The sequence below is a fragment of the Cheilinus undulatus genome, linkage group 19 (genome assembly GCF_018320785.1).
Source record: "Cheilinus undulatus linkage group 19, ASM1832078v1, whole genome shotgun sequence".
In the NCBI taxonomy this organism is placed as follows: Eukaryota; Metazoa; Chordata; class Actinopteri; order Labriformes; family Labridae; genus Cheilinus; species Cheilinus undulatus.
Genome location: NC_054883.1, coordinates 40,941,138 through 41,085,316, shown reverse-complemented (window position 1 = coordinate 41,085,316; position 144,179 = coordinate 40,941,138). Strand labels below are relative to the sequence as shown.

General features: G+C 39.3%; 1 long non-coding RNA gene across 1 annotated transcript; it reads right to left on the bottom strand.

Annotated features, from left to right (window-relative positions):
* Positions 1–68,224: 68,224 nt before the first annotated feature.
* LOC121526982 lies at positions 68,225–131,500 on the bottom strand. Its single transcript, XR_005993364.1, has 3 exons — positions 131,422–131,500; positions 128,728–128,990; positions 68,225–68,319 (listed from the first exon to the last, which is right to left on the bottom strand). It is a non-coding gene; the product is annotated as an uncharacterized LOC121526982 (long non-coding RNA).
* Between the last annotated feature and the right edge of the window lie 12,679 nt (positions 131,501–144,179).

The following is a 144,179-nucleotide window of genomic DNA, read 5'->3' as shown; positions in this document are numbered from 1 at the left end:
TCCTCTCTTCGGCTCAGTCATACCTGCAGGTGTTTGAAAGAGGCTGAATCTCGACAGAAAGGAAGAAGGAGAGAAGGAGGCAGACGTGTCATTGGCGCTGGAACATCACGGCCAGTCTGTTAGGGCTGTCACAGTCCCTGCCACTTCTCTGTTATCTTTGCCGAACACATGTCCAGCCGTGCTATTACACACTGACTGCTAATGGAGCGTAAGACTGAGGTGGACCTCCCATTCACTGTTGGCTCCACCGCTGCTGCTCTGACTCAGCTGTGAGTCTCGGCTGCACCGATGCAAACAACTCCTTGGAAATCACACATTTTCTATGAATTATAAATGCACTTTTCTTTGTCAAATCGATGACAGAATGCCTCGTTTTTACCGGTGGAGGAAAGAATCCAGAGAGACAGACGACGGATTGCTTTGCTAGAGGCAGAATAGCTGTAATAGAAATGCTAATGTCCTCAGACTATCTGATCACGTTTGAGATGCATTCTCTAGGTGGCAATATGACTTACAGGACCTTCCTATTCCCCTCCCTTTCTGTCTTCATGGCTGGATCTAATAACACAGGAGGGAAGGCAGCTTAGGAAAGAAACAGTGCATTCAATGACACTCAGACACATAAAGCTTGCACATGCACAGGAGAGCACATTTACGGTGCTTATCAATTAAAGGTATTCTCCCTCTTGGATGTGTTTATTGATCTTACAAATCAATCATCCTCAATATAATTTGGCTTTTTAACAAAAAAAAAAAAAAAAAAAATCCTCCTTAATGTCAAAATGAAAACAACACAAGTCATGTCAGTTAATAAAAATGTAAGTCCAATGATTGCATAAATATTCACCTCCTTTAATTCAACAAAGGTCCAGCTAATTGGTGCTGGTAGTCTCACAGTTAGTCAACTGGAGATCACATGAGGGCAGTGAATGTGTCTCAAGTGATTGTAGTATAAAGACACCTGTGTCTGGAAGGTCCAGTCACTGGTTGATCAGTATTCCTGGCTGCCATTACACCATGACAACAAAAGAACACTCCAAGCAGCACAGAGAAAAGGTTATTGGAAAGTCTAAGTCAGGGGATGGATATAAAAAGAAAATATTTCTTTGAACATTCCCCGAGAGTTCAGTTAAATCCACCATGAAGAAATGAAGGAATATGTCACATGTGTAAATCTGCCTTGATCAGACCGTCCTCACAGACTGAGTGAGCATGCAAGAAGGAGACTAGTGAGAGAGGTCACCAAGACACCTATGACTACTCTGAAGGAGTTTCAGCAGCTGAGATGGGAGAGACTCTGCAGACAAGACAGCTACTCTGGTTCTTCACCAGTCAGAGCTTTATGGGAGAGTGGCAAAGAGAAAGACACTGTTGAGGAAAACTCAACTGGAGTTCATCAAAAGGCATGTGGGAGACTCCATGGTCAAGAGGAAGAAAGGTCTTTGGTCTGATGAGACCAGAATGGAGCTTTTAGACCATCAGACCAAAGACCCCAAACACTGACATCACCACATAGGAAAATCTGGGGAGTAATGTTTCCAGAGTAAAAAGCATTTTACTCAAAAATAGTAAAATTTACTCTTTATTGAGTATATTTATTACCAGCCACCATGAGAGTTGGAGTTAAAACACAGAGTAAATTCTGCTGGAGTGAAACTTTTAACCACACCCACTTCAGTTCCAGCTCAGCTGGTGTCATTCATGGACCATCCCAGCTGCAGATAGTCCTTGGCAATCAAGATCTCCTCACCAGGTGATGAACCTTCAGGCACCTTTGTACTACAGCTTCTAGTCAGGTAACTCCTCTTCAACCTTTGGTAATCTAGTGGTTTTTCAGTGAGTGTTTTTTGCCTTGTCTAACTCCATTTGTCTTCTTTTTTTTATCGCAGTGTCTTCGTCTCTCTCTGCCAGTGCTATTTCCAACCACCAGCCAGTTCACTCACCATCATTTGCACTGTTGTAGTCAAATAAACTTCTTTAACTTTGCCATCTTGTCTCGTGCTCTGCTCCAGAGTTCTTGATATGATCATCACAATTGTTTCTGTAATATTAGAACACTGTTTAATATGCATAGGCAAAAACACCTCTTTTGTTGTTACATCTTTTATTAGTGGAAAGGCAGAATTATCTATTAAGAGGAAAATTTATTTCTATATAAAGACGAAGATAAGTATATTTAGAGTAAGATACAGCTCTACATTACCATTACTCAATTCTATATGGAGCAGAAAATGTTCTGTAATGAGTAGAAACATTTCTATGAGGAATGAAAAAAAGTTCTAAAGGGATAAGATACAACACTGTATTGAGAATTAAAGCTCTATAATGAATAAACTATGGTCTGAATTACTCTGTAGTGAGTACAGTTGCTGTAGTTGTTTTTATTTTGTTAATTATGGAGCACATAATCAACATTTAGAGTTCAATAAAAACACTTTTTAGAGTAAAAACAACTCTAAAAACATTACTCTGCAAGCAGAGTAAAATTTACTCCAAATAGACTGGGACCAATGTTAGATTTTTCAGAGTAAAATTTTATTCAGTTTAGAGTAAAATATACTCAGGTAAATTTACTGTGCACAAACACACCATCCCCACCGTGGAGCACAGTGGTACCAGCATCATGCTGTGGGGATGCTTCTCAGCAGCCGGCCCTCCACTCAAAAAACTAACATTTTGACCTAATCAAATATTTTATGGAAACTTTTTCCATGTAAAATATTTAACTTTGTTAAAAGCAAACATTTCATTTAATGTCACAATAACAGAGTATACTGTAATTCCCAAATGCATCAATAATACACTCTAAAGTCTCTTTACCTGTAAAATAAAAACAGAGTCAGAGTTGCAATAAATCCAAGATATTTATTAAATCTTAATAACTTGTAAAAGGTAGAGGGTAAAATGAATGCTGAAAAATATAGGAAAACCCTGGAGGGCAATCTTTTTTTATTCTGCAAGAGAACCACCGCTTTGGAGAAGATTTATGTGACCCGGAAATACAGAGAAAGCTACGCAGAAATGGTTTAAATACAAGAAGGGGAATGTTCTGGAGTGGCTGAGTCAAAGCCCAGACTTCAGTCCAATAGTGGATTTGTGGCTGGACTTGAAAAGGGCTGTTCACACCTGATTCTTGTGCAACCTGGCAGAGCTTGAGCAGTTTCACAGAGGAAAGGAGTAAAATAGTTGAGTCCAGATGTTTGAGTCTGACTTAAACACAGACTCAGAGCTGTGAGCGCAGCCAAAGGTTACTCTACTAAATACTGATTAGAGGGAGGGAATATTTGCTGTCATTTAACTTCCTTTACTTATTTTATTTAACTGACATTACTTTGTAGAAATCTGTTTTTATTTTGATATTGAAGAAGTTTTTTTGTCATAAAAGCCAAATGATATTGAGGATGGTTGATTTATGAAATAAATTAAAGGCTAAAACATTCACGGGGTGAATAGCACTGTATTTCCTCTAATCCTTCCAGTGGTGCTCTGGGGTTGGATTCATTCCCAGTCTGCACTGGGCAGATGTCAGGGGAAATACCCCAGACGAGTTGTGAGCTCATACGAGGTCTGGCAGAGATAAACAGACACATTCTTATGGTGGAGACTTTCTGCTCTGCTCATCCTTTGCCCTTCTTCATGAGTCCCGCCATGGTGAAAACCTTTACAGTAACCTCAGCAGTCCTGTCTCCTAAGCTTTATTGTTTTATTTTCCAGCCAAATATGTAGCTTGGTTCTGTCCTTTACAATTAAAACTGATAAGGTGCAATAAAGTGGTGGAGGTGGATGCTGGGCAAATAAAGCACACAAAGTTCAAATGGATCCCATTTAGGCTGAGGCCTTGTCCAAATGTAGGCGGGTATTTTTGAAAATGGAAATTTTTCTGTGCATTTTGACCTTCCATAAACATGCAAACAGCACTTTACGCCCCTGAAAAAGCACCTGTTTTAAAACTCTTTGCAGGGTTGAGATTATTAGAAACCCTACTCAGAGTGATTATGTGTAGAAGAGGAAAACTGAGGTTTGGGCTTGTTGGTTTCTCCCCTGTTTGATTACCACTTTCTTTTCTGTGGCCATGGGCGTCGTCACAATATTATCGGGGGGTCACATCCCCCTCACTTCAGAAAAAAAAAAAAAAAAAAAAAAAAAAAAAAGGCGTTTGGACCCCCCACAACATTTGCCATCAGAAGTATTAGTGCATGACCGGTCTACTCCTGCGTTCTTTCCATTGCTCCACATCAATAAAAATCCACTCCACGTTTTCCTGGTTTCCGGCACACACAGCTGCATCACGCAGGCATATTGAAGACTGAGAGTCGGATCAATGACAGCGACGGCAAATGTCAAAATGTCCAGGTTTTGCTGAAATACTTTCTTTGACTGTTCTACAGACGAGAGATGGACATGAGGAGTTTGTTTTCGAAGAAAAGGAAAGTAAGTTAGAGTTGCCCAAGTTTTCTTTGAGTGACCAAACAGCTAAATGGCGTTCTTCCATGGCCAAACACAGCCAGCTTTTCTGATAAGAATGTTAGCAGGCTAGCACCCCGAGCAGGCTGGAGCGTCGGTCTCATCAGGCACCCTGCGTGGGAGCAGGGTTGCCAACCAGGCGACTTTGTTGCTGTATTTAGCGAGTATTTAGACCCCTCTCGTGACTCTTTTTTAAAAAAGGGACAATAGACAAATCTAGCGACTTTTTCTGGTGTTATTGGAGACTTAAGGAGGCTCTGATGTGAAAGCACGTATTGCTGCTGCTCCTCTCAGTGAGCTGCCGTGGGCCCCTCCCTGTCTCAAAGCTCTCACAGGCAGCCTAGTCCTCCACAGCAGTCTGTCTCAGCTGCAGTCAGAGGTGGAGATGTTCAACCCTCCACGTCCAGACTGCATGGTAACTGCGCTGTGAAGGTGCTTTGACAGTTTTTCTATTGTCTCTTTTTGGTTCATTTAGAACCAAAGAAAGAAAGAAAAAACACATTATGAATCAAATGGTTCAAAATGTTCATGTCTCTCTGTGATTTGTTGCAGGCTCTTAAATGGACCATAAGTTTCAAAACTAAACCAAAGTTAAGAAAACTAAACTTATGAAAAATAGAATGAAGGAAACAATTAAAACTACAATTTGAAGTAACTGCCAGAGTATCTCTCTTGAGTCATTTTTGCCCAGGTAAAGGATGAGGGTTGGAACTGTGACGTTATAAAAACAAGAAACAACAGAAGGTTTATTTGTTGTTCTAAACATATTTAAGGTCTTTTTTACTCACTTTTTTCTCTCTCATGATGTTATTCCTCTCTCTGACAGCGTCCATTAAAAAAAGACCCCAGCTCTGAACACACATTTGACAATTTCTGAACTGTCAAACTGCTCAGTCATGTTTTAGGGAGGTGGCCCATTTCTAATGTAACCCTCATAATTATTAGGCTGCTATACTACCTGTGTATTTGATATGCTGATAACACGACAGAGCTACATCACAGAAACCTTCATATGAACAATCTACATGAAGCTTATTCAGTTATCAGTATGAAAGAATGATCAGTGCATCTCCATGTCTCCTGATAGAGGTGGTTGAGATTGAGAGTGAGTCAGAGGCAGGGGCAGCATGCAGGAGCAGTGGAGACAGCTCTGTTGCTGAGGTGAGTGCTGAAAGGTGACAGGCAGTTAAGGAAAATGTCACATGGCTTATTGGGAAGTTTAGTATTTTCAAAATCGTCTAATGCCCAGTGCCTCAGCAAATATATAACAACTACTGCTAAAGCATAATCTAGGCATAATTTTCAATCTAGAATCATGATAAAAATGCACCAGAATGAAGGGAAATTGCATCTACTTCCTTCAGGATTTTCTGGGGGAGGACCCCCAGACCCCCCACCAAAATATGTCCCCCCCACACTCACAATGCTGCTGACGCCCTTGTCCATGGCAATTATGGACACTAAACCTGTGCTGGCGTTAATATTGCTAAGTGGACTTTTGATATTCCTACACTTACCCATAGAGTCTCATCGTTTAACTCCAGTACTTTTCTACAACTGCATAAATATTTCTAAGAGGTACTCATAATCAGATATCAAACTGCTTTATATTACTGCGCCTGTAACCAGTGTTGGCTGTAACGCAGTGCAAACATGCTCACGCAACGCTCCCTGAATCAGGTGAATGGCACATTAGCTCGAGTCCATGGAGGAGGGAGAAGAAATGGCGAAGCAGTTTAAATCAAGACATCTTTAGATGTGTGGAGATAGGTGAACTGCAAACACTCTCCAGGTCGGAAATAACTCTCCACTGCCGTGAACTCTGCATCAAATCTTTGCAAACACCTGCAAAGGCAGCACGCTAACACAAAGCTAGAAGCAGCACGCTAACACAAAGCTAGAAGCAGCACGCTAACACAAAGCTAGAAGCAGCACGCTAACATAAAGCTAGAAGCAGCACGCTAACACAAAGCTAGAGGCAGCACGCTAACACAAAGCTAGAAGTAGCACGCTAACACAAAGCTAGAAGCAGCATGCTAACACAAAGCTAGAAGCAGCACGCTAACACAAAGCTAGAAGCAGCATGCTAACACAAAGCTAGAAGCAGCACGCTAACACAAAGCTAGAAGCAGCACGCTAACTCAAAGCTAGAAGCAGCATGCTAACACAAAGCTAGAAGTAGCACGCTAACACAAAGCTAGAAGCAGCACGCTAACACAAAGCTAGAAGCAGCACGCTAACACAACGCTAGAAGCAGCATGCTAACTCAAAGCTAGAAGCTAAAGACCCTTGTAGCACAAGTAAAGCTAAAAATAGCTGCATGACGCTAACACCTACTAAGCGGCCAAAGTTCAATTTTCAACAACAGCAGCCGTGGAGATGAGCAGGCTTGTGGCAGCAGATATGCTGGATGAAATGTTCTTGACAATTATTAGTATTATTCTCAAACTTTGCACCTTTTTTATGTTTGTTCTCTTCATTAGAATAAGGATTGTTGCTAACTGTAGGGTTAAGAAATGCTTTTCAAGATTCAAGAACTTTACTTGTACCCAGAGGGGCAATTCATTGTGCATATATGGGGAGCATAAGAAACACAGAAGACACATCAGAAACACTGCTGAATACATAAAAACATGTAAGAGCACAAACATACACATTGAAGCACGAGTACAATCCAGCAAGGAACTGATGACTGGATCCCACTGGGCTATCACGATGTGCAAACATGCAAAAAGGAGCGTTTGTATCTGGTGGTTTTGATTGGTTGAAGTCTGAGAGGGGAGCGTGATGGAAGAAACTCAGGACTTCTGTAAACTTTGACTCGCCTTAAATATGAAAGGTTCTGTAGAAACAAACTTTCATCACCTCAACTCTACTAAAACACTTTGGTGGTTTGGGGAACGCAGTTTGGATAAATACTTAACTAGTAAACAAAAACAATGTCGACCTTTTTAATAATTTAACTAGGAAGCATCATCTTTCCCAAACATTAGCCTGAGTGCCATGGCCGCCTTAACGAAACCTTATCAACTTTAAACACGGTTCGACCAACAGAAGCTAACGCTGTATGCACACAAACACACAAGCAAGATACAAACAAGATACAAGCAAGATACAAACAATATACAAACAAGATATAAGCAAGATACAAGCAAGATAAAAACAAGATACAAACAAGATAGAAACAATATACAAACAAGATACAAACAAGATACAAACAATATACAAACAAAATACAAACAATATACAAGCAAGATAAAAACAAGATACAAGCAAGATAAAAACAAGATACAAACAAGATAGAAAAAATATACAATCAAGATACAAACAAGATACAAAAAATATACAAGCAAGATACAAACAAGATACAAGCAAGATACAAACAAGATACAAACAATATACAAACAAGATACAAACAAGATACAAGCAAGATACAAACAATATACAAACAAGATATAAGCAAGATACAAGCAAGATAAAAACAAGATACAAACAAGATAGAAACAATATACAATCAAGATACAAAAAATATACAAACAAGATACAAACAAGATACAAGCAGGATACAAACAAGATACAAACAATATACAAGCAAGATACAAACAAGATACAAGCAAGATAAAAACAAGATACAAACAAGATAGAAAAAATATACAATCAAGATACAAACAAGATACAAAAAATATACAAGCAAGATACAAACAAGATACAAACAAGATACAAACAAGATACAAACAAGATACAAGCAAGATACAAACAAGATACAAAGAAGATACAAACAATATACAAGCAAGATACAAACAAGATACAAACAAGATACAAACAATATACAAGCAAGATACAAACAAGATACAAACAATATACAAGCAAGATACAAACAAGATACAAGCAAGATACAAACAAGATACAAACAATATACAAGCAAGATGCAAAAAAGAAACAAGCAAGATACAAACAAGATACAAACAAGATACAAACAAAATACAAACAAGATACAAACAATATACAAACAAGATACAAACAAGATAAAAACAAGATACAAACAAGCTACAAACAATATACAAACAAGATACAAGCAAGATACAAGCAAGATACAAACAAGATACAAACAATATACAATCAAGATACAAACAAGATACAAAAAATATACAAGCAAGATACAAACAAGATACAAGCAAGATACAAACAAGATACAAACAATATACAAGCAAGATACAAACAAGATACAAACAAGATACAAGCAAGATACAAACAAGATACAAACAATATACAAGCAAGATACAAACAAGATACAAACAAGATACAAACAATATACAAGCAAGATACAAACAAGATACAAACAATATACAAGCAAGATACAAACAAGATACAAGCAAGATACAAACAAGATACAAACAATATACAAGCAAGATGCAAAAAAGAAACAAGCAAGATACAACCAAGATACAACCAAGATACAAGCAAGATACAAACAAGATACAAACAAGATACAAGCAAGATACAAACAAGATACAAACAATATACAAGCAAACTACAAACAAGATACAAACAATATACAAACAAAATACAAACAAGATACAAACAATATACAAACATGATACAAACAAGATACAAACAAGATACAAGCAAGATAAAAACAAGATACAAACAAGCTACAAACAAGATACAAACAATATACAAACAAGATACAAGCAAGATACAAACAAGATACAAACAAGATACAAACAATATACAAGCAAACTACAAACAAGATACAAACAATATACAAACAAAATACAAACAAGATACAAACAATATACAAACATGATACAAACAAGATACAAACAAGATACAAGCAAGATAAAAACAAGATATAAACAAGATTCGAACAAGATACAAGCAAGATACAAGCGAGATACAACCAAGATAAAAACAAGATACAAACAAGATACAAGCAAGATAAAAACAAGATACAAACAAGATAGAAACAAGATACAAATGAGATACAAGCAAGATACAAACAAGATACAAGCAAGATACAAGCAAGATACAAACAAGATACAAGCAAAATACAAGCAAGATACAAACAAGATACAAACAAGATACAAGCAAGATACAAAAAAGATACAAACAAGATACAAACAAATACAAAGAAAGATACAAACAAGATACAAGCAAGCAAAACGCATGAAAGACTGGCAAAATGGGAAATAGGTGGCATTTAATTGCAAAGGGCAGCTTAAATGGGTGAGAATTGGCAAAAATAGGCAAAAAGGGGTAAACATGAAGCGAAAAGTGGCAAAAAAAGGGTGAGAAGTGGCACAAAATGAGTTACAGGTGGCAAAAAAAATAACGTTGCAAAAGAATTGTGAAAAGTGACTAAAATGGGTAAAAGTCAGCATAAAGGTGGAAAAATGGGGAATTAAGTGGAATTTTACTGCAAAAGGCAGCTTAAATGGGTGAGAAGTGGCAAAAAAAACAGGCAAAAGGGGGCAAAAAAATGCTAAAAGCAGGACAAAAGTGTCAAAAATGGGTGAAAAGTGACAAAAAGAAGTGCCAAAAATGGGTTAAAATTGGCAAAGACTGGGAGAAAACTGGCAAAGAAGGGGAGAAAAAGTGGTAAAAAGGGCAGAAAGTGGTAAAAAAAAAAAAAATGAGTTACAGGTGGCAAAAATGGTCCAAAAGTGGCAAAACTGTGGCAAGAAATTAGTGAGAAGTGACTAAAATTGGAAAAAACTAACAAAGAGGAGGGAAAATGGGCAAAACGTATCAAAGAGTGACAAAATAGGAAATAGGCTTGCAGTTTTGCATTCCAATTGTAAACCAATTACAAAACCATTTCACCAAAGATTACTCAATAAGGAAAACCGGCTCGAGTTATATCCTCTTAACCTACTGTAATGCCATAGTACATTCATTTTTTAGATACACTCCCCATGGAGCTTGTGGAAGCTCCTGCATGCTAATTGTTTTGAGCACGTTTGTGCTTTTGTGATCGAGTGAGCCATGTCTTATGTACATTTACATAAGCCAGCCTGTTTCTTCTTTTCTTTTCTAGCGTGCCTGTTTACACACTCGTGTGTTTATGCAAATATGTACTTGCATAAGCGGGTGCATACGTTAGTGTTGTGTGTATATTTATTCAGATACTCAAGGTCTTTCCACTATCCCAAGTAGATGTTTGGTTTCATAAAAAGATTCTTCCTCCTCAGACCTCATGATTTCCACATTTAATTAAAAGTGACTTCAGCCTTTGAATGGATGTATTAAAGCCATTTAAGGATTTTGTATTCTTTGTAGAGAAGGTGGCCTTTTTAATGTCATGTCTCCTGTCATGTGTCAGAAAGGAGATGCTATCGGCCTTGAAATTAAAGACCCTGTAAAGTGAAAATAAATCTGTGTATGATAGGCCAATGTGTTATGAACCCCTAAATCAAATTTCAGTCAAATAAAACATCTCTGAGTTTATGAAATGCAGCTTCAAAATCATGAAAAATGAGGCAGTAAAATCTGCTCCAGGATGGTGTGGGCGCGGACTGAGACTCCCTGTTTTCAAGCTGGTAGCTGGTCTCACTTTCCAGACGTTTACAGACTGTTGTTGGAAGAAGAGGGCATGCTATACACTGGTAAACATGTCCCTGTCCATACTTTTTTGAGATGTGCTGCAGCCATCAAACTCAGAGTGAGCTAATACTTCTTATGACATGATGAAATGTCTCAGTTTAATAATGTTGTAACGCAAATACAGGATGGGTTTATGAGATGATTAACATGCACTGTAAATGTTTGCAAGGATTCTTCTTGTTTGTGTGAAAAAGTTGCATTTTTTTATTTGCGTTTTTAAACCAAACGTCTTCTAATCCTGGACAATAAACAATAATCTGAGGAAAACATCGAGACGATCTTGCAGCATCACATTCATCACCCTGTTTCAGCATTATTTTCCATGCTGGAGAAACCACAGCGGCCAAGCGCTCTAAACACGGCCAGGAAAAAGAAGTCTTAGTAGATGACAGTGACCAATGAGCAGCGCTGCACCCTCACACTGAACCCTGGGCCCATTTAATCAGGTTTTTCCTTCTTTCTTATCACCTCTCAGCATGCACTCAGATGAAGCAAACTCGATCAGAAACTCTGTAGTTTACAAAAACCCTAACCTTCCTATAGCTGTCAGGCTTTATCAGAAAAGGTGGCATTGAAACGATTGTTGAGAAAGACAAAGATTACAAACAGCTCTGCGTTTCTTCTGTCTTTTCAGTGTTTCTAAAAAGCAGCAAGAATTTCAACCATTACTGCAGGAGAAGAAGAGGGTGGACATGGAAAACCTCCTATGACCTTAAAAACACAAAGGAAGGTTTTAAGAAGTCTGTAAATGCATCCAGCTGCAGAGTTCTTTGATTAACCTCCTCAGATCCGAGCCTTTGGAGATCATTTTTATTTTCTCCCACCTATCTGGGATAAAAACAGTCTGATAAGTTAAAATATCAGTCTTGTTGTTGAAGAGGAATTTATTGGAAATTTTCTTTTCCAAAACCCCCCAAAATTTAAAAAAAGTCTTTGAAAATCCATCTTTCCATCCTTCCATCCATCTATCTGACCGTCCATCCATCTATTCTTCCATCCTTCCATCCATCCATTCATCCATCCATCCATCTGTCTATCCTTCCATCCATCCATCATCTTCATCTTCTTATTCGAGGTCGGGTCGCGGGGGCAGCAGCCTAAGCAGGGAAGCCCAGACTTCCCTCTCCCGGCCACTTCGTCCAGCTCTTCCCGGGTGATTCCAAGGCGTTCCCAGGCCAGCCGAGTGACATAGTCTCTTCAGCGTGTCCTGGGTCTTTCCCGGGGTCTCTTCCCGGTGGGACCTGCCCGGAACACCTCACCAGGGAGGCGTCCGGACCAGATGCCCGAGCCACCTCATCTGGCTCCTCTCAATGCCGAGGAGCAGCGGCTCTACTCTGAGTCTCTCCCGGATGGCCGAGCTTCTCACCTTATCTCTAAGGGAGAGCCCAGACACCCTGCGGAGGAAACTCATTTCAGCTGCCTGTATCCGTGATTTCGTTCTTTCGGTCACTACCCACAGCTCATGACCATAGGTGAGGGTGGGAACGTAGATCGACCGGTAAATCCAGAGTTTCACCTTTTGACTCAGTTCTTTCTTCATGACAGACTGATGCAGGGACCACATCACTGCTTTGCATTTGGAGCAGGATCTCATTCCCAACCTGGAGAGGGCATTCCACCCTTTTCCAACTGAGGACCGTGGCCTCAGATTTGGAGGTGCTGATTCTCATCCCAGTCGCTTCACACTCGGTTGTGAACGGGTGAGAGCTGCAGGTCGCAGCCTGATGAAGCCAACAGAACCACATCATCCACAAAAAGCAGAGACCTGATCCTGAGGCCACCAAACCGGACCCTCTCAACACCCTGGCTGCACCTAGAAATTCTGTCCATGAAAGTTATGAACAGAACCGGTGATAAAGGGCAGCTCTGACGGAGTCCAACCCGCACCCAAAACGAGTCTGACTTTCTTCCGGCAATGCGGACCAAGCTCTTGCACCGGTGGTACAGGGACCGAACAGCCCTTATCAGAGGGTCTAGTACCCCATACTCCCAGAGCACCATCTGCAGGATTTCTTGCAGGACACAGTCGAATGCCTTCTCCAGATCTACAAAACACATGTAGACTGGTTGAGGAAACTCCCATGCACCCTCCAGGACCCTACCAAGAGTGTAGAGCTGGTCCACTGTTCCACAACCTGGATGAAAACCACGTTGCTCCTCCTGGAACTGAGGATTGACTATCTGACAGACCCTCCTCTCCAGGACCCCCAAGTAAACCTTGCTGGGGAGGCTGAGAAGTGTGATCCCTTGACAGGAAGATCCTCAGACTGAAAATTCCAATAAAAATTTCCCAAAAAATCCATGCAAATTCCTAAAAATTGCAAGCACTTCACACATTAAAGCCTGAAAACATAAATTATAGCCATTCTCAATTTTTAGAGATGAAATGTTTTTTTTCACTTTCAACTGAAATCCTTTTTTTTTTTTGTTTTTTTGTTTTTTTGTTTTTTTGTTTTTGTTTCTCATTTAACTCATTAGGTGTTTTTGGAAACTGATAATTCACTTGAGGGCATTTTTATCATTTATCTGATAGAGGTATCATAAAAGTATGTATTAAATATGATACAACAGGCTTTAAGGCAGGGGTCATCAAGTACATCTGCACAAGGGCCAGATTTAGTCTCAACAGAAACTCTGGGGGCCGGACTTTCAAATACACAAAAATCAAATAAACATTTTGGTCAGATTGAAATATTATTGCAGTAGTATTTGTATTTTCCTTGAAACTACAGGACATTTTTAGTCTTTACCAGTGAGATCTATCCCTGTTATCTGTAACGCAGCAGGAGACAGGCCTGGCAACAGGATTGGCCCGACCCCTAAAAATCACAGGGAATGGGCCCTCCCTAACTGTCATTTAGCACCAATATTAACTCATTTTGACACTTTTAACCCCTTTTTTAACCCAATTTCTGCATGATTTTAACCCCTTTTAAACCATCTTTGCTGTATGTTTTATCCCCTTTGTGTCACTCTTTTATCAATTTTTGCCCTTTTTCTCCTATTTTTGCCACTTCTGAACCCCTTTTGATACTTTTTTACAACAATTTTTGCAACTTTAAAAACATTTTTCCCACTTTTAACCAATTTTTGATACGTTTTGCCTCTTTAACCCAATTTTTGCACGATTTTAACCTCTTTTAAACCACATTTCCTGCATGTTTTATGCCCTTTCTGCCACTTTTTTTAATCAATTCTTGTCACTTTTCTTCAATTTTTGCCACTTTTTAACTCCTTTTCTTTACTTTCTTGCACTATTTTTTGTCATTTGTAACCAATTTTTGATACCTTTTACCCCTTTTTCCTCCTTTACCATTTTTTTAACCTTTTTTCACAACTTTTTTTCTGCCAATTTTTGCATCACTTCTGCAAACCTTTACCATTTTTTAAATATCGACTTATTTTGACAGTAAATTTCTGTAAAAACAGATCAGATGGTTAGACATTCCAAAAGTATTTCAATGTTGATTGTTTGTGGGATGGATTTAACAGCAGCAGACATTAAAAGCAAAAGGATACTCTTAAAATCTTTTTTCCTCCTTTTCTGAATTTAATGATCTTTCGGGGGCCTGACAGGAAGCTTTGGGGGGCCTGATCTGGCCCCTGTGCCACCACTTGATGATCAGTGTTTTAAGGGGTTACATTTCTTGTTAAGTTCTAGAAATTTTCAAAAACATTCTCCAAAATGCCATGAAAATGATGCAAACAACCCAAACCCCCAAAGTTTCTAAGAAAAATGCTGAAAATTTCAGGACAATCGTGAACCCCAAATTCCAAATCCAATACCCCCAAAATTTGGTAATAATTTCTCCATATTCACATGAAAATTCACTTTTTTTTAAAATAAATTCAAACCCTTCAAAATATACAAACATGTCCTCTTAATTTCCATAAAAATTCTTTGATAACTTCCAAGCAAATTCTCTAAAATATCCAAATTATCCCAGAAAATTTAAGCAAATACCTTCAACTTGAACAGACATTTTTGATGATTATTATATCAATTCTAATACCAAAAATGATTGCTATAATGTAGGAAAGCCAAAATGTAATGTCCTCATACGTGGACGCAGGGTCTTAGGAGGTTAATGACTAGAAAAGATGCATCCGTCATCTGAGGAAGGCCTCGCCTCAGAACAATAAGCGTGCTGACAGATCCCAGTGTTCTGGCCTTTGTCTGAAATCACCAGTGGCTACCTACAGATTATCTACAGGCTGTACACCAGAGCTCATTCACTATTTACACTGATGTAAACTACAACGTTTGGGGGGAGAGGTTTGAGCTGCAGGCTGCGTCTTTCTGTCCTGGTGTTAACTCAGGCAGGCTGCAGCAGAACAAAGCACCATTGTTGGTTTTTCAAAGATAAGCCTGCAGACTTTGAGGTGTTTTTATGGAGGAAATCCAATCTCATTCATCAGAGTCAGCTCCTGCATGAATCACTGATAAGTTTCAAAGATTAAAGCCTAAATTTGTACTTTTTAATAAGTCCTACTGCACTAGTTCCCATACTGGGGGGGTATGTATGTTTGCTAAACATGTTTGATGGGCTCTTTGGCTGCTGTTCCTCAAATGGGAGTTTAAACTAGGCCAGCCATAGAGTGTCATACCATACTCGAGCAGGGTGCATCACCTACATCCAGATTTTAGAAGGAGGATTTCTACATTCCTGCCTGCTGCCATTTACATGTTTGTTTTTGAAACTCTTTTTGCCTGAATATTTCACTTCCTCCAGAAAACCTTAAAAAGGAAAATTTTACCTCAGAAATGATCCATTGTAGTTCACATTAATCAGTTTGTGTCCCACACTTACACAGTAGGCTTTAACAGTCAAACGTAATTGTCAGCCTCTGTTTTTTTCTGCATATTTCCATTGCCCTTACTTGCAATTTGTTGCTACTTTGATTCCATTTTTACTGCTTTTAGCCCATTTTGACACTTTTTTCCTGCTTTTTGCAACTTTTTGCTCCTTTCTTTTTGCTTTTTCTGGGCCACTTTTTGCCCATTTTAGCTGCCTTTGGCAATTAAATGCCATTAATTTCCCATTTTGCCACTCTTTCATGCTTTTTGCCCATATTCCACATTCTTGCCACTTTCTGCACTTTTTGCCACCTGTAACTCATTTGTTGCCACTTTTCACCCATTTTTGTCACTTTCTGCACTTTTTGCCACATTTTTCCCAGTGTTTGCCACTTTAAGCCCATTTTTGCCACTTCTCTTTGTCACTTTTCTCCCTTTTTTGACACTTTTACCCTGAGTATTACAATTTTTTGCCCCTTTTTGCCTCTTCTCACCCATTTAAGCTGCCTTTTGCAATTAAATGCCACTTTTTCCTATTTAAGTCACTTTTCACTCATTTTTTCAACGTTTTGCCACTTTCAACTCATTATTTGGTCACTGCCCACCCACTTTATCCACTTTTCTCCCAGTGTTTGCTGCTTTTGCCCATTTTCCCCACCTTTCTGATTTTTGCCCATTTTTTGCCACTTTTAATTCATTATTGGTCACTTCCCACCCATTTTTGTCACTTTTCTCCCAATGTTTCCTGCTTTTTGACCACTTCTGCCACCTTTAAGTTATTTTAATTGTGGCTTTTCACCACTTAGATTGTGGCTCTTGCAAATGTAGTTTTCAACAACTTGGCTCTTTGCAGGGTTGAGTAGTGCTGCTTTAGAAGTAGCGTAAGAGTGAAGAATGTTACATTTTTGCACTTTGAACGCTCGGCATAGTTGTCACCAGCTCAAAATAAGGCCTTTTTGGTAGTGTTTCTCTATGCAGAAGTCATAGAGACAATTAGAGTCGTCAAGGTTAAAAGATTACATTTTTTGGCAGTACTATTTTTTCCCTTAAAAAATAAATTCATCATTTAAAAATTGCATTTTGGGGGGCGCAAGTGGTCAAGTGGTTAAGGCGCCTCCCCATGCACACGGACGGCCAGGGTTTGAATCCTGGGGCCCTTTACCGCATGTCTCTTCCCCGCTCTCATCCTTGTCTCCGACTCTATCCACTATCCTCCTCTATCAAATAAAGGCACAAAAATGCCCAAAATAAACCTTTTTAAAAAACTGCATTTTGGATTTTTATTATCTTTTTCTAATATTCAAAATTTGTTTCATCTGAAACATTTAAGTGTGACAAATATGCAAAGTAGGGCGGTATGGCGGCGCAGTGGTTAGCACTGTTGCCACACAGCAAGAAGGTTGCTGGTTCGCTTCCTGAACAGGGCCTTTCTGTGCGGAGTCTGCATGTTCTCCCTGTGCACGCGTGGGTTCTCTCCGGGTACTCCGGCTTCCTCCCACCACCAAAAACATGCTCATTAGGTTAACTGGGTTTTATCAGTGAAACAGTTCAAATCTATGTTGATTTTTAACAGCTTATGTCACTTTTTCTACTCTCTTGGGTCCTGGGGGGTCCGCTTTTCTTAGGGTCATGTAGGGGGAGCGCCAAGGAAAAATGGTTGGGAAACTGGTATATGGTACACGGTATGTCAGTTTCTATTTCAGCATTTGTCTCACCATAATCATGGTTATCTGGTTTCCTGTCCCATAAGAACTGAAAACTGTTCACTCAGTTCTTCTTTTTGGCCCATTTGCTGTCACTATTAGTACAACTTTACTGGAACAATTTTACACTGAGTGTACTGGTGACTCAGATACTCTCCAGAGATATTAGAGGAAGAATTACCATTTCTATTCCTGGGTGAACGCTTAGGTGGTCATTCAGGAATCCTCAAGAGGCCCACCAGAGCGGAGCCAACATGCTTTGGCTTTAAATGTGTTCTCGGAAATTCATTTGCATGATCCACTTATGATGTTCGCTGCAGCAACTCTTTGCATCTTTCTTTATGTGAATATGAAGAGAAAACAATGAAAACTCTGTCATTTTTATATCTAATAGAGTGTAGACTGTAATACTAACAGACACTCTGTGGCTTGTTTCTAAAGAGTAAAGATAACCCTGTTCATTTACAAAAGAGACAGATATTTGCAGCTATTTTTTCTTCCTGTGTCAAAGTTGTCTTTTCAGACGCTTGTTTCCGTGAATAGAACGTTTTCATCACACTCATTAAGCGGATAGACATCAGTTCTGAGGCTTTCCGTCTGACGATTGTCCCAGACAGTCGTCTAGTTTGAATAAATTAATCACATCAAAGTTTTTGTCCCTGGCGATGGGAGCAGCACATGCATCAGCCGCAGATTCACTCTCTCCTTGGGGACTGGAAGTGGCCATTAGTCAAGAAAATGATTTGATCATTTCTGTCAATGGCAGCGCTGTGAACAAACTCATTGCATCACTGAGCGCCATGAGGGGGCATCAGCCTGGAGCACAGTCCCTTTCTGGGGGGCTTTCAAGTTCACTTTGTAGACCAAGAATAGCAGCTCTTGAAGCGATGCATGTTTGCTGATGTTTGCTCAGTAAAATGCTCTCTCACTTGAATGTGGCGATTAGAAATCAACCAAACAGGTCGCATATACAAGTGTGTGCCATTTAAACCGTGCTTTAAAAGTGAAACTGACAAACAGCTGCCTCATTCAGTCCACAGGAATGGTTGGATGATAACCCTCTAACCTAGCTGTTCCCCCTCGGGTTTGTTGTGCAGACCCTCGTATTTGTTCTGCAGGTCAGAGGCTTTATTCTGGTTTCTATAGCCTGTTTTGAAATGAAAACTCCGACTGCAGCACAGAGCGAGACGGTGTTAAAAAATTCAGAGCACCACCGCAACCGACTGGCTGCATTCAGAGCTGAATGGTTTCTCTGAGTGAAGAGTCAGTGTCGTTTTAAAAATGCATCCATGTTTGGTCAGAGAACTTGTGGCTAAATGGAGCTGTTGCTGTTTGGTTTGCAGGGTGTGAATGTTTGACTCCTGACCTCTCCAGCATGAGCTGTGCTAGCAGCGCTCAGTTTTATCTGCAGTATACGGCCAGCTTTTCTGAGTCTTTTGGTGCTCGGAGCTTATAAAAAAGTTAGAGTGTTTCTGTCTCTAGTAGTGCTGGCTATCAAACCCATTAATGAAGGAACACTCTCTGTCTTGGAGTGGTGATTAGCCTCGCATTTGCCTCCAGTTTTTAACAATGTGCATCATTATTAAACAATGATGTGTGATCTGGTGATCAATTACACAAAAATATGTAATGTAAAAGAAGTGACTGCATAAATATTCACCCCCTTCAATCAGTATTTAGTAGATGCATGTTTGGCTCCAATCACAGCTCTAAGTCTGTGTGGAAAAGTCTCATTCAGGCTTGCACATCTGCATTTTTCTCCATTCTAATTTGCAAAATGGCTCAAGCTCTGTCAGGTTGCACTGGGATCTGGTATGAACAGCACTTTTCAAGTTCAGTCACAAATTCTCTATTGCACTGATCATCAACTGGAGGCCTGGGGGCCACATCAGGCCCCCCAAAGCTTCCTGTCCGGCCCCAAGAAGATCGTTAGATTCAGAAAAGGAGGAAAAGAAGATGTGGTTTTAAGAGTATCCCTAGGCATTAAATGTCTGCAGCTATTAAATCAATCCTACAAACAACTAATATTGAAATAACTTTAGAATGACTTCACATTTGATCTGTTTTTACTGAAATTTACTGTCATAATTAGTAGATATTTAAAAAAGGGTTAAGGTTGGCAGAAATGTTGCAAAAATGACCAGAGAAAGTGGTGAAAAGAGGTTAGAAAGTAGCAAAATAGGTGATAAGTGGCGAAATGGGTTTAGGAGTGGCAAAAAGGGACAAAAGTTGGCAGAAAAAGTTGTGAAAAGAGGTTAAAATGTGGCAAAATATGGTAAAAGAGAAAAGAGGGGCTCAGAGTATCAAAAATTGGTTACAAATGACAAAAAATGTGCAAAAAAAGTAATTAAAAGGGGTTTAAAAAGTGGGAAAAAACAGAGGAAAAGTGGCAAAATGGACACAAAGGGGACATAACATGCAGGAAAAGTGGTTTAAATGGGTAAAAGAATGGCAAAAATGTGTTCTAGAGGCAAAAAGTAGCAACAATGTGTTGAAAGTGGCAAAAATTAGTTTTAAAAATGCAAAAAATGTTGGAAAAAAATGTTACAAACAGGGGTTCAAAGGGGCAAAAATAGATTAAATTGGCATAAAGGGGATAAAAGAGGCAAGAAAATCGGTTTCAAAAAGGGTTTAAATCTGGCAAAAAATTTGGTTAAAGAGGCAAAAAAAGGGTTAAAAGTGTCAAAAATGAGTCAATACTAGTACTGAATCACAACTGTGGAGGGCCCATTCCCTGGGATTTTTAGGGGTCTGGCCAATTCTGTTGTCTCCTTGTGTCCTGCTGCATTATAGATAACAGGGATAGATCTCACCGGTAAAAAGAAATTACTACTACAATAAGTTTTCAGTTAAACCGAAAATATAAAAATTTAATTTTTGTGTATTTGAAAGTCTGGCCCCCAGAGTTTCTGTCGGGACTAAATGTGACCCTGTGAATGTTCTTGATGACCTCTGCTCTGTTGCTTTGACTCAGCCACGCCAGAGAATTACCGTCTTTAACCCATTTCTGTGCAGCTTTCGCTGTTTGCTTCAGGTCAAAATAAATCTCTGAAGCTCTAGTTCTCTGCAGACTGAATAAGATTTCCCTCCAGGGTTTCCATGTATTTTGCCGCATTTGTTTACCCACAGCATGATGCTGCCACCACCCTACTTCACAGTGGGGATGGTGTGCTTGATGTGCAGAGTTTGGCGTCTTTTCTGATGGCCAAAAAAGCTCCATTTTGATCACATCAGACCAAAGACCATGGAGTTTTGGTGAACTCTAGTCCAGATTGACTCTGAGTTTTCTTCAACAGTGTCTTTCTCTTTGCCACTCTCCCATAAAGCTCTGACTGGTGAAGAACCCGGCCAACAGTTGTTGTCTGCAGAGTCTCTCCATCTCAGCTGCTGAAGCTTGGAGCTCCTTCAGAGTAGTCATAGGTGTCTTGGTGTCCTCTCTCACTAGTCTCCTTCTTGCACGCCCACTCAGTCTGTGAGGACGGTCTGATCTAGGCAGATTTACACATGTGACATATTCCTTCATTTCTTCATGATGGATTTAACTGAACTCTGGGGGATGTTCAGTGCTTTGGATTTTTTTAATCCAGCCCCTGATTTTTATTTTTCAGTAACTTTTGCTGTCAGTGTTCTTCAGATGGAAGACAGACCAGCAGCCATGATGATCAAGCCTCCAAACTCCAGCTGGTGAAGGACCCAGAGACAGCTCAACAAAATATCAAGTACCAACATCACGGGTGAGGCTGACACTCCAGCAGAAGAAGGAACACAGATGGATCTAGAAATGCCCAAGTCAGTCAAGTATCCAGCTAAGACCGTCATAAGAAGATCTGAGAGAGACGAGGCTAGATCTGAGTTAGCAAGGATTTAGCTACGACTGTGAGGGTACATCAGAGGTGGACGAGGCTTCATCTGAGGCAGTTTTACATACAACTGAGATTTATTTACTATTAAATCAATTATGGAGATAAAGGCTCAACCCTGAAACCCACTGAAATAATACATACAGATTTAGACAATAAATAATATGTGGTTGGTTTATCTTTAAACCAGTGATGCTCAACGTGTGGCTCTGAAACCACATGTGGGTTTTTTTTGTGATTATTTGTGGCTCTTTAAAATCTTACTTTTAAATATCATTCCCCCAGAAAACCTTAAAAAAGGGAAACTTTTTGCCTTTGTCACCATTTTTGCCACTTTTCACAAGTTGTTTTTTGCCATTAAATGTCCCCATTTTTCAGATTTTTTACCCATTTTGTAACTTCCTTTTGCCACTTTTATCCCATTTTTGCCCCTTTTCACCACTTTTTGCCCATTCAAGCTACCTTTTGCCATTAAATATCCCCTTTTTTCCTATTTTTTTTTGCCCATTTTGCAAGTTCTTTTTGATACTTTTACCCCATTTTGCCCTTTTTCACCATTTTTTACTACCTTTTGTCAATAAATACCACTTGTTTTCTTTTTAGCCAAATTTTTGCCTATTCTTTTTGCCACTTTTTTGCCCATTTTTGCCTTTCGTCACCATTTTTTTTTTCCACATCTTGCCAATTTAAGCTACCTTTTGCCATTAGATACCACTTGTTTTGTACTTTTTGCCCATTTTTGCCAATCTTGACTGCTTTTTGCCCAGTTTAGTCACTTTTCATTCATTTTTTTGCCATGTTTTTGCCATTTTTGGACCGTTTTTTGCTGCCTGTAACTCCATTTTTGGTCACTTCTCACCCTTTTTTGCTACTTTATGACCATTTTCCATTTTTTCGCCCCTTTTCACCCATTTTGGCTGCATGTTGACCATTTCTGCCCCCTTTAACTTATTTTTATTGCTAGTATAAGCTATTATTGCCACTCTTCATCACTTAGATTGTGGATCTTGCAAAAGTATTTTTCAACAATTTGGCTCTTTGGTCGAGCAGGGTTGAGTGACACTGATTTAGAGTTACAACATCTGACACTGTTGAACATCTGCTTTCAAAGACGTTCACATGTAGATTTCAGGATAATGTTTACAAGTGAATAAGAAAAACTAAATGTAATACAATTTGGTGTTCCTCAGGGATCTGTTTCAAGGTCTTTATTATTCTTCGAAACATGAAAGACTTCCGTATCAAATGCTGTATATCAGCGATGATCAACGCGTGGCTCTGGAGCCTCATGTGGCTCATTTATGTCTAAATTTGAAACATTATTCCACCAGAAAACCTTAAAAGTGGAAACTTTGACCTCAGAAATGATCCATTGATCGGTTTGTTTCCCAGACTGATACAGTTGGCTTTGTCATCCTTATTTTCTGCCTGTATACTTCATTTGCCCTTATTCGTAATTTTTGCCCACTTTTACCGCTTCTTTTTGCAACTTTTATCCAGTTTTTGCGTTTTTTCACAAGGTTTTACCTCTTTTATACTTCTTTTTTCCCACTTTCTTGCCATTTTTTGCCCATTTAAGATGCATTTTGCCATTAAATGCCACTTTTACCTCTTATTTTGCCACCCTTCACTGCTTTTTGCCAATTGATTCCCACCTTTTCCTGCTTTTTATCCGTTTTAGTCACTTTTCACTCATTTTTTTCACCATGTTTTAGACACTTTTATGCCTCTTTAAGACTCTTTTTGCCACCCTTTAATTATTCTTCACCCATTTTTGCTTCTTCTCTTCCAGTTTTTGACAATTTTTGCCACGTTAATGAATTCTTATGGCCACTTTAACCCGTTTTTGCCACTTTTCCCACTTAGACTGTGGCTCTTGCAAAGGTATTTTTGAACAGGTTGGGTTGTTGTTTGAGCAGGGTTGAGTAACACTCGGTCCCGTCCCTACCAGACTCAGTTCAGCACAGTTAAGCTGTCTCCTGGCTGAATCTTCTGATGTATCAAACTGATCGTCTTTCAGAGCAGTATTGATTTTCTCTTCTCATTTCATCAAAAAAAGCCAGTAGTTGTGAACGGAATAATGTCGAAACCCCCTTTAAGCTACGTTTCAGTGGCATCCTTTTAAAGGTTGAATTGAATTAGCTCAATTGTGAATTCCCTGCATGTGTACACATCATTCACGTGTCACAGCCCTGCTCAGGATGCTGAGGTTGACCTTCTCATCAAAGCAGAGCTTCATGCTAAAGGACAGGAGACCGGTGCCCCATTAACACAGCCCAGGCTTTAAACATGCTTTTATGATAGAGCAAACATGATGTACTGTTCCCATAAATGGACTTTAATGTACTGCAGTCTCAAAGAAATGTATATTCCACATCAAAAGTTAACCCTGCGTGAGCTTGAGCAGTGATGGACTCAGCCAGAGTAAGTAGGAGATGAGAGGCATAGATCAGCACTTTGTCTGCATATAGATGAAACTTTATCATGTTTGGCTGTTTAAAATGTGCAAACACTGCTTTACACCCACACGTTCTTAACTTTAATCTGAATTCTCTTCTATAGATTACATAAATTAAATGTTAAAATCACATTTTTCACCATGCTGTGCTAAAGCAGAACTTGCTCAGCCAATGAAAGCTGGGATAGGCTCCAAGACATTCAATATCAGAGTTACTGTTATGGATTTAACCTTTAACCCTTTAACACCTACCATTGTGCAAGTCTGCCAGGAAATATTCTTACATTTTGACACACTGTAGAGCCATTTTTGGGACTATTTTTATTTGCTTTACATCAATATAACCGTTACATCCCAAGTTTTAATAATATGTATTGACTTATGTCTTCACTACTATAATAAATCGCTTAAAAGTGCAATAAACCTTAAAAAAATGATTTTTTTTTTCCACATATATTTCAAAATACAGAAATTGCACAGCTGTATCCCTCAGATTTGTAAATGTAAAAAAGTTGCACATCCTTTGGAACCACAGGAAATTTATTTGGAGTCTGTACATAACTTGCTTTTTGAGATTTTGTAAATTTTGTAACCTGTATAAAAACCGAGCCGGATGAGTAGTTGGACTCTTCATCTGATGCTGTAATTAGTTCGAAAGCTTCGCGCCAGCTCTAAAACTGTTTGGTGTGGCCAGATTTTTGCCAATCCATAACTACATACGTGTGGAAGTGTGTGTGGGTTGTGTGTCTGAGTGTTTTTGTAAAAAAGTAGGGGTGAAATGAGAGTGAGGGTGAGTGTGTGTGCAGGCTAAATTCTTCTGTGTATTTCACGGAAAAAACTACAATTCCCGGGAAAATACGCCACTTCCTGTTGTGGTGTGGGGGGGCTATCAGGTAGGGACACATAAGAATCACGTGACAGGTCATGCTCACAACATGATGTTTATTTCAACATCGAAAGTGCTGCAAATACCAGTTGGCTTATTTATGAAGATTTTTGTTATGTACGCTTTATAGTGTATTTTTACAAACCCATCACTGCAACAAAAAAGCGCTCTGAAACATGGTGAATGTGTGAAATCTTAGTGTAACTCCCCAGATTTTATATGCAAAAAGAATGATCGATCTATCTCATCAGCTTTCAAATCTACCACCAATCAAAAATTAATATGCTAATCGTAACGCCGGCGCTATGCTGGGCTCTAGAGGGTTAAAGATGCAGAAAATCACCCAAGTTCCAGGTACACTAGAAAAGCCGCCATAACGGCTACAAAAGAACAAAAACACTAAGGCCAAGCAAACTAGCAGAGGCCCCTTTTTGTAGTTTTGGAGGAAACTGTTCTGACAAAGGGCCATAAACACGAAGGGACTCCTTATCAACCCCCTGCCCTGTTAGGACGAGACCTGCAGGGCGTCCATTTCAAGAGAAGACCACCACTCAAGCAGCAGACCAGCTGCCTTCCACTGTTGCTCTGCTTTCCAAGCTTCAGTGTTAGTTTTTGCACAGTCAGCAATTGTCTAATTGCAGACTAATTACCTCCACCAAGGAGGTCATGTGATCGGGTGGGTTTGTTCGTTTGTAAGCAACGTAACTCAAAAGGTTGTGAACGGATTTTGATGACATTTTCAAAAAATGTCAGAAATGGCATAAGGAAGAACTAATTAGATTTTGGGACTGATCCGGATCACCGTCTGGATCCAGGAATTTTTTTAAAGGATTCTGTCCTATTGGGAGATAGGGCTAATGGTGGAGGTCTGCGCTGTTACCACTTCACACCAGTAGATGGCAGACATGAGTAACTTCAATCCCAGCAGCATTTGTGGGTGTGTTTCTATTCAAAGTTTTGGAGTTTATAGAGTTTGAAAGACGCACGCCTGGTTGAGGAGACGAGTCGGAGCGTAACGGAGAGAAAGACAGCGAATTGTAGCGAGAATACTCACAATGCTGGGAGGAATAGAGGAATATTCACCCTCTGCCATGACTTCCAGTCGTCCAGTGAGACCATGGGTGAGACTGTCAGTGTATCTGTTGGCACCAGCAGGCAATGCTTCCACCATGACAGTCCACACGTAGTGAAGCCACTGTTTTGCCTCACCGTGTTTCCACCCCACCAGGGAGGGAGTAGCTGGTGAATGCCGTGGTGGGGGGTACATGGGGACGGATCCAGGAATGTTTTTAAAGGATTCTTCACTATTGAGAGAAAGGGCTAATGGCGGAGGTCTGCGCTCTCTGAGTGCTTTTCTAGTTTTTTCTATTTTTGTGCTGCACTTTGGGAGGCTGGTTAAAAGTAAATTCTCACTGAAATCTTCTGACTACGCCTGTGTTTCTGCCAACCTTTTGAGTGTTTTTGAAAGAATCCTGCCACAGGATTGCAGTTTTGATGAACAGAGTCTTAAATTGAAAACAAGAAAAAGCAGTTGAGGTGGGCGGAGCTGAGCAGGACAGGTCTCCACTCCTTTTGTTATCGCTTTGACTCAGAGCCCCCTGGTGGCAGACTTTACATTCTGTCTATCTTAACTCCTTTGTTTGTGATGTGCTACAACTAATGAAGTATCCCCACCAACAGGTTCTTTCTCCCTTTTCTCAGTCACAGCTACAAAAATTGAAAGCTGAGAGACATTTAGCAGAGTGACTGTAATAACTAATGACGCATGCCATTAAATATAGGAACACAGCTGCACTATTAGCAGCTTCCACCACTAAACTTTAGTGTCTCATCCTCAGACTCCCTCAGGCTTTGTGGCCCTGAAAGTTTATGAAGTGCGCTGCGATGCAGTTTGACCCCGGCTGAACCCGTGGCGGTCGGCCATCAAAGCGGCTCGCTCCACTCTCCTCCTCTTTCATCTCTCAGCTATCTCTCCTGCAGCCCGGGCAGAGATTATCTGCACGTCAAAGGGGCACCGGAACATAAACCAGCACAGCAGGAAAATGAATTTTGGCAGGAGTGGATGCTGATAATATAGCGCTACCTGCTACATTTATATAACTGTTTCAAACTCATTACCAGGATATGATATTAACAGTCAGTACAGCATCTCTGCCTCCTCCTCCTCCTCCTCGTCCTCCTGTCTGCAGCGCGGCATGGAAGTAGCCTCCCCTGCAGGAGAGAGTGGCGATGGAGAGCTGGCGTTTTCTCCCTCAATGAGAACATGACTAAGAATAATAGTGCTTGGTGATGCGTCGCGGCTGTCTGCACTGTTGTGCACAACAACATTGATTAGATTACTTCCCTGACTAATGGCCACTTCCCCTCCCTTAGAGGAGAAAGTGAATCTCTATCTGATATTCACTCTTCCATTCAGCCCCGGATCTTCCCCCCACTTCTTTATCTACAGTGCATCCATCTTAGCCGACTCAGAAATGCAGAATCATTAAATCATTTATTTGATATCCTCATTTTTTTGTCACAAATTCAACAAAATATGGGCGTAGAGTCTCTTTGCACTAGCCCTCCAGGAAGAGCCCCAGTGTTAGCAGAGGAATATGGTTTAGAATACAGAGCTGTGTTTTGCTCTGTCTGTAATGGTTTTCAATGCTCATCAGATCAGTATTCCCAGCAGGGACTCATTCTCCTTGCACTCTAACCTGTTTTCTTCATTCCTTAGTGTCTCTTTGCCCTAACCCTGACCATATTCCCGTGGGCTGAGTCCAGTACTTCAATTTAAATTCTTCATCCAGCTCAAATACTGACAGTTGATTATGATCATCCTGCACGGACAAACCTTCATGGTGCATATTTAAAAAAAGGATGAAATGCTTAAGATTGCAATCCAACACTTTCCAGACACTACGCCCGTACCTAATTGAAATAAAACACCAGTTCCTTAGAATAGTTGGGGCGCTGTGTAAAATGTAAATAACAACAGGATGCAATGATTTCCAAATCTCATAAACTCATTTTTAATCCACAATAGAAAATAAATAACAGCTCAGATTTAAAAACATTCCTGTATCCAGACAGTGATCCGGATCACTCCCAAAATCTAATTGGCTGATTACTCCCTCCCCGGTGGGGTGGAAACACGGTGAGGTAAAGCATTGCCTTTGCTATGGGTGGACTGTCATGGTGGAAGCATTGCCTGCTGGTGCCAACAGATGCACTGACAGTCTCACCCATGATCTCACCGGATGACTGGAAGTCATGGCAGAGGGTGAACATTCCTCTATTCCTCCCAGCATTGTGAGCATTCTCACTACAATTCACTGTCTTTCTCTCTGTTATGCTCCGACTCGTCTCCTTGACCGGGCATGCGTCTTTCAAACTCTATAAACTCCAAAACTTTGAATAGAAACACCCAAAAACACGCTGCTAAGATTGAAGTTACTCATGTCCGCCATCTCCTGGTGTGAAGTGGTAACTTCACACCAGAATTAAAAAATTCCTGGATCCGGATCAGTACAAAATCTAATAAGTTCTTCTTTATGCCATTTCTGCCATTTCCTACAAATTTCATGAAAATCCGTCCATGACTTTTTGAGTTATGTTGCTAACAAACAAATGAACAAACTCACAAAAAAAGTCACCCGATCATATAACCTCCTTGGCGGAGGTAATTAAAAGTCAAAAAAAGGTTTTAAAATTCAAATGTATGAGATAGAGAGTTACAATCGTGAGTTTAAAGGTCAAGATATGAGATGAAATACAAAATCAAGAGTTTAAAAGGACAAAATAGAGGATACAATTCAAAATAATGACTCTAAAGGTCAAAATTGGCGATAAAATTCTAGATCAGGAGTTTAAAAAGTTCAAATATGGGATTAAAAGTCAAAGTTAGGAGTTTAAAAGGTCACAATATGATTTAAAATGAAAAGTTATGAACCTAAAAGGTCACAATATGAGTGAAAAAGTCAAAATGCTGAATTTAAAAGGTCAGAATATTAAATAAAAAGTCAAAATCCTAAGTTTAGGTTATAATCTTGGAATGCAAAGTGAAAAATCTGAAATGAAAACACAAATTAATTTCTTTCCCTCATTCCTGACTATTTCTACTCTCTACTTTTTCCAATTTAAAATCAAATTCCAGTATTTTTCTGAACATATTCGACTCTTTTATTTTCATTTTACCTCATTTTCAGCTTATTTAAATGAATTTTTGTTCATTTTAAAACACGATTTCATTACCTTTCTGCTCATTTTTCCACTTCTGCCCCATTTTTGCCTCTTTTAACCCATTTCTGCCACTTTTGACCCAATTTTGCCTCTGTTGACTCATTATTCATACTATAAACCCATTTTCGTCACTTTTTAGGCCAATTTTTGCCAATTTTAACCACATTTTAAGATTTTTGTGACAATTTTTGCAACTTGAAACTCCTTTTCATCATTTTCCTTACAGTTTTAACCAACGTTTTTTACCTTTTAAATATTTTTGCCACTTTTAACCCATATCTACTACTACTAAAATCCCATTTCACCATCTTTTCTGCCCATTTTTGCTACTTATGACCAAATTTGGCAATTTTCCACCATTTTTGCCTGTCGACTTATTATTGACACTATAAACCTCTTGTCATCACTTTTAAAGCTTATTTGTGCCACTTTTAAATACATAACAATATTTTTTAAATCAATTTGAACCAATTTTCACCACCAACCTCTTTTCACCATTTTTCTTATGATTTTTGCCACCTTTTATCCCCAACATTTTCTTCACCTTTGTTTCCCATTTTTGCCAATTTGAACCAATTTTTACTCAATTTAAAATCAAATTCCAGTATTTTTCTGAACATATTCGACTCTTTTATTTTCATTTTACCTCATTTTCAGCTTATTTAAATGAATTTTTGTTCATTTTAAAATACGATTTCATTACCTTGTCCATTCATTTTTCCACTTCTGTCCCAATTTTGCCTCTGTTGACTTATTGTTGACACTATAAACCTGTGTTATTCACTTTTTAGGCCATTTTTTTTTTTCCAATTTTAACCACATTTCAAGATTTTTGTGCCAATTTTTGCAACTTGAAACACCTTTTCATTTTTTTCCTTACAGTTTTAAGCAACTTTTCTTTACCTTACAAATATTTTTGCCACTTTTAACCCATATCTACTACTAAAATCCCAGCTGACCACCTTTTTGGCCCATTTTTGCCTTTTTAACTAAATAAAGTGGTTTAAATTTGTTAAGGCTACATACCACAGCATGAATAAATGCTTCTTTGATAAGAGTGGTTTTTATTCAGGTAAAATAAAATAAATATGGTTATCACAGCTCATCTTTAATTTGGCTTGGCTCCAGAAAGCTCTCTCCTCCATCTCCCCTTATGGGCGGCCTTGCTGTTCAGTCCGGACCAGATTAGTCCCCTACCAAGTGTGTGTTTGTCTCGAACCATCTGAAGAGCAGAGCTGTTGGCTAAAAATGTCTGATCTGCTAGAAGCCCTGCAGTTTTGGCAGCACCTACCCATTTGATGCTCGTGCTGCTTATTTAATGACACAGCTTTGAAGTCCTGTTCTGCCTGGGTGTCAACAACATTTGGTAATTACAAGGGGATGTGAGTCCTAATTTAACACAGATAAGGCACACAAAGTCGGGACATTTGGCCCCTCAGGCAGGAATTTGTTCCCCCCCTCTGACAGATTACCTCCTATTTATCTATTCTCTGCTGTAATCCCAGTCGCTGCTCTCTCACGTGAACAAATAAGCATTACCGTGTTTACACATGACAACAACTTTGTCCAAATACACATGGCTCCTCTAGGCACAACAGATGGATGCTTCTTCCTCTGCAAAGCGATGCAGTTTTAATCAGAAGGCAAGTAGACATGATCAATGAGGCGTGATTGCAGGAAGCCTCCAAAAGCAGGAATCATTGATCAAAATCTGATCAGGGGCGCTGACAGGTTTAAGGTCTAGTTTGGACTGGAGACAGTCGGCCTTTCCATCATTGCCTGTTACAGTCATCTAGGGTTGTAATTTTCTCTCCATTATGGACGAGTGAGAGACATCTGTCTCAGTGCCAATGTGTTATCACCAGCAGACTGTCGCCGGAGTGGACAGACCGAGCAACTTTGGCAGGAAGCAGACCCCAGAAAGATGAACCCATTTACTGTATACGGGTCTATCTGACCGCCATCTGCAGCTGCCAAGAATAGCTGCTTGTGTCGGTGTGACTGTGAGCGTGCATGACTGTGTAAGTCAGTGTTATTCTCAACCAAAGAGCCACATTGTTGAGAAATACATTTGCAAGGGCCACAATCTAAGAAGCAAAAAGTGGCAAAAAAGGGATATTAAGTGGCAAACTGGGAGAAAAGTGGCAAAAATGGGTAGGAAGTGACCATATAATGAGTTAAAAGTGAGAAAAACGTTGCAAAAAATGAATGGAAATTGACTTAAATGGGCAAAAATCAGAAAAAAGGTGTGGAAAAATTGGAAAAAGTGGCATTTAATTGCAAAAGACAGATTAAATGGGCAAGAAGTGGCAAAAAAGGGACAAAAAAATTGGAAAAAGCAGGATAAAAGTGTCAAAAAGGGAGAAAAGTGACATAAAGAAGTGGGAAAAATGGGCTTAAAGCAGCAAACACTGGGAGAAAAGTGGCAAAAAAAGGGCAGAAGGTGGCAAAAATGGGTGAAAAGTGGCAAAAAATGAGTTACAGGTAGAAAAAAGGGTCCAAAAGTGACAAAAACGAGGAGAAAAATAAGTGGAAAGTGGCAAAAAAAAAGGGCAGAAGGTGGCAAATACACGTGGGAAAAAAAATGGGAAAAAGTGCTAGGAAACAATGAAAAAGGGATGGCAAGTGGAAAATGGGTGAAAAGATGCAAAATACTGGTAAAAGAGGGGCAAACAGTGGGATAAATAGGGCAAAAGCGTGCAAAAAGCTGCAAAAAAGTGCCATCATTGGGCAAAAATGGACAAAAAGCAACTAAAGAAAGGCAAAAATGAGCAAGAATTGATAAGAAACTGCAAATATAGACAGAAAAGTGGCAAAAATGGGTAGGAAGTGACCAAATAATGAGTTAAAAGTGGCAAAAACGTTGCAAAAAATGAATGGAAATTGACTTAAATGGGCAAAAATCAGAAAAAAGGTGGGGAAAAATTGGAAAAAGAGGCATTTAATTGCAAAAGACAGATTAAATGGGCAAGAAGTGGCAAAAAAGGGACAAAAAAAATGGAAAAAGCAGGATAAACATGTCAAAAAGGGAGAAAAGTGACATAAAGAAGTGGCAAAAATGGGCTTAAAGCAGCAAACACTGGGAGATTAGTGGCAAAAAAAGGGCAGAAGGTGGCAAAAATGGGTGAAAAGTGGCAAAAAACGAGTTACAGGTAGAAAAAAAGGTCCAAAAGTGACAAAAACGAGGAGAAAAATAAGTGGAAAGTGACAAAAAAAGGTGCAAAAGGTTGCATTTAATTGCGAAAGGCAGCTTTAATGGGTGAGAAGAGACAGAAAAGGGGCAAAAATTTGGAAAAAGAGGAAAACAATGAAAACAAGGTGGCAAGTGGGAAATTGGGTGAAAAAAATGCAAAATACTGGTACAAGAGGGGCAAACAGGTGGAAAAATGAGGCAAAAGTGGGCAAAAAGCTTCAAAAAAGTGCCATCATTGGGCAAAAATGGGCAAAAAGCAACTAAAGAGAGGCAGAAATGAGCAAGAATTGGCGAGAAATTGCAAATATAGACAGTAAAGTGGTAAAAAAGTGATTTAAAAAAGGGGGCAGGACGAATGAAAATGGCAAAAAAAAGAGTGGCAAAAATAGGGTAAGTTGGCAAAAAAAAGGAGTAAAAATGGGTGAAAATTTCCATTAAAAAAAAAAAAGAAAAGAAAAAATGGGTAGAAAGTGGCAAAAAAAATTGGCAAAAACAGGGCAAGGTGGCAAATACACGTGGGAAAAAAAATGGGAAAAAGTGCTAGGAAACAATGAAAAAGGGATGGCAAGTGGAAAATGGGTGAAAAGATGCAAAATACTGGTAAAAGAGGGGCAAACAGTGGGATAAATAGGGCAAAAGTGTGCAAAAAGCTGCAAAAAAGTGCCATCATTGGGCAAAAATGGACAAAAAGCAACTAAAGAAAGGCAAAAATGAGCAAGAACTGGTAAGAAACTGCAAATATAGACAGAAAAGTGGCAAAAAGTGATTTACAAAAGGGGCAGGACAAATGAAAACGGCAAAAAAAGAGTGGGATAAGACGGGCAAAAATCAGAAAAAGGTGGGGAAAATGGGCAAAAAGTTGCATTTCCTTGTGAAAGGCAGATAAATGGGTGAGAAGTGACCAAAAAAGGGGCGAAAAATTGCAAAAAGCAGGATAAAAGTGTCAATTAGGGGAGAAAGGTGACAAAAAGAAGTGGCAAAAATGGGCTTGAAGCGGAAAACACTGGGAGAAAAGTGGCAAAAACTGAGTTATGGGTGGCAAAAATGCCCCAGAAAGACGAAGCCATTTACTGTATACGGGTCTATCTGACCGCCATCTGCAGCTGCCAAGAATAGCTGCTTGTGTCGGTGTGACTGTGAGCGTGCATGACTGTGTAAATGTTTGGTGTCTCCATCTGATGTTGGCTCAGTTAATCAATAGCGGTGATGCTGTACTCAGATGACATATAGTGCAGGCATCCCTATCTGCTCAGCCTAATCAGATTAGCAGTGAATAGCATCTATGTACACACCGGCCTCCTGGCCAGGATTAGGAGCTCTGCCAGCCTCCCATGGAAGGCGAGCAAGAACACTGTCGGAAAATTGCACGTCTACCGGGAGCTTTGTCAGAAAAACACCAGATTCTGCTGATAAGAAACCAATTCACGACCTTTTAAGCAGCGAATTCATGTTTTCTGTAAGTCAGACAAACACAGTGAGTCAACATTACAGCTCTCCACAATGCAGGTGTGCCATATCTCCATCTTAAGCAATGCATTAATGTGCATCAGAGATTCCATTCAAACCGGCGGATGGCTGAACGCAAACGTTAGCGGCAATCATGAAAGCCATTTCTTGGATGATTTCTATCAGCCAGAGCCAATTCTGCACAGGGAAGCGGTGTCGGCGCTGAGCTTTATTTCCAACCGGGAAGAGAAAACACTCACGCTCATCTTTCTCTTCAAATTTGGAATTGTTTCATTTTTCTATTCCTGCCTCCTCAAGCATGTAATACCATTCTCTCATAATCAGTTGAGGATTTAATTTCACAGGAAGGATTCAAAACAAACGCATCCGGCAGCCGCATGCCATTCACAATATTCGTCTATCTCCTTCTCATTGAAAATCGTTCAGTGAGGCCTCCCTGCTTGCCACAAATCCATTTAATTTACTCAACTGGTTCCTCAGAGCATTTTATTTCCTCTTACCTCATGTTCCTGACAGTTCGTCTCTGAAACCGGGGCGCTTATTTCGAGAGGGAACAATATGAAATCAATCAAAATTCTGCTGGCCTCAGCCTCTTCAGCCTCGCTGTCATTTTAGCCGTTGTTGTCTCCCTGATTGGTCGGGATCTCCTGAAAGGCCGGCGGAGTGGAAACAGATCCCGGTGACAGGGTGACAAAGGTAAAAACCGGCTAGTGTCAAGTGAAATGAAAAAGAGGGGGAACCGCACGCAATCAAGTCATTACAATGCCAGTCAGTGCTTGAAGAAGTGGAAACATGCGTGGTCTGTTTTTCTTCTGTCAAGGGCTCTCAGGAGTCTCTCCGACCCCGGCCTTTGAGTGTGACATGATTATTTAATGTCTTTCTTTAGACCAAGGGTGTCAAACTCGACCACAGAGGGGGGCCGGATTCTGAATGAAGGTCCGACCTGAGGGCCTAACCTCATTTTTGCCAGTAACGCATTATGGGGAAAAAATTAGCATTGTTGATAGATGATTTTGAGATTTAAAAAGTCAATATGATAAGTTAAAGGGCTCAAAATCTGAGATAAAAGGTCAAACTTTGTTTTCAAAAGGTCAAAACACAAAATTAGATGTTTAAAAAATGCTTTTAAGAGGCAAATATATAAAAAGAAAGTCAACATCGAACAATTAAAATCAACATAGATTTTAATTGTTCCACTGATAAAACCCTAAAAAAAGGTCCATGCATACTTTTCTTAACAAAAGACCTCTGTATGAACTACTTTATAACTGCTTTATCATGGTTTTAGTCAATATTTGCAAACCTATTTTTGGCAGCCTCAGAGCAGACAAAGCCTCGCGCCCCCCCTAAGATCTCTGGCACCCCCCTGGGGGGTCCCGGACCCCAGGTTGGGAACCAAGGCCATAAAGGATCTATGGAAGATGAGAGACACCAGACCCAACAATGCAGATGACCTGAAGGCCGCTATCAAAGCAACCTGGGCTTCATTACACCTGAGCAGTGCCACAGGCTGATCGCCTCCATGCCACGCCACATTGATGCAGTAATTCATGCAAAAGGAGGCCCAACCAAGTATTGATGCATAGAAATGAACATACTTTTCAGAAGCCTGATATTTCTGTGTAAAACATCCTTTTTTTATGATCTTATGTAATATTCTAATTTTTTGAGACACTGAATTTTGGGTTTTCTTATCTGTAAGCCATAATCATCAACATTTCAAGAAATAAAGGTTTGAAATATTTCACTCTATGTGTAACAAGTCTGTATAATATATGGCTTTACCTTTCTGAAGAGTGACAAAAAATATTGAACTTTTTCATGATACTCTAATTTTCTGAGATGCACCTGTAATGTCAGACATCTTAGCTAGACCACAATGTGCAAAAATGTCAGGATGCAACAAAAAAAAATTAGAAGAAAGTAGGACAACTTGTCTCTGAAATAAATAGAATAAATGTGAAAAGGGACAAAAAAAATGTGTTAAAAGTGGCAAAAATAGAGAAAATAGGTGGCAAAGGTGGGTGAAACAAGCAGAAATAAATGCAAAAATGGGCAAAAAGTGACAATAATAGGGTAAGTTAAAAAAAAGTAGAAAGATGGCAAAAATTGCCAGTAAACAATGCGAAAATGGGTAGAAAGTGGCAGAAATAGGGTAAGGTAGCGAATAGAAGTGGAAACAATGGGAAAAAGTGGTAGAAAACATTGAAAATGAGCTGGCAAGTGGGAAATTAGATGAAAAGATGCAAAATAATGGCAAAAGAGGGGTAAACGATGGGATAAATGGGGCAAAAGTGGGCAAAAAGCTGCAAAAAAGTGTCAGAATTGGGGAAAAAATGAGCAAAAAGCAACTAAAGAGAGGCAGAGATGGGCAAGAAATGGTGAGAAATTGCAAATATGGACAGAAAAGTGGCAAAAAGTGATTTTAAAAAGTGGCAGGACGAATGGAAGTGGCAAAAAAGTGGCAAAAGATGGGCCAAAATGTGCAAAAAGAAGCAGGAAAATTGAATGGAAAAAGGTGTTAAACAGGTCAGGTAGAAGCCTAATTAAATAATTACATCAGAGCCCAATAACAGCATGTCAGACTTAGCTCCTAAATGTAGGAACTGTTAGCACCAATGCTACTGATCCAGCACACACACACTGATGGCACGGCTCAGGAGGCTGCCGTGAGTCCAACTACAGCCAACAGAGACAACAGTGACTACAGAAAGACATCACTCTCACATTTCTTCACGGTAGGCGGGCTGAAACACGCTGCAGAAGTCGGGCCGACATGATTAGTGCTCATTTGTGTAGCTGGTGCTAAAACAGATTATTTTGCTGTTAGTGGATGAACTCTTTTCTTTGTGGATTTGGCCTTAAGTCTTTCACAGAGTTTCTAAATTCTGCCTCTAAAAAGATTTCTTTCTGTCTGAAAAATCCTCACATTCACCTCTGCCACTGAAAATAAAAGCGGCACTTACAATTACACGGCTCTGATACATTTTCTCAAAAAGTTCATTTATTCCACAGATAAATGCCTCTTTCTCACTTCTAATCACATATCAAGAGTTGGCAATGACTTTTTCTCGCTCTTCCACATTAATTATGGATTCTCTGGTAATTTTCATTAATTACACAAATGCCTGCAGTTAATCATCATTATTCTCTCTGGGTATTTGAGTTATTTTTCTGTATCCAAAGGTCGAGGAACTTGTGCATGTTGATAAGAAATCATCACAGGGATTGCTCCGACACTGTGGGCATGAATAGAAGAGCAGCTTTTGGGAAATAGAAAAAGACACGTGCCCTCTGGCTGTTTAGATGGCGATTAATATGACCTCTCTGCATTAATTACCGTGAATATCAGTGAGTGTGTATGTTTCTGGGTGATTGTGAGGGAGGATTCATAATTTATCTTGCAAATTTTTCTCAGTTTTATGGATGTGTTATGCATTTTGCCTTCTCTTAAGTGCAAATCAAGACAAGTTTAACGTTGAACGTTGTATAAACTCGACTGTAACTGAACACTGTCAGCCTGCAGCTCCCAAACTATGCAGATGTTACTTTTAGATCTGTGCTCCTGTGGTTCACTGGAGGAACTTTGGTTGTAGCCAACTAAACACTGCCAACATGTACCAAGCTTATTTCTGTAACTTTAATCTTACACTATATTGCCAAAAGTATTCACTCACCCATCCAAATAATGTAAATCCGGTGTTCCAATCACTTCCATGTCCACAGGTGTATAAAATCATCACCTAGGCATGCAGACTGTTTCTACAAACATTAGTGAAAGAATGGCTCGCTCTCAGGAGCTCAGTGAATTCCAGCGTGGTACTGTGATAGGATGCCACCTGTGCATCAAGTCCAGTGGTGAAATTTCCTGGCTCCTAAATATTCCACAGTCAACTGGCAGTGGTATTAGAACAAAGTGGAAGCCATTGGGAACCACAGCAACTCAGCCACCAAGTGGTAGGCCACGTAAAATGACGGAGCGGGGTCAGCGGATGCTGAGGCGCATAGTGTGCAGAGGTCGCCAACTTTCTGCAGAGTCAATGGCTACAGACCTCCAAACTTCATGTGGCCTTCAGATTAGCTCAAGAACAGTGGTAGAGAGCTTCATGGAATGGGTTTCCATGGTAACAGCTGCATCCAAGCCATACATCACCAAGTGCAATGCAAAGCGTGGGATGCAGTGGTGTAAAGCACGCCGCCACTGGACTCTAGAGCAATGGAGACGCCTTCTCTGGAGAGACCAATCGCACTTCTCCATTTGGTGATCTGATGGACCAGTCTGGGTTTGGCGGTTGCCAGGAGAACAGTACTTGTCTGACTGCATTGTGCCAAATGTAAAGTTTGGTGGAGGGGGGATTATGGTGTGGGCTTGTTTTTCAGGAGCTGGGCTTGGCCCCTTAGTTCCAGTCAAAGGAACTCTGAAAAGCCTTCTCAAATGTGCCATATTCATTGTGCAACTGCCTAACTTTAAAGTAAAACAACAATAAAGAAAATAACTGCCAGACTTTAAAATGAAATAATTAAGAAACCCCCTGTTACCACACACTCATTCCACCTTAGAGAGATAGTTGGAGAATCCACAATATATCCGGCGCAGTAACAAGACAATCTGATGTAAGATTTTAAAATAAAAGCTTTCTCAAATATGTCATATTCATTGTGCAACTGCCTAGCTTTAAAATGAAATAATTAAGAAACCCCTAAACCCACAGACACATTCCACCTTAGAGTGATAGTTGGAGACTCCACAATATATCTGGCACAGTAACAAGGCAATCTGATGTAAGATTTTAAAAGCCTTCTCAAATATGCTGATTTTGAACAACTCCATGCTCCCAACTTTGTGGGAACAGTTTGGGGTTGCCCCCTTCCTGTTCCAACATGACTGTACACCAGTGCACAAAGCAAGGTCCATAAAGACATGGATGAGAGAGTTTGGTGTGGATCAACTTGACTGGCCTGCACAGAGTCCTGACCTCAACCCCATAGAACACCTTAGGGATGAAATAGAGCGGAGACTGAGAGCCAGACCTTCTGGTCCAACATCAGTGTGTGACCTCACAAATGCACTTCTGGAAGAATGGTGAAAAATTCCCATAAACACACACCAGAAGAGTTGAAGCTGTTCTAGCTGCAAAGGGTGGACCGACGTCATATTAAACCCTATGGATTAAGAATGGGATGTCACTTAAGTTCATATGCCAGTCAAGGCAGGTGAGTGAATACTTTTGGCAATATATATTATATTTCTCCTCTAAGTCTTCTGTGTGGCACAGTGGTTAGTGCTGTTGCCTCACAGCAAGGAGGTTCCTAGTTCGCTTCCAGGTCAGGGTCTTTCTGTGCGGCGTTTGCATGTTTCCCCATGCGTGGGTTCTCTCCAGCTACTCCGGCTTCCTCCCACCACCAAAGACATTCCCATTTGGTCAAATGGTGACTCTAAATTGCCCGTAGGTGTGAGCATGCCTGGTCTCCTGTCTCTATATGTCAGCCCTGGGATTGAGTGTCTGCAACCAGTCCAGGGTGACCCCACCTCTCGCCCAATGACAGCTGGGATAGGCTCCAGCTAAAACTCGTTCTTCCAACTCTTGGGGATCAAGAAGTAAAAAAAAAAAAAAGAAACAGTCTGTGACCAAAAGTCTTCAAAATATTTACATATTTACAAAAAAGTCTTTGCATTTTCTATATTGTCTGGTTAGGAGCCATGATGCAGAGCAGTTCCTGTCTGCAGTGACACAGAAGGACTCACAGGCTCTCTCTCTCTCTCTCTCCATTATGAACTATTCAGGTCGTCTCTGCCAGGATCTAAGGTTGCACTGTTTGGCGAAGTGTGACACAATTAGGCGACAGCCTGCCCTTGGTTGTCACAGCCCATGTGACATTCAATTTGTGACATCCATTGTGCGAAAACAATATGGTGACTAATGCTAAGCTGCTAAGCTGAAATGATTGAAACTGGATTGAAAAAATACTAAAAATATGTTCAATATCAGAGTTCCAGGTATGGAGTAAATCTTTACAGATGCAGGATAGTCACTTGAGTTCCAGGCTCACTAGAAAAGCTTATGTAAGGACTAAGAAGGCATGGATAGCATCATTAGAACAGCACAATGGGGGGCTTCTGGATAAATGAGTGGCTACACTCATTACTGTGCTGAATATCCTCATTTACAGCTTTGGTCATAGAATCTATTGGTTGTGCAAAATAACCCAACACAGCATTTGGAAAACTTCCTCCCCATTTTGTTGATCAGAATAGTTTAAAACCACACTGTCCCAAGGGTTGCTATCGATGCTATCAGTTATTGGTGTTTACATCAGACGTGTAGTGTAGCAACAGTCTACCTATGATGCGCTGCGTTGTTTTGAACCGTGGCTAGCGTTGCAGAGAGAAGAAGCCCAAAAATACAGAGTATAAAACACGTCTTTTTCAGCTGTAGCTACAACTGTGCAGATTTATTTTTTCATGCACTTTAAGATATTTCTAGGTAGGATGTGACCACAATTATTATTTACAGAATTTCATTTTAATTTTTTCCTTCCATTCGTTTTATTTTTATTCAAGTGGAAAAACATCTCTACCACCTCAGGTTATGTTCAAATACAGCTCTGTTGTGTTTTTATGCTCTTTCTAATGTGCTTCTGTCATGCTGCCAAATTTAAAAGGGAGGCTGAATGAAAAGTGAATATTTTTTATCAAATTGATTTGTACTTGTTTGAAATGTGACTTTTCCAGCTGCTTACTGGGTGCCAAACATGCCCGGCCCGGCTATATATCTGGTGAATTTGTAATTGAATAGTCCTGGTTTAGACAAAGGATTTGACAGGATTGTGGACCTTAATGAGTCTGATTGTTACCACCAGCAGCATGCAGAGCTGAGTTTTTGATCAAGCAGGTATAGCTTTTTTTTTATTTAATACAAATGTTACCCTGGCATACACAGAAGATTTGAAGTGGGTTAATCTGGCTCAACTTCACCAATTTCCAAGGTGCATGGAGGATGAGGAGAGTCTTGAGAAGAACAGAAATCTCCAGCAGCACTTGTAGTTTAAGGCAGTGGTTCTCAACCTTTTCAGCCCAAGAACCCAAAAATAAAGGCGCAAGAGACTGGGGAACCGCCGTGCACAATCTAGTGCAGACAAGGCCGCCTGAAGGGGGGATAAAAGGGAAAGCTTTAACCTGAAAAATAACCACTCTTACTAAAGAAGCAAGTATATTTTTTATTCATTTGTGTGGTAGATAGCCTTCTTAAGAATGGTTTAAATCCCTTTAGTTAAAACAGAAAAAAATTGGTTAAAATGGCTAGAATAGGTTAAGAACTTCAAAAAAATGGTGGAAAAGGTGGTGAAATTGCGGTTTAAAAGTAGCAGATATTGGTTAGAGGTGGCACAAATTTTATAGAATTGGCAAAAAAATAAGCAAAAAGTGGCAAAAAAATTCATTTAAGTGGCAAGAATGGGCATAGATAGTGGTAAGGGGAATCAAAAAGTGGCTGAAATGACTAAATTGGCAAAAATGGGTGGAAAATTTGGTGAAATGGGATGGAAAAAACTGATATAAAATGGCAAAAAGGGTTAACTAAGAGAGAAAAATGGGCAGAAATTGGCAGAAATGGGTTTAACTTGGAAAAATGAGCATTTCAAATAGGCAAATGTGGTTGAAATGAATAATCGAAGAGCACCGACTATGGGCATAATGGGCGTAAAAAATGGTAAAAAGTGGTTATTAGAGGCAATGATGGGTCAACAGAGGCAACAATAGGTGAAAAGTGGCTGACTTGATTTAGAAGTGGCAAAAACAGGCAGAAAAAAAGTGGTGGGAAAGGTTTGACATGGGAAAAGGTTTTAAGTGGCAGAAATGTGTTAAAATTGGTGGAGAAAGTGATTAAAACTAGTTAAAATTCTGCAAAATTTGTGTAAAGTGGCAACAATGTAATTAAAAAAAACTATTCTTAGTTGTTTTAGGGCATCTTGTGACCCCCTCGTAGCATCTCGAGACCCCCATGGGGTCCAGACCCCAACGTTGTGAACCACTGGTTTAAGGAACAACTTTATCAGACCGATGTGTTTCAGCATGTAGGCTTCATCAGGATGACCCTGATGAAGCCTACATACACAGATTTAACAGCTCATGCTCTCTCTGTCACACGGTGCCAAAGGAATGCACACAGACATGGACACACACTCTTACCTCGTCTCTGCTTGTGTTTGACAGACTGAATGCTCAGTAGATTTCATATTTTAAAAACCAGCCATACCAGCACTAACACTTTCTTCTCATTCAGTGTCTTTGAAATAAACTCTGCTCACTTTTTGTCCAAGATTTAATTATAAAACCTCTTTTTTAGCTCCTTAGCTCCATTTTCCTCATGGACGAAAGCATGTTTGAAACATTTTCATTGATATTTTAATTGTGGAAATCAACATTGCTTCATTCTGATGTAAAACTTGAACCTAATATTGGTGTCCCAGTGTGTGATTTCACATTGCCTACTGGCTGTGACTTTTTACTGTTTTTCTATTTTACACTTCTCTTACTACTTCTGATGCCAGCTGAAAGCTGCAAACTGACTCAGTCTCACCGTTACACCTCTGTGGCATTTACACTGACGCCAAAGAGTAGCAGTCCCACCTTGAACTGGTAAAATAAAACAGCGTTGATTTTTTGTCCCATTATGAGCTTTTTTTCTGCTTAAGGTTTCTAATTCTAAGGAAAAAGCACTTAAACAATTTCATTTGATAAGAGTGTATTATACCACAAATTATAACATCTACACTGTCATTGAAAAGTTTTCACCCCCTTGGATGTTTTACCCTTTTAATGATTTTAGAAATCAAACATGGTCAAAGCATAGCAAATGTCAAAGTGAAGACAGATTTCTACAAAGTAATGCAAATTAGATAAAAATATGTAATGTAACATAAGTGACTGCATAAATATTCACCCTCTTTAACCCTTTACCTACTGACCCAGCGCATAAAATCAAGTCATAAAATCTGGACTGCAGTGCTCCAAAAGGCGTTTGGGAGACTCCATGGTCAAGAGGAAGAACGTTCTTTGGTCTGATGAGACCAAAGTGGAGCTTTTTTGGCCATCGGATAAGACAATATGTTTGGCAGACAACAATCCCTGCACATCCTCACAAGCACACATCCCCACTGTGAGGCACGGTGGTGGCAGCATCATGTAGTGGGGGATGCTTCTGCAGCCCTGTGAGGCTTGTAAAGGTAGAGGGTGAAATTAATGTGGCAAATTTATTTGTTCTCTATTAGAGCCCGACCGATTGATAGGCGGTCCGATTAATCAAGCTGATCGTAGCGTATCACAGATCAATCATCATCGGCCAATATGTAGCCGATATATTAACTTTTTTGCTGCACAGGGATTTTGTCGCTCTGCTCCTGTGTGTCCCTGCTGAACTCAGCCCGAGCGCCTGGTCCCTCCCCCTCACACACAAGCAGCTCTCATTTCCCCACTCAGGCCCCGTCCACACGGAGATGAATTCAGAAGTATACGCAGTCGTATCGGCGTTTCATCCACATGGAAACGGCGTTTTTGGTGACTGTAAAAGATACTGTTTGAAACCAGGTCCCAGAGTGCATAAATCTGTAAATGACTACTGTTTTGTCTCCGTGTGGATGGCTATCCACATCTTTCTTGAAACGAACGTCAAACGCAGCGTAGCTCTCTGAAGACGCCTGCGCTGGTCCGACCAAAGCAAGCATGTCGGACTACAGGGTTGTGTTTGTGCTGCAGAAGCTACTGAGCTTGTTGTGGCTTTTACAGCAAAATCTGATGCTCCTTTACCACCGCCGCGAAACGCACACACCATATGTTCTTAAATCCAGCGCAGAGAACAGCAAGAAGGGAAACTAGAAGAAAGCTTGCGTCAATTTTCTGTGAGCTTCTTCACTTTTAGTGCATTTCTGTGGCAGCAATACAGCGCCACGTACAGGCTCGGCATATGAACTACAGCGTTTTCAGTCGTTTAAGTTGCATCTTTGTAAAATAAAGATAAATGCAACTGTTAATTCACATGGCCACCATTATCTAATAAAAGACTATTATACAGCATTTTAACATTGTCCAAGTTGCATCTTTGTGAAATAAAGAAAGATAAATGCAACTGTTAAATTAGTATCTGTGTATATCAATATTCTTATTTCATATATTGGCTGATATATTGGATATCGCCCAACATATTGGATAGCGGCTTTTTTAGCCCCCAGTATAGGTGCTGGCATAGGCCCCAAAATTCCCATATTGGTTGGGCTCTATCCTCTGTAGTTTCTAATATCCAATAGAGAATCTGTGGCTGGACATGAAAAGAGCTGTTCATGCCAGATCCTGGCAGAGCTTCAGCAGTTTTGCAAAGAAGATTAGGGTAAAATCGCAGATTTGCAAGCCTGACTGAGACCTATCCACACACAGCTGTGACTGCAGCCAAAGATGCATCAATTGAATACTCACTTATAATAATAATATTTATCATTTATGCAATCGCTCACTTTACATTACATATTTTTGTTTAACTGGCATAACATTGTAGAAATTTGTTCTCATGTTTTTTTGGTCACAAAAGCTAAATTATATTGACCTTGAATGATTTATAAAATCAAACACATCAAAGAGGGTGAATGATTTTTATAGGCAACATACAAACTGATAAAAATATCATCAGAATATTTTAATGATTTTAACATTAATACGTCTTCAAGCCTAGAAAAGAAGACACAAATGAATCAGTTCCCTTCTGAATAAGGAAAAATCCCATGTTTTTTCCTATAGAAAAAAATAAAAATGGAAAAATAACGTCTGATTCCTCAAGATTATATCCAGTCAAGACAAAAATTCAGTCCTTTTCCCCTTTTGATGCCAATCCCAGTGACCTGGTAAAAAGGGGAAAGAACAGAAACTAAATCCAGGTCTATGACTTTGTTTTCTGAGGTAAAAATTTGCATAAAAAGCAGAATTGGCTGGTGTCAATAAGTGGCAGCCATACAATGGCGCACTCTGGCATCCTGCAGCCCATTGTTCTCCTGCAGAAATCTCAGGCTCGGTCTGCGGCTCCACATTAATTCCACTTCTGTTCTGATTAGCATATTTGATTATGCAAAGGAATTCTCTTGACTTTGCCGGTCTTCCTGAGAGCCTCTATTAATTTAACTGATGAGGAACACTCCGATCACAATTAAATGATAAATGGTTAAGTGTTGCATATGGAAATAACAGTCTGTCTTGTTTAGATGCAAGATTGTTTCTTTCCACTTTAATGAATTGCTCTGAATTAGCATGAAAGGTCACATCCATGCCAGGTCGAGGATTTTTGTGATTGCTGCTTTACATAAATCATGCAGTCCTTCAAAGTGAGCTGAAATGGAACAATATTCTCCTCTAAATGGTTTTCTCTGAAACAGACTGTTTGCAATTTGTGGACTACAGTATTTGTGTGTCTCTTTATTAACACATCAGTCTGGAATGTAATGTTAATCAGCCTTTTAAAAAAAGCCAAATATCCTCTTTCCTCTGTAACCACTCAGGGTTTGGGTTTGTCTGAGTCATCCATTCATCCAAGGCTTTCTGCATTTGTATCATTTTTAATTTGGCATAGGAAACCCATGTAGAGGGGTCACATGTCTCCAGGCCTCAGAACTTGGTCCTCATTTATTCTGTATGGTAATCTCAGACTATTGATGGATTCTGTTCAGGTTGTGATAAAATATAGCTCATAGCTAAGATATCAGACTTTCCAGAGTTCTAGATGCTCCTCATATACTAGAACAGTAAGTTATCGGTGCTTCAGGACATATAATCACTGAGCCTTCCCCAACCATTCAGAATAATTGACATGCTGGAGAGTGGAAGAGAAGGAAGCACTAACATTTACACTATAAAAGCAATGGCAGACAAACTCAGCTAGAAGTTGAAGCATTTCACAGATCACAGATCACAGATTATCTTTGTGGTCGTTCCATTTGGATTCAATCGCACAGCACACTTCATAAAGCCAAACCATGTCCAGTATTACTTTACTGAATTTCACTAAGAGTCAGGTAAGTTAATCATAAACTAGGTGTAAACAGGATCTTAGTTGCTAGATATTACATCACAAATCTCTGATGAGGGGAGTTTGGTGTACCAGTATTTGGCTACAGATTGAGAAAATTGTATTTATTCGATTTTTTATTCATCCAGCCAGCCAGCAATTAAGAAAATCTGTGAACTAGGTATAAAATGGGCTGTTATCATGTAATGAATAATTGTTATCAGTGTACAGTGTGATTACATTGTACATCCATCCATCATCCATCCATGCATCCATCCATTCATGAATCCATCCATCCATGCATCCATCCATCTATCCATGCATCCATCCATCCATGTATGCATCCATCCATTCAACCATCCATCGATGCATCCATCAATCCATCCATCCATGCATCCATCCATCCATGCATCCATCCATCTATCCATGCATCCATCCACCCATGTATCCATCCATCCATGCATCCATCCATCAATCCATCCATCCATCAATGCATCCATCTATCCATCCATGCATCCATCCATCCATTCATCCATGCATCCATCCATCCATCCATCCATCCATCTATCCATCCATCCATGCATCCATCCATCATCTTTTTAGCAATCAATAAACAATTTATGACTCATCTTTTTATCCATCATCCATCAGTACGTCCACCCATACACCCTTTCTTCCATCTATTCATCCCTTCATACTTCCACTGTCAATGTATTTTTTTCATCCATTCACCCATCTTTTTATCCATCTATCATCAGTTCATGCACCCATCATCCATCTACCATCCATCTTTTATAAATCCAGATATTCATCCATCCATCATGCTTCCTGTCTCCCCATTGAGTCATCCATCCATCCATCCATCCACTGTCTATTTAATCTCTCATTTATCCATCCATTCATTCACCCATCTAATTCCACTTACAGGATGGTGATAATAAAAAGTTATAAACAATATTTATCTTTCTTCTTGCTGGGAGAGGAGCATCATAGATCCAGTCTTTTATAAATGATGGTGTTTCCGTCACAGAGAATTCCTGAAGCTTGTTGTTTGTGTGTGGTTCAGCCAGAGGTTGCAGTAATCCCCCAGTAGGCCACAGACTCTGATCTTCCATTACACATTGTATTGAACGGCCTGTGGGGAGGAAACACACACAGCCTTTTGTGCTTTGAACACGTCTTTGCGGTTTTATTGGGGGAAAAGAGCACAATGCAGCGCTATCTGGTGTAGTGTAAGAAATGTTCTCCATTGTCTCATTAATCAGCAGCGTGTAATCTGGATCGCTTTATTCAAGGCTGGCGAGTAACAAATGAGAGGGCAGCTGTAGGCAATAGCAGAGGAAAAACAAGATGCAAAGATAAGAGCCCAAAGGTGAAACAGCAGCCAGACAAAGTGAGGTATTAAATGAAAAAAGCAGGAAAAGAACAGTCTGGAAAGAGAGAACACTGAGGCCATAGTGAGTTCTTGTACTTCATTAAAACTGAATGAAAAACTGCTCCAGCTCATAAATAGGTGATTGTTGACATTTTCACTGTGAAGCAAAGAAAATTAAGCACAGCTGAGATATTCTGTTGTTTCAATACTCCCACAGACAACCATTCCCATGATGACTGACATTTCAATCAGTGGCTGTTCTGGAACATTTACTTATAAGCGTCTTTACGTGTGCTACACTCCTGAAAATGTCTGGAAAATATCCTCTGAAGCTGAATTTGAGTATGGAGGTACATCCAAATTCTCAAATTTTAAGCTGCAAGTGTTAAAACAAGAAGTATCCAGTGTCTAAGCGAGCAGCGGGTAAGGATCTAGACCATTTATCACTGAAATGAGGTGAGCAGGGTGACTGTGTAGTTCACATTTATGCTCTTTATTTCTCCCCTCAATCGTCTGTAGATTTACAGATTTCTATCATTTGGCTGTTACTGTAGCTGCTCTATATGGACAAAAGTATTAGGCTGCCAAACCATTACCAACAGGGACTATAGTCATGTGTTTTCAAATACATGAGCTTTATTATGGAAGTTGCCCCCCTTTTGCAACTTTAACAGCCTCCACTCTTCTTCAAATGCTTTCAAAAAGATTTTGGAGCACTTCTCCTGGCACCTGGCACCCTTTCCTGGGCTTGATCCAGCTCACAGCATACTGGGTGCCCAGGACCCAGTGAGTTGGAGGGCCACATGAATCATAGAGGGGGCAACTTAGTGGATACCAGGCAAGATGGAGCACAGGCCTGGAGGATGGCCATGGGGATGCCTGAGCAGTAGGACCAAGCTTGACACGGCAAAGTGCCAAACTGGCATATGCTCCCATACCTGACCTGACTTAATGTAATGGATTTTAGATTTTGTACCAAACCTTACCTGCAGATCTAACCACATTGAACAGTGTGCGTCTGCACTGTGCACTCTAAAGAAAATTACATGAGTCAAATTACATTACAAATTAAATTATTATGAGTGTGTATGTTCAATAGCACATACCATGATCGGTCTAAACCACCTCACAGAGGCACCACAGGCTTGTATGAAAAAAAGCCACCCTCATTTTCAACAGAGGGCCTTTCAGCATGTGTCAGACTCAGGGGTGGAAAGTAACTGATTACTTTAAGTCAGATTACTGTAATTGAGTCGTTTTCTTGTGTAATTTTACTTATTTAATGTAGATTTTCAAATCAGTAATTTTACTACTTAAGTATGTTTTAAAGGTCACATATTTTACCCTTTTAAGACAAGTTTATATTGGTCTCAGAGGTCCCCAAAACATGCCTGTGTGTCAGGACGAGGGGAGTTAGGACACTAAGATTGCAAGTGATCAGTGGGAAGAGGGGAAAGGAAACAAAAGCTATATGCTGGTGAGAAGTAACCTAAAAGCTCTCATTCAAAATGCAAACAAGAAGCTAAACCAACAAACATCAAACTGAAACAACTTGGGAGACCGAGGAAACCAAAAATGGCTGAGTAAAAACCCTCATCACTGATACTCGATGATCTTTCAGTGACCAGTAAACTAAGGCTTCATTTAGAAAGGTTAATAAATGCTTGTGAAAACTCTTTCATGCAAAACACACACAAGAAAACCCAGGGAGATGCTCTCAGAATCTCTGAAGGTGAGATAATGATTCAGCAAACAGAGCCGGCGCTCAAGAGTATATATAAGCTTCCCACACCTGGCCATCATCAAGGCTAATCAGCCACACTTCTGACTCTGCAGGTGAGTTGAGTGATTGCCTCACCTGCCTCAATGAGCAGCATGAGTGAGTGTCCTCATACTGTGAAGTTTGTAGCTGAAAAAACACTGCAGCATTGGATTTCTGCAGTCTAAACCCCCCTGTTTCAGCCCTGCTCAGAACCAGCTGTTTCTGTGTCTGTTGCTTAAAATGTTACGGAGCCGTCTGACTCCGCCCCTGACTACAGCTCTCTCAGGAAATGGATGTGGCTCTCCTGATCATCCTCTCAGCCGGCAGCAGGGAGGGCCAACCAAACCTGGGGGCTCCTCACATGACATCATGAGGGGAAAATCTGAGAACGGCTTTTTTCAGCACACACTTTCTGAAAGGTGGAGAAAGAGAGGGTGGAAGGGAATGCGTCCCCTTTAACCAGAGTAACTTGAGTTCAGTCCTGTTGTACTTTCTCCTCTGTTGACTACACAGTAGTACATAGCAAGAGAATGATCAAAAACAGAAGTTGTGCACAGTGAAACTTTATTTGATGTCTCAGGGTTAAACGTCTCAATGTTGATTTTAACTATAAGGTGTCATTTGAATTCCATTCTGAGTGAAGCTGGGTTTCTAGTGGATTGCTGTTGCAAGAATTGGTTGACATATTTGCACATGAGTGAAGTTATCCACTGAGTTAGATTCTCCATCTGTGACTTCAGGGTCTCCTAAAGTGCCCACGGTGCACTTGTATGCATTACCTGGCTATGAGGTTGAACTTTTCTCTGTTCTTGCCTGAGGAGACCCACCTCAAGTTATTGCATCTGTCATATTGTAAAATATTTAACACTTGCAAAAGTGTAATTTAACTATATGAAGTGTGGACCAATATAGAAACTTAAATTTAACTTTATATGAGTTTAATTAATACAGTTAATTTTGTAAGGTTGAGACTTTACTTACTGCACAAACAGATGATGAAGAGGCTGAAAAATGCTGATTTGACTCACAGTCATAAAGGGCGGTAGGGATTCATCACAGGGCCCAATGTGCCACAACCTATGTCTGGAGAGGGGCGGAGTCAAGCTCGACACATATTAAAGACCCTGTAAAGTGAAATCCAAAGTTTGTGTTGGAATATGGTTGCTGTAAACATGTTTCACCTCTTTCCTGGCTGGGTTTAATGTGGGCGGGGCCAATATGTGGGCTCATGCCTGTTTTTGCCACTTCTAAACCAAATCTTGACACTCTCCGTCTATTGTTGGCTCTGTTGTCCCATAATGGCACCTATTAACCCCTCTTTACCACTTTTTACACCACATTTCACAATTTGATATGCCCATTTTTGCCAGTTTCACCAATTTCTTCCAGATTCTGCCACAGCTAACCTTTTTTGCCAGTTTCTATCAATTTTTCATCCTATTTCACCAAATTTCAATCAATTTTTGGCACTTAACACCATTTTTTGCCACTCTCTAGTCCCCTTTTATTACTTAGTATGCCTGTTTTTGCCACTTGAACCCATTTTGCCATTTTTTTCTAACTTTTAGGACTTCCAACTCATTTCTGCTGCTTTTTAAATCCAATTACACCACTTTTTCCACTATTTTTTTTCCATTATTAACCCATTTCAGCTATTTTTAATCTATTTTAATTCTGGTTTTTATCAAAAGGATTTACATTTTTAAGAGGGCTACTTACTACACAAATGAATTAAAAAGATATTTGTTTCTTTGATAAGCATATACTAGAGCTTAACTTTACAATGGACCATGGTTCTGCTGGCCCCCAGTTTGGCTGGGCCCCAGAAAGTTCTCCCACCCCCCCAATGGGTGGCCTTGTCTCCACGTGACTTTTCTTGAATGTTCATGGCTGTGCTCAGACACCTTCAGGTACAGTGGCGTCCCCGGTCTCTGGAACCTTTATTTTGGGGGTCGCGGGCTGAAAAGGTTGAGAACCCTGATTTAAAGCATCAGAACAGAGTTTGAGACAGAAAACTGACTTTATCTCTTCTTCTTAGGTCAACAAAAGGTCAGCAGACTGGCTAATGGTGTGTTCTCCTCTATTCAGATTGTAGCATTTTTTTTAAATCTAAGAGGATCGTATTTCTCCTGAGTGGGCGTGGCTTCAGCTCATTCAACAGACACGCCCACATCATCCTGGAGCAGATTTCACTGCCTCGTTTTTCATGATTTTGAAGCTTCATTTTAGAAACTTAGAGATGTTTTATTTGCCTGGAATTTGACCTGGGGGTTCATAACACCTGTCAAACAACAAACCTAAATACAGATTTACTTTCACTTTACAGGGTCTTTAACACACTAGGTATCATTGGGCAACCGAGGTCAAGCTCGACGGCATTTCTTTTACCTGGGCCTTTTCACACCTGGTAACACATTCAGAGACTGCTGACAGTTTTCAGGCTGTCTGCAGCACAACCACAGGTTTGTGGCTACTCTGCTATTTGCCTGGACAGTACCGTTGGCCGTGCTTACTCACAACATCCACTGCTTACTCCGCCCTCAAGGTGTGGGCTTCCTTATTTTTCATCAGCTTCCATTCCCATGCCTCCAGTAATATGCAAAGACTTCCAGAGCTCTAATGGGGGTAGTGAGACTCCTCCTTTCAACCCGATGGGGCCCTGAGATGGATTACTCACCACATCTAGGCCTTACCTCAGCCCCAAACATGTCTAAAAGCTCTACACAGTGCTGTATCTCTGGTAGCTTCCACCTCCCGTTCCCCATTGGGCAAAACAACAGCACTGACTGACCACGGTGCACACGCTGCCGTAGGGTCTGCAGGTCATGTGACTGACTTGTCCTGTATTGAACAGAATGGCCTGCTGGTAAACCTACACTCATGCTCTCTCACCAGCCGCTACACACCAGTCTTTTTCCCACAATCTAATACAGTTTCACTCCCAAACTGATGCATTGCCATGCCAACATGCCGTGTTTGAAAGTGTGGCGTGAGTCAGTTTGTTTTTGACTGGGAAAAAAAGCTTATGTCACTGTAACGGATGAATCATTCAACTCAGTGGAGTCGACATATTCAAAGGTCTACCCACAGGCGTCCGCTGACCTTAACAAATCCGTGCCCTCATCAAATGATTGAGAACAAATAAAAAAGAACACAAAAGGCAGGCAAAGCAGCAAATGTGAACTATACCCAATCTTTAATATCTAACAGCAAGAGAGGGCTGGATCTGTAGAGCTGAGACGGCGCTGCATGTTTATAAAGTAGACAAACAATTTGCAATGAAGTGTGTTATTCTGCGTCTGTTTTAAGCAGATTTTAGTTTAAGAACAAGAAATCTAGACAAAAATGCCTTTACTCAGAGAGGAAGACGTGGAAAAGGAGCCACAGGTCAGACTTGAACCTATGCCAGCCAAATATTTGAGGCACAATCAGTGCCGGGGACTTAACATGTTTGATATTTATGATTCCAGGGCCCCGTTCCTCGTACCTGGCTAACTCAGTTAGCTGGATAATTTCAGGACAACCTGACGTCATGTCAGGCTTGTTCCGTGCCTCGTAGCAGGTTAAGCTACATCACTATAGCAACAGATCAATAAACTTAAACCTGCTCCAGCGCAGGTTTATTTCAAGATCTTAAGACACACCCCCCAAAAGAAAAAAACAGAGGAAGCTCCCTTCCTGAGAGACCAAGTCGATAGGAGCAATAATAATCCGTGCCGCGTTTCATAGGGAAAGACTGATCCAAGATCGCCAAGATCCTTTATCATTTTCTGATGGTTTTTTGTCTGAGCGTTACTGTTTCAGTCGCCAAGGCGTTATTTATTTGCAACAGCTGATAGGGCCATACATCGCCAACACTACCCAGCGCAGCCGTATACTTTCGGTCACTCAGACTTTGTGTAGGATTGCGTTTTTTTTGTGAGTGGCACATACAAGGAACATTTCTAATTCAACACCATGGAGCAAATGATATTCCCTTACCACACTGAATAATGTTCCTGTGTTTTATTTTAACTTTTTCCCAAGTTTGCTTGACATTGGGGTTTGTTCTGAAGCAATAAGAGGAGAAAAAGTGGACAATAAATAAATATGATAGCAGATAGCTGGGCCAATAGGCTACATAAAACATATTGTGTCAAATTAGTGTGCTTTCTAGTGCCTTTAGAAAATACAGAAGGTTCATTAATGATAGAAAGTAATTAATCTGGGTCATCAGGCTATGAGGTTACGGCAAACACACATTTAAATGAATAGCCGAGGCTACAGCCTTATACAGCAATGCATAACTAGGCCTACATATTTCTTACTTGTGCATTTAACTGGTCCACAATCCTTTGCCAAGCTGCATGTCTCGCCTTCGCTGCAGCCGAGGTGTTGGATTTCACAGTTACAATGTTTTTGTAATTTTCAAACTCCTCCATGATTGTGTGCTGCTCTGTTTGTGTGAAAAATGCCGCGCTTTCCTTATTATTCGCCATGAATTATGACATACAATCATGAGTTCTGCGATCTACACGGCTCCCTTTTTATGTAGAGCGGGGACGCACAAGAATCCTGATCCCTCATGTCTGGTTCCAATTAACGTCACTGATTTAGCGCGATTCAGCCATGGAGGAACGGACTTAGCCAGCCTTCAATCATCACGTTAATTGAATCAGGCTAAAAGCTCTGATTATTTGAACCATGTACGAGGAACAGGGTCCTGGTGAGACCACCTCAAACAGAATACCCACAACAACCAGTGAGAGTGACTGGACCAGGTCGGGATACCAACCAGATGTCAACTACTTTTATGGCTCACATGCCAAGACAACTAGCCTCAGATTTCAATCGTCCTCCATGTTTGTTTTTCTTCTTAAGTAGCATTTGATCACTCAAGTTTGAGTGTGTGGGGAATCTTTACTGTCTATACAGACGGCGGGGGTGTGGTTTCATGCTGCGGCTGAGTCATAGGGTTGGGCATCGAGAACCGTTCCAGTTGAGCGCTAGTTCCAACTGGTTCAGTCCATCAGAATCATTTATGTTTAATCTTGATTCGCTTGTCAACGGCTTACTTAAGCAAGCCTTCAAAAATATTGTCTTGTTCAGTGTTCACAGAGGAAGAGACTCTATAAAAGTTGGTAACAGTGAAAATCTATGTAGTCTCCTTCTTTCCAAAGAGAAAATTTGCTGTAAAGAATTGATGAGGGAATCGATAAAGAACTGATAAGAAAAATCAATAGAGAAATATCCATCGATATCAATAAATCCCATCATTTCCTATGTCAGCAGAATTGTCTAGTGTGTTAGATGGAAAAAATGTCAGGATGGGTTTGCCATAAAGATCGGCTCAGACTTCACGATTTCTTCTGTCATTCACAGTAACCCTCCTTTAGATCATGCAACTAAACTGGTAACACTTTTTTTGGTGGTCCTAATTACCCACTAATTACCAAGTAATTTTAGAGCAGTTATATGGTAATTTCATAGTAAAAGGTATAATCATCTAGTAATTTCTCTGCAATAGGGTGACAATAACCCTGTAAAAACGTGGAAACATGGTTATTAAGAAAGTATTTACCTACTAATAATGTATTAATCATCAAGTAATTCATTCTTTGTAGTATTGTGGCCATTCTCTGGTTATTAGGTGGTATTCTACTCTAACCCTAACCCTCAAAATATTTAGACAATTCTCTGTAATTTGAGGATATTTTACCCCCCAAAAAAGTCTTAGAATTAAGATGATAGTTTTTCTATACAAGTCGCTAGTGAGTTGTGAAGGAATGAATTCAGAAATGACCTGAACATGACCTTAAGATTTTGAAGGGAGTCCTGAAGAAACTACCAAAAATTCCATGGGAATTATAGGGAAAGGACCAAGGTTATTATAGTGAACTAAAACTACCTGAACAACTAAAACTAAAATTCAAAAATCATTTTAGTTAACTGAAACTAAATGAAAACTAAGCTTTACCAAAAAAACAAAGAACTAACTAAAACTGTATAGGGCGCTTAAAAAACCAACTAAAATAAAATAAAAATGGAGACAAAATCTCCTGAGTTTTAGTCTTTGACACAACCAGACTGACTGGCACCTACACCAGAGTCTGGGGAGAGTAAAATGGCCTGATCTGATTGGTCAAAACTTCACACAGTGGTAGTTTTATGTCTGGAGTTTTATTCAAACATCATCATTAAATAAATAAATGATAAATGAAGAGTAGCCTGTTAGAATATGTTTTTAAAAATGTATGAGGCTCACTCAGCCCCGACATCTATCCTTAGAAAACTAAAACTAATAAAAATTAAACTAAACTGAAATTGAACAAAGAAAGTGAAAATGAAACAAAAACTAATGAAAAATCCAAAACTATTGTAACCTTGAAAATGACTCACTTTAATTTAGTTGGCAAGAATATAGAAATTATTTGGGAAATATCATGCATTTAATGTGGAAAAAGTATAATTTCTAAGAAATGACTCAGTAAAATACCACCTAATTACAGAGAGCTGCCACAATAACCTGAGGAATTAATGGATAATTTATACATTTTTAATGTATTCCTTAATATTTCTAGGTAATTACCTTATTCTTGAGGAATTACCAGATGATCACATAAAAAGGTCTTTTGTAAGAACAGGTTGGCTATTTTTTTTTTTTTTTAACCACCAAAAACATCTAAAGTTGATGTTCATTTTTGACTGTAATGGGTGTTTTGTGTGTGGATGTTTGTGGGGGTGGCTCTCCGTTTTTAAAAACACAGGTAAGCAGAGATCCACAACCCCCAGGTTTCAGAGAGCTGGTGCAGCAGTGCAGCACTTTTTAAAGTAACTTTGCAGTCATCAGATTCTCAAATCAACAACTGTTTCACGTTGTCAGTCTTGACTTAAAAATCTGTGCTCTGAAATACAAAATAACTGACTTCAAACGTGCATTTAAATGTGATTAATTTTAAAATTAAGTCATTAATCATTATGTGTAAATAAATCACTTGATAGACCTTTAAAAAAGCATTTCTGGCTGCATGTGTTGTTTTATGTGTCAGGCAGTTTTGATAAATAAGAAATATGAGGGTAATTAGGCTGACTCCAACTATAACAATGAAAGTAGCTCTATTAAAGAAAGTAAATCAGAAATATTAGAAAACACTGATCCCTGTAAATCCCTGCCATAACAATCCAATCTAGCTTCTCCCAAAATACCAACTAATAAATCCACCACAGAGTTTTGAACAATCCTGCCACTCCATTAAAGCATAATTTATCCCCATCTTAGTGATAATCCATCATTTTAATGTCTTTAAAGGGTCCCTCCCCGTGTCCTTCTCTGCCCTAACATCCTATGCAATTAGGAAACACTACATCAATTTAAGGAAGCTGCGTGCTCTCAAAATGTCAGCGCACTGGGCCTCCAACCCATAAAATTAGAGGATCACCAGGAATGGGCTGCAGCACAGCTCCTAACTGGGATAAAATATTAGAGTTTCTGCAGTTTAAAAGAGTATTTTTATTCAGGATGGAAAGCTTTAAAATGGTGCAGCTAGTTTCTTAATGAAAGCAAAATGAAAGCAGCTGAAAAGCACATTTATTTTAGCAAACTCTAAGTCTTAAGGTTTATTTGCATACTAGAATAATGGTCCTAAAATATACATTATTGCAAAGACAAAAAATCAGGTTATTACTGCAGTTTGGCCCGTGTTAATAAATGAGGAGTTTAAATAGGAACTTATGGTGGAGGTGACTGTGAGAGAGCACTCACTGAGTATTTAACAAACGATGAGTGTGCATTAAAAATGCAGAACTAAAGGCCATTATGTAAAACAAGCTCACTGGCCATAAAAAGTAAAACCTCCTGTGCATCCACAAAATCCCCCGTCCATTCATGCACTTCTTTCTGGATGTGGTCCAGCCTGAAGAGGAGGTTTCTAAAAGCTGTAAAAATACAGCGGTTACTGTGCCAGATGTGGGAGAGAGGGACTATTGGCTGCCATAAAAGCCATCAAATCACTGTGAACGTACTTAAATTACACGGATCAGGGCAAAAAGAAGACAGGTCTAACAGTCAGTTTAAATTTATTTCAAAAATGTAAAAAGAAAAGTAACTTGATCATAAAAAACAGCCAACAGACAGAAAATATACATACACTATACTGCCAAAAGTATTGGCTCACCTGCCTTGACTCACATATGAACATAAGTGACATCCCATTCTTCATCCATAGGGTTTCATATGACGTCGGTCCACCCTTTGCAGCTAGAACAGCTTCAACTCTTCTGGGAAGGCTTTCCACAAGGTTTAGGAGTGTGTTTATGGGAATTTTTCACCATTCTTCCAGAAGTGCATTTGTGAGGTCACACTGATGCTGGAGGAGAAGGCCTGGCTCTCCACTCTAATTCATCCCAAAGGTGTTCTATGGGGTTGAGGTCAGGACTCTGTGCAGGCCAGTCAAGTTGATCCACACCAAACTCTCTCCTCCATGTCTTTATGGACCTTGCTTTGTGCACTGGTGCACAGTCATGTTGGAACAGGAAGGGGCCATCCCCAAACTGTTCCCACAAAGTTGGAAGCATGGAATTGTCCAAAATCTCTTGGTATGCTGAAGCATTCAGAGTTCCTTTGACTGGAACTAAGGGGCCAAGCCCAGCTCCTAAAAAACAAGCCCACACCATAATCCCCCCTCCACCAAACTTTACACTTGGCACAATGCAGTCAGACAAGTACCGTTCTCCTGGCAACCGCCAAACCCAGACTCGTCCGTCAGGTTGCCAGATGGAGAAGCGCGACTGGTCACTCCAGAGAAGGCGTCTCCACTGCTCTAGAGTCCAGTGGCGGCGTGCTTTACACCACTGCATCCGACACTTTGCATTGCTCTTGGTGATGTATGGCTTGGATGCAGCTGTTACCATGGAAACCCATTCCATGAAGCTCTCTACGCACTGTTCTTGAGCTAATCTGAAGGCCACATGAAGTTTGGAGGTCTGTAGCCATTGACTCTGCAGAAAGTTGGCGACCTCTGTGCACTATGACCTCAGCATCCTCTGACCCCGCTCTGTCATTTTACGTGGCCTACCACTTGGTGGCTGAGTTGCTGTCGTTCCCAATGGCTTCCACTTTGTTTTAATACCACTGACAGTTGACTGTGGAATATTTAGGAGCCAGGAAATTTCACCACTGGACTTGTTGCACAGGTGGCATCCTATCACAGTACCACGCTGGAATTCACTGAGCTCCTGAGAGCGAGCCATTCTTTCACTAATGTTTGTAGAAACAGTCTGCATGCCTAGGTGATGATTTTATACACCTGTGGACATGGAAGTGATTGGAACACATAGTGTACATACTTGGACACACAAGCAGATTAGGGTTTTTCTCCAAAAGGCAGTTTCTAAGTTCAGAAGTTGGTAGACAATAAGGCAAAAAGCTGGGTCAACGGCAGGCAGACATCATACGTGGGATGGCAAACACGAGGGAACAGAAAACACTGGGGAAAAACTCTCAACTGGCCACAGTGGGGCTACAATGCCTAAAAAAGTATTAACCCACTTGGATCTTTACCCTACCAAGTAAACCAGAGTAGCGACTGCATAAATATTCACCCTCTTTAAAGTGACTGACCTGATTCAGCAGAGGTGCAGCTAGTTGGTGCTAGTAGTCTCAGGATTACTGAAATGATGACCACCTGAGTGCAGTGAATGTCTCAGTGATTGTAGTATAAGGACGCCGGTGTCTGGATGGTCCAGTCACTGGTTGATCAGTATTCCTGGCTACCATCACACCATGAAGACAAAAGAACACTCCAAGCAACTCAGAAAAAATTACTGAAAAGTATAAGTCAGGGAATTTCAGGACATCGTCCACACAAACTGAGTGAGCGTGCAAAGAAGGAGACGAGTGAGAGAGGCCACCAAGACACCTGTGACTCCTCTGAAGGAGTTCCAAGCTTCGAGCTGTTTGAGCTTCATAGAGAAAACCTTCCCTATGATCTAAAGTTTTTTGTCTGATATTTGTGCCAAGCTCAGAGTAAACACTGCTAATTTCCTGTAGCTCCTTCCTTTTCTTTAAAAGAACAGATATGAAAGTTTTCCTCAAACTTACAAAAAGAAATCTGTATTGAATTTACGGCTTGCAACAGTAATTTCAAAGATTGCTGAAGGCTGAATTAATTCTGCTGTTGCCTTTGGGGTAATTGTTAGAGGCTCAAGGCTATTTACTAAATATCCGGCATCTCCTCTTGGCTGCAGGTTTCTACAGACAGTGGTAATACGACTCAAAGACCGTATTGATTTCTCAGAGCTTATACAGCATAGTGAGAGCAGCTTTCCATCTGGGGATCAGACTACAAGCAGCTTAGAGCACAGAAAGTTGATTACTTACAGTCATATTCATGTGCTGAGAGATCAGACACCTGAGGCAACAGCAGCACTGCATGGTCACTGTGGAGATTAATGCAGATTAAATTAACTGATTCTTCAGTGTGATTGGCAGTTTACATCTAGGTTTATGTTTGTATGCCGGCCAAGCAGAGTATTTGTTTGACCTTGTTGGTTGTTTCGAGGTATTTCAGCAGGTTTGTAAGATTTTTGCCTGCAGCAAAGAGCAGATTTTTCTCAGAAAATTCCAGAGTTTAGGCAGAAACCACTTTAGGATTATTCTGATAGCGCTCCAAAGCCCAAACAACAAACTCAATTTCACATGGCATTGTCTTATAGCATTAAGATCACTGTTTTTAACCTCGGCTCAAGTTCAATTCTCAAAATGCTTTTGTCAAATTCCATTGAAAAGACAGCAACACAAGTGTCCATGTTCCTCCATGAAACAACATCCTCCAGGCTGGCAGCCTTCACGCTGAAAAATGCCAAGTTTTGACAAACATTAAATTTGCCACGAATGAAGCCTTACCTCTGCTGAGTTTTTCAGTGTTCATGTTGTTTTGTTTCAGCGTTTAGCCGACATAATGCCAGGGCTTGTAAGCTAAAAAGTCTGGGAATTGGGACCTCAACATTTTAGTGCTGTTGCTCTTTAAAAGGAACCCTGCATGATCAGACAAACTCCTCTTGGTGGATAGATATTTATCTCTCGTATGTATAATGAACTAAAAAAACTCTCTAGATATCTGTCACGTACATATTTACTTACTTATTTACATACAGTGGTGGACAAAGTATTCAACTTCAGTACTTGAGTCAGAGTATTGATACTTGTGGTCAAATCTTACTCAAGTACAAGTAAAAGTTGCTCGGTGAAATTTTACTCAAGATAAAGTACTAAAGTACTTACTTTTAAAAATACTCCAGTATTCAAAAGTACATTTTCTAATATCAGTAATCACTGTATTGTTTTGTCAGTGCTTTTAGAGAACCTTGTAACTCTCTGAAACCTCCTAATGATGGACTGACCTACATGTAGAACCACTCTGCCACAAAAAGTCTATAAGACACCTGTAAAAAATTCACCACCAAAATGCAACCAAAAACAATAAGGACAACTATTGTCATTTAATTTTTGATGGTATGAATCATTCCTCATTTCTGAAATCTCAAACATGGAGCTGAGATACGGCCATGGGTGCGCTGGTTTTTCAGCTTGAGTTTCCTGATAGGCTTTGGTTTGAATTTTACCCCACAAGCCCCACCGTTCACACTACAGCAGCTCCAGCTCAGCTCAGATCATGTCTACTTCCTCATTTTGCCTTGTTGCTCTGATTAGCCTGAAATGAATGTGACAGACAACATGTTCATCCAATCACCTTTTGTCCTGCTTTTCCCACACACTTTCTATGAAATTTGTCTCAAATTTATTGGAACTAGGGTTTGTATGAAGTCATACCTGACACGCCACTAATAGGGAGCGTTTGGGAAAGGGACAGGCTGGAGAGACATCTAGATCTAGATTGTAAATTGCTGTTATATGCAGACGACTGTTGTGATTTCATCATAACATTTATTCCAAAAATGGGTGACGGATCCCTGGATGTCATTTCCTCCAATATTTTGATGCATTAGTCTTGAATAACTTTGAAAACTGATTTTCAAGTAACTGCTTCTTAGAAAACGGCCAGTTTGGAGGTTTTGGTGTGGCTAGGGTATGTTTCACACATCCATCCGGTAAAGCTCTCACAGACAGTGTTTGGGAAAGAGAAGAGCTTTCCAAAAAAAAACTCGGGGGGTGATTTGATGAACATTCTGTCGTCGCCGTGACTGAGGAGTGAACTCCATAGAGAACTGCATAACGCGAACCACGACGACTGTAGATGTGTCAGTACACGACTTTTGTAGTTCTTGAAAAGAAAACAACTCACTGCTGTTCTTTGTTCTTCTTTTAATGAAGAAATGTCTTTAAGTTCTGATAAAACTGGTGCTTTAGCCATTAGCATTAGCACATTATCCACGCTAAGCTCTTCCGCCATAATAGCACCGGTCTCTTGTTGCTGCTTGTTTACGTCATGACTCTGCCGCACCTGAAAGTACTGCCCCTCGACGCTGATTGGTCCTGTCACGTTCTAACTGGGCCCAAATGGTTCAGACGGGAGCTTTGAAAGATGGATTCGCCAGTGAGAAACAAGGAAGCGGGCGTGTCCATCTGCTTTGCGAGGTTAGACACTTGCATCATTACTTCTTGTTGGAAACCTCTGAAAGTTAGCATACATGTGCGGGTACATTGGGCACATCTTTAAAGAGGGGGTATTATACTTTTACGGTTTTTAAAACAAATATAAAGTCACAATTTTGGGTGTCCATACTTCACGTATGCAAATTTTCAAACCGCAAGAAGAGAGACGAGATTTCAATGGAGCGACTGGTGAGGTCATCGCAATAGGATCTCCTGACTGGTTCGTCCGTGCTGCCGGCAAAGAGGGACAGACCGCCCCCACAAGGCCTTTTAGCCTTTTAGCCTTTTAGCCATTTAGAAACACAGTAGTTAAACACTTACCAAACAGATACATCCTGCTCTATCCTTCACTGCTGCTGGTTTTCTTCCCCCTCTCTCTCCAAACTATCAGGGTCAGACTCCAGGTCTAACACGTACGGACGTATATCAAAATTCGCCATATTTTACTCATTCGGACCGGTTCATTCAAAGTTTACAAATACTAGCATAGCAATATAGCCAGATTTGAAGGGGCGGGCACAAAACATTGAGTCCTGCCGCTGGCCAGCCTCCAGAAAATCGGCCAATTGGAGAAAAGCAGGTCCGCGGGGGGGCATTAAAGAGACAGCAGCGAAAACTAAGCGTTTCAGATGGAGGTTTAAATAAGGGTTTTTCAGGACGCCAGTGTGAGAAACATGAGGAGTTTTTTGAGCTGTAAACCAGTGAAGCTACTAAGTGGGTATCAGAGAGATGGTGGAAAGCCTTGATAAAGGTATAATACCCCCACTTTAAGAAAGCCATAAGAGAAATAATGTAAGATCTAAATGGGAGTAGGTTAATCTCAGACTATTAGATCACTTTTAATGTGAATTTTTCATGTCCTTTGGATTAAGTAGGAAACCAACTCTAGCATCCTGATGTAAAAGTCACTCAGGCTCTCTGTTCGCCCTTTAGTGCCTTCCTGTGCAGGCTGCTAGAGAACTGGAGAGAAAGGCTGACATGGAGAATATGTGATCTGAAGACAGAAAGCACCGTAACGGTGAGGACTAGTCCTTCCTGATGTGAGGTGACAGTCGGACCACTTAGCCACCGCCATGCTCAAATAGATCTGGGTTACACAGCCTGATGTCTTCCACTTTATCTTCTGTGGGCTCAGTTTTTCATCCTTTCATAATCTGCATCATACTGCCATATATATTCTTACTTTGGCAGATGTTTTGTAGCTCAGAAGTTATTGGATATTATTAAAATGGATGAGCTTAAATATCCTTGGCCCCAGAACAAAACAAAATCATTTATCTGTCTGCACAAACAGTTAGAATGAAAAAGCGAGAATATGAGGGATGGCTGCTACCCTGAACAATGACTCGTACGTATATCCTCTTTGGCCTCAGAGAAAATTCAACGTGGATCATGTTTCATAAGACCGGACCATCGTGAAAAAGTTTTGTAGCGGCTGTTATAAAGCTCAGAAGTTATAACAAGGAGAAAAAAGAAGACGAGAGACAGAACAGACTGCAGGCAAGCGCCTTCAGAATAAAAGGAAACGATGCGAAGGGAGAGAAGAAAGCAAGAGGATGGGATAAAAATAAGGAGGGGGGGTAGAAAGAAAGGAGCACTGAAGCAGTAGGCGGTCCTGACAACTTTAAGAATCCTGCCTGATCACAAGAGTTGTTCTCAGATCAGATGCTGAAGTCAGCGCATTTAAAGCAGCAGAGGCAGCCATGGGAATAAATTCCACCAAACCGAGAGGAGATGAAGGAAAAAGAGAGAGAGGGGCAGAGATCTGGAAAGATGATCATCGCCTGCTGCTTCTCTGGTCCACTATGGGAACTTGATGAGTCTAAAGGATTTCTGAAGTTGAAGAAAAAGTGTAAGAAAGAGGAGAAGAGTATAACTTAGATTTAAATGCATTCAGGCGTACCAGTGTTCTGGTGCTTCTGCAGCTCTGTGAGGCTGATAAAGTCCAACAGATGCTTTATGGATCGCTTTGCATTTCATGGAAAACTTTGATAAATAAATCATGTGTTATAGTTTGCTTTAAGCTTGTACTTTCTGCACATGGCATATTTATTTATTATCATACACTATATCAGGGGTGTCAAACTAAAGGCCCGGGGGCCAAACCCAGCCCGTGGTGCAGCTATACCCGGCCCACCAGATCATGTGATATTTTTATTTGAACTGGCCCACCAGTATGAGCTCTGCAGATTTCCACCAGTATAAAAATGTAAACTTAACCTGGATGATTTGTAACTGAGTCATAAAAATTACAAAAAGTAAACAGTAAAAATAATTTGATAAAAAGTCAGAGACGCAGGAGAAATTTGTGTTTTCTTTATATTTTAAATTTTGCATCTCACAGTTATGACTAAAAGTTATAGTTTTGACTTTTTATTTCATATTTTAACCTTTACATCTTATAATTTTGACTTTTTATCTCATATTTTTACCTTTTAGATTCATCATTTTACATTAAATCCCAGTTTGACCTTTTTCAGCTCCTAATTTTGACTTTTATCTGGTTTTTTTTTACCTTTAAAACTCACGTTTTTTAACATTGTTTCACATTTTGACTTTTAAAACTCATGAATTTGAAATTTAATCTCATATTTTGACATTTTAAACTACAATTTTGATATTTATCTCACATTTTGATTGTTAAATATCATCATTTTGAATTTTATCTCGGTTTTGCTGACCATTTTAACTCCTAACTTTGACTTTTAGCTCATTTTTTTACCTTTGAAACTCATGATTTTGACTTTAATATCATATTTTGACTTAAAAATCATGGTTTCAGAATTCTATTGCATACTTTCACTAATAGAAAACATCTGGCACATCATAAAAATCCAGCAGAAAAGACCCTGAACTGTTGAGCAGCTAGAATCCTACATCAGACAAGAATGGGACAACATTCCTCTCCCCAAACTCCAGCAATTGATCTCCTCACTCCAACCACAAAAAGGTGTAAAAGAAGAGGATTGCCACACAGTGATAAATGTGGTCCTGTCCCTTCTTTTTTGGGATATGTCGCTACCATCAAATTCAAAATGATCTCAAATTTTTCATGAAATGCTAAAATGTCTCAGTGTCAATATCAGATATGTTGTTTATGTTCTGTTGTGATTAAAGTATGGGTTTATCAGATTTGCAGATAATTGTTTATAGACTTCACACAGCGTCTCTGGTTTTTAGGAACCAGGGTTGTATATGTGGGTGTATGAAAAATTAAACCGTCATCAATTAGGAATCATTGCATTTTTTTTAAATCTGAATGTTTTCTCATCAGACTGTAAAATTATAATTGCTTTCAAAGATGGTCTAATGGAACTTAATCTTTCCTTTTTCTCCATAAAGCTCCAGTGTGGAGACGGTCCCCGTCAGAACTGTCACACAGACTCCCACATTCTTCTCTGGGTCAGCCAGACGGCCCCACAGCCCGGGGAAAGAGGCCGTTAAAAGAAGCAGCTCTTTAAAGTACAGAATAGGGTGACACTGAGCCACAGGGTCTCCCTAGGGTGTCACAAAAAGCTCTCCACCACAAATCTGAACAAATACTGTGAAAGGCTGCAGTTTGTTTCAGAGATTCTTCTTCTTCACGTCACTGAAGAGCTGGCCCGATGTTGGAGAGATAATATGACGCTATGGTGTGTATGGATCTGACTATAACTGTGCATTATGATGATATGAGCTAACAGCACTAACGTCAGAGTCATGGGCAGATTAAAGGGTTAAAGCAGGCATGACTTCCACATTTACCTCCTAGACCCTGCAGGTACTTAAGAGGATATAAATACATTTTCCTACAACATAGTAATAAATCAGTTCAGGAATTTTCATGAAAGGTTTTGTGGAATTTTTTGGCTTTTTCCAAAAAGTCTGCTAAAATGTTTGTGGAACATTTGAGAGTAAGTTTTAAATGAATTTTTAGAATTCTTATGGATGTTTGGGGTTACTTGTTTGAACAGTTTCCAAAATTAGCTATTGAATTTTGGTGTTTTTAATCTAATTAAACATTTTTGGGAATTTGACTTGAAATTTCAGGAGATTCGCCTAAAATGTTTCAGGAATTTTCATGGATTCTTGGTGGAAATTTTTAGCATTGCTCGTGGCTTTTTCAGACAATTTTTGGGGAATATTTGAGGTCATTTTGGGGTAGTTTTTAAGGGGATTTTAGGAAATTGTATGGATGTCTTGGGGAATTTCCCATAATTTATTATGGAATTTTGGCGGTATTCATTTTTAGTTTTGGGGAATTAAATTGATATTAAGGGTAGAAATGTATTTGCAATTTGTGGGAAATCACCAACATTTTTCATGGATTTCTTGTGGAAATTTTATGGATGTCTTTTGGCTTTTTCTGAAAAGTTCACTGAAACATTTAGGATATTTATGGACGTTTTTGGGTACTTCTTAAAGGGATATTTGGAATTTGTATGGATGATTGGGGGGATTATGGATTTCCCATAATTTTCCATTGATTTTTCAGGGTATTTATTTTTAGATTTTTGGGAATTTTACTTAAAATTTGAGGTGAATTTGCCTGAAAATTTTTAGGATTTTTCATGGAATTTTTGGTGATTTTTTCTGATATCTTAAGGGTTTTTTTTTTTTTTTTTTTTTTTTTTTCAGAAAGTTTACAGAAACATTTGAGGAATATTTCAGTGCATTTTGGGATATTTCCAAAGGGATTTTTTGGAACTTGACAAAAATTGTTGGCATTGTCTTGAAATTGGGAGGATTTTTTATGTTTTGTAAATCTCTGATAATTGTTTCAAAGACGTCCATAACTTTTAGAGAAAACTTGGCTCATACCTGGCCTGACAGAACAGCCCCTCTAAAAACCGGCCTAAACAAACCCAGCATGTATTGTATATGTAAATATGACTGTCTCAGGTTGCTATGGTTACTCCTATCATTGGATGGCTGCTGCGCATTAATTTGGATCAGTGTAAGGTTTTTTTTAACTGGAACTACTTGTGTCAGAAGTTAATGGACACCAATGGAATTTCCAGATCCAATCAGAATCGAGTATTCACTAAGACCTTGGTATAAGAACAAGATATTCTACGCTTGTGACTTCCTTTGTTTTTTTTTGGAGCTTTCTGATCGACGGGTATTGACGAGGTTTGGCAGCGGCCGGCAGCGTATTTGGAAAGAAGCGGAGAGAAGTGGCGCTCCAGGCAAGCGCCGCTGCCGGTCTGGAGCGCTGATGTACTAGAAAGGAAAGCGGTTTGCGCCCTTGTACAGTTCGCTGGCGTATTGCGGCGCGGTCGCTGTATGTGGAAATCTGAGGTAAGGCAGGCTGCGAAAGTCAAAGAATCCACTTCTGGTCTCTTATTAGAATATATAAATACACAGCAGAAATAATCACGCTTACAGCTTGCTACTAAAATGCTTTTGGTCTCTTTAGCTCAGTTAGCTCAGTTATTTGATCTGAAAGTCTGAGGAGGAAGAGTAAGCCTGAAAAGTGATGAACTACTGTGAGGAGGAAGACGAGGACACTTTAGTTTCACAGTTTAAGTAATTCGTTACTAGTTACTTTTTATATAGAAGTAATCTATTAATAAAAATCATCTTCATTTTCTGTTATGGCCAAAAAAAAAAAAAACTCCACAAAGCGTCTGCACTGTTTCTGTTTCTCTCCTTCCTCCTGGCATGTTAGCATGCAGATCGATCCAGCAGAAGGTCGACACGGCTTCATCAGTGTGAATGTCGCTTGCTAATTTAGCTTGTGAAGCTGCGAGGGATGATATTAAGAGAAAGAGAAGCTTTTGAAGGGAAGCAGAGGGACTGATATAAATGAAGGAAGCAAAAACATAGACCAGTGATGATCAACTGGCGGCCCGGGGGCCACATCAGGCCCCCCATATCTTGCTACTTTTGAAGCCGATCCGTGGCAGCCTTCTTATTGAAATCACCGTCTCGATCAACCTTACTCCTCTGAAATTTCCCCATGCTATCTTACTGGTGTACAAATAAGTGATTCAGGTCAATCAATAGTTTTCAGGCTGCCTGTTATCAATGATTCATTTTTGTACCACACAAATGTTTCTGCAGTAAAACTGAAAAGTGATGACAAAATAAAATAAAAATTGCATAAACTCTAGAAGGTATCAGCTGTTTTTCCCATGTGTATATGTTTGAAACAGCTGTTAACATAACATGAGATGCAGTGTTTTGAGTATTAGTCACAGGATGAAGTAAAAGTAAATGAAACTCAGTATTGTTCCAGGCAGAACAGCAGGGACCACTCCCAAAATAAATCCACCCTGACCTCAGCACCAGATGGTCCTAGCTCAGCCAAAGATCCTGTCAAACCCAAAAAACCACCTTGAAAATCTCACGCCCACGCACAAAGACAGAAGTCAGACGAGTCGCAGCAGTTAACACGTATCACAGGAGAACAAAAGCGTATTTAAGCAGTCATACCAATACATATTCACAAGTTTAATCATTACTGCACATATTCAACAAATCCTTCACACATCGTTCACCAAAAAACTTCTAAATTAGTCATGCTTCACGCTTTTTAAACCAACAACAACAAACAGAAAGTGACCTTGTGGTAATGTGTTGACTCTCCTCCAAAATCACTGCTGATGAATTTGCAGCCAAAGCAAATATAAAATCAGCCCTTTAGAATAAAAACTGCTCTTATCACTGACAGCAATGCTTCCCCTTCATTCAGATATACTCGTACATAAACAAGACACCCATCAGAGCTCTGATTAGACTGATTTAGAGGCTTACTGACCTCACAGATGGCTGTCCTTGAAGTCTTTACAAGGGATGCTCCAATCAGCTGAGGCCCATTCATGTTTTTTTATAGGGGCGGGTTTAGTGGTCGGTGTGTGTTCTTAGCTTTGTAGTGACCTCCGACTTCCTACAGGTGGCGGCCAAACCTGATTAAAGAGGCACAAAAGTCATCCAATGATTGATGCTCATTACGGTGAAATATTTGTCTGACACTACAGAGGATATGAGAGAAACAGAAACAGTGCAGATGCATTAGAATCAAAAAAGGACAATATATTCATTTTTATTTATTTATTCACTGCAATAAAGGAAATTGAAATATGGCAGTTTTCCCCAGTAACAGGATGCTTCTATGAGAACAGTGACTAACGATGCATTAATTACAAATATAAAATACATTACATCACTCGCTACCACCAAAAGTAATCTGACAACTCTTAATGGATGACTTTGTAACGTTCCTTGACATTTATGTTTATTTATGTTTCCTTGTAGTGGACACTAGAGGGAGTATCTCACACGCAAATAGACAGGAGGGAAAGGAGTGACGTCATGACGTCAGATTCGGTTGCTTAGCCTGCGTAGCTTGTTGGTGATGTTTCAGTGTTTTGTTGGAAGTCAGGAATAAAACATCAGAGCGTCCATACTCACGTCTGATCGTCTCATTCTTACCGACTTCCACATCCTATCCTTTTACATGTCGCTTCTTCTTTTGTGCTTATTATTTTGAACCAGGACACAAAGTGATATTCCCTGTCTGTATAAACATACCTGGTAATAAAGCTGCTCGTTTATGTGAGCTGAAGTATATCTCAGAACAGAACTGGCATGATTAGCTGGTACGTCGTATTTCCATTTTTAGATTTTTTTTTTTTTTTAACTTTATTCATAAACAAAGTCTGGTAGTTACATTCCTAGGATAACCACACTGTAAGCATTACAGACCAAGCAATATTTAACAAAACAGAGAAAAAGGTCAGAGGTCGAATCCAGGATTAAATTATGCATTGATCTGTTTTGGAAGTAGCGACGCGAATGGTGGCTCGCTTTAGCTTCGTTAGCTTTAGCTTAGCTAACATAGCAACTCTAGCTATGTAATTAGCTACAAAGGCCAATGTAGCAAAGTTAGCTTCAGCAATGTGAGCTTTAGCCAAAATAGCTCAAGCTAACATACCTACATAGATAACATATATACGTACCTTTCATAGCTGCTTTGTGAAGTTAGCTTTACCTATCTTAGCTATGTAGCTCCATGTACCATAGCTAAGTTAGCTTAAGCAGCTTGAGCTTTAGTGAACATATCAAAAGCTAATGTAACTATGTAGATAACGTATCCATGTAGCTTACATGGCAGCTTTAGCCATGTATCTCTATTGTCTATAGCTAAGTTAGCTTTAGCAAACATAACTAAAGCTAACTTAGCCATGCAGATAACATATGCGCAGCTACTATAGCTGCTTTGTGAATTCAGCTTTACTTCAGTTAGCTATGTAGCTCCATTGTCTATAGCTAAGTTAGCTTTAGCAACAGAAGTTTAGCAAGCACAGCTAAAGCTAACTTAGCTACGCAAATTATGTAGATATGTAGCTTTCGTAGCTGCTTTGTGAGCATATCTATGTATGTTATGCAGCTAACAGAGCTACACTGGCTACGTTGGCTGCATTAGGATGGTTTCATGGAGGACGAGTTTTTTTCCAGTGCAGACTTTTTCTTCTGCTTTACTAAATGTTGCCTAAGTAGTTTTTGCGGGTCAAGTTTTTGACTTTTAACTTTGGTATCCTTCTGGTACCTCAACCGTACCCCAAACGGAAATATAATCCAATTTTCTTTTCAAAGTTTGTGTGTATATTTCCATTCTGAGAAATATGGCGTCTCATATGAACAGTCATGACAGTGTAAACATTACTGAAGCAAAGTTCTAAATGGATCTTTTCTGATTTTAGTGATTTAAAAAGAGTTCCAGGTGCTTTAAAATGGTCCAAAGTGACCAAAGCTTCCCGTTTTAGTGTATATCTGAACATGCACACTGTTTTTAGAAGATGGATGTCCTCCAGGTCTTGGCGCAGCCGTGTGACTGAATGCTACCAAAGCGGGTCGACTACTGACAAATCTTAAAGATAAGATTTTAGTGTTACTGTTGGATCGTATCACAGTTCCAGTTCTGACTGTTCTTTCTCATCAGAATTACATGAAAAAACATGAGTGGTGTTGTTCTCTGCTTATTTTGATAAATTCATTCCTCCAATCCTCTCAGGTGCTGTCCTTTACCTCCCACCGTGCTCTCTGTCGTATACAAATTGGAGCGGGTGCACAGCTTGATGTGTGATTACCAGCACACGCGGGAGGTTGCCGCAATCAAACATCTCGAGGAGGCTCGCTGCAGCTGAGCCACCAGGTAGCCTCTTTGGTCTTTAGACGTCAGCCGGCCCGGCGAACGGCGAACGCTCACGCCTGCTCCAATGATTTGTTCTCCGGTGTGGCCGCCCTCACAGGGATGAAGCATCAAAACCCTGCAAAGTCAATTTCTTTGTGCTTATTAAATCACCCACGGCACAATCAGCAGCAGGGTGCTGGAAAATAAACATCCTGCCGATGGTGTGGTAGACGGCGTCAGCAGGCTGTTGGGAATAAGAGCTTCTGACTGCAGGAACACGTGTTGACTCTGGGCTCTGACAGCGGAGAAACTTGGCTATTAAGGAAGGTTTGAGCAGCCGGGGTCAACCAAAGCTAATCAGGATCTGTCTGTGGTTTATTTTGAGACCTTAAAACCTCTCAGAAAAAAAGATTGAATTATGTTCCAACTAAATATCTAACTAAATATCAGATTCTCTTTCACATGAATCTGGGTCCAACCTGAGGGCTGGACAGGGTCCACATTTAACCATAAACTGTCAACCTCCTTTCACCAGCAATGAATTATGGGGGAAAAACTTAGCACTGATGATAAATGATTCTGAGGTTGAAAAAAGTCAAAATGATAACTTTGAGGAGAAAAAAATCTGAGATGAAAATTCAAACATATTAGCTCAAAAGGTCCAAACATGGCATTCAAAGAAAAAGAACATGTTTTCAAAAGGCAAATATATGAGGTAGAAAGTCGAAAATATGAGATAAAATTCAAAATCATTGGTTTAAAATGTCATAGTGTGAGAAAAAAACATTTAAATTTTGAGTTTTAAAGGTCAAAATATTACTTAAAATTTAAAATTGTGGATCTAAAACAGGGGTGTCAAACTCAATCACAGCAGGGGTCGGATTCTGGATTCAGGTCTAACCTGAGGGCCTAACAGGGTCAACATTTAAAAAAAAAAAACAGCACTGATGATAAATCATTCGGAAATTCAAAAAGTAACAATGAAAAGTTTAAAGGCTCAAATCTAGATAAAAATTCCAATTTATTGGTTAAAAAGATCCAAACACAAAATTAAAAATAGAAAAATAATAATTTTAAAGAGCAAATACATGAGGAGAAATTTAAAATCATAAGTCTGAAAGGTCAAAATATGAGATTAAGAGTCAAAATATGACTTAAAATTTTAAATTGTGAGTCTGATAGTTCAAAATATGGGATTAAAAAGCCAAAAATTAGGAGATGAAAATGTCAAAATATGAGCTAGAATTCAAAATGATGACTTAAAAAGTTAAAAATATGATTTAAATTCCAAATTGGGAGTGTAAAAGGTCAAAATATGATGTAAAAAGTAAAAATCAGTCATTTAAAATGTTAAAATATGAGAAAAAAAATTGGAATCATGTTTTTAAAAGTCAAAATAGAGGAGTAAAAAGCCAAAGTGAAGAGTTGAAAAGGTCCAAATATGACTTAAAATTAAAAAATGGGAATTTAAAAGATAAAAATTTGACATATAAAGTCCAAATTATGAGTTGAAAAGGTCAACGCATGAAATGAAAAGTCAGAATCATAAGTTTGAGTCTTAATCTTGAGATGCAAAATTAAAAATATGAAAAAAATAATAGTAATAATTTCTTTCCCCACATTCTTGACTTTTTATGAAATCTTTCTTATTCTTTACTTTTTCAGATTTTTATGACTTAAGGATATTTATGTAAGATGCAAAATCAAGAATATGAAGTGAACCCAAATGTATTTTCCCATATTCCTGACTTTTTATCTAATTATTTTTTTCTTTTTAAAATTTTTATGACTTAAAAAAGGATATTTTATATCATCCAGGTACCCGTGGTACAGGGTATAACTGTACCACGGGCCGTATTTGGCCCCCGGGCCTTAGTTTGACACCCCTGTCTAAAAGTGATTTCTTCATAAACCAGTCCTTGTAGAAATATCTGATTAATCTGTACAAATTCAGGACCCTTTTTCCAGGATGGAAGAGCTTGATTAAACCAAATACAAACTTAATGTCTCGCCTCCACTTAGCATTCCTGCAAATATTTCTTCTAAACTTGCCTCAAGTTGTGTGATTGCCTTTGACATTTCAAGCATAAAACAACTAATATTTTGCTTCTGGTTTCATAAACCAATCCATCCCTGAGCCGGAAACTCAATTAGACGTGATTCTCACATCAATTTTCTCTCAGAATGCTTCCTCAAGAAAACGCCACAGGCAACTAATCTCAGAGTAATAGCAATATATCTGTTTTCATGATTAATATGCTTAAAAAATCACACATACTTTCATTTCCCAGCTCTCAGAAATTATATTTGGAAAAGGTCAGGTTTCTAATAGGGTTCTGCCACCACAATCAAGCTGAAGTTTTCATCCCTTTTTTCTCTTTACATCTAAAATTCATTAAATAGAACAGATTGGACACAACTCAGACCAAATGGGCTATGAAACAGAAATAAGTCGATGACAAATGCCTTTAATAACACGTTTGAATGCTACACCTGCTTTATTTCCTGTTGTCACCACTTATATTAATGTGGTATTTAATAATTAGTGCAGATAAAGACCGAGATAGCAGCAGGATTATTACACACTCAGATAAAGACTTTAGGTCAGGAAAGCAGCTGCCAAACAGAAAGATTATCTCATTAATTACTCTGGAGATGAAATGTAATAATTGCTGTCAAGCTTTCTGATTTAATACTCATGTATGAGGAGAGTGAGCCATACTGTCTAGTTTAATATTAGACCGTATAAGTAAGGAGTTTATGAAGTCTGCATGACAGTAATAGTAATAAATCCTCCTGACATTTACTTTTAATAAAGTGGACGTAACTTCATGACAGTTTATGTACTCAGCTTTGGATTAGGAAAAAAAACACAAACATGTAGATTACTGAAATGAAAATGAAAGCTCTACTGTTTGATCCAGCCAGTCTGAGGTCTTAAGGCCGGCTCAGACTACACGATTTTTTTTGGTCGTTCACGATGGCACTATGCCAGACTACGCGACCAAAATCTTGTCCCGTCTTGGCCGACAGCCTGGCCACACTACAAGAGTGGTCAGGACCGCTCAGCGTATGCTTTCGTCACCACCGTCTCCACGACTGACTGTGAGTTCACAGGTTGTCAGGAGGCGGGTCAAAGAGTGTCAATCACTCCTCAACAGAAGTGCTCTGTGTGACTGTAGCGGTCTTTTCCTAAAAAAAAAAAAAAAAGGACAATAAGAAACAGTTATGGACTGGATCATGGATAATAAGTATGGATGTATGAGGAGGACGATATGGACCGGCTCTCCTTCAGACAGAACTTAAGGTATGCATGTGATTACGTAAACAAAATAAAATAAAATGTACACTTTAGTTTTAGGGAATAAAAGGGGGTAAAAGTGGTAAATCTTGTAAATGATGATGCAAAGATAAGGAGTGAATGATCTCCTGTGTTTTAGACGTCAGGATTCACGTCGTTAATGTCAGCTCAGGGTGTCAGACTAGACAACGATGTACGAAAAGTTCTGACATGCTAGTCTTGTTGAATCGTGGTCGTGGGGCGTCGTTAATTATGTCACTCTACAAGACCGTCAGTCGTTCCGGACGCTCAACATCGGGCCCGAGTTTTGATGACGAGCTGCGACGTCACATTCAGGCTTAAATCTGGCTGAATTCGTGTAGTCTGAGCTGGCCTTTAGGTGAATATGTGTCGAGTGATTGTAGTGTAAAGACACCTATGTCTGGAAGGTCAAGCCGCTGGTTAATCAGTATTCATGGCCACTATTACACCATGAAGACAAAAGAACACTTCATACAACACAGAGAAAAGCTGATTGAAAAGGGGGATGGACACAAAATTCAGGAGTAAATGCAAACGTGTTTTGTGGTATTGGTGTTTGATCTGCACGGAAACGGCGCTTTAGGAGGCTGTCAACGCTACTTTTTGAAACCGGGTCCCAGAGTGAACAAATCTGTAACCATTTCGTCTAGAGATTGGCGATACCAATGTTTTTCAATTCGATACGAGACCAATGCTTTTTGATGTAATTTTATCGATACCGATACTTTTGAAGAAAGAATAAAATATTGGGCTCACAAACTTTCAAAAGTTACACATTTCAGGCAGTTAAAAAGGCAAATGCAGGTCATTCAGAAATTCATTTAGGGAGAAACTTGAAATAATTAAAATGTTTAAGCAGGTAAAAAAAAATAAAATAAACAATGATCACAGCAAATACTTGTATATAGAATCAAAATATCCACAACATAACAAATTTCTTTTCTTTTTCAAATTTAGATAGAAGGGTTAGCCATCTATAGCCACTCATTTGAAACAAAAATGTAAGAACTACAGGTCATGAAAGATTTTCATAGAAATATTTATCTTGTTATGTTTCTACACTTTGGTCTTTATACATTTCATGGTGTTGGCATGTGGTCTCAGTGTTTTTTTATGTTCTCTTACAACTCTGAAATTTATTTGGGAACCACACTGAGTGAGAAAGACAGCCAGGTTCACATCACAGACTATAAAGTGACTTCATATGTGAGCGAGTGGAGTTGCTGAAATCTGCTACTCATTAATGATTGGTCCTCAAAGTCACATGGTATGGCAGGATCGACATGTCCGATTGGTCCTTAAAGCCACGTGACATGGACGAGCAGGTAAAGCATGTTTGATTGGTCTCCAAATTCACGTGACACAGACTGGCAGTAACGCCAAAACAGTCTGGAAAAAAGAGAGGCAGGGAGGCAACGGCGGAGAAGCGCTGGCGAGTCATATTTTATAGTTCTCATTTGGTATCCATACTTTGCTAAAGGGATCGATACCAAATGAGTACTTGGTAAATATCGATATATCGATACTTTAGTATCAATACTCCCACCACTAGTTTCGTCTCTGAGTGGAAAGCGAAACAGTGTTAATTTTGGCAGCTGTTTTCAATTTCAGTCTTAGTTTTAGTCTTTAAATGAAATGCATTTTAGTTGTAGTCACATTTTAGTCATTTCTATCCTTTTTAGTTTTAGTCTAGTTTTAGTCAACGAAACACAAAAACATTTTAGTCTAGTTTTAGTCCATAAAAGTCCTCACATTTTAGTCTTTACTTTTAGTCCAGGCATTTATTTATTTGCCTAAATCTGGTACCAAATCCTGGTAGTGTGTTCTCTGTCTAACCTGGGGTCCCTGCTTTCTACAGCTGAGAGGCAGAATAGATACAGATGTGTTGTTTTTGACAGATTTACACACAGTGGAGAAATATCCCAGATTTTAAATGTCTGACGAAAACTACATTACATTTTAGTCTAGTTTTAGTCATCTTGATGAAAACTAAACTTAATTTTTGTCTGTTTAAGTCATCACAGATCTATTTTTTTAGTCTTAGTCTGGTTTTTGTCATGAAAAAAAAAGGCTGTCCATGAACATTTTTAGTCAGAGTTTTAGTCGATGAAATTAACACTGCAGTCAAGCGTATCTTTTGTGAAACGATTACGTCACACATACGTCGCCCACTTGCGCCGCATGCAGATGTCCAACCAAAACAACAATGGTGGATTACAGGTTTGTGTCCATGCTGCAGAAGCTACTGAGCTTATTTTGGCTTTCACAGCCAAATCTGATGTTCCTTTATCACCACGGCGAACAGCAGACACCAGATGGCAGCGTCACTTACAGGCTTGGCATGTATCCTACAGCGTTTTCAGTCGTGTTCAGTGGTTCCAGGCTTACAGAAACAAATTTGTATTTATGGAACACTTTTTAAAACGAAATGGAAATATATCATTTTCGTCTCCATGTGGACAAGGCGTGAACAACCCCCAGACTTTAGTTAAATCCATCATCAAGAAATATGTATATATGCATCAATCTGCCTAGATCAGGCCGTCCTCACAACTGAGGCTACGTTCACACTGCAGTTAAAAGTGACCTGAATCTGATGTTTTTCTGACAGTGTGAACAAGTCACATTGAATCTGACCTTTTCAAATCCGATTAAGGTCACTCTGGTATGTGGTTCTAAATCAGACACGTATCTGATCTGTTGGAAGTTGACTTCAGTGTGAACAGACAAACAAAAAGATCAGATCTGAGAACGATCAGGATTGAGCATTGAGGCCTGCAGTGTGAATGTAGCCTGAGTGAGCGTGCAAGAAAGAGACGAGTGAGAGAGGACACCAAGACACCTGACTACTCTGAAGGAGTCACAAGCTTCAGCAGCTGAGATGGAGAGACTCTGCAGACAACTGTAGGCCGGTTCTTCACCAGTCAGAGCTTCATGGGAGAGTGGAGAAGAGAAAGACACTGTTGAAGAAACTTAAAATATCAAATCTAGCATTTATTTTGTATTCATTTTATTCTATCTAACCTTCACAAACCAAGAGTATTCTCACTGAGATACAAAAATCTCTTTTACCATGAGATCCTGTCCAAGACAGCAGAGAGAGCGCCTCACATGACAACCAGACCATAACTAACTAATTTACATAGATTTATATGAAGCCTATTCAATTTGTGCTCCAAATCTCTGTAAGCTTGGCTAAATAAGACATTGCAGGGAATCACAAAGAGACTTTATCTCCCGACTGCTTCTCAAAACAGACCAACATGAACCCCGTCATTCAGCTTTTTACATTTGAACCTCGAGGTCCACCAGAAGGCTTCATCCTAAAATATCTCTGCAGGAAACGCACAATAATAAAACAGAAGATGGCTGAGTTCCATTTAGCTGCTCAGTTTCAGATCTGAGATGAAGGACAGTGGTTCACTTTTATAGTTGAGTTGAGAAGTAATGGATCAATTTTTCATGTTATGTGTGCTTGTTTTCTTTTGATGTTGACAAGCTAAAGGCTGTCTTTACACCTGTGTTTCACTGCCAGAGGAGATGTAAGACTTTCATTTACACTCTGACTGATCAATACTCCATATGGTTAGTCTCATGTGCATGAGTCTCTGTAGGCCAGTTCACAAATCTGATTAGAACACGGCTTTGTTTTCTGGAGCCAAACATAAATAAACATGCAGGAGGATAAATGCACCTGAAGCTCTTTGAATGATAAGAGCTCCATAAATGTTTTATTGGTCCAGTTCTCACTAGTTAAAGAAGCCTTTGAAAAATTAACAAATGGGGCAAAAAGTGGCAAAATTGGACAAAAAAGGTTAAAAACGGGATAAGTGGCCAAAAAGCGATGCAAAATAGGCAAGAAAGAGAGAGAGAGAGAGAAACAATGCAAAAATTGCCAAAAGATGGCAAAGAAAATTGGGAGAAAAGTAGTAAAACATGGGCAAAAAGTGGCTAAAATGGAGAAAAGTGGCAAAAATTGGATAAGAATGGGTGTAACAGGGCACAAATGGGTTTGAGTGACAAATAGTTGCAAAAAGATGTTGCAGAAATAGGAAAAAAGTGGCAAAAAATGAGAGGAAGTTGCAAAAATGGGTGAAAATCAGCAAGACAAAGCAAAATTGGACAAAAAGAGGAAAAAATTAGTTCAAATTCCAACAAGTTGCTAAAAGATGTTGCAGAAATAGGAAAAAGTTGCAAAAAATGGGAGAAAGTGGCAAAAATGGGTGAAAATCAGCAAGAAGGACCAAAATTGGACATAAAGGGGCAAAAATACATGCAAGAAGAAAAAAAAAATCGGTTCAATTGGCAAAAAGTTGCAAAAAGAGGATGCATAAGTGGGCATTGTGGCAAAAATGGGTTAAAAATGGGTGACAAGTGGAAAAATTCTGCAAAATGGGTTAAAAGAAATTGGGAAAGTGGCAAAAAAATGGGCCAAGCATGGCAAAAACAGAAAAAATGGAGAAGTGTGTTCAAAAAGTGGCAAAATAGGTTTCAAAAAATGGGTTGAAAGAGACGAAACTGGGATAAGAGTGATAGAAACAGGCTAAGAAATGCAACATGGGAGGAAGAAAATGATGAAAAGCGGTTAAAAAGTGTCAAAAAATTGGCTAAAAGTTGCAAAATGTGGCATGTTTGCATTCATTTTGAGTGGAGCAACAGAATTTTGTAAATGATGCTCTATCAGAAGAAAAGCTTAATGTTCAGCTCTGGGGCTTTATTGTCACGACTATTGAGGAATCACTGAATTTGTATGTGCACGCTGATATTCTCTGATACATATTTGATTAAAGCCCTGCTCCAACATTAATATTTAATAGCACCTTCAAATTATTTGAATTCCTCTACGGGCCCAGAGGATTTCTGTGTAATCCTTCTTTCAGAGACCTAGAGACTACATAAAAGCAGAAGTCTGCTGCAAAGCCCAACAGGACAACGCCAACAAGCTCCACTGCATTCTCACAGGGATCAGAATATAAGCCAGACTCAGGAACACATTTCCAAAGAGAATGATAAGCCAGTGGACTGGATGCATGGATGGAGCATGAAGACTTTGTCATGATGATGGAAACAAGCTAGACTTTACTAAGAAGCAGTTATTAGTAAAGAAAGTGAAATTACTAGGAAGACTAGTGAAGCTCGCAGAGTGGCCATCTTTTTTAGAGACAAAGACAGGACTGACAGCATCATTCCTGGTGATTAGTGCCTTCTCCATCTGCTCTCAGCACAACAACAGCAAGCACATTCTCCTGAAACCTGACCACATCTCCCGCCCACCCACTGCAGTAAGACGAGAGTGGAGAAATAGGGAACATCAAAGCATGGCATTTTTCAGTTATAACAGGCAATGGAAGCAGCAGCAGCATAGTTTCAGCATTTAAAACAGTGAAAATGAGCTGCATGTTTGTGACAACGCTGACAAGAATTAGTAGAAATGTTTTAGATTGTTCAGGCTGCCAATAAGGGGGGATAAAAGGGAGAGCTTTCAGGGGTCCTGCCAAAAAAGGGGGCCCATGGAGGTCAGGAAAATCATGGTCCACGTTAAGCTGCGATGACAACAGTTGTATTTTAACCTGAAAATAATCACTCTAGTCAAGGCAACAACAAATGAATGTCACAGTAAACTGAATGATTAGGAAAGCAATGTCAGCTAGGCTAAACTGTGCACAGTCAGGACGCATAAAGTAAAAGAAACTGGGAAAACTTTTTCTTAAAAGGATTAAATATTTGAGGAAAAAGACAAAAATGGTTAAAAGTGGTAAAAAATCATCTAAAATAGTCACAAAATGAAATAAATGGCAAAAAGAAGTTGAAGAAATGGGCAAAAAGTGACTAAAAGAGGTGAAAAGTGGCAAAGATGAGTTAAGGCACAATGAGAAGTGGCAAAAAACAAAGTGAAAACGGGCAAAACGTGAGGCAAATAGTGGCAAAATTGGAACAAAAAAGTTTAAAAACAGGATAGGTCACCGAAAAGTGATGCAAACAGGCAAAAAAAAGGGAAAGACCATGCAAAAATTGGCAAAAGGTGGCAAAGAAAATTGGGAGAAAAGAAGCAAAACATGGCAAAAACTGGCCAAAATGGGGAAAAGTGGCAAAATTTGGACAAAAATTGGTGTAAGAGAGCAAAAATGGGTTTGAGTGGCAAATAGTTGCAAAAATATGTTGCAGAAATGGTCAAAAAAAAAGTGGCAAAAAATGAGAGAGAATGGAAAAATGGGCAAAAGTCCACAAAAAGGAGCAAAATTGGAAAAAAAGGGGGTAAAAATAGGTGTAAAAGGGCCAAAATTACTTAAAATGGCAAAAAGTTGCGAAAGCATTTGTAAAAATGGGCAAAAAGTGGCAAAGAAAATTGGGAGAAAATAGCAAAAATGGCCAAAAAGTCACTAAAATGGGGAAAAGTGGCAAAAATTTGACAAAACGGGGCAAAATGGGGGGGCACAATGGGTTTGAGTGGCAAAAAGTTGCAAAAAACATGTTGCAGAATTGGGGAAAAAAAGGAGCCAAAAAATGTGAGAAAGTGGGAAAAATTTGAGAAAAGTGGTAAAAATGGGTTCGATTGGCAAAAAGTTGCAAAGAAATGTGAGAAAGTTGAAAAATGGGTGAAAATCAGCAAGGAGGAGCAAAATTGGACAAAAAGGGACAAAAATAGGTATAAAAGGGCAAAAATTAGTTCAAAATTACTTCAACTGGATCGATAAATCCCAACTGGGGAGGGCCAATTCTGGGGTTTGTCAGGGGCCAAGTCAAATTTGTGGGAAGTTATTAGTGGCCACAGTCTGTTTTAAGTGAATTAAGCAGAGTTGTCGAGGGAATTCTTCAACCGCAGGGTTATTCGACGTCCGCTGCCTCACTTCCATCCGTGCCGGAGGCTTTGTCCATCCAGGAGATTCATCCCCGTGTGCCGCATCCCATCAAGATAAGCACTTGACTCTAAACAGAGGAAGCTCGGGTCCGTGATGAGGTTTGGAGGCCGGGGGAAAAGTGGAGTGGGTCACGGCACGACAAATCAACAGGGCTTAACCGGGGTGATGTGATCCAGCGCTCGGTGAGAGAATTACAACAAGTGGAGCTGAAAGGTGAAGCATGCACCATTGAAATTCAGACGCAGGTGTGGAGGAGTTTGAAGCCTCCTCCACTGAGACGCTTGAAAAAACTCCTTTATTTTAAGTTGCACATTATTAGGCTATCAGGAAAAGTTGTAAAATCAGAATCTAATTACCATTTTATGGGCAACACTTTAAATCATTTGACTTTTAATGGAGCTAACAGCAACATCAATCCAAGACGTCATCATCAATTACTGTCTAGTTTAAAGGGATTGCTGTTTCATTAGGAGTCTACCCTGGAACTACTCATACATATTTTTCATGGCCTGTAGTTGTGGAGTCATTTATTATGCTAACTGAGTCTGTCCACGTTTGTGCCTGGTCATTTAATCAGAATCTCCCTCTGAACTTCTATTTTTATTGATAGATTCCTGACAGAGTAGACTTCTATTGAGTCTTTTTCTTCAAACATCAGTCCCTAGATGTGGCTGATACTTTCTCTTGTGTATTTGGAACATAAAATGCTTCTCTTTGTTGCATTTTTTTCATCTTCTAGTGTTATCTTTGTCACAAGAATGCACCTTTTGCTAATGTGGCCCTCTTGTGCATCACTAAACTATCATGCAGGGTTCAGTCATCTCACCTCTGTGACGTGAAAACTCATAAAAAGTGCAAAGACATCAGTGTCCGGCTTGAGCCACGTCTTCTCTTTCCTTGTAGCTTTAAAGCTGCGTCTTTTTGGTGAGTTTATCTTTACTTTTAACCCACAGAATCATGCAAAAACAGAAAGTACCTCAGTGGGATATGTGGCGTCTGATGCTGCAGGTATGACTGATGTGCATGAGACAGCACTGATTGATTGACAGGTGTCACTTGGCTACCATGATGAGTCCCTGATGGGCTACTTGCTGTACCAGATCTGATCCAGGACCAGTTAAGTGTTGTCTAAAGCAGTGGTCCTCAACCTTTTCAGCCCGCAACCCCCAAAGTAAAGGTACCAGAGACCGGGGGGCCCCCGCTGTACCTGAAGGTGGCCGAACACAGCCATGAGCAATCAAGAATAGTCATGTGGAGTCAAGGCCGTCCATGGGGGGGGGGCTTTCTGGGTCCCAGCCAGACTGGGGGCCAGCAAAATCCTGGTCCATAGTAAAGTTTAACTGTGGTATTTTATATTTAACCTGAATAATAACCACTCTAATCAAAGAAACAAAAATATTTTTAATTCATTTGTGTAGTAAGAAGCCCTCTAAAAACTGTAAATCCTTTTGTTAAAAGCAGAATAAAAATATGTTAAGAAAAGCTAAAATGGGTTATTAATGGCAAAAATTAGTGGGAAAGGTGGTGAAATTGGATTTTAAAAATAGCAGGAATGGCTAAGAAGTGCCAAAAATTGGAAACAAGTGGGGCATTTTTTATGAACAGGCTCCACTGATTGTTAACAATGATAACGGTTGTCTGTCGATCTGATTGGCTCATAATGAGAATGACAGAGCTTTACTCCAATCACTTTTCCAATCATTTTTCTCAACAGTGCTGCTGTTTCCAAACCCTGATTATGGGTTTTTGCCCAGATGGATATAAATATATCCCAGTAAATATGTTAAACCAGTGACACTCAACACTAGAGCCCCATGCGACTCTTTTATGTCTTCATTTGAAACATTATTCTCCTGGAAACTATAAAAAAGGGAAACTGTGACCTCAGAATTATCCATTGAAATTTGTTTCCCACACTCATACATTAGCCTTTATTTGTTGACCTTTATTTTTTCCTCTGTATATTTCCATTGCCCTTATTCGCAATTTTTTGCACTTTTGACCCCCCCATCTTGTTTTTTACAAATTGCATATTTTCGCTTGTACCTTTATGCTTTTTGCCCATTTATAATTGACTTTTCATTCATTTTCCTCAACCTTTTTGCTGCTTTTTGCAAATTTTGGTAACTTTTCACTCATTTTTTTGCCAATTGTATTGCCAATTGTAAGTCATTTTTTGTCATGTCTCAGCCAGTTTCTGCCATTTTCTGCCTATTTTACCCCCCTTCAGCCATTTTTGGCCACTTTTTTTGCAGCTTTAACTCATTTTTATTGCCACTCTCTCTTTTACCTCTTAGATTGTGGCTCTTGTAAAGGTATTTTTCAACAGTTTGGCTCTTCGGTTGAGCAGGGTTGAGTAACACTGAGTTAAACAGTGTTACTAACTGACTTGCTGGCCAGTTAAAATCTGCAGTATTTTTGCTCATGTATTTTTAAGATAGACTTTTTTCCAAAGTGTGAAGTGCAGTAGTGTCTTTTTTTATATATCTTTAAAGGATAAAAGCAGTTTCATGAAGGGAGCTATGCAATCAGGGTTTGTGCATTTTAATATTTAGCCATGGCAGATGCACCCAAGGGCTGCAACATATTCCCAGATTTACCACGGAGCTGAATTCCAAACCAAATAAATATTTGAAGATGTATTTTACGACTGTGGGTTTGTAGCTCTCCTGGGTTTTTAAATACTTCAGAGGGGGGCGAGGATATGTTGGTGTAGATTCCATCCTGCATTTTTTAGAGAAAAAACGTAAAAAAAAGATTCCTCCTAGCTGCTGCACAGATGGTTGAGCCGAGCTGACCTTACACCCTATACGCTCAAGTTCATCTTTTCTGCAAGTGTTAATTATGCAGGGAAAGGGTTGCTGAGCACACAAGCTTGTGCACAGCAGGCCTATGGTTTCTCCAGGATAAGGTTACGCTTATTCACACTTGGGAGCTGCCCCGCGCGACCTCGGTCTTCTGCTTACTGCCCGCTAGAGCAGCTCAGGGCCGGGCGTCTGGCTCAGAGACTCACTCAACCTCGCCAAACAGATTCTCCCAAATGGTCAGCGAACTGGTTGAATTTGAGCTCCTGACCTTCCTGACACAAGCTCACGTTTCCTCAGGCTACAACTGTCCCATATGTGCAGAGTTTTTTCTCATTTCTTTTACAAGAAAGCTGGAAGAGAAGTTATTATTATTGAGACCTCCTTCACCTCCACCCACTCCTCAGCACACTGTCCTTAGCTGACCAGAGATGGCATTACATACGATCAAGGGCTCATTAAACACTAACACAAGCAGCCAGAGGGCAGGAAGAATACTGGAAGGATTTGAATGCAGCATTTTTCCACTACACTGCTGTTTTAACATAATGCATGCATGATGTGGCCCTGTTACAAACATTCATCCGTCACATAAAGGGAATTCTTGGCTTAGCTGAAAGAATGTTGCCCAGTGAGGATACCACAGCAGACAGGGAATTTAAGACTTGTCTATATTTAAAATCAAAATGTAAAGCTGCTCTAAAATCATGCTCAGTATTTCTAAAAGGCTCCATATTTCATTAAGCAGAAAAAAATATAATGCTGCAACAAAATGCATGAATGTGTTTCTATGAAATATTTTTGTTACACTATGAACTTTCCTTCTTTATCACCCATGTTCTCACAGCTGTCTTAGTTTACTTTGCATTTCTCATACTTGGAATCTCCAGAGTTTGCTTAATGACTCCACCGAGGCTTCACCACTGCTACACCTGCTACATCATTCATCAGTTTGGTGTAGAGACCAGCACAGATTTGGATGTAGAAATCATTTTAAGACAAGATAAAACCAGTGTTAATGTCGTCGACTAAAACTATGACTAAAAATGTTCGTCGACAGCCTTTTTTCCATGACAAAAACTAGACTAAGGCCGTTTTCCTACTGCATACTCCTGCCGAACGCAGTATGCAGTATGTATTGTGCACTGCATACTGCGTTTGACAGTAGTATGCAGTATGACTGCCAGTTGGATGTTATTGTGTGGTATGCTTGGCCTGGTTTAGCTGGTTTCCGGTATACAGAAGTACGTAATACCCTGGTCAACTGCAACCAACGCTACAGTGTTTCCTAAGGGAGGTGACATGAACATGTTTATTTTTTAAAAACGCATGTGCGTTTAAGTATGTCGCGTGTGCATTTTATTCGGATCTCATGCCTGCGATTTCTCAGTATCTTGCGTGCACGAGATAATAAAATGCACGTGCGAGATACTAGAAAGCATAGTAAATCACATGGGCGTTTTAGTATCTTGCAAGTGCCAAATCGCGCACACGAGATACAAATAAAACGCAGGCGCGAGATACTAAAATGCAAATGCGAGATACTACATCACGTGCGTTTTAGTATCTCGCACATGTGAAACTGCGCACAAGAGCTCAGCCTTTGGCACTGCTCAGGTGTATTGGAAGCCCAGGTTGCTTTGATAGCGTGGATTCTGTGCACTGTCCACTCTTCTAGGTCCCAGAGTCTGGAGGAAGAGTGGAGAGGACCAGAATCCACGTTTCGTGAAGTCCAGTGTGAAGTTTCCACAGTCAGTGATGATTTGGGCTGCCATGGCATCTGCTGGTGTTGGTCCACTGGGTTTTCTGAAGTCCACAGTCAACGCAGCCATCTACCAGGACATTTTAGAGACCTTCATGGTTCCTTCTGCTGTCAAGCTTTATGGAGATGCTGATTTCATTTTCCAGCAGGACTTGGCACCTGCCCATGCTGCTAAAGATACCAAAAGCTGCTTCAATGACCATGGTGTTACTGTGCTTGGTTCTGACCTGAACCCCATAGAGAATCTATGGAAGATGAGAGATACCAGACCCAACAATGCAGATGACCTGAAGGCCGCTATCAAAGCAACCTGGGCTTCATTACACCTGAGCAGTGCCACAGGCTGATCGCCTCCATGCCACGCCACATTGATGCAGTAATTCATGCAAAAGGTGGCCTGACCAAGTACTGAAGGCATAGAAATAAACATACTTCTCAGAAGCCTGACATTTCTGTTTAAAATATAATTTTTTATTGATCTTATGTAATATTCTAATTTTCTGAGACACTGAATTTTGGGTTTTCTTATCTGTAAGCCATAATCATCAACATTTCAAGAAATAAAGGCTTGAAATATTTCACTCTATGTGTAACAAGTCTGTATAATATATGGCTTTACCTTTCAGAAAAGAGTGACAAAAAATATTGAACTTTTCATGATATTCTGATTTTTTGAGATGTACCTGTAGATTTGAAGACTGTACACTAAAATAAAATTGGATATTTGTTGCTTTGATAACATTAATTATTATTCAGGTAAATATATATATATATATATATATATATATATATATATATGCTTATCACAGCTTAACTTTACATTGGACTGGGGTGTAGCTAGGGATTTTGGGCCCCCAGAAAGAATATTACCCAGTCCTCCCATAACTGGCTAGCCAAGCAACAAATCTTACATCATCAAATATTTGTGCTTTTAAATGTATTTTGAACCATAATTTCCCCATTTATGAGCAATATTTTTACACTGATTAAATTAGATTTACTTGCATTATTTTGCAGCGCTGGACTGCACCATTTGGACTTTTTTAAGGAAGGAGATGAGGCCCCTCAGTATTTTATTTATTCTATTTGAGACAAATTTCAGTCTGTTGGCCGATTCATTTTGTAGCTTTTGATTCAATAATGACAGTTAATACTAAGAATAGATAAAAATACTTTTCATTGCAGGCTTCTCAGGGCCCCCCTCTACTGTGGGCCCAGGTAATCAGTACCTTTTCTCCCCTGTGCTACACCCATGCACTGGATCATGACTTTCCTGAACTCCATGGGCCCCCAATTTGGCTGGGCCCCCAGAAAGCTGTCCCCTTTATCCCCCCTCATGGATGCCCTCGTGTTTTACAGGATAACATACAAGAACCGCAGTGATCATTAAAAACATGATTCACCTCTTCCAGATGAGCTTTTCTAACCTCGTACTCTTATTGTTCATCTGATGTCTCTTCTGTAGTCTCTCAGTCTTGTTTTGATGTTAAAGTGGCTTCATAGCGAAACTTTGAGCCCTCAGAGCTTCTAACTTATCAAACTAAACTTTAACAAGAAATTTTCTGTGAAATTATCCATGTTTTTGCTCGACTCATGGGGATAAAATCACTCTGTAAAATAGAAGCAGTCCCTTTTCCATACCTGGAAGCATGTTTACTCAGTAGATCATTCAATCTTCGTCTCTCATGAAACGTTTCTCTGGTGCAGAAATAGCAGAGATGTTTTAAATCGTCTCAAGGGCACAGCGTGAGCTGTACATTGTCAGATAAAAGCTGCTCAGTTTCTACACAGCATCCCACTAATGAAACACAAATCTCAGTTTGAAGCTGTGCTGTGAATTTGGAGCCTCTTTACAGGAGCCTAACTACAGCATCTGGAACATTTTGTCAATCTGGAGTCTCTGCTGGGAGCGACACGTTTAATGGCTGCTGGTTGATTTTCAGAAGGCTTTTAACTTCGTCATGTTTTGTTTTATACGGGGGCATATGAGGGCAGCATCGGTAAAACACAGCCACGATGATACTTTCCTACTTTCCCCAACTCCTAACATTTATTTCTGACAAACAGTTACACACAGCTGAATGGAAAAACATGAGTTTTATTTGTCGCACCCTATTTTCAGACAGTTTGGCGCTTCATTTCTTTTATGGAAGTTTTTTTCTCCACTAACAGCTGTAAATTGACTTACATAACCTGTGTTTCTCCTTCTCTTCATCTCCCACAGACTTGCTCCATTTATTCCTCAATTATTTTCCATTACTGGACCAACACTGGAGGCTGGACCGTTTAGCTTCCTGACCCCTCTTTCTTCCTCTCTCTTAGCCGATGTGCCCGTCGCTCCTTTATACCAAATGAGTCACTAAAAGGCAAGGCTATCTGTGATTTTCTTTGCACCATTCTTCCATATCTTTATTTATCCTCTCTCTGGCCCTCGATGTTTTTGTTGTAAAAATGATTAGAGAATATTAGAGTTTCTTTAACTGGTCTCTCTTCATCGAAGTCCTCACTTCATGTAGAATATTTGCACTGAGATGTCTAGTTTTGACCTAAAAGTAAACCACCATTGTTGTTTCATAGATGAACAACAAACCGAGGAGGAAAAGCTGCTAAAAGTGGCTTTCCTACCATGACCGAGAGGTCTCACACGAATACAAATTCAAAACGCTTTGCACAAAAATACAACAACTTGGTGCAGCAGATGCAAATAAAAAGTCACAACACAACAGAAGTGGGGCCGTTATTAGGGACGGACCTGACAGCCTGCTGCTAACGGCTCCGCTAGCAATAAATTTACGTACACTGCTACTCAAAATAACTTCTGTACTCACAGTGTGTAATTTGTAGTGTGTTTTTTGTGATTTTTAATAACTGTAACCTCCTGTACAGTGTAATATGTATGTAAACAACTATCTAAATCAGATTGATGAGTCCATTCATTCGTCTGGCAGCTTACGTCACGCACATCGGACCCCAAACGTAGGTGACCGCGCTGTTTGCCGGTTAAAATTACTTCTAAAACTTATTGATTACAAAATAAAATGTGCAAGAAGTGAAGCTGACGGACGAACAGTGTTTACTTTAATTACTCGATCCCAGCGTGTCTTCAGTAAGTTTGAGTTGTGGTACGTAACTTTATTGCTAATGGAGCCGTTAGCATGCCATCAGGTCCGTCCCTAATAACGGCCCCACTTCCGTTGTGTTGTGACTTCTTATTTGCATCTGCTGCACCAAGTTGTTGTATTTTTGTGCTGTTGTGTAATCTGTTTGCCTCCGCGCTGTGCAGAGTTTATGTATCCATGCACGGCGCTGAGTGTTTGTATTCATGCGCTGCAGCAAATTTTTGTATTTGTGCTGTAAACTTTTGTTTATGTGTTTTTCTCAAATGTCGTCATGTTTTTTCTTTTTGCAAAGCGTTTTGAATTTGCATTTGTGTGAGACCTCTCGGCCACCGTACCTTCCTGGCTCACTGTGCTAGACACTTACAGAGCTTTCCAGAACCAGATTCATGCTGGTTTATAAAGTGTTTACAATGAAAAGCATCAATGGGGAAAAACGTAAGAACCACTGCTGTAGATCAGGGGTTTTCAAAGTGTGAGGCGGGCCTCCTCTGGGGGGCGCCACAGAGCTTCAGGGGAGACACGGAACCATAAACCTGAAACAAGGTGATGGTCTTTGCAAACCTCTGCTGTGCATGGAGCTAAATGGACAGACTGATAGTAACTATAGGGACTATGCTATAGAGCAGTGTTACTCAACCAAAGAGCCACACTGTTGAAAATACCTAAGCAAGAGCCACAATCTAAGAGGTGCAGAGGCAAAAACAGCTTTAAGTAGAAAATAGGTTAAAGGTTGCAAAATGGTCAAAAAGCAGCAAAAAATGGGAGAAAAGGGGCAAAAATGCTCAGAAAGTAACAAAAATTAATGAGAAGTGACGAAAAATGAGTGGAAAGGGACTTAAATGGAGAAAAAGCAGCCAAGAGTGGCAAAAATTGCATAAAAAAAGAGAAAACAAGTGGTCTGTAATGGCAAAGGGTAGTTTTAATAGACAAAAATTGGCAAAAAAAATGTGAAAAAGGGCAAAAATGGTAGAAAATAGCAAAGAGAAAAGGCAGAAATTAGGAAGAAGGAAACAAATGGTATTTAATGGCAAAAGGTAGCTTAAATGGACAAAAAGTGGCAAAAAAGGGTTAAAAAATTGCAAAAATATGTCACAAAAATGAGCAAAAAAAATTGGAAAAAATGGATATTTAAGGGTAAAAGGTAGCTTAAATGGGCAAAAAGGTGAAAAAGGGCAAAAATAGGATAAAAGTGGAAAAAATGGGGAAAAAGAAGCAAAAAGAATTTGTAAAATGGCCAAAAAAATATGGAAAAGGGGTATTTAATGGCATTAAAACTGAATAAGAGGGAAAGGCAGATGTTCAAGGACATTTACAAACCAAAATATATTAACTCATTGAGCGCCAGCCCTTTTATAAAATGGAAAGTGCCTTGTTCCAGCGTTTTTGGCCATTTTTAGTCATCTTTCAAGACCCACAGAATATTTTGTACTATGATTCTAAAAACACCAAATAGCTCAAATGAAAGAAGAATCTCTCTATTTCATCATGGAAAAAAACGTTTGTTTGTTTCACACTCTGGAACTGGACGGCCTCCACGGGACCCCCCATACGCCCACGTCCTCTCCTGCTTGTCGCTGTACGCATCCAGATGGCGAGAGGCTGCCTTATTTCTCCGACGCATGGAGGGAAACTTACGGCATTTTTTTAGCCTCTTTGCCGGACGAGGCAGGTCAAGAAAAGCGCCGATCCCTGGATTCGCTGTCGTTAAGTTCAATGTTGGTTTCAGTGAGTCAGCGATTTCTCAGGCAAAAGTTTAAAGTTTCTTCCAGTGTCTATTTTTAGAACTTTTAGCTTAGATTACCTGCGTAACGATCGCTCTGCTCTTTGACCCCAGGGTCTCCACCTCTGATGTCTGATCTACCGTCACTTCTGACTGTAGCGTTCCGACTACGTATCCCAGAAGCCCCAAAATTACTCACAGGGAGCGTGAGAGCGCCCCCTTGTGCCAGCTGCCGAAAAAACACATTGACGTACATATACGTCTATGGCACTCAATGAGTTAATGTTAAAAATGTTTAAAGATTAGACATAAATGTTTGAAATGTTGTTTCATTTTTTTCCAGTTTGAATCATTTTTGTGGGTGGGGGTCCACCGAATGAATCAGTTCTTCTTAGGGGAGGCTCACTCTCACACACTTTGAAAACCCCTGCTGTAGAGCATTGAAGGTCTCACGGAGATTCAAGATTTCTTTTTCAAGGGCATCCCCGTCCAGACAAAGACACTAAAAGATTCACAGAAATCCCATCAGAGCACAGACAATACATTTGTACACAAGAGCAGACACAGTAAAAGCTGAGAGGACTGAAGGCCGTTCCAGCTGAGACTAAACTTAGAGAAAGCACTAACCTGTCCTCAGGGCACTTTTCAAAAGGTCTCTAAAGAACACAGATCTTCTGAGTTTGGATTATTTTGCAGCCAAAAGGAAAGCAGGTCTACCAAGTCAAGAGATGACCAAAATCATTAAGATTCATTCTCAGTGTGGCGGGGCGACGCGTGCCAAGACGTTGGCCTGGGTCACGGACGAACCGACCGACTGGTGCATGGACCTTAGGCTCTTTCTGCCAGCTTGGCAAAATTAGCAATTACATTAAAAAAGACATTATTTAAAGCTTTATCTGAGTGCATTAGGTGAGTTTAATATTTGAAGTACATGCATTATATAGAAGACGGGCTTTTATTGAAGTATCTGGTGGGCGTTCTGAAAAGTCTAATAAAATTAGAGTCTTTCATGATGAAATGCAGCTTTATGTGCTCGTGGCTCTGCTATACCTCTTTACATGAAAGCCTTCAGTGGGGAATCAGAGAAGTGCGAGACGGAGCACTGATAGAGAGAATAGGGAGCAGAAGGCAATTTAACTATGAACTCACCCTGAAAGAACCTTCAGTCTGTCAATCAGTCGACCCACCGCCTTCAGAGAGCCTCTGCTGGAAACACTGAAAGTCTAATGCTTAGTGTCCCGCTCCAACCTGTAATGAGATCTCTGGGCAATCTGATTGAATTATTCTGATGGTTTTCAGTGCCTCCGGGCCCTGACACCCCTCACAGATAAAGCCAGGCTATGAAAGAAAATAAGCTTAAGTGATGGCTGTACAAATACTATCTCAGGACGGTATTTGCGCAAGATCGTGGGGGTCCTGGATGAACGGGCAGACCTGGGGGGCTTCTAATTTAAAGTTTAACCTTGAAACGCGTTCTATATTATCAAGAAAGTGCTCAGAAGATTGAGGATTTCTCCCGTCTAGTGCCAGGTGTTCAACCTTTAAGCTGCTTTTTGCTATAGCGTCTAACTAGCATTGATAATGAGTCCATTGAGACCCAAGTGAAAGACATAAAAGTTAGTGTTGCTTGATAAAAAACTGAATAGCAACCATCTGCCGTCTGCCTTCAGATGCATTCTGGAGGCTGAAAACTGTAAGGAGCTTCAAGATGCAAATGAACAGAGGCTCACAAACAAACTTAATCAACAACTAATAACGCAGCTGTTTGAAAGAGCGAGTGCGCCAGCCAGAAATAGGTTTTTCGCCTCTTTAATTGGAGCAAATGAATGATTTAGCTGAGCATTAGCTGACTCAAGGCACTCATTGTGACTAATCTTTACCGAGCTATGCACTGATGGATGTGGAAATGGTTGTATATGAGTGAATGGATGGGATATGTAGATGTGTATTAAGAAGTGGGATGCATTTTCATGTTCAGCCTTGGCTCGTCTTGGAGTTTTTAATTCCTTTTGATTTGTGGCTGAGGCTATGCGCCGCTTTCCAGCTTCTATATTAGGAGTTCTCAGCTAATTGAAAGAGCTGTGAATCATTATTTGCTTGGAGGGCAGCCGTGGCATCAGACAACCCCTTCTGCTCTAAGTTGTCCTAAATTTGAGAATTATATTATTTATACTTCACAATGTTCCAGATGAGCTATTGATGTAGAAATCTGCACAGTGGTGTTAAAGGTTTTCAGTCAGGGATTTATCTCAACTGTGCAATTCATAACTCTCAGTCATGGGACAAGAACCGAGGCCTGGAGGGCAAAAAGAGCGTAGGACAATAGCAGCTAATGTTTGCAGTATGGAGTTGTTTCACTGGGCATTTTATTCTCCATCTAAAACGACAGGTTTAATGTTTATATGGCAGTATATCTGCCTTTTTCCACTCACTTTATAATCAATCATAGAAAATATGTTTTGGCTTTTTTCTCCTGGATGCTTTGGGTCGTTGTCTTGGTGGAAAATAAGTCTCCCAATCTGACTTTCATTGCCCATGGAATAATATTGTCCTACGGGATTTTCCTCCATTTTGTCGCATTCGGGCTTTCAGAACCAGCTGCTGAGAAGCATCCCCTCAGTGTGATGCTGCCACTGCCGTGCAGTCTTTGGTGTCTGACAGCCAAAAAGGACCATTTTGGTCACATTAGACCAGAGTTGATTTAGTCGACTAAAGCTATGACTAAAAATGTTGGACAGCCTTTTTATCCATGACAAAAACTAGACTAAGGCCAGCCACACACTAGGCCACGGGTGTCAAACTCAAGGCCCACGGTCCAAATGCGGCCCACGGTGCAGTTTTACCCGGCCCGCAAGATCATTTCATATTTTAATTAGAAGTGTCTCACCTGAACGAGGTCTGCAGATTTCCTCCAGTATAAAAATGTCAATTTAACCTTGAAGATTAAAAAAAGAAAAAACCCTTGTTAAGTCATAAAAATCTGAAAAAGTAGAGAGTAGAAATAGTCAGGAATGAGGGAAAGAAATTCATTTGTGTTTTCATTTTCATTTAGAATCCAAAGATTATGACCTAAACTTAGGATTTTGACTTTTTAGTACATATTTTGACCTCTAAAATTCATCATTTTGACCTTTTCTCTCGTTTTGACCTTTTAGTTCACAGTTTTTCATTTTAAATCATATTGTGACATTTTAAACTCCTAACTTTGACTTTTGATCCCATATTTTCACTTTTTTTAACTCCTGATCTAGAATTTTATCTTCTATTTTGACCCTTTAAATAGAAGGATCAGCTGGCCATCAGCTGATCACAGCTGGGCGTATGACTACGGTGTCCTGCATGAACTAACGCTGAGCTTCAATGAGTCTCTCCCATCTCTGCTGAATCTTTTAACTGAGTCACAGCAGGGGCCGAAATCTGAACTCAGGTCTAACCTGAGGGTCTAACAGGGTCAAGATTTAATCAAGAACTATCAACCGTGTTTTCACAGGTAATGAATTACAGGAAAATTAAACAGTGATGATAAAGGATTTTAAGATTTCCAAAAAATAAAAACCCCAAAATGATTAAATATCACGGCATCAATGTTACTGTGTGTCCATGTCAAATAAATGCTAAATAAATAAATAAATGAGTTAAAGGCTCCAAATCTGAGATAAAAAGTCAACTTTATAAATCCTAAAGGTCAAAATGCAAAATTAAAAGGTCAAAATAAATAAAAAGTCTGAATCCTAAGTTTAGGTCATAATCTTGGGATGCAAAATGAAAATATGAAATGAAAACACAAATTAATTTCTCTCCCTCATTCCTGACTATTTCTACTCTCTACTTTTTCAGACTTTTATAGCTTAACAGGGTTTCTTTTTTAATCTTCAAGGTTAAATTTACATTTTTATCCTGGAGGAAATCTGCAGACCTCGTTCAGGTGAGACTCTTCTAATTAAAACATGAAATGATCTCACAGGCCGGGTAAAACTGTACCGTGGGCCGCATTTGGACCCCGGGCCTTGTGTTTGACACCCGTGTTGGAGCTCCTTCAGAGTAGTCATAGGTGTCTTGGTGTCCTCTCTCACTAGTCTCCTTCTTGCACGCCCACTCAGTCTGTTAGGACAGTCTGATCTAGGCAGATTTATGTGACATATTCCTTCAGTTCTTCATGATGGATTTAACTGAACTCAGAGGAGTGTTCAGAGCCTTGGATTTTTTTTTGTATCCACCCCCTTACTTATTTTAATAACCTTTTCTTTGAGTTTCTTGGAGTGTTCTTTTGTTTTCATGGTGTAATGGTAGCCAGGAGTACTGATGAACCAGTGACTGGACCTTCCAGCCACAGGTGTCTTTACATTACAATCATTTGAGACACATTCACTGCACTCAGGTGATCTCCATTTCACTAACTGTGTGGTTTTCCTCCTAAATATTACTTAAAAAAGCAAAAAGAAACTCGGTGCAAGGACTGATTATTTAAGTTGAATTTAATGCACATAACTGCTACTGTTAGGCACGTTGTTCACACTCACAGCAATGAAAATTCAAAGAATTTTATGTACACAGGGGTCAGCTCAGAGAGAAACTCACAGCGGCTTTAATTAATTCTGATTTGGTGTCATATGAAATATTTTATTAGTTACTGAGTTTTTCCGTCAACATTTTTCCCCCTCTCAGTCTGTGTTGATTGCTTTTTATAAGCAGCCGTTTATACAAGCATAAATGCCTGAGCGCTTTCATTCACCTCCCTCTCAGTTGCTCTAATTTCCGCTGCTTTGGATTTGGTTTCAGTGAAACTTCACAGGCATAAATTCAGCGTTTGATCCTATGCAACTGTCACTGTGGTGATAATGGGATTGGATCATAGGATTGGTCACATTCCTGCAGAAAAACCTCCTCATTCGTGCTCTATTGGCTGTAATATCTCTGCTATCATCGCCTACCTGTGATGCCGGAATTGATTAGGAGTTGTGAAGTCATGTTTGAAGAGATCCATCAGAGGATTTGGACTTTTTCACGCCGTTATCAGCCGCTCACGAGCAAACTGGAGGCTGTAATTGCTTTTCCAAATTGCCTCTTTGAGCAGCGGCTGACCCAATTAGTTTTGGGATTGTGTTTGTTACAGTATCACTGCCTGACTGTTGAAACTCATCTGTATGAATATTTCAAACTCACACTGGCAGTCAATTACATCTGTATTTGTAACGTGTCAGCCAGCGTGATTAGTTAATTATGTTTGGGCTCTCTAACGATGGCACTGCCAAGAGTCTCTCTGCTGATTGGCTGCTTCACTCGCTCACACCTTGGGATGGTTTCTTCCAGTGTTTGTGTACCGAGGGGAAACTCAAAGGTAAAAATAAATTCTTATTTACATGCCAACACGGGGATTGGTTTGCTGCAAGATGTCAACAATCCATTAAAGGAGAATTAGTCTGAATGAGAGACCAAATGAAAGGATGGAAAAGTCGTTAAAAAAGAGATGGAGTCTGATAGAGAAAAGTGTAGAAAATCTGCTATTTTTATTTATAAATATACCACACAATACATCCTAGAGGATGTCACCCAACACAGATGGACAGTTTCTCATATCTACTGAATGTCATCTGGGCAACACCCCATAGACCAGGGGTCATCAGGGACATCCGCACAAGGGCCAGATTTAGTCTGGACTAGTCCGGACTTTCAAAATAAACCAAAAATTAAATATTTTGGTCTGATTGAATATTATTGTACTAGTATTTGTATTTTTTTTTCCAAATTGAGGACATTTTAGTCATTACCTGTGAGATCTATCCCTATTTATTATGCAGCAGGCCACAAGGAGGCACACCTGACAACAGAACTAGGTGGCCCCCTGAAAATCCCAGAGAAGGGGCACTCCGCTATTGTGATTTAGCACCAGTATTAACCTGATTTTGATACCTGTAAACCCTTTATGCCCCTTTAACCCAATTTTTGCAAGATTTAAACCCCTTTTGAACCACTTTTCCTGCATGTTTTATCCCCTTTGTGCCACTCTTATCCCTTTGTGCCACCTATTAACCCCTTTTCATTACATTTTCTTCAACAAGTTTTGCCACTTTAAAACCAATTCTTGCCATTTTAAACCCATTTTTTATACTTTTTACCTCTTTAACCCTTCGCCTACTGACCCAGCGCCGGCACTGTGTTTTATATGTCAGGAGTATTATTACCGTAACTCTGTCAAAGTTTGTCCAATCAGAAAATTCCATCGGCGTTGGAAAGCTGAGAATTGTGGGCATGCACACACATATGGTTCATTACGGTATTCGCAACCATATTACGTGGGCATTCATAGCAAAACACCAGAAGTATTGTGAGACCGCTACACGGATTCTCAACACCGTAACTCCTCCAAAGTTTGCTCAATCTAAAAAATTCCAACGCTGACAGAGAGCTGAGAATCTGTGCTTTCTGGCAATATATGATGTGTGGTATATATATTACGGTAATGTCGCACAGCACCACGAAAACAGCAGCTTTGGCAGAAGACGAGTGAGAAAGGAGAGTGAAGGAAGAGAGTAAAAGGAGAGCGAGTGAGAGTGGTGTTTAGTTTTCAAAAAATAGCGTTAGATAGTGGCATTTGTGCGTGTCTGTCATGTGCAATAACAACATGTTACTGAGAATGTTGAGAATGCATTTTTCCACCTTTATTTGCACTAATTGTGGCCTATGTATATAGTTATCTTTTGCACTGTGTTTTGCACACCCAGAGTCCTAGACTCCAAAAATGACTGCTGATTGTTCTAAACATGTATAGGTTCACATTTCAAATGTGCAATCAAAACTTCATGAGCAATAACAACATTTCTTCTCATAAAAGCCATGAAAAACAAATCTGTTTTCGTGTTTTTCTTCTTTTAAACTGCTGACAATTCCATATAATGTGCAATAATCATTAACCAGATGTTGAAAAGTTCAAGTACTCCTGGGAAAAGGGACCAAAGCTCTCAGACTTAGGGCATTTCCTGACTATTTTACAGCCAGAATAACAAAATATGTCCAAATCGCCATTTTTAGACTCAGTAGGTAAAAAGGGTTAACCAATTTAAACCACTTTTCCTGCATGTTTTATCCGTTTTCTGCCACTGTTTTATCCATATTTGCCACCTTTTTATTCTATTTTTGCCACTTACTAACCCCTTTTCATTGCTTCTTTGCACTATTTTTATTTGTAACCAGCATTTGATACTTTTTGCCCCATTTTTTCCTCCTTTACTGATTGTTGCCACATTTTAACCCTTTTTCACCACTTTTTCTGCCAATTTTTGTCCCTTGTGCCACTCCACAACTCATTTCTCCCTACTTATCACCCATTTTTGCTACTCTTTAACCTCTTTTCACCACTTTATCTTACCCTTTTTTAAAATATCTACTAATTATGACGGTAAATTTCTGTAAAACAGATCAAATGTGAAGTCATTCCTTCTGGAGTCTTTGGAGAGGAATGTTGTCCCATTCTTATCTGATCAACTTATTTTTATCAACACTTTAACCCATATTTGCCACTTTTCACCACTTAGGTTGCGAAGGTACTTTTTCACAATTCGGCTCTTTGGTTGAGCAGGGCTGAGTAACACTGTTTTAGATTATCAAGGAGAAATGTGTCATAAAAACATCCAATCTATCCTAAAATAAACAGAAACATTGTTAACTATTCAGCAAAGCCCATCCTTCCACTTTCTGTCCCCATCTGGGCTTTTGGATTCAGAAAAAAGTATCAAATCTTTGCCGGCTGCTGGTCAGAACTTGGCTCTGAATCCCTCTGGTTGAAAAGTAGGAAGCCATTTGAACATGGATAAAATGACCACCACGAGCAATAATCATCAGGCCCTCAGCGAGCAGACACTCATGTACCAATTATGCTAACAGTGTTAGACAGAGGCAGCTGATGAACAGACTGGAGGCCTCGCTGCATGAGTCACAGATGAAACCCATCCAATCACCCGGCATCAACAAAACACTCTTATCAGCTGGCCTCTAAAAAGAGAGATGGACTTAATGCAGATGGACTTGAACCTTTAGGAGCAGTTAAATAAACTGTTGAAATTAAAAACAGGGTAGAGACTAATAATAACAAGAAAACAGCAATGAAGTGATCCTGCCATCAACTGTAATCCTCATAGCCAAGCCCTGATGTTTACTGTATATCTGACTCATCCTCTAGACCAGGGGCGTCAAACTCAGTCACAGCAGGGGCCCAAATCTGGATTAAGGTCTAACCTGAGGGCCTAACAGGGTCAAAATTTAACCACTGAGTATCGACCTAAATGATTTTGAGATTAAAAGGTCAACATGATAAGTTAAAAACTCAAAATCTGGGGCGCAGGTGGCCGAGTGGTTAAGGCGCGCCACATGTAGGCGGACGGCCCGGGTTTGAATCCAGCCTCAGGCCCTTCACCACATGTCTCTTCTCCGCTCTCATCCCTGTTTCCGACTCTATCCACTGTCCTCCTCTATCAAATAAAGGCAAAAAAAAATGCCCAAAAATAAACCTGTAAAAATAAAAAAATCTAAATCTGAAATAAAAGTCAAACTTACAAGTTTTAAAGGTAAAAACGACATTTAAAGTCAAAATAATGTATTTTGCCTTTAAAAACATTAGATTCATAATTTTACATTTTTAACACCTATTTTGAATCTAAAGGTAAAAATTAGAGGGAAAAAGTCAAAGCTGTGAGATGTAAAGGTTAAAATATGAAATAAAAAGTCAAATCCATAATTTGTAGTGTGAGATGCAAAATGCAAAAGGAACTCTGGTGCAGTTCGTTTGAGGGGCGAAAGCAAAGTGGACCAACTTGTGAACCAAAGGCAGGAAGTGGCATAAAGTGTAATGATTTATTAATATGTATATATTTGATTTAATAAACTAAAGTACATGTCAGTACCTCCCTCGTAGCAATCAGACTGATGAAGTCTGAAGCAGAATGAAAGAGGAGCTGGGTGGAGGAGGGCTGCAAGAGCAGGTTGCAGAAAGGATGGCAAGACAAGAGCAGTTTAAATAAGGCAGCATGAGAGCGATTAGCCAGTAGCGTGCTTCAAGCGAATCAGCTGGATGTCGGCTGATGAGGGCTTGTGTGAGATCAGCTGATCTCAGTTATGGCAGCGTTTGCCTCAATGGCCTGCTTGAACACTACAGTATATGCTCAATTTAATGGCTGACAAGGCAAATAGGCAATCATTCCCAGGTTTTTGGGGATGCCAATCAGATTTCAGGGGGCCCTGTTTGGTCCAAGCTACCACTGGCTCGGCTCATGGAATATTATTGGTACTGCTGTAACCCATCAGGGAGTCAGAAAATAAGATACTGTCAGTATTTTGGTTACCAATGTGTTTACCATGTGCAATCTCGTCTCAATTTAGTCACAAAAAAACATAAATAAATCCTTTATGTCAGTGTGTTATGATGTAATCTTAAACCTTAACAATAAATAAAGGAAATTATGCCTTGAAGTCATTAAGCACCAACCTCTATCTAAAGCAGATTACAGAGACATTCACTACTTGTTCCAAAAGCATATCAAACAATGATAAACAATGATGAGTGATTGGTCCACAAATAGAGACACCAGAAGCCACGCCGTTGGACTACCAACATGTGTTTCAGAGCCGCAGGGCCCAAACATCACTTCCTCCTCAAAAGCATGATTTCTGCAATTCACCTGTTGAGATATGTTGAAGCAACACTTTCCATCCCGGGCAGAATCACTCCCCTGAATCTATTTGTGACATTTTTAAAATTAACATTTAATTCAGACTTCACACTGAGGTGTTTTGTAACCTGCGTGTTTTGGACTCAGACCATCAGGAGGACAGAGGAAACAGCTGATCCCTGCAGCACCGGCTCCGAGCTGACCCAGATGAGGACGCTCGGCTGTAATCAGACCCTGCAGGTAATCCGGGCGGGACATTATCTGCTCCAGTGCCTCTCTGCAGCATCTGGACACATCTGCCACCTGCTCAGGAAGGCCTCACACCTTGCCGCCGCTGCCGTCTTCCCACATTGTTTGTTTCCCTTCTTGGCCTGATTTCCTAAACATTGCATTTAGCTGTGTCAGATGTGCTCGGAGGAATCATGGATCAATTTTCCTGGTTATTTAAAGGTGTGTTTTTTTTATTCTACATCCAGAAGCCATTTCTTGGACTGCAAATTGATATTTTTTTTTACATTACGTTTTTTCCTTTGACATTACTAAGGTGATTTATCATTGTCATTGTAGATTCAGTGATTTATGAAAGAGCATTGTAAGATGTCATGCAGCATTTTGCAAGAATATATGCATAACTTAACCCTTGCCTGTATGCTGAATTTTTCGTAATGCATACCTTGATATAGAAATATTAAGCTATATTTCCTTGAAACCTCCAATTTGTGTCAAAAAGGCAGCATAACAGTGAAATATTACAGTACAGGCTATGAAAAAGGCTGTTTTTAGCCCCCACCTAAGCACATGTCTTTCAGGCAGGATGCTGAGTGAAAGCTGTTGCTAATCAGCATCTTTAATCCAGACAATGTAATTCTATATATTTAATCATTTTTCTTTTGTACCAGGAAATAACCAGGCAGTCAGTTCACACTCCTTAAAAGCTTCTTGGTGTTTTAATGTAGACTAAAACCACCAAGCTGAAGGCCTGAAAAGCACCACAGTTGCAAGAAAAAGTATGTGAACCCTTTGGGATTTCTTGGATTTCTGCATAAATTGGTCATTAAATGTGTTCTGATCTTCATCTAAGTCACAAGGATAGACAAACACAGTCTGTTTAAACTAATACCACACAAAAAATGAGATGTTTTCATGTTTTTATTGAACAAACCATGTAAACATTCACAGTGCAGGGTGGAAAAAGTATGTGAAGCTTTGGATTTAATGACTGGTTGACGCTCCTTTAGCAGCAATAAGCTCAACCAGACGTTTCCTGTAGTTGCAGATCAGACCTGCACAACGGTCAGGAGGAATTTTGGACCATTCCTCTTTACAAAACTGTTTCAGTTCAGCAATATTCTTTGGATGTCTGGTGTGAATCGCTCTCAACTGATTGCAAATGTTTAACACAAAATGTAGAATTTAAATACTTAACCCTTTAGGCGCCAGTTTTTTCAAGAAAATATACGATTGTGATGTCAAGATTTCAAAAGTCTGTAGCTTGAAAGTGGTTAGAGATAAATGCATACTGTAAATGAGAAAAATCTTCAGTATGACCCAAAGTTTGTGGTGGGAGTAAATTTGTTCATCTAATTTGCATAATCTGATGTCACCAAGCGACATCCACCGCCACTGCTTCTACCACATCTGCCCCTACCTCCGCAGTGTTTTTTATTCCTGCTACCTCCGTCAATATTCGTGTTTTGACCACCCCAGCCACAGTGAGGAAAACCATCAGCTTTGGTATGTGCTGCTTGTGGACTCTCATGGTGCACAGACTTGCTGCGGCTGCTCACAGACACATGGCAGTTTCGGTCTCTGAACTGAACGTTGTATATTGACCACCCCTGAAACCCCCACCACGTCCCCTCATCAGCATTCGCTCCTACACTTCTACCACTTCCTCGTCTCCTAAACTGGCGGTGCGTCTATCAAACTCTCTCTCTCCAAAACACGCCCACAGATGCTGCTGGGATTGAAGTTACTCATGTCCGCCATCTCCTGATGTAAAATAGTAACAACATTAGGTGCCATATTTGCAGCTACAGCCCGTTTAATTCAGCAAATTGCTTGTAGAAATTTTGCAACTTTGGCACTTAAAGGGTTAACTCAAATGTCAAGATTTGGACCATAACTTGTCAACTTAACTCAGCAAATACCGTACATCCTGTTTCTCTGAGATTTCACTTCAAACCAAAGTTTTTGGCTGCCTTGCTTTCCAAACTCCCAGACAAACAAAGAGGGTACATTTAGTCCTTTGTGAATTGAAGCAAACACTCTGGACATGGACTCTGTCCCTGAATATAACCAGATTGCTTCAAAGTACCAGCTTGCTAACTTTTCTTTCACTTTTACAGTTGTTTGTTGGTTCTATATTTATCCATCTCTGATAACCACTAGAATGTAAAAACGTGCTGATTTATGAAAATAAATCATTTCAGAGAAAGCAAAGCCGTGAAGCTGAGGGATCACACAGGTAGCACACAAACAGTCAGACAGGACGCAGTCACTGTCAGGCCCCCAAATGTGTCAAAACAACCAGCACCTTCAAAACAAGTCAGTCATACTTACAGATAACTTTGGAAAAGAATAAACAGCCCTGATTGTTATTTCCTGAAATATTTATAGCGTGTTCAGCTCGAGCAGTGCTTCCTGACAGATCTTTACTCTTTTCCACGTCTGTCAACACGACAGAGTGAGAGCGAGACAGCCGCTGTCTTCTGCATCAATGGCAGCCCGCTCTCCCAGGAGACCCTTTGCAAGCCTTTCACGCTAATAAAGATTTTCCGAGGGCAAATGTGATACAAACTGAGGAGTGTAGGTACAGTACGCGGTAAACGCTCGTGCACACGGAGCGAGGAGAATCATTCCCCTAAAATGACATTCAGGGCTGATCTTGCAGGAGATGCTGCTGTAATAAACTGTGAAATTGATTCCATGAGGGGAATCGTGATGTAATCTCGTCTACAGAAACAAGGAGCCTTGCCCCAGGGATCAAACGCTCAGACTGAGACGAACCACAGTGTGCCATGGACATGTCTGCCACTGGTACAAAGCTCTTTTTAGCCTGTAACACAGGATATGGAAGGATGGCCTGCAATATTTTTAAAAACCACTGGAAATATAACAGAAAAAAAACATGGATAATATCAAGTTAAAAGTCTGTTAGAAGCTATTTGAAACCACGACTAAAGAACTGTAATTTACAAGCCAGGCCAGTAGTTGTTGGTGTGACTGTGGGATAGGACAACATCCATAGGGAAGTACTCCTCCTTCTATAGAGTGGTGAGGTGTTCACGTACGTACATGGCCAAGATGTTTGTGTTTATGGACGATGAAGTGGGCTGGCTTCTCCAAATCCAACCAAACTAGAAAGTTTGTCAATTTCAAGAACTGGGAGTGAGCAGCACAAACATTGTTTGTTTCACACATCCATCTGGGAAAGCTTCAACAGGAAAGGTTTGGGAAAAGGCAGAGGCTTTGAAAAAAACTCGTTGTGTGATTGGATGAGCGTCCTGTCTGTCACATCTCTACGGGCCAATCAGAGCAACAAAAGACGTGACATAGCCGCTAGCAAGCTGCGTGTGCACAGCGACTGAGGAATAATGTGAAACATGGCGACTATAGTGTGTATGTCAGTACTCGACTTTTGTGGTTTTTGAGAAGAAAACAACTCACTGTTGTTCTTTGTTCTTCTTTTAACCAAGAAATGTCGTCAAGTTGTGATAAAACTGGCGCTTTAGCAGCATCCACGCTAATCTCTGCCTCCATAACTGCACCAGCTCTTGCTACTGCCTGTTTACGTCACGACTCTGCTGCTTCTGAAAGTACCGCCCCTCGTCGCTGATTGGTCCTGTCACTTTCTAACCGGGCCCAAACGGTTCAGGCGGGAGCTTTGAGAGATGGATTCACCAGTGAGAAACATGGAAACATGATCATCATGTTTTATTTATAGCTGTCCTGCAGCTCTGAGGTCTGCAGATTTCCTCCAGAATAAAAATGTAAATTTAGCATGGAAGATTTAAAATATACTTGAAGTCCTAAAATTTGAAAAAGTAAAGAAAAGAAAAGAAAAAGATAGAAATCAAGGAATGAGGGAGAAAAATTAATTTGAATTTTTATTTAATATTTTAAATTTGCATCTCAAAATTTTGACTTGAACTCAGGATTTTGACTTTTTATCTCATATTGTGAACTTTTAGATTCCAGTTTTAAATTTCAAGTCATATTTGAATTTTCAAGATCATGACTTTAAATTTAATCCTGGTTTAGAATATCAAAATATGACATCAAATTTAGAAATTTTAATCTAAAAGTTCAAATATAAGAAAAAGTCTAAATACTGAGCTGAAAGGGTCAAAAATGAAATAATGCAAACACAGAAGTTTCATTATGGGATGCAAAATTGAAAATATGAAATGAAAACACCAAATTTCTTTTCCCCATATTTCTGACTTTTTATCTCAGTATTTTTATTCTTTATGTTTTACATTTTTTATGATTTAGTGATGATATTTGAAATCATCAGGTTACGTTTACATTTTTATTCTGGAGGAAATCTGCAGACCTCAGACTGGTGGGTCGGTTAACATAAAATCTGATATGATCTTGTGGGCCGGGAATAACTGTACCACGGGCCGGATTTGGGCCCCGGGCCTTGAGTTTAACACCCCTGACTAAAGTGTAATGGGTAAGTTGTCTTTAAATACATTTATTTAGATGACCGTTGGTGTTACATTTGCTTTATCCTCCTTTAAACAGGAAATTCAAGCAGAAGATTGAATCTTTGCCCCTTTTATTATTCTCTATTATTCTTCATACTCCAAACAAAAGCGATCACCATAAACTTGACCCTCTTCTAGGAAGCGTCATAATCAGAGCATGCAGTTTATATTTTAAAGCAGTCTGAATCAGCGGTGACTAGAGCCTGCATCATGAATGTGAAATCCAATGGGTCAGCGACATGCCCGCAGAGCTGTGACCGCACATGTGACTCAGTGTCTGCTGTCAGACACTAAAAAAGGAGCTATTTTAAGAGTCCAAATGTGGAGATAAACAATCTTTAATGTGTTTTGAAAGCTCATATCAGTGCACTGAGAACACTCATCATTATTACATGAGACCTGAGTGAGCGAGCTGACAGGAGCCGCTGACATTTGACTGATTTCTACACACCCAGGGCTCTGCTCTGTGTGTTTGGCTCCCCGGCCTCATTGTTCTTCATCTGTCAGGATGGGATGGGGAACAGGGCTTTGGTTGATGGGTCTGAACTCAGGTCACGCAGGTTGATGTAGCCCCTGACCTTTATGCCATCAAACTAATTCCATTCAATTCAGGGGAGGAAATCAGAATAAAAACCTGGACTGAAAAGGATTTTAAGTTCAGTCCAGTCTGGTCTACCGTTGTACAGGAGGGTTAGTCCAGCTCACAGGTGGCAAACTCAAGGCCCGGGGGCCAAATTCGGCCCGTGGAACAGTTAAATCCGGCCCACAAGATGATCTGATATTTCTGTTCTAACTGTCCATCAGTCTGAGGTCTGCAGATTTACTCCAGTATTAAAATGTGAACTTATCCTGATGATTTAAGATTTCCTTGTTAAATCATAAAATCTGAAAAAGTAAGGAGTAAAAATATTCAGATAAGAAGTCAGGAATGTGGGAAATAAATTCATTTGTGTTTTAATTTCACATTTTCAATTTTGCATCTCATAATTAAGACTCAAACTTAGGATTCTGACTTTAAATTTCATAGTTTGAGCATTTCAACTCATAATTTTGACTTCTCATATATTTTGAGCTTTAAGATTCATATTTCTAATTTCTAAGTGATATTTTGACCTTTTTAACAAATTATTGTGTATTTTACCTCATATTTTCAACTCCAAGTTTTGACTTCATGATCCCATTGTTTGATCTTTTAGACTCACAATTTAAATTTTGAACCATATTTTGACTTTTAATTGCATGATTACAAATTTTATTTCATCTTTTGACCTTTTAAACTCATGATTTTGACTTTCTTTCTAATATATTTGCCTTAAAAAACATTAATTTTCAATTTCAATTCTATGTTTTGACCATTTTGACCTATTTTTTTTTCTCAGATTGTGAGCCTTTAAACTGATCTGTTTTACTTTTAAAATGTCAAAATAATTTATCAGCAGTGCTAATTTTGTTTGTTTGTTTGTTTCATATTTTATTACTGGTGAAATGAGGTTGACTGTTTATGGTTAAAAAGGGACCCGGTTCAGCCCTCAGGTTAGACCTGAATCCAGAATCTGGCCCCTGCTGTGGTTGAGTTTGACACCCCTGTTTTACATGCAGGTGAATCAGGATAAAGTGGGTTTCTTATTGATAACACTTCAGTTAGTCTGAGGACAGCCGCTGTGTAAATGTATTTGACTTTTAGAACTGTGGCTCTCAACCTTTTCAGCCTGTGACCCCCAGAATAAAGGTGCCAGAGACCGGGGACCCCCACTGGACCTGAAGGAGGTTGAACAGCCATGCACAATTCAGAATAGTCATGTGAAGACAGGCTGTTCATAAAGGGGGGTAAATGGGAGAGCTTTCTGGGACCCAGCCAAACTGGGGACCATGGATGTCAGCAAAACCATGGTCCATCGTGAAGTTAAGCTGTGATGTCTGTATTTTATATTAAACCTAAACAATAACCACTCTTATCAAAGAAACAAATATCTTTATTTATTCATGTGTGTAGTAAAAAGCCTTCTTAAAAATGTAAATCCTTTATAAAAAAAAAAAAAAAAAAGAATGACAATGGTTTAAATAAAGCTAAAATGGGTTAATAGTGGCAAAAATGGTGGAAAAGGTGGTGGCAAAAATTAGATAAAATTGGCAAAAATGGGTGGAAATTTGGTGACGTGATGGAAAATGATATAAACTGGCAAAAAAAAGGTTAACTGAGGAAGAAAAGATGGGCAGGTACTGGCAGAAATTGGTTAAACTACCAAAATTGTGCATATCAGATGGTGAAATGTGGTTAAAATTGGGAAAATGTGGTGTAAAAAGGGTTTAATAGTGACAACGTTAAGCTTCAGTGGCAAAAATTGGTGTAAAACTGACCAAAATAGGTGTTAAATGGTAAAAATGTGTTAAAATTGGTGTAAAGTGGCCACAGTGTCATTTAAAATATATTTGTAGTTTTTTTTTAGGGCAACTGGGGACCCCCTCTCAGTGTCTCATGACCCCTGTGGGGGTCCTGACCCCAAGTTTGAGAACCACTGTTTTAGAAAATAGAAACCAAAAGCTTTCCCTGCACCAATGTCACAAATTCCCACATCCTTATTAAAGACTGGAGATTCTGTTTCTTATGCACCTGAAAACATAGAATCAGTCTCCAGCAGTTAAACAGGAAAAATAAACGACATAAATAGACCTAATTAACGATTTATAAGTTTACTAAATACAAACCTCAGAACTAAGCTCCCAGACACTCCTCACTTTATAGAAACATAAAGGAGGTTCACTCAAATTTCCTCCTGGATAACAGAAAAGCTGCAGGGAGTTCAGAGCTTTTCCTGTGGGCATAAAATCATAGATGGACTAAATCCTGCTGCTCATTGTTTAAATTAAAAAGAGCTAAAACTAAACCATGTATGGGGGATGGCTCTCTAACAACAATGGCTAATTTGAAGAGAGTATTAGACATTGAGACAAACGGTTCCACATAATTGGCACTAAAAAGCCCTCCAGACAGGCCGCTATTCTTTAGATACGGTTTAATTGTGCAGAATATGATTGCTAAGTGAGAGATCCCTTCACTTATCAAATTAACGGCTTTGAAAAGTGGGACAGTGGAGTACTTAGCGCTTATTAAAGTGGAATGGGTCATGCCAAAGGTAAGCTGTTTATCTCTTGGAGGAGAGCGCCGTGCAGAAAGAGGAGGAGGAAATAAAAGTTATTTTTTCTCTCCACAATCCAAACGCTCATTTAGATATGATTGGAAAGCCGGGGAGTGTCATTATAACACCAAATGGGACTTTGATGGCAAAATAATTTTAAATTTCCATGTGAAGGGGAGAAACTGTGATAAACACAGGCACACGGGATGCATGTAATTGGATCGGCCCACACGTATTTCTCACAGTCCAAAAGTCATGTTTTATTCATGATTTAAGGTAGCCACACACCAGCTATCACATTCCTCAGCGCTCATTCGTAGCTCTCCTGTGTGAGCCTGGCCGGGCCCAGATAACGCCGAAACCGCCTGGAGGGCAGACGCAGCACCCCAAAGAGTAATACAGGCCTTCATAACACCCAGCAAGAAACATGGTAATGCAGGTAAACTCTTATCAAAATGCCAAACAGCTTTCAGCGGAGTGAGTGAGGCTGTGGAGCGGCTGCCAGCTGGACTGATAACGGCGCAGACATCTCAGGTCCAAGTGTGCATGTTTTAGAAATACTGCAGGAGAAAGTGAAGATAGCCGGCCGTTTAGTGCATTGATTTTTAATAAAGGTCCACAGTGACAGGAACCTGTGGTGGTTAATGTGAGAAATATTTCCCTGTTGGCTCATGAGGTTGCAGTTAAGATGACTGGTTGTACCCCAGGAAGCAAGTCAGGCCCCAAAACAGCTTTTAGATCTGGTCATACAAAAAACCCTTCAAAGTAAGAATGTAGGAGTTTGCTTTAATCTGGAAACAGAAGATCTTCACCAGACCTCAGATCGGTCATTCTCAGCAAAGACTGAAAGTCAGGGGGGTCAAACTCAGTCACAGCAGGGGCCGGATTCTGGATCTAGGTCTAACCTGAGGGCCTAACAGGGTCAACATTTAACCATAACTGTCAGCCTCATTTTTACCAGCAATAAAATATGAAAAAAACAGCACTGATGAGAAATCATTTGGAAATTCAAAAAAGTTAAAATGATTAGTTTAAAGCACAGGTGTTAAACTCAAGGCCGGGGGGCCAGATCCGGCCCGTGGAAAGATTATATCCGGCCCCCAGTATGAGGTCTGCAGATTTCCTCCAGTATAAAAATGTGAACTTCACCTTGATTATTTCAAATATCCTTGTTATGCCATAAAAATCTGAAAAAGTAAAGAGTAAGAAAGATTTATAAAATAATCAAGAATGTGGAGAGAGACATTAATTTGTGTTTTATTTCATATTTTCAATTTTGCATCTCAAGATTAAATTTGAACTCATATTTTGATGTTTTTAACTCCTTACTTTTTTTAATCCCATATTTTGACTTTAAAAAAAATATGATTTCAATTTTTTTCTATTTTGACATTTTAAATGACTAATTTTTACTTTTTATATCATATTTCAACCTTTTACACTCCCAGTTTTGAATTTAAATCATATTTTTAATTTTTTAAGTCAACATTTTGAATTCTAGCTCATATTTTGACATTTTCAATTCCTAATTTTTGTCTTTTTAATCCCATATTTTGAACCATCAGAATCACAATTTAACATTTTAGGTCATATTTTTACTTTTAAACTCATGATTTCAAAATTGATCTCATATTTTCACCTTTTGAACCCATGATTTCAACTTTCTCCTCATATATTTGCTCTTCAAAAACATTTTTCTATTTTTAATATCGTGTTGTGATCTGTTGAACTGATATATTGTAATTTTTATCTCAGACAGAGCTTTTAAACTTCTCATTTTCACTTTTTGAATTTCCGAATGATGTATCATCAGTGCTTGTTTTCATATTTTATCACCGGCAAAAATGAGGTTGACAGTTATGGTTAAATGTTGACCCTGTTAGGCCCTCAGGTTAGACCTGGATCCAGAATCCGGCCCCTGCTGTGATTGAGTTTGACACCCCTGATTTAAAGGCTCAAATCTGAGATAAAAATTCCAATTTATTAGTTCAAAAGATCAGAACACGATATTAAAAATAGAAAAATAATGTTTTTAAAGAGCAAATGTACAAGGAGAAAGTTGAAATCATAAGTTTGAAAGGTCAAAATATGAGATTAAGAGTGAAATATGACTTAAAATTTTAAATTGTGAGTCTGATAGTTCAAAATATGGGATTAAAAATCCAAAAATTAGGAGTTGAAAATGTCAAACTATGAGCTAGAATTAAAAATGATGACTAAAACAGTTAAAAATATAATTTAATATTAAAAGAGGGAGTGTAAAAGGTCAAAATATGACATAAAAAGTAAAAATCAGTCATTTAAAATGTCAAAATATGAGAAAAAAATTGAAATCATATTTTTAAAAGTCAAAATATGGGATTTTAAAAAAGTAAGGAGTTGAAAATGTCAAAATATGAGTTCAAATTTAAAATTGGGAATCTAAAAGATAACAATGTGACATATAAAGTCAAAATTATGAGTTGAAAAGGTCAAAGCATGAAATAAAAAGTCAAAAAAATAAGTTTGAGTTGTAATCTTAAGATGCAAAATTGAAAATCTGAAATAAAACCCAAATTAATTTCTTTCCCCACATTCTTGACTTTTTAAAAAATTTTCTTACTCTTTCCTTTTTCAGATTTTTATGGCACAACAAGGATATTTGAAATAATCAAGTTGAAGTTCACATTTTTATCTGCAGGCCTCATTCTGGTGGGCCGGCTATAACAAAAATATAACATGATCTTGTGGGCCGAGTGTAACTGTATCACTGGCCGGATTTGGCCCCCTGGCCTTGAGTTTGACACCCCTGATTTAAATCAAGTTTATGTTTTTTGTTTGCTTCCTTTCTTTGAATCAGATTTTGGATCCAGGAGTGAAATTGCACACTTCTGTGGCATTAATGACTTGATCTCTCTCTTCATGAAACCAATAGTTGGATAAATGGATTTAAATTTAGAGTGATAAAAACGCTCTGGGAACCAGAGACAGTGGTGGACTACTTTTCTCACTAACCGGCTCATCGTCTCAGTTTCATTCATTTTGGCCTGTTTGGCATAAACACATGAAGAATGAGACGTGACAGCCATCCTCCTTTATTCTGTTATGCTTTTGTTCATTCTGCTTGTAGGTCACGCTGACGGGTCGCTGGAACGGACCAGAAGGACTCCTGTACCCACCAGAGGGGCACTGATGGTGACCAGAGGGTCATTAGTCTGCCATGTTTCCTCCATGGTGTGACATCAGGGCGAGAATACATTTTCTAAAACTGGGACATTTTGGCACTCAGAGCCATGAGGGTACAGGCGCTCCGGTTTCTGCTTGACAGTTTCATTTCCATATTTCCACACACACAGACTTAGTCAAAGCCCTGAAGGTAATCACAGACCAGAATGCCGCAGCTTAGCACTGATGACACTTAGAGTTTGACCAGCTTAGAGCAGAGGGACTGTCTGACCTTGAGAAGCAGCTTAGAAACACATTTGATTCATATTTGTTTAAATGCATTATTCTTTTTGCCGTGCGTGCCGCTAATCTCTTCCTAACATTAGAAACCTCATGTTAACAGAGATAACCGTTAGGCAGGGTGCTCATCCGGACTCTTCTGAGCTCAAGGCCAGTTTTGCTCCGTCGGTCGTCTTTTTAGAGGAGACCGGCCTCTGCAGTTGCTGCAGAACCCCTAGTGTCAGAACTTTAATGGATAGGAGGATTTACTTTCCTCCTGCTCGGTTTGAGTTAGTGAAGAAAGAGAGAGACTGGGAGTGGAAACCAGTCGATAAAAGTTTCTTTATCACCAGGAAGAACCAGTATTTCTGTTTCCTACATCAACAAGTCAGTTCAAGTCAGGTCAAGCCAAACTTTGTTCATCATGGTCAGCACAGCCTCACATTCAACCATTTTATTCATCAGAAGAAAATTTAAAGGGCCAATTCTAAATGTTTTCTATAGACTCTACAAAAAGAGCAGGTCTCCAGCGTACTCTTTGTATGGTTATTTATTAGCACCCATAATTAATCCACGAGTGAGCTAAGTAACATTTGGCAAAGTTACAGTGACGACAACCTCTAAAAACCTCGTTTTAGCAGGTGGAAACCTGGAGCAGGACCAGATTAATGTCGAGCAGCCATGTCCTGAAGCTGTGTTGGGTTAGCGAGGGGATTGAGGGAGATGCAGAAAGACAAACAGAAGCTACAGTAGCGTTAGTAGTTGTCAAAAGTTCTGTCGTTTTAAATGGAACAACCACATGATTAAAGGATTACTGTTGTGTGTGTAGCTGCACCATTTTGGTAAGATTGGTACCCCTACTGAGGGGTGCTAAAAGGTGGGATGGTACAGGTCCTTTTTTCGGGACCCTTTCCAACTCTTGCTATATGGAAACACAAAAAAATGCGTCCCATCTTTTCCCAAACTGAACCGGACCGCTCGGTGTAAAAGACCTGTATGAGGAATGCGGTATTACGCACAGCCTGTGTGTAATGCAGATTTCAACCCCATTTAAACCACGTTTCCTGCATGTTTTGTCCCCTTTGTGACACTCCTTTATCAATTTTTGCCACTTTTCTTTTATTTTTCCCACTTTTTAACCCCTTTTCATTACATTTTTTCAACAATTTTTGCAACTTCAAAACCAATTTTTCCTGTTGATACTTTTTGTGTCTTTAACCCAATTTTCTAAAAGATTTTGACCCAATCTAAAACACTTTTCATGCATGTTTTATCCCCTTTGTGACACTTTTTTATCCAAGTTTTACCACTTTTCTTTTTTGCCACTTTTTAACCCAATTTCATTACATTTTTTTTAATTTTTTTTGAACTTTTGAACCAATTTTTCCCATCTTTAACCCATTGTTGATACATGCCCATTGTTGCCTCTTTAACCCAATTTTTGAAAGATTTTAACCCCCTTTAAACCACTTTTACTGCATGTTGTATCCACTTTGTGCCACTCTTTTATCAATTTTTCCACTTTTTAACCCCTATTCATTTCTTTTCTTGCACTACTTTTTTGTCATTTGTAACCAATTTTTGATACCTTTTGTGCCTTTTTTCCTCTTTTACTATTGTTTGCCACATTTAACCTCTTTTCACTTTATCTGGTCATTTTTGCAGCACTTCTGCCAACCTTAACCCTTTTAAAAATACTGACAAATAATGACGGTAAACCTCTGAAAAAACTGATCAAATGTGAAGTCAGTCTAAAACTATTTCAGTGTTATTTTTGTGGGATGGATTTAACAGCTACAGACATTTAAAGCCAAAAGATACTCTTAAAATCTTCTTGTCCCCTTTTCTGAATTTAACGATCTTTCGGGGGCCGGACAGGAAGCTTTGGGGGGGCTGACCACCAGTTGATGATTATGCCATCTTTTCACTCACCTTTTGAATGTAATGCTACCCAACACTAATGAAAGTGGAGGGGACACTTTATTATAAAACAATACAAACTGACCCCTTCCCTGAGAATTTTGCACACATATTACTGCTCATGAGTCCGGTAAGTATCCGTGTGGTAAAGCTGTCCAGTACTCAGACCTTACCCTAGAGCAGGGGTTATCTAACGGTGTGGCGAGGTACACTAGTGTGCCTTGAGACCAGTCTAGGTGTGGCTTGGGGATCTGGCTGGACCCCTGAAAAACCCCAGAGAATGGACCCTCCCTGGTCGTGATTTATTGATGAGTGTGTGTGTTGGATCAGCAGCATTGGTGCTAGCATCCTGGCTAACAGTTACCTCATTTGGCAAGCTATTATTGAGTTAAAATTGGTGTTGAAATGATCATTATTCATGCTACTTTTAACCAAGGTAACCAATTTTCCTACCCATTTTGCCACTAATTTTGTCAACTTAAACCATTTTTTTCTGCTTTTTTGCAATTTTGCAACTTTTTAAAAATACTTTTGACCCATTTTTGCAACTTTTTTGGAACTTTTTGCCACATTTTTGCTACCTTTTTGATGATTTTTGCCTTCTTTTGCTATTATTTGGACATTTTTTACCAATTTTTTCATCACTTTTGACCACGTTTCAGCAACTTTAACCCCTTTCTGCCACTTGTTACCTATTTTGTCACCTTTTTGACACTTTAAACCCATATTTGCCACCTTCTTGCTAATTTTCACTCACTTTCTCTTTGTTCGGACACCTTTTTGCCGAATTTTGCACATTTTTTAATCACTTTTAAAACGTTTTAACTTCCTTTTTACAACATTTAACCCTTTAGGCCACTTGTAACCCATTTTTGCCACCTTTTTGACACTTCCAACATGTTTTGCCACTATTAACCAATTTTTCTGGCCCCTTATGCCAATTGCTAACCATTTTTCAATTTGTCTTGCCACTTTTTATCCAATTTTGCCATGTTTTACCATCACTTTAACCAATTTTTGCCACCTTTCAGGCACCCTTTGCCCACTTTTGCCACCCCCAGTTGTCTGGGCCCCAGAAACCTCTCCCCTTTATCCCCCCTTATGGACCACCTTGACTGTAACGTTATTTAAAAAGTCTGTTTTGTATTGATATGGATATGGTGTGCCTGGAGATTTTGGCTTAACCTCAGGTGTGCCTTGGTCAAAAAAAGTTTTTAACCACTGCCCTAGTGTGTTCAGAAAATGATGCGGCTTTAGATGCTAAAAACGCCTCACTGTTGTGGATTCTCCTAAAGCCTTTAATTCATGATGGTTTTTCTGCAGCGGTCTCTCTCTGTATGGATATGAGTCTGCAGGCCACAGATATGAGTAAGATAAAAAGCCGAGGTGACACGATTATCCAAGCAGCAGCTCTCAGGTTAAAAAAAAAAAAAAAAGTCTATTATCTGAGTGAACAGGGAAATGAAGCCCGCAGTATCTCCTCATTTTTTCACTTTCTCCTTTCAGGTGCGTGTAAGGGCGTCTGGTTCGTTAGCTGTCCCTCAGCACTTTGTCAAAGCGGCGGTACAGGGACCGAGTGAGTCAACCACATATTGGAAAGACAAGATTAATTTACCAGAATGATTCTCCCATGGTTCTTAGCAGAATCACGAGACCGTGTTGAAGGGTGTGTCTCCAGTCGCATGAGTCAAGATTTATTAACTCAAGGTGGTCAAGTTATGTTTCTTTTCTTCTAACTAGGCCTTTTCCACTGTTCCAAAAAGGATATTCAAAGAGCTCATATGAAAGCTTAACTTTGTTGAAGCATCTATCTTGCAGCTCTTTGTGTGGTCGGGTCCATGGAGAGGACACAGTCAGTAGGAGGGCGGATGATGAAGGGGATGCATTGTATTCAGAAGCGACAGAAGGAGGAAATATTGTCTCGCTAAGATAACAAAGGAGAGAAAACAAATCAGACATGCTTGTTTGCTTAGGGGCATCTTAAGCTGTCCAAGGTTCTGTTGTGGTTGTCTTTTATTGGAATTACTGCCGACTTTGCTTCTACAGATTTGTTTTGTTCATGTTTGTTTCATTTTAGAGAGCGATTTTAGAAAATCAGCCTTTTCTAAAGGCAAACAAAGTCCTTTGTCACTGGAGAAATATTGTTGAATAAAAACAAAGTGTTCATGTCTCCGGGTCAAGGGTCATCCTTGTACAGGGGTCTCCTACAGGTCAAGCAGGTCTTCAGAAGCTTGTCAGTGGATTTACAGAATATCTTCAAGGAATAAGACGGCAATAAGGCATCTCTTTAAACCTTAATTTACTCGGCTCATTGATGCCCCCCACCCTGAACTGTGATTGGTTCTTTACTGAACCTGAATCAGATTTGAAGAGCAAGTCTTGTCGCCTTATCTGTGGAATATGTACCTTTTCCTTTAGATCAGGGGTTCTCAACCTTTAAAGCCCGCGACCCCCAAAATAAAGGTCCAGAGACCAGGGACCCCCCACCGTACCTGAAGGTGGCTGAACACAGCCATGCACATTCTAGAAAAGTCATGTGGAGACAAGGTCGCCCATAAGGGGGTTAAAATGGGAGAGTTCTCTGGGGCCCAGACAAACTGGGGGCCGGCAAAATCATGGTCCATTGTAAAGTTCAGCTCTAGTATATGCTTATCAAAGAAACAACTAGAAATGCACTCGGAGAGCGCAGACCTCCTCCATTAGCCCTACATCCCAATAGTGAAGAATCCTTTAAAAACATTCCTGGATCTGTCCCCATGTACCCCCCACCACGGCATTCCTCTATTCCTCCCAGCATTGTGAGTATTCTCGCTACAATTCGCTGTCTTTCTCTCTGTTACGCTCTGAATCGTCTCCTCGACCAGGCGTGCGTCTTTCAAACTCTATAAACTCCAAAACTTTGAATAGAAACTCACCCAAAAATGCTGCTTGGATTGAAGTTACTCATGTCCGCCATCTCCTGGTTTAAAGTGGTAACAGCGCAGACCTCCACCATCAGCCGTATCTCCCAATAGTGAAGAATCCTTAAAAAAATTCCTGGATCCAGACGGTGATCCGGATCAGTCCCAAAATCTAATCAGTTCTTCCTTATGCCATTTCTGACATTTCCTGAAAATTTCATCAAAATCCGTCCACAACATTTGAGTTATGTTGCTAACAAAATAACAAACAAACTACCAAACGCTGCCGATTAAATAACCTCCTTGGCGGAGGCAATGATCCTGCAGGTCCATTATCAAACCTGGCACAGTGGTTCAGGAGCTTCTCCTTTTAAGATAGTAAATACAGCTGATAAAAGAAATCTGATACAGGTTAAAAATCAATGTCCAACCGTTAGTACACTTAAAAACATTAAAAGCAGAATTTAGTCATGAACAATGCTAGCATTAGTATTAAAATCGTGGTCAGACAGAATTTAAAATACCTTTCAAAGTTCCAACCAAAGAAAATAAATACCACTGTCACAGTGTGGCATTGCTTTTGAGACTTCCAGCTGACCGTTCCCAATAATTTCATCAACAAGTCAAATACTGTAAAGCTTACATTTCCATCTTCTCCTCTCTTCCTCCAACCACTTTCATTTTTTAAAGTATATCTCAGATGAAGAAAGGTTGGAGACCCCTGTCTTAGTGTAATCTGATGAAGTCAGCAGCCTCCTGTGCTGATTGACTTTCTCAAGAATCAAACTTTCATCTACAGTCCACAAATAGAATATGAGTCAGTCACGTCCCTGTATAAGGCCAGACTTCACATTCGCTGACGTTCATGTCAGTGATGAAGTGAAAAACAACTTCTAGGACATGCCATACGGCAGAGGCACTCAAATAGAAATGATGTACTTATTTAAGTTTGAATAATGTAGAGGAAAAAAAGTCAATCAATCAAAATGTCATATAAAGCCTGAGCCATCTGCCTGCTCCGACTGCCTTCTGGCTACATAAACCCATTAGATGTCAGAGAAAATGATGAATCCAAGAACTTGAGGAAAACATGTGGAAAGTTTGGAAAACAGTACACACTGTCTGTCCCTCAGGGACTGTGTGAGCTTTTCTGTGATTGTTATGGTGGGTAATGCCTGATATCAGATTTTTACGATGCAAAGAAAGCTGCAATGTCTTGAGGCTTTTTGTTTTCTGTAAAACATCAAAAATTCAATTTGGACCCTGGGAGTGACTGAAAAGTCAAGTATTTGATGGTTTGTTCAAAAGAGCCTCATTTGACTGACTTAGCACCTGCCCATGAAACAAAAACAGTTCTATTTAAGTTATACGGGGTTGATTAGTACTTAAACTTTTAGAGGTTTGCCCATTTTCTCCTCTTAAATCACGACTCACAGACTATCTTAGTTAGACATTAACATCATAAGTGATTGCTTTATTTTATGTGTATTTGTGTATTTCTTTTTATGTTTTTCAAAATGTTGCTTTTCATACTACTCTGCACTTGTTTCACATTTTCTTTATTTATCACTACAGACTCAAAATACCTCAGAGTTTAAAGAGTTAACCCTCAGGCATCACTAGGGACATTTTTGTCCATGTGGTCTAATTTTTGTAACAAAATTTCTTTCAAGACAAATTTTCAAATTCAAATTTCAAATGGTCTAACAGGTCAGGGGAACACTGTGAAACAAATTTACTACCATTTAAAGCCATTAAGGACAAAAATGTCCACTTCAAAGAAAAATGCTATAAAAACTTAACTTTTTTTTCTGCTTTTTTTTTGCATAAATCTCTTAAACAACTTCAGCTGTGCTTAAAACTACCAAACATTCGATCATTTTGAGGATTTTATCCCTTTAAATACCAGTTTGATTACTTACAGTCAATGTTGTTTTTTATGAAAAAAAAAAAAGTGAAATCTTCCTTAAACTAAATGTTGGATGGCTGGGGCATTATTCTATATTCCACATGGACATGTCCATGATTAGCCAAAATACTGACTCTAATGCATTTTTAGTTTTTGTGTAGCATCTGATTTAAAATTTACTACCCTTTCAAGTCATTAAGGACAAAAACGTCCACTTCCAAAATGTCAATAAAAGTAATTACATTAATGTTTTTTCTTCTTTTTTTGGGTCAAATCTTTTGATCAACTTCAGTTCTAATCAAAACAATCAATTATTGGATAAATTTCAGGATTTTAACCCTTTAAATGCCAGTTTGATTACAGCATGGTAACATTTTTTTTCTAAAAACCCACAAAAACATTCATTATTTTCCAGAGAACTGATGTTGGGGGGGGGGGGGGGGGTTAATTTTTTAACTCAGTCCTGGGTATGTCAAACATTAGCCAGAATATTGACTTTGATGCATTAATACGACACTTTTCAAGTCTGTGGCAAAAAATGGTGTTAAAGGGCCAAAAATAGATGGAAATTTGGTGAAATGGGATGAAAAATTGATATAAACTGGCAAAAAAGGGTTAGCTGTGGCAGAATCTGGAAGAAATGGGTAAAACTGGAAAAAAAATGGGCATATCAAACTGTGAAATGTGGCATAAAAAGTGGTAAAGAGGGTTAATAGAGGCAATAATGGAACAAAAGAGCCAACAATAGACAGAGAGCGCCAAGATTTGGTTTAGAAGTGGCAAAAACAGGCAGAAAAAAGTGCCAAAAAGGGTTTAAAAGTTGAGAAAAATGGGTTTTAAGAGGCAAAAATGTGTTAAAATCAGGCATAATTAGTGTATAGTGGCACGGTGTCATTTCAAAAATGTTCTTAGTATTTTAAAGAATCTGGAGACCCCCTCTCAGTGTCTTGCGACCCCCAATGGGGTCCTGACCCCAACGTTGAGAACCCCTGCTCTACAGAATGGACACAGGCACCCTTCCATGAAAAGTGAAGGCTCTTATAGCTGCAAAAGGTGGACAAACTCTAAAAGTACATAAATCTGAATCAAATGTCATTACATCCCTGATAATGCTTTTGTCCATTTATAGTCTATATGTGGAGCCACAGGTCTAAAATCTTTGTTTTCAGAGGGACGGTGTATCTTTTCATAAAGGGGAGTCTACTTTATCAAATGCAGCTCGGTCTCAGCTGTCGCCCAACACTAACTGAAGAAGCTGAGCTGACACTTTATTACAGCTTGCATGAATTTGATGTGGTGGCTCTCTGCCAGCATTTAATGACACCTCCACATTATAAACTCAACAGCTGGCCCCTACTGTTCAGATCCTTTACCTCCGTTTGACTGTTTTAGAGACGAGAGGGGGCAGAGTGGCTGGGTAGGATGTGACAGATTTCAAATAAAGCCAGATTTACAGCCAGTATGCAGACTATCTCACCAGGCAGGGTGGCTTTGAGACTTATCCCATAGTGTTCAGAGACAAAACTTTGAGTGAGGTGGCTTTAAAGATTGCCAGAATAGTCATCCATCATTCTGGTCTGGCGTGAAATATCTGAACGACTGCTGGAGTTCTGTACAGATATTTACTGTCTCCAGCAGATGAAGGCTGCTGACACTGATGCGCCCCGTAGCTTTCCTCTGGTGTCATCAGGAGGTCAGAAACTTCACTTTTAAAAGGAAATCTTTCAATCTGAGGAAGGCGAATTGGCAGAGAGCTGCATGGCGTCACAGGGGTTAGGGCAGGGGTGTCAAACTCGAGGCTGGGGGGCCAGATCCGGCCCGTGGTACAGTTGTACCTGGGCCGCCACATCATATTATATTTTTATTATAACCGACCCACTGATCTGCGGATTTTCTCCGGTTTAAAAATGTAAATCTAACCCTGATGATTTTAAATATCCTTGTTCTGACAAAAAAATAAGAAAAAGTTGAAATAATTAGATTAAAAGCCAGGAATGTGGGAAAATAAATTTCTGTTTTTCATGTCATATTCTTGATTTTGCATCTCAGTTATCATGAAAAGTTATAGTTTTGAATTTTCATTTCATATTTTTATCTTTTCAATTCACATTTTTGACTTTTATCTTATTTTTTTCTTTTTTGTTTTTCAATTTTAAAATTTTGAGTAATATTTTCACCTTTTAACTCACATTTTGACCCTTTTTAGAGCCTTACTTTTATTTTTTTATTTCATAATTTGGCTTTTGTATCCTCAATTTTAAATTTCAAGTAATATTTTGACCTGTGAAACTCAAAATGTAGTTTTTGTCAGGCTTTGACATTTTTAACCAATGATTTTGAAATTTATCTCATATTTTAACCTTTAAAACTCATTATTTCACATTTTTATCTCATGTTTTAACCCCTTAAAAACCATGATTTAAACTTTCTTTCTTATATATTTGCCTTTTTAAAACATGATTTTGACTTTAGATACCTGTTGGCAGAGTAAGTTTGAATTCTTATCTCAGATTATGAGCCTTTAAACTTACCATTTTTACTTTTCAAATCTATTAATCATTTATTATCAGTGATAATTTCACCACCTTTCCCACCATTTTTTTGCCATTATTAACCCATTTTAGCTATTTTTAACATTTTAATTCTGTTTATGACTAAAGGATTTACATTTTTAAGAGGGCTACTTACCACACAAATGAATCAAAAGTAGTTTCTTTGATCAGAGCGGTTACTATTCAGGTAAAATATAAAATACCATACCAACTTTAAAATGGACCATGATTTTGCTGGGCCACAGAAAGCTCTCCCATTTTTCCCCCAATGGGCAGCCTTGTCTCCTCTTGACTATCCTTGAATGTTCATGGGGGGTCCCCGGTCTCTGGCACCTTTATTTTGGGGGTCACGGACTGAACAGGTTGAGGACCACTGCTCTACTGGATCATTTTACGGAGCTAGAAAGATGAGTGTGGTAATTCTTCCACCCGTTCTATAATGTCTGCCCTGAGTACAGTATAGGTGATTATTAAAGCGATCTGTCTTTCTACCTCACTACAGGATATAAAGGGAAAAATACTGAGGTAAGTGGGCTCCACAGAATCACTCAGTAGCATTATAAATCCTTGAGACACTGGGTTGAGTACCCCACATAAATGTGATCTGCCATATGTAACTGTATCCCTTTCTTGTTCATTTAAATGCTGTCATTATGGGCTTTTATCTACTTCAACTAAGAGTTCAGATTTCCTTCTATTCATTAACAAGCCAATCAGATTTTTTTCTTTCCCTGTTACAGTCGAAGAGGCTCTCCTTGGAAAAAAAGTGTTTACCTAACTAAGAGTCTGTGTCACTTCATATAAAAAGTTTGCTCAGAGAAAGCATCAGACAAGCCCTGAGGGCAGTCAGCCAGGGGCAAATGAGGGAGTGTCTCTGCCTGCAGTACCAATTGAGCCAGCATCACTTTCCGATCGAACGACTTTCAAGACAGCCTTTTGTGGCAGCTTTCGAATGTCCAAGAGACTGCAGAGCTGCCCGTCAAAATCACAGTAGAGGGAGAAATCAAAGTCAAGTCTCGACCTAAGCTTGTGTCTCATTAGAGTGAATAGCATCAACAGCTGACCGAGCTGTCAGCGTCATCTTCGGGGCTCCAGTATGTCTTCAATTTTTTTTTTTTTTTTTTTTTTTTTACCAGCAACATGAGAATCTGGGGTACACCCATCATCTGAGACAAGGTGGTAATTGGGGGAATCTTCAATAAGACCATGGGAATGACCAGTGCATGACCTCAATCACACTGCTTGGAGTCTTATTTTCCCCCTCTTACTTTCTTTTTCATGTTAGAGATGGGTTTCTGGGTTCTAGTTTCAGCTTGACTGGTGACATCCAGACCCATGAATGAGGCTAGCAGGAGCCCAGAAGGCATGGGAGTTCAGGTGGACTGCGCTGGGGCAGCCCAGAGGGGCACGAGAGTTCTGGTGGGTGGCTTGAGGGCATGAGGGTTCAGGAGGGCAGCCAGGCGGCCAATCAGGAAGAGAGTTGGGGGTCAGGATCTCCGATGGGGAGCCAGGAAAAGAGGTGAGGGTCAGGACCTCTGACGGGGAGCCAGGAGCAGAGGCCGTCCAGGCCTCTGACAAGGGACAAGGAGCTGGGGTCAGGATGGCCTCCAACAACAACGAGACAGGAACTAGCGTCAGGATGGCCTCCGACAAAGAGCTAGGGCCGGGATGGCCTCAGACGATGAGTCAGGAACTGGGGTCAGGATGGCCTCCGACGATGACCTAGGAACCGGGGTCAGGACCTAACAATGGGCCTAACAGGGTCCACATTTAACCAAACTGTCAACCTCGTTTTCACCAGTAATTAATCATGGGGCGAAAAAAAACAGAACTGATGGAAAATGATTTTGAGATTTAAAGTCAAAATGATGAGTTAAAAAGCTCATGATCTGAGATAAAAGTCAATCTTAGTAGTTCAAAAGGTCAAAACATGAAATTAGATATTAAAATAATGCTTTTAAAAGGCAAATATTTAAAAAAAGAAAGGTACAATCATGTTTTTTTAAATGGTGGAAATTATAAATTGAAAAGGTCAAAATATGAAATTAAAAGTCAGTATAATAAACTGAAAAGCTCATGAGATCAAAAGTGAAAATAAAAAACTGAAAAATGCTGAAATCATTAGATAAGTTCAAAGTTATATCTTGAAAAGGTTATGTAAAAGTAAATGTAAAAGGTCAAAATATTTAATAAAAGTCCACATAATAGATTGAAGTCATAATTGTGCAATGCAAAATTGAAAATTTGAAATGAAAACAAATGTATTTCTTTTCTCTCATATGTTAGAGCCAGTTATAATAAGAACAGGATATGATCTTGCGGGCCGGGTGTAACTGTACCATGGGCCGGACTTGGCCCCCAGGCCTTGAGTTTGACACCCGTGTTCTATAGGGAAAAAAGCCTTATGCAAGCCAAGGCTTATTTAAATATCCTAATGCTAATATTAAACCAAACAGTAGCAGAATTGGACTCATTTGTGCATCCAAATGATTACATTTAGAGCTTTATATTATAAATGTTGAAACAATGTACCTATAGGAGCCTCAGGGTTACAATCCGTCTTCATTTCTGCAGCTTTGTTGATTGCCAGAGTTTACAATAGCGTACTGTTATATAACCCTCAAAGCATTCACAGTTTTTTCTTAACCTCAGTGTCCAAGGATTTTCAGACACTCTGCCTGCATATTTAATCCTCCAGTGACACTTTCTATTCACAGGCAGTTTCATAACTCCATTGTTTGAGGCTTTCAAAGATCTTGAAGAAATCCATCACAACCTTTACTGAAGATGTACCAGATAATACTTCAGAGGAGACTAGAAATGAGATGAACACAAAGCAAGGAAATGTAGTTAGGCACGTTGAGTACTTTCTGAATGTGCAAAGTGGTGGGTGCATTCATCCCACCATTAAACACGGGCCGTATATCTCCAGGCATGCAGGTTTTCATATTAGAGATATATTTATAGGTTTAACATAAGGGCATGTTAGAGGAATGCTACTAGGTAGCTTTCACAACAGGAAAACTGCAGCAGGCTTGTGGACATTTTTATGTCACTTTTTGGCGTTATTACGTCAAAGAGACCAAGGTAAAAAAAAAAAAAAAGGCTCAGAAGGACGCTGGAAATAAATGTAAGGTATAATACAGTATTATAAGGTATATCGTATTATTCTTTTGACTTGTCCTGTGAGGGGGGATATGGGAGAACTTTCTGGGGCTCCACCAATAATAACCAGTCTTTTCAAAGCAAAAAAATATCGGTTTTATTTATTTATGCTGTAGTGTAATACAGCTTTTCTTAAAACAGACCTACCCTGTAATTGGTAATGTTGACAATGTGGATGAGCTTCACTGGAAAACTGATGTCAGACTCTATATCAAGGCCCTAATCTGTACAAACATCAGGATGGCAGAAAAATACAACGTCGTACAACTGTGGCAAAGCAGAAAGTAGCATAAATGGGTAAAAAGTGGTAAAAATGGAACAGGAGTGCCCATAAGAAGGAGGCTGAAATGAGCACGAAATGACAAATAGAAGCAAAAATGGGATAAAAAATACCAAGAAGATACAGAAATGTGTGAAAACTGGAAAGAATGGGAAAATATTGACAAATACAGAAAAAATGGCAAAAAGAAGTTGCAGAAATGAGTTAAAAGTGGCAAAAAATGGCAAATATGGGTGAAAAGTGGCAAAACTAGTTAAAGTGCCAACAAGAAAATAGCAAATTGTGCCTTAATCGTCAGAAAACATCATAAATGGATAAAAAGTGGTAAAAATGACTGGAGATAGTGTTAATTTTGTCAAGTTGAACTACGAGTAAAAATGTTAGTCAACCGCCTTTTTTTCCATGACAGAAAACTGACTAAAAGCAAGTCTTGTTTCCATAAAGATGACTAAAACTGGCTAAAATGTAATGTAGTTTTCGTCAGACATTCTAAATCAATGATATTTTTCCACTGAAGGTAAATCTGTCAAAAAAACAATAAATCTGAATCTATTCTTCCTCTCAGCTGTAGAAAGCAGGGACCCCAGGTTTGGCAGAGAGCACATGATTTGGTACCAGATTTAGACGAGAGAATAAATGCTTGGACTAAAAGTAAAGACTAAAATGTGAGGACTTTTATGGACTAAAGCTAGACTAAAATGTTTTGAGTTTTTGTCGACTAAAACTAGACTAAAACTGAAAAGGACAGAAATGACTAAAATGTGACTAAAACTGAAAGACATGTAATCAAAAGACTACGACTAAAATTTTTTTTAAAAAGCTGTCAATATCAACACTGACTGGAGAGGAGCATAAATGGGATGGAGGTGCCAACAAGAAAGTGGCATAAATAGGCAAGAAATGGCAAAATAGAAGCAAAAAATGGGATAAAAATATCACAAAGAAAATGCAAAAATAATTAAAAGCAAAACAGGCTGATAAAATCAGCAAAAAGATTTGTGGCAGAAATGGGTGAAAAGTGGCAAAAACATGGACAAAAATAGTAAAAGAAGAGAGAAATGGGTGAAAATCACCACAGTGTGTTAAAAGTGCCAAAAAGAAGTAGTGGCAGAAACGTGTAAGGAGTTGTCAGAATTAGGGATGGGACCGATCTGATCCAATATCGGTATCGGGTCAGATATGGACGTAATTAATAGATCGGATATCTGACTGACGGCACCGGTCCAAGTGACCAAATCCATCCTACAGTTTGTGGTAGACCATGAACGCACCGCAGTCTAACAGGGACAGTCTGTGTGTGACTGAGCTAGTGTTAGTTAGGATGTTCTTAGCGGTATAATTACCCAGCCGATTAAACGTAAATCTATATTTAGAATAGTCAAAACTAGTCTGACGAGTAGAGAACACAAAGAAGAGAGGGTGTGACGTTAGCCTGATATACGCTCTACAGCGTGGCTAGCACTGAAAGCTAGCACCGCCCGCCTTCGTTCCTCTTTGCAGATTAATATCCTGCTTTGATATTTGGCTTCTTTTCACTTCAGGTGTGTAGTCATACGTGAGCTTAACCCTCGACAGCCCATAGACCTCTTTATTTCCATTTACTACTTTGGAAAACTGTCGTACCGCGGTCTTCCTACTATACGCTAACAGCTTAGCCACCGCTGAGCTTCTCATTGTTTACATCCGGTGGTGAAGGGTCAGAGAGGAAGGCTGCGGCCATTAACTGAAGCTACAGCGGCCTCTAGTGGCGGGAGGTTCATTAAAGAGCATTTAGGGTAAGCATTGTTGTTTATAACTTACACTGAGTTGTTTTTTGGAGCATGTTATTTATTTTTTAGTAGTTCAAATAAATTTGTTTGGAATACATTTGATTTCAATTCATTTTTGTATTTATTTTGCTTTTTAATAAGAGGAGCTGGGTGGTTTACGACAGCCTCATGTAACCTCACACATTATACCAACAACAATAATAATTGTTTAAAAAAATATTTATATACAGAGCTTAACAAATGTATTAGACCACCTGTCATATCTGTCTCAGAGACCATCCAGCATCATGAAGTGCTTTAATGCGGACTCTTTCATTTTCAGTCAGCTCTCCATGTTTTACCATTTTGAACAGGAATGAGGAATTTCAAACTGAATTTACCCAAATTTGAGCCGGCTCACTGGGCTTCTCTGAGAAGTCAGAAATGAATCAAGCATAACATTCAACCACTAAAACTCATTTTTCTCTTCAGGAATGACAGTAAATAACTATAATCTGACATATTAATCAAGAAATATTAATGTGCTTTACTATTTTTTCAGTTTTATGGTAAACCATTAAATCTGAAAATTCATGGATAACAATAATAATTCTATTTTAGCATAAAAAATATCATTTGGGTTAAAGAGCTTCTACATATTGGTGTAGTAACCATTGCAGAAACATAAAACATGATTTTGGTAATTACCAATGCTGTTAATTTAGAGCAGCTGTGGCATAAACCTGACTTTGGTTAGGGTTAGGTTGGTCTAATACACTTGTTAAGCACTATATATATATATATATATATATTGGAATCAGTATCGGTATCGGCACATATTTATCAGAATCGGATCAGAACTGAAAAAAAAGTGGATCCGCGCATCCCTAGGAAGAATCAGCAAAAAAGCAGCAAAAATGGGGTTAAAAAATTGACAGAAAGTGCCAAAATTGGATAACATGGCAAAAATTGGAGAAAATCACCAGAACAAAGGTGCAAAACTGGGTGAAAAGTGGCAAAAATTGACATAAATTGGCAAAAGTGGGATAAAAGTGCCAAAAAAGGAGTGGCAAAAATGGGTCAAAAGTAAAAAAAAAAAATGTGGCAACAATGGGCAACAAATGACAAAATTAGTTAAAAGTAGAAAAAAATGGTGGAAAAAATGAGTTAGAAAGTGGTGAAACAGGCTCAAAGTAGCATGGATTAATAATTTCAACATCAGAACTAGGACTGAGCAGTTAATCGCAAATTAGATTAACTTGTAATATGGCCTGCTGCAGTTTTCAAACCGCAGAAGGTTTAATATTTCTTGTACCTGAAATTTGTGTCAAAATACCAGTTTAAAACTTTTTTGCAGCAGAGGCGTTATGTATTACATGTCATGCAATCATTCTAGTGGCATTTTTTGAGAATAGTGTACAAAAAATATCCTATTTTCTTCATTTTTTATGTTTTTTTTTTCATTAAATGTTAAATTTAAAATATGAAAATTATCAATCCCCTTAATACAAAAGCTCATATCCAATTTGCAAAATGAGTCAAAATCATCACGGTTAGATAATTTTTCAAATTGTTCAGCCCTAGTTTAATCTAATACTGTGTTGGCTATAGTACAGAATGAATTATTGCTTATCTTTGTTGGAAAATAGATAAGATAAAGAACTTGAGAAATAATCGCATATTGAATCGCAATTGCAATATTGGGCAAAAAAAAAAAATCACAATTAGATTATTTTTCAAAATTGTTCAGCCCCAATCAGAACCCAGTAATAGCCTGACACACTTTTCACCTCCAAAATGAAGTAACTGTTAGCAAGGACGCTAGCACCAATGCTACTGATCCAACACACTTATGTTGACGTCATCAGTGAATCTCAACTGGACAGGCCCCACCCTCTGGTTTTAGAGGCCCAGCCAATCCTGTGGCCAGCCTGTAGATGAACATGCAGACGTAGAGGTCGGGCTGTCGTCGGGGTAAGGGGTGAATTTACTCTCACTGCATGAAGGTTAAACCGTTGACACTGTAGGACAGCCCTGATGGCGTGTATGATTTCTGACCTGCCGTTTTCTGCCTGTGTCCTTTCAAGTGTTTTGGACTTTAGTGACCCATAAAATGAAGAAAAATAAACACAAACTGCACAAAGAGAATCCAAAGAGAAGCTGAAAAGACACCCTGATAAACAAATAAAAACCTCACAGAGTCAAAATGACCTGCAAATGAGTGTTTTACAACACAGCGCTTTAAAGAGCTCATACTAAAGCATAAAGCTAACTAAACACCGGCGGTCAGCTTCTAATATTTACAAAAGAACTTAGACTGCCATGATTGCATTGTTGGAGTGGTAATCACACCTCTAATGTTGGCAATCCAGCTACAAATGAACAGATGTACAAACCGACATAATGGAGCCAGGAAAAATACGCCGCTTTGATTAAAAGAACAAACAAACAAGTCGGATACAAACAGGCCCATAAGACGCTTTGATAGTCTGGGTATTTGCTGCTTTTTTTGTTTCCTTTTCTGCGCTGAAAGTGAAAATCCACATCAGGGTTTTTGAATTTTGTGTTCCATCAGGGATATAAAGATATTTATTCTATCTGAACTGACGTCCTAGATATGTTTTCAAATTTTATCTTCTGAGACGAATGAAAGAGAATGAGATATTTGGCCATCAGACAGGAGAGAAAAAGACGATATTAGTGTTTTATGGACTCCCAACATTTGCAGCCATTCAGACATAAATAGAAGGACACGTCCTTCTTCTGGGGCCGCTGGTCCCCCTGGGGAGCCAGGTAAGGGTACAGAACATGACGGCCTATCATAAGATGACAGGCCTGAACATAAATCTCTTGAAAGCCTTCACTAACTTATATTTATATCTGCTGCTGACCTATAAAACCAGCCTCTCTCTAGAGACGTTCAGCCTAAATTTAATATTAACTGATATTTTATGCAGTATATTAAGTATTTCACACAGGATAGGATGCTATATTACTTTTTGCACCTACTCTTTTTATTCCAACTATTTTAATCTCATTTTAAAGGTTAAAAAGTATTCAAATTTGTGCTCAGATTCTCTGACATCAACAGTACAGCCTGACATGTCACTGATTATCAGATATCAGGCATTCCTCGTGTCAAAGCGACTCCTGAACCAGAGACAACCTCCGAGGCGTCTTACCTGGACTAAGGACGAAAAGGATTGGACTGTTGATCAGTGGTCCAAAATCCTGTTTTCAGATAAAAGTCAATTTTGGTCCCAGAGTCTGGAGGAAGAGAGGAGAGGCACAGAATCCACGTTGCTGGAAGTACAGCGTGAAGTTCCTACAGTCAGTGATGGTTTGGGGAGCCATGTCATCTGCTGGTGTTGATCCACTGTGTTTTATCAGGTCAAAGGTCAGTGCAGCCGTCTACCAGGAAGTTTAAGAGTATGGAGGACCAAACCTGCCAAAATTAAAAACAAATATATAAATAAATAAATAGGTAAATAAAAGTTAAAATAAAAACAAAATTAAAAAATTAAATAGAAAAAATAAATATAAATGGAAATAAATTAAAATATATATATACATGAATAGATAAAGTAAAAATAAATAAAAAATAAAAAAAATAAGACTCAAAAATTAAATATAAATAAAAGTAAAAATAAAATAAAAAAATTAAATACAAAAAATATAAATGGAAAAAATGTAAATATATATTAAAAATAAATACAAAAATAAAAAAATAAGATTCAAAAATTAAATATAAATAAATTTAAAAAAGTGGAAATAAATACAAAAATAAATATATAAATAGAATTAAATATCGATAAATAAATAAAAGTGCTCTGCTCTCACATTTATTTATTGAAAGACCCTGTAAAGTAAAAATAAATCTGTATTTAGGTTTGTCGTATGATAGATCACTTTGTTATGAACCCCCAGGTCAGATTTCAGTCACATAAAGCATCTCCAAGTTTATAAAATGAAGCTTCAAATCATGAAAAATAAGGCAGTAAAATCTGCTCCAGCATGGTGTGGGTGTGTCTGTTGAATGAGCTGAAGCCACGCCCACTCAGGACACGGGTAGTCTGCAGCATTAACCCCCTCACTCAGGATGTCATACTTGGAAAAATATTTTCCCCTAAAAACATGAACCAATAAACAAAACATGCAGAGCTATAACTTTGCAATGAAACATGAACATTATAGAACGGTACAAGAGTACAAGACTGAATTCATTTGCACAAAATGAACCAGAAGTCCCTGCTCCAGATGACTGCTTCCTTCCACAATACTGTAGTGTTAGAGGGGTGGGGTCATTCTCTACTGTGGGCTCATGACATCGTCAGCCCACATATTGGCCCCGCCCACATGAAACCAAGCCAGGAAAGAGATGAAATGGCCTAAATCCAGAATTCAGTCTCATGTAGAGCTCAGAGTTTTCACATGTTTCCAGCAACCAGATTCCAACATTTCTAGAGTGTTCAGACAAAAACTTTGGATCTCACTTTACAGGGTCTTTAATGCCTCGGACACTGTCAGCATGAAATGCACCATGAAATGTTACTCAGATGAGCTCCTAAGTGTGTCTTGGGTTGAACTGTGCTCCCATTGGTTGATTGACATGAGTGCAGAGATCTACTTGGCATGGAAACACGGAAGTCTGCTCTGTGAGGAGCAGCGAACACAGGAAACAGGAAAACAGACTAATATCTGCTTAAATGGGAAATATCTGGAGATCCAAACTGTTTCCTTGTCTGTGGATATTGATATCTGGCCACAAATCAAGTTTCCTGACTTTTACCTGGACCTGATTTTAAGCACACAAAGCAGAGCCTGAAGGCACATCAGCCTGATCTCTATCTACGATGGATGTGAAACTAAATTAATGCTGAAGTTTTGTGAATACGAAGCTTTCGAACAGTTCATTCTCTTCTGTAACTAGTTATTAATCTACTGTATTTATTTCCACTTTTATTTATTTATATTTAACTTTTGAGTCTTATGTTTTTTTTTATTTATTTGTACTTTATATATATATATATATATACACACACACATATACACACACACATCTTTTTATTTTTTTATTTATTTCCATTTATATATTTTTTTGTACTTATCTTTTCATTTTTGTTTTATTTATTTATTTATGTATATATTCATTTATTTATTTTATTTTATTTCCATTTATATTTATTTTTGTATTTAATTTTTGAATTTGATTTTTTATTTTTGTTTTTATTTTTACTTTTATTTACTGTTGTTTATTTATTGATTTATTTATTTTTAATTTTGACAGGTTTGGTCCTCCATATTAGAGCACTTCATGTTTCCCTCTGCTGACGTCACACCCCTGAAAAAGGGGAGAAATAATCACAAGAGTGATTCTGTGCCGTTTCCTCATCAAGAGCGTTTAGAAGAATTTTAACACATTTACAAATAATAAGCATTTTACAGAATATGCATTTACAATGCTTCTAACTACACAGGGAGAGGTTGAGGTAGGTAATACTCACATTTCCTTTAAAGCAGAAAAGATTAACAGTATTAACTGTATGAAATTCTTTCCTTAATTTTCTTTTTTTAAGCCAAAATCTGTCTTAAGTGCTTCAAAAGCAAATATTCCTTCACATACTAATGCTAGATGCATAAATATAAAACATTTTTCCAACATTTTTCTGCATCAGAGAATAATACAGACCACGCTACACGCAGCGCAGCTACAGACCATACTGCAGCTCTGAGCAGGGGCTAGCTCACTAGTAAAATTACTCTTCACAAAACATGACATAAACTTACTCAAACATTACAACAACATCATCACAAAACTCTGAACATGTTGGAAAGTTATTTCGGACATGTTAGCTGTATTTTTGACTGTAACATACCTGAAAAAGAGGAGAAATAATCACAAGAGTGACTGGCTGAATCTCTAACTCCTACCTAAACCCTGAACCCTAAGCCCTGAGCCCTCATTGACTTAACTGGCTGCACCTGGAGAGTGACTGAGTTCATGAGGCTGCAACGGTTTGAAGTGTTAGAAACAGGAATGGGACAGCCCTTTGCTTTTTGTTGTCAGTGGGCATCTTTCAGAGCTTTTTACAAAGATAAAAAGAGCGTGCCTCACTTATAGACCTGTTTTCTCAGTGGATGAAGACTGTTTTATTTAATATACTTACAGGAAAAATACTTCTTTTTTTGCACCTTCCATATTTTTTGTTGACAGTTTCGCTCTTTTCACCTCACTTTTGTAGCGTTTACCAGCAGGCATCCCCCTAGAATCTCTGTCATACGTCACAATGCAATGAACTATGGGTAATTCCCCGTTCACGGAAAGGGTGCATGAAGGGCTCAAAAAGTCAGCGAGAGATTCCTCATGCACTTTATGATCTGACAGTGGGACAGCCCTAAGCCCTCACAGACTTAAAGTCAGTGAGTGGGTGTGGGTGTGTGGGTGTGTGTGTGTGTGTGGGGGGGGGGGGGGGGGGGGGTGGACATTGAGATTGGGCCAGTCTGTGCTGTTTCCTCATCAAGAGTGTTTAGCAGAGTGAAGAGAAGAAAGCATATCCCCCTAGCGTTTCTGTGAGGCAAAAGCAATCAATCACAGATGATTTTAGCTCAGCCTACTGAGTAGAGTAGTTAAAATGTGGCTGAAACAGCTCTAAATTGGCAAAAATGGGCGAAAATTTAGTGAAACGGGATGGAAAATTAATATAAACTAGCAATAAAGGGTTATATGAGAAAGAAAAAACTGGCAGATACTGGCAAAAATTGGTTAAACTGGCAAAATTGGGCATATCAAACAGTGAAATGTGTTTAAAATTGGAAAAATTGGGCATATAAAGGGGTTAGTAGTGGAAATAATGGGTCATCAGAGGCAACATTAAGCGTAAGTAGCAAGAATGTGTGTAGAAGTGGCAAAAACAGGCAGAAAAAGTGGTTGAAAGTGGTATTAAATGGTAACAATGTGTTAAAATGGTGAAAAAAATGATGAAAAGAGGTAAAAAATGTGACAAAATTGGTTTGAAGTAGCAAGAGTGTAATTTTAAAAAATATTCTTAGTTTTTTAGGGCATCTGGAAACCCCCTCTCAGGGTCTCTTGAGGGTCCCGACCCCAAGGTTGAGAACCCCTGTGCTACAGAACAGTCTTTTACATAGCCGACATATAAGACAGGAGACACAAGCACGCCTGATGATATGATAATTAATCCTCCACAAGCTTCAAATTAAATATCCGTATTTCTAATCCCTCCTTTTGTCAGGTGCCAGCGATTCATCACAGCATTGTCGAAGTTTAATGTTTGCATTCTAATCAGTCTCCACATTTAATTGGTTTATTTTGAAGGCAATTTTACTGTAACTCCGACAGTAAACAGACAATAAAAGACATGACTGAAGTTTACAGACAGATCTGAGTCGTACGTGTTGCTGAAAATTTCCACTCCCAGCAGGGAAACGGAAAGTAATCGTGCAGCTTAATAAAGTCATCTCCGCTGCTTCAAATCTTTGTTTTAGGGAAAAAGAGACAGAAATATGAGCAACAGTGACAGAAAAAGGTGCTCTGCTTTGATTCTTCTCCTCAGAGACGCTTTAAAATCTGCACTTTTAGACTCCAACCTTTAGCGAGGTGCAGGCGTGTAGGTTGTTCCTAAACTAGACTCAATATTGTCAGGCTGGCTGTGACTTCCTAATAAAAAGCAGAAGAAAGGAAATGTGTTGTTTTTTATATCGTGTGACGACTCGTGCCTTGAAAAGGTCTTTAAAACACTAATCTCTCTACGGAGGCCTTAAAATAACACACCTGTGCTGTGTGGTGATCAGTCTGTGTGTGGTTTTTGAGTGATTATTCCACATGACTCCAGTTATACGCTGTAAAATGGTGCCACTACTACGTGAGGTCAAATCAATGCAGGTAGTCCTCGGATGAAAACCGCTGCCTTTTTAAACTTACGTCGTCATAAAACACATTAAGTGGGTGCTCAATCACAGGGCTCATTTTATACCTGCCAAGCTGATGAGTCCACTTAAAAGACTGCCAACACTCACACAGCATTAATTGATCCAAAGGGAATCTCTTTTACGGCAGGGTTGAGTCATTTCAAGTGGTAATATTGACAAAAGTGAATCACCATCTTTATGTGATCTTTATTTTAATCTGTCCTCGCTGTTGTTCTCAGAGCAGCATAAAAGTGAACCCAGGCATGATAAAAGTCATTTTCTGGCTGCTTGTTGAATTTCCAGAGTGTGTTTGGAGGCCAGCTGGGAGTTTTTGTGTCTCGGGTCTGCCCTGGGGTTTCCTCACATTCTGCCAAGACGCCCCGGGGGAATCTTTACACGATGCACAAGAGCAGCAGTCTGACTCCTGGGTCACTCAGCTGCTCACACATTTTATTTATGAGTGAGTCAGGCGGCCATATGGATAGACTAAAGACTACATCTTTGCTACAAGACTAAACCAGAGCAAGCGGGACTAATGACGTGTTCCTCTGACTCATCTTTCATGATTAAAGCCACTTTTCAAATCTTTTTATGGAGTGCTGTGAAAAAGTATTTGCCCCTGCCTGTCTGACAGAGTAAAGTAGGCTAAAAGATCTCCAGAAACAACACATCCTGACACACAAAGCCACTGACATCTATCAGAAAGGGTTACAAAGCCATATAAAAGGCTTTTGGATCCTATTGAAGCATGGTGAGAGCCATTATCCACAAATGGGGAAAACTTGGAACAATGGTGAATCTTTCTAGGAGGAGCTAGCCTACCAAAATTACTCCAAGAGGTCACAAAAAACCCAGAACAACATCTAAAGACCTGCAGGCCTCGCTTGAGTCACTTAAGGTCAGGGTTCTTGATACAACAATAAGACAGAAGCTGGGCAATGATGTCAAACATGGAAGATTCCCAAGACCAAACCAGTGATGACCAAAATAACAACAGAAAGGATCAACTGACAACCGCCAAAAACATCTTGATGATCCCCAAGACTTTTGGGAAAATACTCTTTGGACTAACGAGACAAAAGTCAAACTTGAATGTAGAGACTGAGAATGTTACAAACGTGTGCCAAGACCAGGGGCTGATCCCACAACCTTAGTGCAACCTTAGCAGAAAAATAAATTTGTCCACAGGTGTGCATCCTGTTAGATCTGGAGTAAAAATAACAGCATTTCATAAAAATAACATCCTATACAGCAGGGGTGTCAAACTCAAGACCCAGGGGCCCATGGGACAGTTATACCTGGCCCGCAAGATCATTAATATTTTTATTAAAACTGCCCACAAGTATGAGGTCTGCAGATTTTTTTCAGTATGAAAATGTAAACTCTCCTTAATTATTTAAAATATCCTAAGGTGGCCTATGAGGGGAGATAAAGGGGAGAGCTTTCTGGGGCCCAGCCAACTGGGGGATCATGGAGACAGCAAAAGTGGGCAAAAGTTAGAAAAATGGGTTAAAAGTGATGAAAAAGCATGGCAAAATTGGGCAACAAGTGGCAAAACAAAGTCAGAAATGGGTGAAAATTGGTAGTTTTACACAAATTGGTAAAAAAAAAAAAAAAAAGGTAAAAAAAATGGTAAAAAAAAATTAGCAATTGGTTGAAATTAGCAAAAACTTGTTAAAAGTGTAGAAATAGTGGCAAAAATGGGTTACAAGTGGATTAAAGAGTTAAATGTTGTAAAAAGCTGGCAAAAATTGGCATTTAATTGCAAAAGGCAGCTTAAATGTGTGAGAACTGACAAAAATAGGCAAAAAGGGGCAAGCACTGGGGTAAAAGTAGCAAAAATGGAGAGAAAAGTGGCAAAAAAGGGCAGAAAGTGGCTAAAATGGTTGAGAAGTGGCACAAAAATGAACTACAGTTGGAAAAACGGTCCAAAGGTGGAAAAAATGTTGCAGAAAATGAGTGACAAGTGACTGAAATGGGCAAAAATCTGAAAAAATGGTGGTAAAGTGGTAATTAAGTGGAATTTAATTGCAAAAGGCAACTTGAATGGGTAAGAAGTGGTAAAAATAGACAAAAAGGGGCTGAAAATTACAAAAAGCAGGATAAAAGTGTCAAAAATGGATGGAAAGTGTCAAAAAGAAGTGGCAAAAATGGGCTAAATTTGACAACCACTGGGAGAAAAGTGGCAAAAAGGGGCAGAAAGTGGCTAAAATGGGTGAGAAGTGGTAAACAAAAATTAGTTACACGTGGCAAAAATGATCAAAAAGTGGCAAAAAATGAGTGAAAAGTGACTTAAATGGGCAAAACGCAACAAAGAGTGGCGAAATGGGAAATAGGTGGCATTTAATTGCAAAAGGCAGCTTAAATGGGCGAAAAGTGGCAAAAAGGCAAAAAATAGGGCAAAAAATTGAAAAGAGCAGGATAAAAGTACCAAAAATGGGAATAATGTTTTAAATTAAGACATAAACGAGCCACAAATAATCATAATGAGCCACACGTTGAGTATCACTGGCCTTTTAGAGTGCAGAGAGCCTAATCAGCAATAGAACATCTGAAAGACCTGCAGAGGTGGACATTCAGACCGACATTTCTGCAGAAGCTTACATAGAACCGTTTCCTTTTCCCATAATGCACACAGCACTCACGGCCTACTATATACAGGAGTAGCACTCCCCTGGCTCTCATTTTCTCTCCTAAAGCCTCATTTATTTTTCTACATTCTTTCCTTTTGAAACTGAAGTTTTTTCATCAGACAAACTCACCTCTCAGGAAACTTTGACAAAAGATCCAGCCGCCAGACTGAGAAGTGTAATCCCTGAGTAATTCTAATGCTGCAAAGAGATGAAAGATATTCAGGTGAAAAAATGGAATGATTTCTTTTGGTTGAACATTTAAGGTAACGGCCCAAATGCAGACAGCAGCAGTTCCTTTGCTTTCACAGGTAAAGCCTCTTTACAGCACCAGTCCTCTGTGCGAGGACGGATGGTTTTCACCCTGTTTGACACATTTGTTCATCCTGTTGGATTTCTGCGACCTGTAGTCTACTTTTTCATCTTTGGACTCCTTTGGAAAAGTTACACTGGACTTACATCACCATCAGTGGACGCTTCTGACGCCTGGATGACGAGAACAACTTTGCTCAAGTCTGACTGCATCTTTTCCGCCCACTCAGACAAAGTTAGACAAAAAAGGTCATGAAGTTCACCGGGCAGTGATTATCGGTTTTATATCGAGCCTTGTATGAAGATCACGGCCCCCAAGTTCAGCCTCTGTTTCCTCCAACATAAGCAAAGAAGCTGCTCCACACGTCTGTGTGGTGAGAAACGCCGACGGGAACAGTGACGGCGTTGGCCACACTGAGAGAATATGTGAGTGCTCACAGTGAAATCAACTCCCATTCTCGCCGTCTGTGCTTTGATGGAAAAAGCTGTCAACAAAACTTCAATTTTCTCTCTTTGTGTTTTTCTCTGCTTCTTTGCCAGGCTTGTTTTCTTTTCTTCTCCTCGGGCGCAACTGATGCAATGGCGAGGAAAAACCTGTGCTTTAAGGCAGCAGCCGTATACAGTTTTTATTTTAAACACAGCCTCTGTAGTTTCATTTTCGTGGGTGGCTACAACTTACCACTTTAAATAATTATAACTCTAGAAATGAGAGAGAGAGAGGCTGCTCATTAACTACAATTAGTTCAGTTTGATGGAAATTGATTTAATTTGAATTGTATTATTTATTGGAAGCCTTTGGCTGCAAGAGAGCTCCAGGCGTTTTCCAGTTTTACCAACACAAGGATGAATTATTTACAGTAGTGCTTTATTTTCTAATCAGGCATCTCTCTCTTACACACTAACAGTGGACTAGTGGGAAATCTGCACTCAAGGCACGTTAATGGAACCATTCATTTACTCTATAATGTAAACAGAGCTTGATTTTATACATACATGTGGGATGGATCCTATTTGTAAAGGGAAACAGTACTTTTCTTCATCCTGGGGCCTGTGCAATAATGCAGCATTTTTCAGAGATCACGGTTATTTCATAACCGGCTTTAAGGGCTGCCCATAAAGGGGGGTACAGGGGAGCGCTTTCAGGGGCCTAGCCAAATGGGGGGTCAGCAAAATTATGGTGCATTGTAAAATTATACTGTAATGACCATATTGTATTTTGAAGGCAATTTGTTGAATATGTTGTTAAAAAAACTTAATTTGAACAACATTCAAACATTAAACTGTGACATAAACAAACCTGTTGACGAACATTTACACACTACACGATTTTTTCATCTGAAAAGATTTTAAAACCGTGTGAGCACAGATATGAGGACAGTTTCTAAAGATTTTTCATCTTTAATCCTCTGAACGCACACACAGGACGACTCAGCCAGACTGTCAGATCACTGGAGACCACACACCTGCCGACCTGCCTAAGACCTCGGTGATCACGTGACTTCAGAAAAAACAAACACGGATTTCTGTCGATACCTTCTTCCCGTCTCTCCACAACAGGCTGTCCTGGCGTGAGTTACAGGTGAAGCAAAAATCATAAAACATGGGAAAGACTCAGGATGAAATCCTGGCTGGAATTAAGTTAAAGTTGTGTTTATGGTTGTGAGTGGTGAAAGTACGTATGATCTGGCTGGGATGCTACCCCGTCTGCTCGCTCTCATTGGTTGTTGTTGGTACTCTTTCAGAGGCACTACGACCTAGAATCGTAAATATCTGTTGTGTTTAGTCTAATCCAGTTTCTACTTTATACCGCTAGGTGGCACTGTTGCACAAAACACTACTGAATATAGAAGATAACCAGAAGAGAGAAAATCCAAGATGGCAACCTTAAGCTTACTGTGTTTTCGCAGCATAGAAAAAATGTAAATATTTGCTTCCAAGTCTGAAGAAAATTGTTCTTGCTCAGTACTCGGATCATCTCCTTTTATTTTTATATCAACACCACAATATCAAACACATTTGGTATTTACGATTTGGGATTTTGGAGGCTACAACATGATTTGGAGCAGTAAAACAATCGTGTTGACACCACACACACGAGGATTATTCAGGCAGGCAGTTGTTTGCGACGAGGCTCCTCTCGGGATACGCCTCCATGATCGTCAGGGGAGGCAAATCTTGCCCCAAATCGGGCTTAAAATCCTGTAGTGTGTGGCTGGCCTTAGTCATGATAAAAAAATAAACAAAAAATAAAACTCATGCAATGACACAGACCTAAAAATAAAAACAGGAATGCAAAAGTGCATAAAATATATTAAATGAAGACATTAAAAACATTTGACCAAAAATACTGAATTAATCAAAACTTTTTTTAAACTTTTCTTCACTTGTTTGCTAAACTTGAAGTGATTTTTTTTTTTTTTTGCACAATTGCACTTCATTTTTTTCTCATTTTTATTATTATTATTATTGTATACTTGAATTTTTGTGTGAATAGTTTTACTTTTTTACTTGTTTGCTAAACCTGAAGTGATTTTTTGCACAATCGCACTTTTATTTTTTGCATGTTTACATGATTGAATACTTGATTTTTTTCACACCAGATGTTTTTTTTTTCATGCGAAAATGAGCATGAAATCATCTTATTTGTTAAAGTCAATAAAAGCTTTCACACCAGTGATATAATTTCACTGTGCCATTTCTGAAGTTGAGGGCAAAAAAGTCAAGAAAATATGGATTTACAAGATTATGTCAAAAACATGATACCTAGCCTGTCTGAGGTTGATTTGCTGGTCAAAAGAGAAGCTATAATTGATCATCAGCCTGTCCGTTATGTATTTCAGTGGTAAGCTGCAGTTATTTTATGCATGCTCCGTTCATAACAATCAACAAAAGCTAACTTTTATTTCTGAATTCAAAGGAGAACATACTGACCTTGTGTGCATGAGGCAGCTTTGTTTCACATTGTTGAACTGTGCGACATTGCAGCATCTCTGCGTCATAGAGAATAGTGAAGCAGAGGCACTGTGGGTAGCAGGGAGTCAGTGTTTTTGTTATGTACAGTAGGAAATAGGTGACATTTTACACTCCTGACTGGGTTTCCACACCTCTCTACCCCTCTGTGACATCCTGAGGATGACGTATGAGCGCCGCTAACCCTCGTCTTTCCTACCTTATACATCTTCCAGGCGTCAAAGCCATTTTCTCCCACTTTGCTCCAAGCTGCTGATAGTTCCCCTCCCCCATACAGTCTTCACTGGCCTTTAGATTTCCATGGTAACATGTGGAGGAGTTAGAGCCAGTGTCACTGATTTGATTTGCTGGAGATGAATATAGACATAGCATCAACTCCACAGGGGACTGATGTGAGAGCTGACATGGAGAGGCTGGGGGATGGAGATGGAGCTAATTTACCTTCCTCACTTCAGCCAAGGTGGCTAAATTAATTCATGCTTATATGAAAAATATTACAGGTGTGAAGTAAAAATTAAGGTCAATCCTTTCCCACAAATACAGATTTGCAGAATCAGTTTTTTAGTTTTTGGATATTTGTCATTCTTAAATGTTTTTCATTCTAGAAATATAGAATGCAGTTTTAAAATGAGGATTTAATTTACTGAGGGAATAAAAGTCATCCAAACGCCTCCTCACGCTGCTCTCTCACTTGAGAAAAACCAGCAAGGGATGATGCCCCAGCCAACGAGGATGCTAGTACTCAGCAGCCAATCACAGCTCAGGTCAGAGGGAGCGCACCTATTGGCCGCTGTAGTAGGTGCGCTTCCGCCTCTCAGCTCAGTAATAAGTTGAAACAATGGCGGAGTTACGGCGGTGTTCGGTCCTGTGTAGAATTTGTTCATGCTGAGATGAAGTGATTCGGCTGTTGAGTTCAGTGGAAAAGAAGAGCAAAATCTCTCCATGAGAGCTTTGCCACCGTCAGTTTTCAATTCAGCGGATGTGCAAATTCGCAAGGGGGTATGTGAGAAGAGGGGCGGAGCTACGGATCTCAAACAGGAAGAAGAAGAGGAAGGGAGGGGGAGTAGAGTTGATTCTACACGGTTCTCACAGTTACATACTCGAGCTTTAAAAGCGATATTTCAACATTTTGGCAAATTCGCCCATTGCCATATTCCCTATAGTCTTACTAATAGGTCCGTTACCTTTAGTTGTCGGTGCAAGCTATTTTTAGATCAGCGCTGCTGAGTTAGGAGCTGCTCTGCCAACGCAATGGATTCTTCCCGGCTTTCCCTCATCAAACTCATCAAATACACAATCCAACAACTCCAAAACGCTCTTGTGGACACGTTGACCTGCAAGTTTTATTTTGACATTTTAAAGATCTTAATATGTCAAAATGAAGTTTAAACGGATACTTCAACATTCTGGCAAATTCGCCCATTGCCATAATTCCTATAGTCTTAGTAATAGGTTCATTCGCTATGAAATAATCATGGAACATCATGAGACAGAGATGTTTTAAAGCTAAATGCAAAGCTGGAACTACACTCCAGACATGGCAGCTGCACTGTGTCACTCCGCCCAGTGGTTTACTCAAGAAATAGTTCTGAGTATTTGCTTTATGTGTCGTGATGTTACATAATTATACGTTATTATTTCATAGCGTGGTGAATGTGCAGGTCACAACTTGTCCACGAGAGCGTTTTGGAGTTGTTGGATTGTGTATTTGATGAGTTTGGTGAGGGAAAGCAAAAATTCTGTCTGCTAAAATAGCGTTGGTGGTGCTGCTGGTTTAACGGCCCTCCCAGATCTAGAAACAGCTTGCACCGACAACTCAAGGAAATTATGGCAATGGGCGAATTTGCCAAAATGTTGAAATATCTCTTTAAAGATACGTTAAAGAGTCAAATTTATTAGTTTAAAAGGTCAGAACACGAAATTAAAAGCCAAAATAATGTTGTTAAAAGGTAAATATATTAGAGAAAGTTAAAATCATGATGTTATTTAAGATCAATATGAGAAAATTTAAAATCAGGAGTTTTAAAGGTCAAAATCTGAGTTAAAATATTAAATTGTGAGTCTAAAAAGTCAAAATTTGGGATTTAGAATCAAAGTAAACATTTTAATCTAAAACTTCAAATAAGAAACTAGAATGGCCGTCTGAGTCAGCAGACCCACGCCGAAGTGTTCAAAATTTCGAAGTCCAAGAAAAACTGAACGGGCGCGCGGATCATCACTAAAACCTAAATTATTCTTCCCTGTCACTATCCCAATATTCCCTGAAAGTTTGGTGAAGATCCGACTCTCCGTTCTCGAGTTATCTTGTGCACATACAAACAAACAAAGATACAGAACCCTTTACATAACCCCCTGCCGATTTCATCAGCGTGGGTAATAATAAAAAGTCCAAATGTTTTTAAAAGAAGTATGAGAGAAAATTGAAATCATTAGTTCAAAATGTCAAATATGAGTCAAAATTTTAAATTGTGTTTAAAACATCAAAATTTGAATTATAATTTTAATTTGTGAGTCTAAAAGGTCTAATATAGGATTAAAAATCAAAGTTAGGAGTCAAATGTGAGGTAAAATTCAATGAGTTTAAAATATCAAAATATGACTTCAAATTTAGAAATTGTAATCTAAAAGTTCGAGTATAAGAAAAAGTCAAAATTTTGAACTGAAAAGGTAAAAAATGAAATAAAAAGTCAAACACATAAGATTCATTAGAAGATGCAAACTTCAAAACATGAAATGAAAACACACCAAATTTCTTTTTTCCCACATTCCTGACTTTTTATCTAATTATTTTTATTCTTTATATTTTAAATGTTTAGGACTAAATGATGATATTTTATATCATCAGGTTAAGTTTATAATAATTGTACCATGGGCCGGATTTGGCCCCCTGGCCTTGTGTTTGACACCCCTGACTTAGGTTGTATTAAATGTTTTTGGGTGATCTGAAACATGTAAAAAAAAATAAAAGAAATCAGAATGGGAGCAAAAATGTTCTCACATCAGTTTTTGTTTATGATACACCAGAAACTGCTGATTGGACAATATTACTTAGACGACGACTTTTACAAACAGAAATCTGATAAACTGGAATAAGAACCGAGTTGTAATTCTATGGGTCAATACTCTAAACTGATAAAAATACACAGTTGAATGTGTTTTTAAATCAATGGAAATGTAAAAGTGAACTTCACTCCAAAACCCAAAGCCATATTACAATCATTGATTCTTTAACATTTGTGATAGCATGACTTTTGTTGATCGGATGTTGCGACCCTTCTCAAATCCAGCTTCAAAGAGCTCAGTCCCTTAACTTGGTCTGTAAATTACCATACAAATGACAAATCATCCCTGAAACCTGCAGCTTTATGCCCAACAGTCCTGAGCACATGAAGCCAGAGTGATTTTCGCCCACGGTCACAGTCTGATCACGCCTGCGAGCGGGCCGCCTTCAAAGGAAATGGCAACTGAAGTTTAGGTAATTAGTAAGACGAGCCATCTACAGCAGGCGTCATTCTACCGTACGCCTGCTTTGTCTCATCTCCCCTCTCCTTCTCCTCTTGGTAACGCTACCAAAGGGAATTTCAAGGGTGATTAAAAGTTAAACTGGATCCTTAAAGGAGAATGCCAATGCTTTCAGCTTCATTTCTTTCACTTTAGTGTCCGTACGAAAATGTGGCTCATTAGTGCGAGATGAGCGACATCCTCCGTTAGCTAGAGAAAAAACACACTAACTGTGAAATGAGCTAACAGTAATTGACTGTCAGACTAAGGCTACATTAGAGATACACTGATTTCAAAAGAAAAGAGTGTTTTAAAGAACAGGTATGGTTATTTTTTGATGATTTGTTGACTGAAGGACTTTTTCTTTACACTGTCAAAGGAAAGCTACAACCTCTGCTAGCTAGAAAGATCACAATGACTGAATATATGATGTGAGTTTATTTTAGTCAGTGTGTGGTTTTATTGTTACGACACTGGGGGGTAGAAGGTCAACGGGAGTCTCTTGAATTTGAAGAAACTAAGACGAGTAAGCAGCAGTAAAGTAGTAGAGTATTTTTAAATATTTGGGTATTTATGTCTCAATGACTGATTTTGGCTATGTTTGCTTCTTGCAAAAATAATAAGGGCCTCATATTGGTCTTTGCTTGGGGCCTCCAAATTCTTAATAACTCAATCCTTAATTGAAAGTGCACCCAGACCAGGACCACAGGAGTAAAGTGGTATAGAGTTGTCAAAAATTAACAATAAATCGAACTTTTGATACACTATTGCCAAAAGTATTCACTCACCTGCCTTGACTCACATATGAACTTATGTGACATCCCATCCTTAATCCATAGGATAATATGACGTCGGTCCACCCTTTGCAGGTGTAACAGCTTCAATTCTTCTGTGAAGGCGTTCCACAAGGTTTAGGAGTGTGTTTGGAATTTTTCACCATTTTTCCAGAAGCTCATTTGTGAGGTCACACACTGATGTTGGACCAGAAGGCCTGGCTCTCAGTCTCCGCTCTAATTCATCCCAAAGGTGTTCTATGGGGTTGAGGTCAGGACTCTGTGCAGGCCAGTCAAGTTGATCCACACCTAACTCTCTCATCCATGTCTTTATGGACCTTGCTTTGTGCACTGGTGCACAGTCATGTTGGAATAGGATGGGGCCATCCCCAAACTGTTCCCAAAAAGCTGGGAGCATGGAATTGTCCAAAATATCTTGGTATGCTGAAGCATTCAGAGTTCCTTTTAAAACTGTCTAGGAAAGTTTTAAATTCTAGGGAAAGGCCCACTCCTCTGCCATCT